The 119,912-nt window shown below is 41.9% G+C and overlaps 1 protein-coding gene across 6 annotated transcripts; it reads right to left on the bottom strand.

Annotated features, from left to right (window-relative positions):
* Window positions 1-26,526: 26,526 nt before the first annotated feature.
* On the bottom strand, window positions 26,527-97,239 carry FAM53A (family with sequence similarity 53 member A). Of its 6 annotated transcripts, none has more exons than XM_064653447.1 (6): window positions 97,129-97,239; window positions 75,783-76,029; window positions 69,019-69,073; window positions 64,045-64,847; window positions 58,494-58,538; window positions 26,527-27,726 (listed from the first exon to the last, which is right to left on the bottom strand). In XM_064653447.1, exons 2-6 carry the CDS (start codon window positions 75,858-75,860, stop codon window positions 27,400-27,402), a joined length of 1,308 nt encoding a protein of 435 aa, XP_064509517.1. In that variant the 5' UTR covers window positions 75,861-76,029; window positions 97,129-97,239; the 3' UTR covers window positions 26,527-27,399. The 6 variants fall into 6 exon arrangements, with proteins under 6 accessions (XP_064509517.1, XP_064509520.1, XP_064509519.1 ...); XM_064653450.1 differs by lacking the exon at window positions 97,129-97,239 and adding an exon at window positions 96,991-97,076; XM_064653449.1 differs by lacking the exon at window positions 97,129-97,239 and adding an exon at window positions 96,977-97,066.
* Between the last annotated feature and the right edge of the window lie 22,673 nt (window positions 97,240-119,912).

Below are 119,912 nucleotides of genomic sequence, written 5' to 3'. Positions count from 1 at the left end.
GAATTTTTCGGTGCACCATTTTGGTTTCATCTTGGCACAGAAAGGAGAGACGAAGCTTTCTCCTTCCGTTCCTGGAAGAAGGTCTAAAGATACCTGCAGCACTAAGGGCATTCAAGGTCCATTTCAAGGTCCATCTCTATTACAAACTCTGCTGACCTGAGCTGAGCAGCACAGAGGACACCGAGTGAGGGTTCTTTCTTCAGGGTGTTCAACACATTCTACAGTTGAATCCCAGGGGCGGAAAACAATCACTGAGTCTGGTGGATGTAATATGGAAGGACAGGGGGTTAAAAACAGGTTGTTGCTTCATGGAACAGGGGCACACAACTTTTTGAAAAGACTTTTATTTTTCCAATTAAGCTGAAAAAAAGGCAGCTGTAAATACTCATTTGAGGGGTCATTAACTCTGTCACCTGAAATAAAGCAAACATAGAAGCATGAAAAAGAGCCAGTCTGCAGCACTCCTCTCCAGTGAAATCCATTGCTTGTTTCCACTGGAGCCAACATGGGGTTCACGTAGGACTACACAAAAGAGATAACCCTGTCCCCATCCCAGCAATGAGGACAACAGCCAAGTTCAGCAGGTTTGCAGCACCAGAAGGTGATGACGGGGATAGCACTGGCATTTTTGTTGTGAAAGTCAGAGGCTCAGGATGTAACTAGAAAGAAAATACATTACTGGTGTTTATGATGTGCCAGCAGAAGAAAACTAGGAGGACTATTTCCTTTGAGTGGGAAGGATGGATAGGCAATAAGGTGTTTCTCTTTGCTGGCTTCCCAGCTACCTAGCAGGACCTGTAGATGAGGATGGCATTCTCCTAGTTTTGGGGAAGGTAATATTTCCCCTGTAACTCGCTGGCAAAATACCGGTTTGGGGGAATCAACAGTTTCCCTACAGACAGCAAGCTGAAGGCAGCAGTTTCCAGTGGACCTCCCTTACTTGCTCTGAGTTAAGAAAGTTCACAGACCTGCACAAAGCATGTAGTCATGGGGGACCTGGAGTTTCCAGACACCAAAATCTCGTGCCAGCTTTCCCTCACCTAAAGTTGCACTAGAGCTGCTTGGAGGCATCACGACCCAGAAGACAAACAGAGGGTCTTGACATGGGCGGTGCTGCTGAGAAGATAAACAGTTGTCAACAACAAGCCCCGATCCTACCTTCCCTGTGCAGTGAGAGTGTTGGGAGACAGCAAGGAGAAGAGGAATGTGGGATCAGTTCCTGTGCGTTGCAGAGTGATCTCACTGGAACTACTGGTTTCAAGAGATGACAGATCAGCCTGACCAGATGCATCTCCTACCTGGACCATGGGGTGGAGAGGAGCCACGGCACATACCTACAAATGCAGGTGATGGTTGCCTGGCAGGGAGGTTCACAGCAGTTCATGGTCCCCCTGCTTCTGGTGTGGAACTCAGACCCCTCCATGTGCTAAAATACTGGCACACAAAGGCTATTGCAGATGCTAAGAAACCAGAACGGTTGAGAAAAACAGACCACAGGAGGGAAGAGGTTATTTAAAGGGTGTTTGCCCAGGCAATGCTGTGTTTGGAGGCCGACAACCCTACTGGGGGGAGCAGTATGAGGTGAAGAGTTTAGTGCCAAGTTCTCATCAGCCTTTTCCAACCACAACACTGCTGCTAAATTTAACCAAAATCTGTTCCCGTCCATTCTGCAAGCCATGCTCTTCCCTGTCGCACACAAGGCGACCTGAACCTGATACACCCTCCAGGCACTTATTTATTTATTTTCAGCCCGTTCACCTGGCGACCACCCATCCCTCCAGAACATCCCATGACCTCCAGGGCAGCTGGGATGCCAAGGGCACCCAACCACCACTGCATGGGAAAGGACAGAAAAATGCAACAAATTTTCTGATAACTGCACCCACAGTCTCCAGGAAGTGTTAAGGATCTGTGCGTTGTCCAGCTCCTGTGGGCAACCATGGGGGGCACCTTCTCCACTAGAAGTAAGGGTTACGTTCGAATCAAAGCTGTTCCCAAAGACAGGCTGTCTTCACAAATGAATACTGTTTCTTCTGAGTGCAGGCCACCTTGGCAAATGCTTTTCCTTTCGCTGAGAGAGGAGAAACAGAGGAAATATCTGCTCAGAGCTTCTGTGTCCTCGGCTGCACGACAGGTCAGTGAAGAGCAGTGAAACACCCCATCAGTTGAGCCCGTGCTATTAAATTCAAGCCAGTGATGCCACACAAGTTTTTCCCATATCATATAATCAAATAAAACTGAAATCTCCATTCCTTTTCCATCCTGCACTAATGCCATTGGAATGGCATGTAGGATAACAGCAGGAAAGTTACTGCTGCAAAGTAAGCACCTGACGTTTAGTTTGCATACTGCATGGGTTGGGGGTTATCATCCATTTAATATATTTCTCTTGTCATGTATTAGAAGCAGAGCTTTTGAGAAACAATATGTTTTAATACTGCCTCTAACTAACACTCCTAGTTAAAACACTGTGTGCTGTATTGCTAATAGGGTACCAGAAAAGCCCAAAACAGAACACCATTACCAAAAACACAGGGCATGTCCTCAGCAGAAAGAAGAAACAAAACACACCTATATTCCAAAATTTTGCCATTTGGCAAAGACAAAATATTGTCCTGATCACAGCACTTCTGAATGAAACCCAAGACAGGTTTTTTTTCTTCAAAAATTTCTACAAGGAAATAATAATTTACAAAACCTATCTCACTGGGAAAAAATACAAGAAAAGGAAAAAGGAATGAAAAGAAAAAAAAAAGGAGGGGAGCAGAGGAGAAGGAGAGGGAGAGGAAGGTACCAACAACAACCAATTCTAGCTACGTGTGACCCTGCCAAAGCAGTTTTTGCAATTACAAACCCAGAAAGACCTGGGCTATGACTTGGGTTTCCCAGTGTTCAATTAATTAAAGTAATACAGAACAACATTAAAGAATTTGTCGGCAAACTGACCATTTGCTGTGGTCAGTTACAACCTGTGGGACCTGTGGCCAAACTACCAGGACTTTCTTGTATCTGGTCCTGTGATGCTGGGATTTGGTTTTTATTAAGTAACTGTACAGTCTGCACATGCTCATAAACAAAGCCAATGCTGTGAGCACCCAATACCCCTGAGCATAATCCCCCTGATGTGCCCAAGAACTCCCAAACACACATCTGGCCCAATCCTTTCCCCATGAAATACATCATCCCAGGACTCATCTGGTTTAGCTGGTTACATTTAAAAAGAAAAAGGAAATTTCCTTTGTCATAACTTTTCTTTAGAGTCTACCTAGCCTCGTAAACAACAAGGAGGGAGTCTCAGGGAGGATTTAAAAAAGTCTCTTCCTGCATAGTATTTAAGGTTTGAAAATCAGAAGGTGAGACTCTTTGGCATTACACAGGCAAGTGTGCAGAGAATCACTCTGATAGCTGAACCCAACCTCTTCTGCATTTCTGCTTAGCTGAAATTAATCAGCTAATAATTGCTGGTTAATGCTGAACCACTCTGTGTGAACCTGCAAATGATCTACAGCACCTACACAAGGCACATGACTGAAGCCTTCACCCCAGAATAATCTGGAAGAAGGCTCATATTTCTGATTCAGTATCTGTTTTTGCCACAGAGGTTAAATAATTTCTGCAATACAGACTTGGAGACAGCTCTGCTGATGATAACTTGTCAACAGGGTAGCAGAGAAAGGCAAGTGCATTAGCCTTTCAGTCCCTGTGTATGGAAATGTGGATGGATTTCTGGGCTGTTGCTCAAGCACGAATACCAGCTCAGCACCACATGTGTTTGGAGCACTAGATAAATTAAGCCACCTACACCACCTAACCAAAAATGGTGGACAACTGGGAGCACCTCCTTGGACCTTCAGGAGAGGGTCATAGCTGAGCTAAGAACAGAGACTCGTTCCCTAATGCGTGGCTGAGACCACTCCCACATCACTGAGTCATTCCCCATCACCAGGAAAGCTGGATCTACCTCTGGTGGCCTCTCAGCAGACAAGATGACCCCAGCATGGGAGGCAGCAGAGGGAGAGCATCCACTTTCTTTACTCGTCCCTAAGCAGCACTTTGCATCTGGAGCACCAAAGAGTGTGGGAGACACCAGCCTTTCACTGAAGTGGGGCATCTTCCCCAGCCCTCAGCCATGACTCTGCAGTTGGCTGTGCCAGGCCTGCCCACAGCCACCCACCACAAGGACATCACAGATACATCCACTTTAAATATAGAGAGGTGATCCACTCCCCTGCCACTGTGCAGCCAAATGATGCTTAGCCAATTAGACTGATCTGAGTACCCTAAGTGGGATATAGTCAGCATTTAAGTAGATCACTGACAAAAATAGAAAATCAGAAGGACCTGGGAGCTATTTTGGTCTAGCCTTTGACTGTAAATGGTGTGGCTGATAGCTGAGATGACTGGCTCCATTACAAGTAAAAGCCCCATCTAGAGTAAACAGATGAGCTGACTCAAATAGACCAGCTTCTGTTTTTACATTTTTATAAGCCTTTTCCTATGAGAAATACTCTTAACAAGGTCTCCATTGCCTTATCCCAAGGTCCCTTACAAGTGGAACAATTAACTCCTATTTTCACCAAATACCTTCTCTCTTTCATGTGTATCCAATTACTGATGTACACAACTGTTTTCAGATGATGTCTTTTCATTCAGAACACCAATATCCATATAGAGAAATACAGCTCTTATCTTCTAGCGATATCAGAGGACTTGGCTTCCAGTAGATAATATTTCTGTACTAAACCATGCTTTGGAATGCAATATCTCTGATCTCTGACTGACATAATATTTGATGCCCACTAATAGCATCTGAGAAATGTTAATGGTCTTTTTTTTTAAACAGCCAACACCTGTGAGAGGGAGAGAAGTAGTATTATCTGTTTTACAGAGGATCCCTGCTAGCAGAAACAAGCTAAGGTCAAGGTTATCTGAAATGTCTACAACCTAGCCAGAAACAGTTCTTCTGGGTTCTATTGAAGATATTGAAAAAGGTAGGAAAGTTGGACAAAATTGTTCTTGGAGGCTAAACTTCCCCTGGCAGTAGAATAATGCTTAATCCAAAAAAAATGCCCAGCAAAACAAACCACCAACACAAATCCCAGAGGCTGAAAGCTGAAATAAAGCACTGAAGTAGACAGTATTTTTCCCAGCTGTGAGTATTATCTTACCATGATCTCCCGAAAATGGGGTCCTTCATTCAAGAGTTTTATTACAACTTCATTTGGAAACCATGAGCTTAATGCGAAATGATGTCGTAGAGTCTGAACCATGTAGGAGGTCAGACTGAAAGAGCATCACAATCCCTTCCAGCCTTAAAGCCTATGACAGATCAGTGTCTTTCATACGGGTAGTTCTTGCTCTGAGTAGATGCTGAATTATTTCAGCATTTAAGTGTTTTGCTACTGGCTCTGATAGGATTCGCTGCCCCTGCCCAGCTGCCTCCCAGCTCTTCATCTTCAAGAGAATGCCCTGCTGGTAAAGGCTGACACAAGCCTTGTTTCCCAGTCACCATTTTACTACAACAGGCACTAGATCAAACAACGGACTGACAACCCAAAGCAAGAGAGTGGCAGAATATCAATTTACAGTGTCTTTCTCAAGATGGGCACATCCCAGAAACACTAACCAAACACATGGATGAAATGCTTGTTCACGTTGCTCCAACATGCCAAGGCTTCTCAAGTATGTCTGATGTCTCTTGTGGAGGAACCTACTATTAGAATTCAGCCTAATTGCAAAATTATGGGATAATTTAGGTTGGAAAGGACCTCTGGAGAGCCCTTTTCCAACCAGCTTGAAATAGGGTCACCTTCAGAGCTGTCTGCTCCACTTTTAAGTATCTTCAAGGATGGGGAGTCCCCAGACTGAAACTACTGAAGGAAGAGCAGGAAGTAGTGGAAACAAACTCTTCTTGCTAGCAGTAGAGGGTAAAGCAAGGCACAATAACAAAGGGTAGTACAAAAGGTTCCCCACTGCAGCTCAGAAGGCTCAGACTGGCAGCTTTGGAATCTGTAACTGCACAGAGTAGAAACTTCAGCCTTGAGTTGGTCACACAAAGGCTTCAGTGGCCTGACTTCCTACAGCCAAGAGCCCTGCTTTGAATAGGAGTTTGGACTAGAGGTCTCCAGAGGTCACTCCCAACCAGTGTGTCTATGATCCTGTGGGTAGATTGTTCAATGGATCAATCAACCAATGGAAGCCAACACAGTTTTTGTAAAGCTAAGTCATACCTCGAAAATCCATGAGGTATTTTTGAAGGATTGCCAGGCATGAAGGCCAGAGCAGTTTGGTTGATTCACTGCACTTGGGTTTTGAAAAGGGTTAGGGTTAGGGTTAGGGTTGACATCTGGTGAAGTCTCTAAAGAAATTATTGTTATGGGTTATCATAAACTCATACCAGATTAAGACATAGGAAATTAAAAGAAGAATAAATTATGCTATGTATGCAAACATTCACATATGGGTGTATAATTTTGCTTATATGCACATTCTGACATATGTAATAGAAGAAAAGTTTCTGGAAAATCCCCTAACACCTTGTAAATTGTACTGGAATTTCAGGTGTTTAGTGCAAATCATAGTCATCTGTAAAGGGGATGAGCGACGGGTGAAATGACCAATGATAAAGTCCTAAAAGTTATTCAAGATTTTCAGATCTAAGCCTGAATGTGAGTAATTGTGGGAAGATGCCATGACACTGAATAACCAGGCAATGAACCCGCACTTAAAAGTCAGTGTCAACAAGCAGAGATTAATGTATGTGGGAGAAATCATCCTAGCCATGCACAGGAAAAGGACTGAGGTAATTGTGAATAACTGTCTGAAAATTCCAGCTCAGAGGCTTTGAAGAGGGAGTGATAGAATTTATCAGAAAAGGGCAGAGAACAAAATTAAAAGTCCATTTCACAGCCCCAAATTTTGGAAATTTTAGCCAGCCCTGCCTGATCAACATTTCCCCATAGCAAAGCTACAGAAGGTGACATGGAGGGAAGCACTGACCAGAGATCTGGAGTGGCATTTGTGTGCCAAGTGACTGCATGAACTCAAGCTTGCAAAGAGCTGATGTTGGGATGGGTCCCCAATGCAATGACACCAGAAACAGGCTGCTCCATCTGTAGGTTTACTTTCCCCTGGCCCTGGCATAGGTTCCTTGCAAAAAGCATAACTGCACAATTCACACCTGTGCACCCAGATGCCGCCCACAATGTGTGCAGAGGACAGGCCCATTAGCAGCCTGACACCATTTAAGTGTCTCATTCTCTGATGGCCAAATTACATGTATGTGACAAGGTCTACCAGAAACCCCCAATTTCAGCCTTCAGACTAAGAGAAGGGAAGAAAGCAAGAGACAGACCTCTGACTCACAGGTGCTCAGGTGTGACAAGAATAAAAGACAAACGGCTCAAAACAAGGTGCATCTTTCACACCGACAGGCCCCATGATGGGACTGTAACAACCATGTAGTCTTTGATTTATTATTATTCTTTGGTATCAGGAACAGCAAGGATTCCAGTTTAAGGCCATTACTCATGGCTGGGCTTCGCGAACAAAGATTTGGGAAGGCACTACCCACACTTGTTGCAAGCGCGTTGGTGGCTAAAAAGGCCAATACGAGACAGGCATGTCCGGTTGCAAAAGGCACAGCAGAAAGACTCCCCAGGTTTAAGGCCATTACTATTTACTTATAAATAGTATCAGTGGGTGGGAACTCCTATTTCCAGTTTTGTAAGAGAACTAATCACTCTAGAAGTCTCTGCTATCTCCAGAAATGCCAGGGTCAGGGCACGTGGCAGGTTCACTAGCCTGGAGGACAAGGTCTGGGCACCAAGAGCAGTGTAGAGGACACTATATTGCATGGGCCAAATTGGGGCTGGTGCACAAAATTTGGCTTGCCTGTAACTGTTCCCAGGTAACGAGTCCAGTGAAAGAAAAGCAGCCTGACTCTTGGGTCAAAAAGAGCTTTCTCCAGGTCTGGGTGACATGTTGCCGTAAGAAGCAGGGACCTGAACTGCCAAGTGCTTTTGTGACAGCTGAATAAATTCATATTAGGTGGACAATCCTTTCTAAGAAGACTTCCATACAAAGTGCTTAAATACACTGGTAGATTTATGGTACAGGTTATTAAAAGCTAGGATGCCAAAATGGTCAGGTTCATAGCTCCCACCTATGTTCAAGCTCAGCTTCCCAGACACTACGTACAGACCCTTGAGCTTTTGACATGTTAAGCATCATCCGAGTGGATTTGGGCTTCTACTCCTGGTATAATCAATGTGTAAGTCACAGGGGGCAATTTTCTGACAGTAGTACTTTGACTTCAGCTTCTTACAGAATACTAAAGGTCTGTTACAGAGTCCTGCAAAACGAAGCAATGCCACTTTCACATTTTAGTTGTGCCTGACAGGTTTCAGAAAGCAGAACTCAACCCCACAAAGTTTTGCAAGCAGAGAGTGTGACAGGAAAGTTGGCCAGCACCCAATCCCATCCTGACAGGGGAAACTGGCTCAGCTGTTTCTGAAAATACCTACTCAGTTCACCCATGCATCGAGCAGTTTTACAAGTTAGTCATTAACCACCTCACCCCCACTGAGGTGCACACAGTGTATAATAACCTCATGATGTGGCTCTCTACACCTAAGTGCTTTGCAGATGTGTAATGGATCCAGATCCTCACATGCTCCTCTGGGGGCTTGGGCAGGAGGGAAAGGGAAGGAGTCTTGGAAGGAAACTCCCATGATGGTTTCAATGGTAGTCCAGCTGCTAAAGAGGAATCAGGGTTCTCCGTGGGTGCAGCCCCAAGTGATGAAGGTGAGTTGCAGAAAGTCAGCTGAAGCATTACAGAACCTGAAAACAGCTGCTGGAAGCTGCATTATGTGGTACTGCTTGCTGGAAGGAGCTTACCTAGGACATGAGAAAGAGTTCCTCCTCCACCTGGAAAACACTTAAATCACCATGTTGCTTGGAAGGCGTCTTAAACACAGGGGACCAAGGCATCAGGGCAGGTACCCTCACAGGAAAGACTCGTGGGGCTAGAAAGAGGCCAGGTGGAGGGAAATGAGACCTGGTAATTCAGGCACACAGCAGAGCCTAGTTGCCACTTCTTGTCCAGCTTGTTCCTTAGCACTATACCATGCTTCCAGTCTTCAGGACAAACTCTGCAATGCACCACTCATTTTCTCATCCATTCACATTTTCAGACACCCATTAAATCTAGAAGGGCTGGGAATAAGTCACACAGAAGAGGATCAGCCCTTTTTGTTCCACGTTGGAGAGATCTACTTTGGCAGAGCTGCTTTCTGCCATGGAGTCCCGGGCCCTTTGTCCCCTCAGAGCAGGACAAGCCTCATTAGCACAGGGGAGGATTTCCCGACCACCTTCTGGCACTCAGGGAGGCTGCAGTGAAAGGCTGGAGAGAACATCTGATAAACAAAAAGTTTCCCTCCCCTTCACAGCCACAACATTAAGAAAGGAAATAAAACAAAAAAGTGATGGTGGGCTGAGATAATGCCCTGCACCCCAAACCCCTCTCTCAGGCAGTGGCTGTGCTGGTACCCACTGTCCTCTCCAAGCGTGTCAGCTGCACTCAGGGCATGGGTTGGCAGGTGGCCTGTCCGCAGATGGAAATGGGGTCCAGCCATGGCTGCGGGGTGAGCTGAGCCCCTCAAGCCTCCCTGAGCGCCTCAGGCCGCACTGAGCCCCGCCACGGGCTCTGAAGGAAGGAGTTTCACTTCCATCTGGCAGCTCTCAGTGCAACAAATCAAGCAACGCCTTGTTAGTTTTAAGACAAAAGGGGAGGGGAAGAACAAAAGATCAGAGCGGGGCTGATTTCTGTCTTGTTGGCCTCCCCGGGGCTCTTTCCTGTTTATGGAAAGTTTGCTGAGGGCTATGGATGAGCCTCAAATACAACCTCTGCTCCAGACAGCCTCGAGCGCTTGGGAGAAGGAAATGACTCCAAACTTGGCAGCACGAGGCCCATCTTTGCCTGCACATCCTTCCACTCGCTGGGGAGCAAAAAGCCAAATGCCTCAGAAGAGGCACTCAGTGCGTGGCTTTGTGTCACAGGCCTCCAAGCAAAGGCAAACGCACCCTGAAACTGCGGCTCTTTAAAGGATGCAGCCAACTCTGCCAGCCCAGCAGAGTCATGGATGTCATGCATACCTAGAAATTGTTTTGCCATGGTTCTACACAGGGTTTCTCATAAAAGTTGCTCAAAGGGAATGAAAATCTCACCCCTCAAGGCTGCTGAGTTTGCTTGCCGTGCTTGCCTGTGAACACTGTTGGCCTGCAAACCTCAGGGGTGCTGCCAAATAGTTGTGGGAAGACTTTGCCCTGTCCAGATTGCATTTGCATGGAAGTAGCATTTGCTGTGGCACTTGCAAAGCCCTTGTTCCTGCAGCAAAGACATGCTTGTAGGGCTCTGGGCTTTGATAATTTTTTTAAATAGCCAAACCTCGGGTTCCAAACACAAGAGCCACTTTTCCCTCTGAACAGGCAAATCTGGAGTAAGGGGCCATGGCATCACCTTCCAGCAAGGAACCTCTCTTTGGGCAGCTCTGCAATTTCCTATCACTGTAACCCCTGACACTGGGCAGAGACAGTGATGTCATGACTGTCATCAGTGTCCTAGGGGGTATCTATCCGGATTGCACACCTGGGAGGGAAAAGCCAAGAGCCTCAGGAGAAGAGAAGGAACTGGCCACCAAACCTTCTGTGTTTCCCCCTTCTCTCTCAGGGTATGGGAAAAAATCTGTGACAGAAGTGCAAAGCTGAGCCTTCTCTAGAGGGGTTGGTCTGGATTTGACCCACCAGTGATGCTGCAAGGGATGATGCACAGACAGCATGCACCTGTGTACCAGTGCTCTCGACAGGGACCTCAGGGTGATGAACAAAAGGTCAAATAGCTTGGATGGGGAGAAAAAAGTTTAAAAAAAGTGCTTTCCCCAAAAGGAACAGAAATGGGCCATGGCACAGATGTCATCTCCCTGCTTACCAGCAAAGCCGTTGCTCCATGAGCCTGGAGAGCTGAGACCACTCCCACAACTCCAGCAACAAACATCTTCCACAAGGGCAGCAAAGGCTTTTCCATGGGTGAAGCTGAGGACCCTTACCCTGCCCAGGACCCTTCTGTTCAAAATGACCAGCTAAAACATGCCCATTGCCATGCCCTGGAAAAGCCCTTCTGAGGTCCTAAGTGTAAAAGGTGAACACACAAACTGTCCCCGTGACACAACAAGGAGTGCATGGGTGAGCAAGCACAGTTCAAAGGCACTCTGTCAAACAGCAAGGCAATGTTTTCCTCCTGACTGCAGCCCTGGAAATGCAAGCTGTGGTCTGAACCCCCCTTCCAGGTTCAGCATCAGCACACAGTCTCTGTGCAGTGCCCCTGGGGCTGTAGCTGCATCTCAGGGAGGCCGCAGTCCTCCGATACCCTGCTACATCTGCTGGCACAGGGATACCCTGGCTGTTGGGAAAGAAAGGACATGGCTCAGCTTTCCAATTCCCAGATGAGTCTCCAAGGCAGGCAGTAAACAACCCACAGCAAACAAACTAAATAGAACCAGAGAGATAGCAAAGCAACCAGGCCATTTTCAGATGGCTGGAGTACTTTGCAAGCCAGGGATGATTTAAGTGGAGTTGGCCCCAGGTTTGCACGTAGGCAAGACACAAACAGCTTTTGTTGGCCAAAATTCAGCACATCCTACAAAGCTAGGAGAAGGAATCAGAGGGTATCCTGCAGGGTGCAAGTGCTGTATGCCCAAAGCATCCTGCAAAGGTAAAAGCTTGTCCTTGCTGGTATCACTGGTACACACAGATGCCTCTAAGAATGGGACAGAGCTATAGTTGCACTGCATGAAAGATGTCCTTACCCTAATCTACTTTTCAGGCTGATTAATTCCTCCTTTAATTGGACCTCTTCCCCAGTCCTGGGCATACAAGGGCTGTTGCCTTTCAGGGCTCTTCAGCCTCCCCGTGATCAGGTGCCTCTCTACCTGGAGGAACAGCCTCCAGAGCAGAGTGTGCAGGGAAATTCCTGGTCCCTTGCATGGGCAGTGAGGCTCCCCTGGCACAGCCCAACTCATGCCCCAGGGAGATGAGACTCTCAGTCAGGTGAGGACATTTGTTTCCCAAGGCAAAACCCAGAAGTGTCCCCCTGAGGACAGGTCAGTGCCAAGGGACACTCTTGAGCTGGGGTGACATGTCCCACATGGGCAGTGGCCTCCACTCCTGCCAATGCACTACAGGTGGCCACAGCAACTGCAAGCTCTCCTGAAACTGGAGCCTTTACAACTAGTTAGATAACAGATATGGTCCATTAGCTTGGCAGGCCGACAGGCCCCCGTGCCAAAAAGCCCATCTCTACTCAAAAGGGACACTGTTAACAGTAACTCAAGAGGATGCAACAGAAGAAAATAAACAACAGTTGAGGCAGTTGGTGTAATTGGCCAGCAGACGAAAATAAATTTATGCCAGCTTGTGAATACGGCTGCCGAGCATGATTCAGTGAGTAAATCGTGTGGCACAGAGCACAGGGCAGGCAGGAATAAAATTAAGTAAGAGACAAAGGCCAGGCTGCCTCTTAGAGAGTATCACCCCTCCAACCACCCAGCTTTTCCCATTTCTACCCGTTTCACTTGCATGTGTTCCCTCATGTCACTAATGTATGGGTTTCCCAGCCAGCCATAATGTTTCTCAGGGAGGGACATATGCTTGAGCCACTGCTAAAACAAATACCCAAACCCCCCAAAACCCAAGCAGAATTAAAAAAAAAAAAAAAAAAAAAAAAAAAAAATGTTCAGCAGAAAATCCCAACCATTTCAAGTGCTCTTTGAGCACCATACATGAATAACAAAGAGTGAGCCTGCCATTTATTCCTTTGCGGATCACTTTTAAGATCAGCTTTTGTTCTGCGCTTTTTAGAGCAGCTCAAGTCCAATGGACAAAAATTCCATTCCCAGGAGCACACAAGAAAGAACTGGGCAGCCCTGGGCTGCACATTTCACCTTTACTTTTTTATTCTATGCTATAAATATTCGGCATGGTCTTAACAATTGCACCAGCGTCTTCCTTTATGCAGTGGGGCCAACAGCTTGGAAACTGGGACTCTGCGAGTAGGAAAGGAGGATGGAGACTGTAGATGATGTGAATCACCTAGAAAAAAAGAGACCTCAGCCAGGGTGGAGGGGACCCTACCAAACATTAATATAACCTCTGCTTTGCAGACGCTGCTTCTGGATCTTACAGGCAGCAGAGAAAACAGTTCCCCTTTTTGCATCTTGACCTGGATATGTAGAAGGCATTTTAGACACCTGCTTATCTCCTGGGTAGCAAACCACTTGCTCTTATCAGCTCTCTCTGTGAAACACCAGCCTGCCTTTTTTGTAGAGAAGGTCCAGTTCTTGATGGCACAAAGGTGGTTTCAAAGGCAGCAGAACCCCAATGCTCATGTTGTCTCTCACCTTCAAAGAGACATCTTGGCTTGTTGACAGCTCAAGCCCATCCTTTGCAGAGAGCTAGGGGGGTCTCCTTCCTCCAGTGAAAGCACTGAACAAGTTCCCAGCAACAGCTGCTTTTCTTTTCTTTTTTCTCAAATTGGTGGGCTGCCTGTTTCCCCCTGGTTTATTCACTCTTTTTCAAAACAGCCGACTAAACCACACTACAAAGCAACGAGGTCACTACAAACTCTGCGGAAGAAGTTATCACTGCTATCCTATGATTCCTATGGTTCTTTGCTTTGATTGCCTTGTTTTCCTGAGCCATATGGGAAGATACTGCCTCTCAGCAAAATATGGACGTGAGAAGTCTCAAGGGCTCTGCGTCAGATAACAAAGACACCAGTATTTTCTTGACACTTGTAACTCCAAGAAGTAAAATTTTTCTTTCATTTTTTTTTTTTTTTTTTTTTTTTAGTTATAGGAGAAATATTTGGGCCAGATTTTCAAAGTTTAATTCAATTCCCAGTTAGGCACGGCAAATAAATGGCCTGGTTTTCCCCTAGAACCTAGAGGTTCTTTGAAAAATCAGGTCATAAAGGTGACAGCAGGAGCTGCTGAAGGCAGAGACCTTCCACCAAATCTTGCCCCAAACAGCTTCCTGTGCTGACAGTCATTCCCTTTTACAGCCTTCCATGGAGTTCAGGAAATAACATCACGCTGGCAACACTGGACAGTTGGAGGAGGTGGGGACCACTGAAGTTTGTGTTGTTAGATATAGGTGATGCATTTAAGCAGATACATTTTCATGCTCTGGCAGGATGATGGATTCACTCTGCCTTCACCAAGGCCAGGAAAATCCACAGCAGGCATCGTGTGTTCAGTACAAAAACCATTTCCCTCTTTGAATATGAAAATAAATCCATAGGGTGACCACAGAGTCTCCAGGCATATGGCATTTTAGGGTAACTCATTAACAATGAATTGTTGGTGAGGAGACTCTAAGGCATATCTTTGTACCTGCAAAGTCACTCATCCAAAGTCCTCCAAGTGCCTTGCAAATATTAATTGATGACTCGCATGGTGGGGATGTAGGTAAATATCAGCTCCCCTGTTTTACAGACAGGTCAACTGTTGCATAATCTCAGTTGATGTAATTCAGAAACTAAAACCAAAAGGTCGTTTTCTGTTTTAAGGACTATATGACTTTCCCTGCATTGTGTAATATTTCTTCATGTTATGCAACCATTTTTCCTGGTATTTTACACGTGTGTCTATCCTAAATTCCACTGTCTTCCATGGTTGTCTGTTCTGCAACCCAGATAAGTCCTCTGCTTATTTATTGGAGATCTCCCTTATCTGCAGGCTTTCATCACATGTTGGAGTCCCCAGCAGCTCCCATCCCTACAGACCACCATCAAGCCCCACATGCAGATAACTGGGACTAATGGTTTGGACATAAACCTTGAGCAGGTATCACTGAGGCAAGCTGTGAACCAGATACTCTTTTGTCTAATGACTGTCTAGATCCATCTGGAAACGTGAAATCAGGCATCAAGCCTGGATAGAAGACACACCTGCCCTAGCAACAAATGGCAAATCTAAGCCATCTCTTGAGGTTAAGTTTCAGCGTTTGGCACACAGTTTACCCCTTTATCTGGAGAAATGCCATTGATCAGAGGATTTTTAACTCCCCAGGCCTCCCTAGGGTGGTGGATGTGTTAAACCACACCTCGTGAAGAGAAAAGCAAAGGTATGATCTCAGGATGGAGGGCTACTGGAGACTGACACAACCGTAGGGACACGCATCTCAGCTGAGGGGCAATTTCTGCTGCTGCTTCATTATCGAAGTGTGTAATTACAGCCAGCTTTAGAATAACCTTGTTTGCAGCAAGTGTAGCTCCAGATTTCATATCTTTGAGTTAATCTTTTGTTTGCTTTTCTCTTGTTGTCCAAACGTCTGGTAGAGTTCTGCTCAGGATGACAACACCAAGCTACAAAGGCTGAGAAGATAAGGAGCAGGAAATGAGTTTCTCTAATGGATAAAAAATTCAGCATCAAGGTATCAGGGTCAAGCAGAAAATGAGATCTTTTTTCTTCCCCTCCTTTTTTTTTTTTTTAAACAGGGTGAAACAAGAGTGATATTCTTGTTACAGCTGCAGTGTAGCTGGTGGCAAGTGATGTGAGAGGCTGTTACTTGATTCTCCTCCCATCACTGTTTCAGTTTCCCATGGAGGATGTCCCCAGGAAAAGAACTAACTTTGACAAGACTGTGACAAAATATGCAGGATGATCACCGTGGGAGTAGGCAGAGGACTTTTTTGGCACCAGCCCAAGGAAAGCCATGGTCTGACATAATCCAACCATCCACCTCTTTCTTTGTCTTGTTCCCCTTGGACCTGGGGCAGGGCAGGGCAGGCCTCACATGGCCTCTGCCCCCACATTGCACAAGGTATCATTTAAAATAACTGGACGAGAGACCATGCAGTCTTTACATCCTTTCAGTATTGATTGTGGAAATTCCATGTTCATCCCACCATAGTGGTGGAGAATGCATTTTGATCCATATCTGCCAATCCATTAGCTATGCTGATGCTTGAGGCTGAAACATCATCTTCAGCTTTAAAATGAGTCCTCTTCCAGGAGGACAACACAATGTTTCTGTCCATGCTGATGGCGGAGGACTTGACCTAGGAATGAGCACAGTTCAGCAGTCAGAAAGATGAAGAGTTGACACCATTTAGGAAAGGTGACTTTTCTGCCCACCAGTTATACAACACCTTCTAGGTTTTCCAGAAGACCGTTTTACTCTTAGACAGGCCTTTAAACTTTTTTCTTTTTCTTTTATGCAGCACAGAAGGGGAAACACTAGCCTTGCTGATTGAAAACTCTGTTTCAAGCAGTAAAAGCTGGCAATACTGTGGAGAAACATAAGCTCGAGAAGGAACCGTGCTCAAACGAGTGCCCTATTGTGAGATAAGTTTTTCTTTTGGTGATGAATCAACATAATAATCCATCTGTAACACTAGATGCGTCTGCCTGTACTAGAGCAAAGGGCCATCTGCCCATCTGCATATATGTTCAAAATGCTGCTGGGACAACCACGATGGTTTCTTAATGAAAGGCACTTGGCAATTAGCACTTAAGTGAAAGCGTGCCTGGGTGGTTCTGAGCCCTCATTTGTCCTTCCCACTCCAATGCAACAAGTGTCTGTAACTTTTTCTCTTTATTTTTTATTCCAGCAATTTCTTTTTAAAGCCGGTGGGGAGGGGTGAACACGTTCTGATTCCTGCAACAGCAGGAGCCGAAGCAAGTTGTACTCAACATATGTCTGGTGTAAGCTGGGCGGTCACGAATTATCGGGGCAAACCGCCCGTCCTTTCCAAAATACCCACCTGCTCGGGGGCCAGGCTGCAGCAAAGCCATCCACTACGTGGCTCCATCTGTCCGATAAACAGGCTGCACACATTTGCTGAAAGCTGAATCATTTTGCCTCTATTTACTTCCTTTCTTTCCCCCCCTCTTCTCCCCCGCTCTTCTAATTGGAGCTCGCTTGAAAGGTGCAGGCACCCGCAAAAACAAAGCAGCACAATGAGGCCAGTGCCGACTGTTCGTTAAACTGCTCCAACTGAAATCCATGCCTGGCTGAGGCTGAGCAGAAAGGAGACAGACCTTGTCAGCCTCCAGCATGAGCGGGAAAATTAAAAAGGAAAAATTAACCAGGCTACAGAACGGTGCGTGAAATCCACCGGGGGAGGGTTGTGTTAAAGCTAAAGTAGCTGTAACCAGGATGCAAAGGGTGCCATAGCACCTGGGTCCTGCTGGAAAACCAGGTGAGAGAATATGCCTTATGCTAAAAATCCCGAGGACCAGCTCTCCAGCAGCACTCAGCCAAGGAGCAAACCAGAAGGAAGACCAGAGCATCCCTGAATCCATCCCCAGCTCCACCACAGGCTGTCTCATCAGCTTTAAGGTACAGTCCCAACTGTTACATCAAGCGCAGGACTAGAGCACAGACCCCAGAGTGTACAAGAAAGTAATGAAAATGATGTGTATTGGCATTGTAGTGTCTAAGCAGATGTAATAAAGAAAGCACAGCTTCTTAGAGGAAGTCTTCCCTTGGCATCCACATCCCAGAATCATCCTAGCAGTCCTGCCATATGTAAGAAATAAGCATGTTTCTTTCCCTACTGCAAAGAAAAAAAGGATGGTCAGGAAGATGAATTGCTCCCAGTCTGGAAAATGCAGGCTGCTGCATGGAGCTTCTAGGCCAGGACATATTGTGGTCATGAATTTCCTTCATCTAATCACTTAACCTCATTAGGGAAATGCTGCATTTCTCCGCTAATCAGACCTTCCATTTCACTTACAAAGGAGAGACCGAAAATAAAGGAACTAATTGTGATTCTAAATAAATTTTACTAAAAATATTCACCAATCTACTAGACAGTAAAGGCACATTATTTTCCCAGTGGTCTGGACTATCTCCATAGGAATCAGTTGAATTTTCAGATGGACTACTTGCAAAAGGCATTAAAATTAGACATTAAAAGCTGTTTGCAAGAATTAACATTGGTAGAAGCACCGACTTTCTGGTGAGAGAGTGAGACAGGGGGAATGAGTCAAGTTTCAAACACCTGACAAGTCAAAAAGGGTCTTTCTGGGGAAAACACCTCCTCTTTGTAGATGATGGTGAGATTTTTCTTCATTCTTTGCCACTGTCTCATTGGGTTGCTCCCCAGAAGGGCACAGAGAGGATCTGAAAGATGCATGAAGTTACTATTTAGCATAGGAAGATTATGGGAAATAAGTGTTGCCTACCTGAAAGTGTTGCTACACGCAGCCGATGCTGCTGCCAAGTGCAGTAAATTTCTCTGTGGGTTGCACACACAGTGTCTTAAAAGGTAGTGCTCTTCCATTTTTCATATCCATGACCCACTGTTTTCCTTTGGCTTTGGAAACCCATATACCGACCTGTTAATCCAAGAAAACTTTCCTTCCCCACAAACATCTCACCATGATGAGCAGCTTTGCCCCAGCCCACCGTGAATCCCCATTGCCTGTGTGTCCCTCCTGATTCCCCCTCTCCAAGCAATGCAGTTCAACACTCAAGAGCCCAACAATTTGCATGACCAATTGCACTTCAGAGTTTGCTGGGGTGAATTTCAACACCTGAAATGGTGCTCTCCCTTCAGCCAGATGAATTGCCGGTCGTATTTTTCCAGCCTTGCTCCCACCTCTGCCCAAAGGAAGGATGCTGAATTCCCTGTATCCATGCGTCTGGTATCCTGGCTGTATTGTATCCCTGCATCCTGCCACCCACCACACCATGGTGGGGGTTTTGATGTCAGCATAGACACGTGGTGTGCTTTCCAGGAACAACTTTTACGGGAGCCACGTGTTTCACAACCACGCCCATGCAATGAGGAGGTTAGAGATGCTGGAGCAGCACATCCACTCACAGGGTGTAGCTCTGGAGAGCTTTTGCCATTGGCTTCAAAGGGGAGTGTTCCTGGGCACCCACGTGTGTTTGGCAAGGGATGAGAAACACAGTGACTGACAGGGAGCCAGCAGGCCCACCACAGGGCCAGAGCCCAGTGGATCTGGTTAAAGGGAGACCAGGAGCATCCTTGGATCCACATCCCAGCTCCACTGCAGGCTCTCTCATCAGTTTTAAAGTACAGGTCTCAACAATTAGATCAAGCACAGGACTTGAGCACAGCCCCCAGAGTGGACAAGAAATCACCCAGTTCTCTGGGTTGCAGGTGTTGCTCTCGCAGGTGCCCATGCCAGCACATAGCACAGCATGTGCATCCCTCTTGCATGGTCTCCCACCACAGCACCCTGTGCTCCTTCCTGCCCTCTGGTATCACAGGGGGCACTCCTGCTGCCCTCCTGCCTCTCAGCCTTCAAGGCTGAGAAAGATCTGGGAAGAGGCAGGGAGGAGGGAAGGGGCAGCTTCCCTTTGTAAAAGGTCTGTGAGGCATCCTGGCCCTGTTTCAGCCCAGCCCAAGGCCATCGGTCCCTGTCCCAGTGATGCTGTAAGGACACCAGGCCACAGTTCCTCACTGTGGACACCACAGAGCCAGGACAGACATGCAGGCTGATGTCCCATCCCAGCACCCAGGGTACTCCCAGCTCAGCCCCTCTCCAGCCATTCAGGTTTCATTCTCAGTGAAGAGAATGAAAATAGACCCATTGGGACAGAGGTTTCAGTGTGAGGGAAGTTGAAAGAAGGGTGTGGAAATGAGGTTGGATGTTATTATTTGCAAGTGGATTTAGGAACAGGTGTAACTCTGGATACCAGATTCTGTGAAAAGGCAGCATTAGACAAATTTGAAAAAAAAAAAAAAAAACAAATATTTAGAAGTTGCTTTTTCCCTGCCTGAGAGCCTCTGGAGTCACTGCTACCATTCTGAACAGCTCTTACTGTGCAAGAAACACACATCTTCAGGAGTTCAAGGTCTAGACAGCTTTGTGTATGCACAAATAAGACTTACAGTCCCAGTGCTTTTCTGCCTATGGGCTAAATTCACATTCTTTTCCTCAAGGACAAGTTTTAAGAAACCTGTCTTGGTAAGAACTCAAAGAGGTTGGTGCCTAAAGACTATCCCAGCCCTTTCCACTAGCCCTGACTGAGGCTGACTTATAGAAATGCCTTCCTTTAGAAGGAATGGTTTTGGTTTCAGTCCAAAAATATACCGGGTAGAACAACCTGTATTTGCTACAGTTTAAACATTGTCCACAAGCCTTTTGGTTTAAACTATGGTTTACATTACTGGATATTTTTTTTTCCTATTCAAATTCTGATATTTCTGTTGATTTCTGTGGGTTTTCCCCCTTTGTTTCTCATTGTCACAATTTTCTCATTTGCCTAGACAGACTCCAATATAATGACATGTGAAAGCAGAATGTTCACATCAGACAGACCAGTCAGACACACTTACCCTGCCCTACATGATGGAGAAGAGCTCCAAGACCAGGTCACCCAACATTTTCCACGACAAGATCCTGATTTTACACTTGTTTCCAATGACTTAAAAGTGTTCAAACAAAAGTTCTTCCATGTCAGGTATTTGTCTTGGGTTGGTTCAATCATCACAAAATTAGTGTCACAATTCAGCATTTGTGATTCCTATAAAATCTCATCCAATTTTGACCTTGCTTTAAGGTCTCAAAAACCATTTCAGTTTGTAAACTCTTATTTAAGATTTAAAATTTCAGCATCTCAATTCTCTAAACATTTCATACAGGCTGGGCAAGCACCTGCTGTCCCAGCTCTCTGCTGCTGCCCTGGTAGCCCACATACCAAATCCTTCCAACAAACCAGCTCTGGACATGATTTTCCAAACTGAGAGAGGATGAGGGATGTAACTAAGCAGAAGTGGAAAACCAGAACTAGATCATCTTGTAATAGCCCAACTTAATTCCAGAGTAAATCCTATGCCCCCTAGGCATGGATGTCGCTTTCTTGGTAAGTAAAAAGCTATGAAGACATCTGTAAAGCATGTATCTCACTTCCCTTCTGATGGATCTATACTATCACAGAATCACAGAATCAGGGGAAAATACCCCTGAGATCATCGAGTCCAACCTATGGCCCAACACCACCTTGTCAACAAGACCATGTCACTCAGTGCCATGTCCATTCTTTCCTTAAACACCTCCAGAGATGGTGACTCCACCACCTCCCTGGGCAGTCCATTCCAACGTCTAATCACCCTTTCTGTGAAGAATTTCTTCATAATGTAAAACCTAAACATCCCCTGGTGCAGCTTGAGAATGTGTCCTCTTGTCCTCTCTAATTGCCTGGGAGATGTGCCTGACCCCCACCTGGCTACAACCTCCTTACAGGGAGTTGTAGAAAGTAATAATGTTTCCCTTCAGTCTTTTTTTCTCCAGGCTAAACATACTCATCTCCCTCAGCCACTCCTCATAGGACTCACAAAAGTCTTAAGGTCATGACAATGCTGATGACCAAATCTGGACAATTAGTATATTTTCATATCTTCTTTCAGTGGAGGATTTACGTCACAGAAGGTTTTTAGAGCTGTGTGCTAGAGGGAGATGAAAATTGCAAAGTCCCTCAGAATTAGCAAACAGCAGATGCAAGGCTGTCTGCAGACTGACAGCTCGCTCTCATGCACCTTTCTGCGTTATGCAAGATCCTCCATTCATGCAAGGACATGCTCCATCTTCCACAGGAACACATCCCATTCAGTGCATGGGAAGAGCCGCTGGGAGGGTGACGCAGGGTCACACAGAAAAGTCAGGTTGTTGAATGCTGGACTGAAACCTCATTAGCTGCAAAAAAAGCAAAAGCTGCAGACAATACACGGCCACCCTCTGCCTCTCTTTTCCAAAATCTCCCTCTTCTTCTGCCTGGGGTTTATAGGAGAATGAATTTTGAGGGATGTCTGCTTCCCTGAGATGTGAGCAGCCCTGTATTTTGATGAGCAACCCCACTGCTACCACACATGTCACAAGCAAGGGCTACAGCACTGGCCTTCCCCTTGCTGTAGCTACCTTGTCATGAACCACAGGTCTGACACTTCCAGAATTCTGTTCAGACAGTGTCTCAAAGCCCCACCTGATGCAGAGTAGCCATAAGATGAAGCAAGGAAGAACAAAGAAATAAAAAATCAGCTGAACATCACCCCAGTCCATAGCTGAGAGCTCTGGGAATATGTCCTCACTCCACGCTGCTGCAGGGAGGAGTTCAGCCAAGTCTGTTTTGGAAAGTGGGACACAAGTTCTGAGTACTCTACAGAATAACCCTCACTTCCAATTCACATCACTGCTCACATCAGACAAGCTTACCTGAATCAGGAGACCACAGCTCTTTGTCCAAACTGAGGCATCATGAAACATTTAAACTTATGGTTTGGCTTTTAAAGAGTTTAAGAAGTGAAATGCTGCTCTAAGGAAGTTTTAAACTTGTTTCCATAGAGTTCATGCCATATTTCTCTGGCTCAGATCACTCACAGAATAGATCTCAAAAGCACTTTACGATAGCAAAAAACCATAAAAGCAGTACTGCTGATGGGTCCAAGAAGCTGCAGATAGTGAAAGCAGCCTCATTTTCCCCTAGTAAATACCCAGCACTTCAGCATGCCAGTGAGTATTGTGATGACCAGATGGTGGTGGGAGCAGTAACTTGGATGATGTTAACTACACACAAACTCCAAAACAACTGATGTCAAAACTCACTTTGAAAACACACCAGAATGGGCTGCTCAGCATATGGCAGCAACGCTCCAGTAAAACTGCATTTTGTGTCCATTAAACAACTAACAAGCTCCACCAAGGGGTCCAAGGACAAGCAGCCACAGCAGCAGGGCCCCAGATCCTGACTGTTTGATGCTCATCCCTTTAAAAAGCTGATGAAAAGGTACAGAGGTGTGGTGGAAGTGGCAGCTCCTGGATCGGGTCCTTTGCAGGGTGAGCACATGCAACATGTGCCACCAGCACGGCTGTGTCACCTCTTTCAATGACAAGACCTCAAAGGAAACATCCCAGGTTATCTGCTGAGCAGCACTGGATCATTCCTAATGAGAGGATGAGCCCTGCTGTGAGAGCCCACTGTGCAAGCACACAGATCTATACTCTGGTACTTTTAAAAACAAACAATGTGTAGTTTGCAAAATAAACACAGTGAACAGATTTAGAAAAAAATTATCCTGGCATCTGCCAACCACAAGAGCTTTCCAACAAATGTGTGTTTCCAGAGGTACTGCAGAGGCCAGCTGTACACCAAGGGGTGAGCAGCATCTTGACCTGTAATTTGAAAATAAAGGTAAATTCACTAAGCACCACCTGCCCCAGAACGGACCTGGATACAGACAAATACATATTTATGTTTTTCTGAGACATGATTTAGCCCAAACTTACACCATAGGGGTCTATATTCTAAGAAATGTCAGCTCTGAGTGGGAGCTACAGATCACAGTTGAACCCTGCACTGGAAGCTCCTACCTCTGCTCTAGAGTGCTCTCCTCGCCACCTCAGCTCCTCTTCCTCCAACAATTATCTACCTTGAAACACTTAGGCTTGCCCATAGATGCAAGGTGCACAGATCTAGAGGAATATGGGGCAGGAAAGGACTGTGGAAAGTCAGCCAGCCTTCTCCCCTGCCCCAAAGCAAGCTGAAAAGCAGCTACTGCTCCTGAGAGATGCTTGCTCTTAACAGATCTCCATTTGTGGAACAGCTACTGCCAGCTCCCCATGCATCTGTACAGTGATTCCCTATCCTAATTTTTTTTGGTACTTGGCCTTAGAAGAAACTACCACTCATTCTAGCTACAATTTAAGCCCCATCTACCATATGGTTTCAAGCTCAGTTCTTCCAGTCCATCCTCACAAGTACCTTTTCCCACATATTCAAGGTATCAGTCATGTCCCTGCCTATTGCACTCTCCTGCCCTGTACAGTGTCTCAAGTTCCATATTTACAGGTGCTCCTGTGAAGCACGGGATTACCTTCAGTCTCACCAAACCATTCGTGAACCCCAGACTGAAGCTTTTCTACCACCAGCAGGACAAGCTGCCAGAGCCTTTATCTGAAACAGTGATCACTAGTTGGCACCACTCTGAATTTGTACATTTGTTTTCCCCTACCTAAATTTAGTGCCTTGATAAAAAGGATCTTGTCTTTCCCCACCATCTCCTCCCTGCTGCAACCATTTCTGCAAGTTGCCAAGACTATTTTGAATTCTAATGCTATCTTATCTTTCACATCTGTCCAGCTTCCTGTTGACTGTAGATTTAACGTGCATACTACTTTGTTATCCAGGTTGTAATAAAAATGAAAGATAAGTGACCCAGAGCAACTCCCACAGCCCCATGCAACATGGCCTTCCGTTCTGACACTGGGTGCAAGGTGGAAGGAAACCACTCCCAGAGCAAGAGCTGCTTTCAGCCTCACTCAGCCCGCTTCCAAACACAATCCAATCTCTGAAACCACGCTTTCCCTTCTTGCAAACCACCTTCTGTATTTGCCCAACAGCCACTACACTATCCTATAAGCAAATGCAAAGGTACCAAACTCATCATCTGTTGTTTTCTTTTAGAGCAGGACTTCAGATCTTGCTGGGGATGCAAAGCCCCATCTGAAGGAAATTTTAACCAACCATTCCTTTTGTCATTGTGGGGGATTACACTGGCATCTGCAGACAAAGTGCACAGATTCCTTCCAGCAGATTTCCTCATTTGCCAGTGTCACTGCACAGCTGCTCAACTGCTTATTTTCTTGTCACTGACTAATACGAGTCTAAACTAGATAATTACTACTTCCTACTGTCATGAAACTTGTTCTTCAGTATCCAAACCCACTCCTTTTGTGTGTTTCCATGAAAGGGCTATTTAGAGTTTTAACAGCTGGCTTAGCAGGAGACTGAGTCCTGTGTAACCATAAGCAAATGTATCTGTACCTTCCCTTGGGAAACCCCTTCCTACCCTAAGGAATCTGGGTAGGAATGTGGCTTTGTGTTGACTGAAAACAGCACACCTACTAAAGGTAAGTGTAGAACCTTACCCTTGAGGCTAGAGAAGTCAATTCATTGAGACCACAGCCAGACCATATTTCAGAGCTAGAACAAATATTAGCTGGTTCTCTACTCTTGCCTTTGCTTTATCTCTATCTTCTTATTTATAACTTCAGCTCTTGTTATTTTTTCACTGACACTGCATATATCTCAACCTCCTTCTGCTCATGTCCTCTGAGGTGTTTTCTTCTTTTACTTCTTCCAGGAGCTTGCCTTCCTTGGGGGAGGACGAGCTAAATGGATTGCCACATTAGCTTTCTCATTCCATGCCATTACACTTTTAACTAGTCCTTTCAAATAGGTAAATTAGTTTTTAAGTGATCCCAGTTGTACTATTGGCCTCTGCTACAATCCTGCATTAAAGCTGATTCAATTTTACTTACCTCTATTGCTCAATTAAGAAGAATACACAATGAGAAAGTACTTCTGCAACCAGTAATTGCAGTCCAGAAGTGAGCTGGGTTGTTCCATTGCCCACAGTGTCTGACCATCACACTATTGCACATTTCCCATGTACCCAAGAGGGGAATTGGCTGTACCTCACTTGCTGCTTCTTGAGGAAGTGCCAAGAATAGTGATCCTCTGTCACATAAGGTTATTCCAAATAGCTGTATGGATGTGCATGTCACCATCTGTGTGCTCTGTGCTAACCCAGAGCAAGTACCTGTGGGGTGAGACACTGTTAATAGGAGCTTCTGAATTTTTGCTCCAAAATCAACTCCTTTATTAACTCATCTAGAAAAAGGAGAATGATTTTTGTCAACAGTGAGCAGCTTCACTTCTCCCACATAATATACATTAACACATCAAGAACCCAACAAGTCTCTGCAGTGTTCTTGCATCTTACTACACAACATATACCAGTATCACACATCACTGCCACTCACAGTTGCATATGCAATAGGAGCTATAAGAGTAAGAAAAAAGTTTAGAGCATCTTACTGACTACCCTGACTTTTAAAATTTTGTATAGATCTTGAGTTATGAACACTGGTTCAGTAATTAAAGGCAGCCCTAATCACAGGGCTGGATCCTGTCCATATCTTGCCACAGCCTTTGGTACATGTTTTAAGATTTTTTTTCTCATTTTAATCACATTCCATTAGCTGACCTAAAATAAGTTGCTGTATTTTGGTTTTATGGCACAAGTTACAGTAGGAATTGGCTCACTTAAGCAAACTAACACAATGCACTCAAATGCCATAATCTAAGCTTCCCCTTTTCTACCCAATTTAAAACCATTTCGAGATCCATTTCTCCATTGTTGAGGAAACTCCTTGTTGCAGCTGAACTAACAAAATAAGTATGTGTTGCAATAGTCTGCAATGAATGCAGTATTACATTTGAAATTATTCCAGTGTATGTAATCACTGAGACACTTTTGGGATCCAGCATGAGTTGTTCCCCATCTCTCCAGACAAACCTGATGTCACTTTTGTTTCAGACGACCAGAAATCTGCCTTTCCACTCCACCCAATCCTACACATAAGAACCACATCACAGAATCTGCCACAGACTACACATTTTCCACTAGTAAAAGTCATAAGCAGACACAAGTGCAAAGCAAAATGTCATTTTATTTAATTCAAGGACTATTTTCCTTCTAGTATTGCTGAAGGGATCACCTCCTGGGGAATTGATCATTACAAAGTCCCTGTCTAAAAGTTCAAGTGCTCTTGTTGTACATTCTTTTGAACCACAGAAAACATAATGACCAAGTAGGTGGGCAGCTACTTGCAAGTCTTAGCCCACCTAAATTAGCATTGCTTCAGGCTAGAAAACAATTCAAGTAGTAAAATAATGGAAAATGTTAACCTTTAAGGTCACTACCATATTTTGATCAAAAAAGTCCTGAATGTATGAAAAAAACACTTGTACATGTTATGAAGTTGTTTTTTAACCAGACACTGTCAAAGATGGCAGTTAAGTATTTTGGACCAGTTGTCAACCAGATATTTAAGAGTTCTATCTGAAGGTTTATTACCAATTTCATTATGCAATTCACTTTTCACATTAAGCTCTTTAACAAAAGCAACATAGACCCGCACCAGAATCACTGTAGACAGATTTAGTTTTATAGAATGCCCTTCTGAAAATTCGTTTCAAAATAGAGATGCTTTTTCTCCAGAACTGTAAAAGCCATAAAAATGCAAAATATCTGTTAGGAAATTTTTAATCAAAATTATTCCTTAATGTTCAAAATAACATTTAACCTCCTACTTTTTTACTTTGTTGTCATCCACGTATTGACCAATAGACTAAACAGGTAACAATGGTTCACGTTTTTCCCCCACACCTGAAACATTTCTTCTAACACAGCCCAAGATAGGCAATACAGAGATTCAGGGACATGGATTATGCATGGCAAAGGTAATCCTCTATCACTTTAATTTAGAACAATTCTGATTCTAGCACACAACTTGGGAGTTCTCAGTTGTTTTCAATCTGCTCTAGGTCCAGGTCCCCACAGTCTAGAGGAAAGATTCCTTCTTCGGTGCTCTCACAATCACTCGTGTCCTCGTCGCTTTCACACACTGCGGCTGCTTTCTTATAATCCCTTGTTTTGAAGCCACCTTGGCATGACCCGTGATGCCTGACTTCATCCAGCTGCTGTTCTTTCATCGGGCTGGAGCCAGGGGTGATGATGTTCATAAGATCATTTGAGTCACATGGCGATGACACAATTGTCTTCATTTGTGTGTCATCATCATCATCTTCATAGTCAAGGGAGCAAAGACTTTTGGAATTTTTTAAAGTCTGCAATAAAAAAAAAAAAAAAAGAAAAAAGAGAAGCAATGAATATATTAACCACGACTGTACAGGAGGAGCAGAATAAATTCCTTAAATTCCTGAATGGTTTGAGAGCATGTACTCAAGAGTGTCATGTGTTCAAAGTAATCCTGGAAATGGGAGGCATGAAGAAAAAGGAAGAATAGTGTTAACTTACTACAGTCTGGTTTTGCACAGATATTTTGCCTATGTAGTTTCCCATTTGTGAGAAAAACAGTCCCTTTTTTTATGCAGAAATATCCAAAAACCTAACTTTGGTCAACTACCACGAGGAAGTGCACACACCCAACCAGCTCACTGTATTAGGTTTCTGGCAAATCCAGAGCAGAGCATTTGGTAACATCAGCATTTGGGTCAGACAGCTGCACTGCAGCCTGGTCAACAATTAATTTCTCATGCAGACAATGAGCCCTTAGGCGTCACCTCAGCCAGAGTCGGCAAAGCAACTGGCACATTTGGGTAAACTCTAAACAGAAGGAACCCAAGCTTTTACTGGGAACATCTTGCTCCAGAGTCAGCTTAGCTTGTCTTTTCAGTTGGGTACTCTCTGAACAAGAGCTCAGGAACTGGAGCAATTCTTTTTAAATTCAAAGTATATTAAAAACCAGAGGGGCACTCGCCTTTATTTAGACAAAGGAAAGAAGAAAAGAAACCCCTAGTAAATGTGCTACCTCTGCCCCACAGATAAAAGAATAAAATGCCTAAGTTCCTTATGTAACTGTAAGGGAACTTTGACTAGAATCCAGAAGCAGCATTCAAGAACCAACAGAAATATACAGACAGCAGAACTTAGATTTTAACAAGTGGGAAACTTCTAAATTCTGCCTCATACAAGCACACAGTGAGAGGAAGGTGAAACAGCCAGGGGTGTTTCAGAGGTGGTGTGAGACAGGAGAATGCCATTATACTAATTTTCAGTATCTTACTGGTTAAGTGACTCCAGTCTCACACACGGCAGTCATTTTATTACAAGTAGATCCACAGGGAAAAAGACCAACTTTCACACCCATTTCCAGCTTCCTCCCCCAATTTGTCATTTCTTAAGTATTTTATATTTGTTTATTTGAAACAGGGAACATTGCAACATTCCCTGTATGTTGTATTCCAGATGCTCTTCCAGAGCACTGAGTAATGTTCCCGCTTCCCCATAACACATCAGCACCCACTTAAGCATCTTACCAGTATCTCTGGGTACTTTTTAAACAAATCTTAACAAATTCAGAAGAAATTTGATTTAGTCAGCCTTGCTTGTATAAAACTGCATAAAAGAGAAAACCTCACTATGGTGAAGTTTTGGTATAATATACATTCCTGTTTTCAAAACACTTCTATATATCTCATTTATCGCTTATTCAAATACAAACATTTAAGAACATTTGAGTTTCTTTCTATGACTAAGAGGTACGAATTTCTCTCATAAAGCAAAACAGTATATTTTTAGAATTAAAATATACTGTGACATTTTTTACTTTAAGTCTATCTCATTGCTTTTAAAAAGAACACATCCTATTGTGTATCTCCATACAGGGGACAATATTTTCAGTTCTTTAAATCTTATAGTAGGCACTGGGAAGGAAAGGGGCCAAATAAAGAAAAGCTTTGATAATTCTGCTTTCAATGTTTCAGAAAGGAATTCCCGAGTCCCCCTTCAAAATATCTTTTATTCAATTTACTGCTAGAAATTAATCCAACCACACAGCTGTCTTTCTAGAAGGTTTGTGTACATAAATGGAAAATTGCCTGTTAGCTGTACTGTGCTGAAACCACTTGAATGGGAACTTTTAGCCGGTTTCAACACAACAGCAAGTGCATTCAACTGGTTCTTTGTTCACCCACTTGTCACAACCTCACCAAACTAAAAATAGGTGGATTTATTATCTCGCAGCACAATCCCGCTCCTTTCACAAAGCAAAAGGTAGAAATTGCAATGCATTCAGGGCCTCTGAACTGCAGCTTTCCATGTTACACTGGTACAGTACCACACCTTTCAAGCACAATTGTGCTCAGTGGGGAGCCTGCGAGTACTTGCTCAATGGTCCTCATTTTATAAAGGATGCTGGACTGGCAAGACAAAAGAGTCCACAGTTGGCAATGGATAGAACTCAATCAGCTAAAAGTATTCTTTTGTGTGACGGAAAAAAGAAAAAAAAAAAAGAACCTCGGAGTTTTAAAAGAAGTGAGGCGATAAAATGTCTGAATATTAAGAAAAAACCCCAACTTTGTACCAAAAACAATGGTGGGGAAGGAAATAAAAGAAATCTCTCTAGACCCTTGCCATACAAAGCAAACAAGAAAGGCCCAGAGCAGCCTGAAAGGAAGCTAATGTCTGTACTCTTTACTAAACCTTCACTTCAGAAACCCGTAATACATCACTTTCCAAATATAAGAAGCAATATAAAGGTTGTTTTTGTTTTACTAACAAAACTAGAGCATTTGCTACAGTAGTCAAAGGGAAAAAAAATAAGACAGTTATGTGCATGAAAACCTAGTGTGTAATGGGAGCAGCAGTTCTCATGCTTCTCCCCCATATCCCCATCATACTCCAAGTTCACCCCTCGGGTTTGAGTGGGGGTGGAAGATCCAGCTGCTCTCAGGAGGTGCAGCTGCAGCAGCTGCACACAGTGAGGAGCAGAGGAAGCCTGAAACCACCAGAAGCCCTGAGCCCATCCTACTGATTCTCAGCACCAATTATCATGACAGGATGGGCTACACCCTCAAGTCACAGGCTTAAGGAAGAGATGGAGTTCACCAAACTGATTAGACTCTTTATCTGGCTTGCCTTCTGTCCCATCCTGAGACTTTAGCCTGTGATGGCACAACACAAGAGATGCTGCTTTAAGATATACTGGCACACAGGATTTCTTCACTGTTAAAGTCTCTCTGCCAGGAACATGAAAAGATGTGAATGGTGCAATGGTCCTCATGACTGGGAGATCCTGGAATTTCCTGGAGTATCAGCACCCAATCCAAGAGTAAAACAAAATGGCAGAGCCCAAGCGTGGAGCAATACGTGGCTTTTTTTGTTGCTTCCCTGTACCCAGACAGTCGGAGATGGAGCAAGTCAGATGGGCTGCACTTCTCCCTTCAAGGGCTTCACGGTCCTTGCTTCACTTCCTTGACTTACGTTTCCTACAGATTAGTCAGACTGGCTCAAAACCAAATGCCTTTACTGATGGCAACTCAGTTAAGCTTCAGACCAGCAGCACCACAAACAGCACGACACGTTCACGTCTCAGGCACTGACCTGCCCGCAAAGAGGTCACAGTTAAGTCTCAGCAACAACAAAGTCCAACCAGGTTATAAATTCATTATTTGAGGAGGCTTCATTGAATGAAACTAAGAGGGAGGCTTAAGGGAGGACTCCAAATTATAACAAGTGTCACAAAAGACAGTTGTGTTGAGAACTGCCCTTGAACAAGTCATCCCCAGACATCACATCTGACCACAAATAGATGTGAAGAGTCCCTCCCTGTAAACTGAATTTTCACTTCATGTATCTAATTACTCACATTAGTATCTTCACCTGTGACAACTCAAGCTGGAGATACGTACAGTGTTTACTGCAAATTATTAGAAATGTCAGCTAGTTGTATAGATTAAAAAAAAAAATCCCATCACAGTCCCTAATCCTGGAATCTTCTACTATGCAGGAAGTGAGAAATAGTAATAAAAATGCTGTGTTGATGTAACAAACTATTAATCTTTCTGTAGAGTAAATCTCTTAACATTTGACTCTGACTTTTCTGTCTTGAATTGCACTGAGCATTTTGTGAACACTTCAGTGTTCCCAGATAACCTTCGCTTTCAAGACACTTGCAGCTGAGAAGAAATACTGCTTCATGGGTACAAAGGGGTGCTGACAGGAGGAAAACAACATAGTATTCTCCATAATGTTATATGCTTGAGGCTTACTAATGCACTAAAAGTTAAAAATCAAAGGTTAAGTGGGAAAGAATTTCTCCCTGTTCAAATGAGAAATTAAAGGTGTAGGAATACATTAAGGTTTTTTTTTTTAATTCAACTGCCTAAGAAAATACGTCAGGTCAAAAACCATTGCAGATTTTTAAGCTATGCATTTGAAGTAAATCAAAAGAGAAGTAATTATTTTTCTTGCACTGAGTTTGAAAAGTACTGAACAAAACCATTTCTATTTATGTATTATGTAGAAACACAATCAAATCCCTAGAAAAACCTTCATGGGCAAAATTGAATCTCTGATCAAAATCATTTGGGAACCAAACATGGTGTTCACGTTTTGTCACTCTGCAGTTATCCCTCGTTTTCCTGGAAATTTGAAATGTACTTCTATACATTAAAAATGCAATGTTATTTCATCACCTATAGCTGGAAACAAGAAAAAATACAGAATACTGGATATGAATGAGAGAGAGCAAACAACCTCCAGCATTCTGCCACGTAATTAGACACTGAACTACAATAACCATTCCTTCCCCCAGAGAAAGAATTACTGCTGCAGTTCCTCTAGTCAAATAAGGTAAATCCTGTTTGGAATGCCAAAGACCCAGTTAAAAATCAATACAAGCTGACACACAGCAATATGGCTACGACTTGAAATGAAAGTTGTTCAGTGCTTCGTCTCTGCTGTATCTTCAAAGATTATTTTAATTTTTTAGATGTAGGTGCCCAGGAAGGGAAGGAAACTGCCAAAAACCCATTAAACATCAGATGCTAAACAACATCACGATGTAACAGACTTTCATCTCCCACTAGCCAGACTGTTCTAGATTTAAGCATGCAAGTTTTCTGGCGTAGTCTACCATGAAAGTTGATCTATTTATTGGCCTAGATATTTATGCTTATATTCTAAATTCTGCCACAGTATTCTTACAAGTTTTGTTTATAAGCTGCAAGAACCTGTGATTTAATTTGGCTTTTTATTTAGTACTATTAGTTGAAAAAATACTATGACTTAATGAAATAGAAGTATTTAAGTGAAATGCTGAATTTGTCTAATTATACTCAGATATGCAAGTTTACAAGGCTGCTCACTGTATGAATAACAGAGAAACTACCAAAATAGTTAAAGTCTGTAAGTGAGAAAAACAAAGTGCACAAAGACTTGGGGGGATTTGAGGTCCAGTTCTCTGACTGAGCACCACTGCAGTCCACATATGGTCACCTGCACTGGTCAGGAGATTTCAGGATTTCATGCACTGAAGTCTTCAGACCTGTAAAGCAGCCTACTCATTTAGCTAGGAAACTTCTAGGACCCAGCTATCATCACTGCTATCACATCAAATTCCAAACAGCCATGTGCAAAGTTGAAGGCGGATCCCAAATACATCAGGAATTACAACCACCAAGTTCAACTGGAATGCCTGTTTCCTCCTTGCCCCAAACTCAGACATAAAACTTATACGTGGTAGGCACTCCACATATGATATTAAATTACCCAAGCTAAATATCTTTTCCTTTCAGTGGTTTTTGCAAAGATCTTCTAAACAACTGAGAACATACTCAGCCCCTCAGAACTATCAGCTCACCTCTTCATGTGCTTGCAGTGCACATGCACTCAATGAAGTTCCAACGTCAAGTAAAATAAACTAAGGAATTTAAGCAGATTAAAGAAAAGTCTGTCAGTCTAAAAGTGTTGGAACTGAAATTAAGCAGCCAAACCACTACTGACATTTTGTATTTATTCCTTTGTAAATTAAATTTTGATAGGGGCAGTTTAGTGTGGGGAAACTCAGGTGCTGGGGTTTAGCAGTTTCTAAAATCCAGGACCATTCATCACAGGGGTTAACTTTTGTTTGCTTTTAAAGATAAATTGGAGGCTGAGTTAATACAGTACTTAATGTAATGCAGTCAACAATATCATTCAACACCAACACTAACGTGAAGAGGGTGAACATATATAGCAATTTTCTCCTTTTATAAAATCCAGGACAACATTAAACTGCATTTTAAAAAGTTTACAATATGGAATTTTAATTAAGATGATGGTCTCTCAGATTTTCTAATTCAGCGGATTTGTGAACTGCAACCTTTTACCTTCCCTGTTTGAGCAAGTATAAATCATGCAAGCTTTTATTGTAAGAATGTGGAATTACACTCTACAAACATCAGGGCCTACCTATTTCACCTGCATGTAATTAAGCAGAAAAAAGTTTCAGCTATTCTTAGTACCAAGTCCAGCACAAATACCTACAGATGCTATGAATTATGCCATTAACTAAAACAGAGGAGGCTCACACAGTGGATTTAACTCTCCTGAAGGGGCTCCTAATCAATACAGTGTCAAAGTGGAGCACAGTGACAGTGCTTTGTTCAGCTGCATAATAACAGTGCAAGACTTGGGCCAGGGAGAAGGAAGATTAAGCCAAACAAGACAATTACTAGATAAGAGCAGCAGTGTTCATCTCAAACGCACTGATGCATTAATACAGAGCTTTCCACAAGAAAGGACCACAGAAAAAAAGACTCAAAAGGGCACTGAAAGAGCAAGAAGAGTGGTCTGGGACATGGTTCTTGCTCTGTTCTTGCTTCAGCAGCAGCTGCAGTCTGGACTCTGCAGCACCAAAGAAATTTCTCTGCCTTAAGGGAAACAAACTGTCTTTGCACACCTTTGTCTAGATATTTTCCTACTCCCTACTAGGCCCTATGCACATCTCTAATATGGATAGTGAATTTATGCACTTTATGGACAGACTGAAGGGCTGGACAATGTGGAATTGGGCCTCTACTGTGCTTGAGCTGCACAAGCTCGAGAGGCTTCAGTCTGGCAAACCCAATCAGCCAACAGCACTAATGAGCAATGGTGTGATGAACAAACAGCTGCACCGTTTGTGTGCATACAGGGATGACAAACACATCTGGTTTTGTAGTAGAAGGACACAGAGGGAAACAATGTAAGCACATGCTCTCTCCCCACAAAGGCGATTCATGTTTTGCCAGAGTTGTTCCCTCTTTTCCGACTCAAGAACTATTACCTTTCCTTTCAGAAAAGGAACACAGGCTCTGGAAGCAAGAAACAACTCAAAATGCATATTACCCTCTTAGTAATATGACAAAATTATTTTTTAAAGACTTAATTTAAATCATACCTAGTTCATACAGATGAAAGATATATGTAGTTTTCTGCATTTTAAACTGGGAAATAAGAAAGCACGCACGCATCGTTGGCATGAGCTACACACACATCCCTGCATGTAAACATATGCTCAAAAGGAGCAGTGCAAGAAAACTGCTTAACAAGACTATGACTGCTTGCAGTACTTGCAGTACCATCTCCCAGTGTTCAGCATTCAGGATCCAAAAACAAAGACCACCCTGGGTAGTCAAAGCCTTCTGATGTATTATTCTTCTGACAGAGGAATTAACAATCAGCTCTGAAATAACAAACAAAGAAGTTACCTCCAACCCCAGGAGTTTTACTAGGTTTCTCGATTTCTAACTAGATACATTTAAACAAGAGGAGAAAAAGCTGTAGCTGTGTTTCCACAAAACTCCCAATAATCAGTGACATTTCAAAGTTTGCTTTAACATGCCAAACTCTGTTCTCAAGTAACAGGGTTTAAGTTGACTGATTATGCACCAGAGTAACACAGGACAGGATTTGACCCTTATGGCTTCAAAACATGACCATATTGGCTTCATTTCCTGCCATTTATGTGTCATCTATTTTTATAGAGAACTTCTATTCCTGAGCAGTTTAGCCAAGGTCTCATTCCTTCATGACTTTGCTATGAGCTGCAAACAATTACTTTCATAACTGAATCACATATGCACAGACTGTTAGAATACATCCATGTAACCAACTTCTCTTAAAATTCTTGCATGTTTGGTTATTTTATCCTCAGGTCCAATATTATTAAGTTGATATGATGGGTCAAATTTAGGAGAAATTAGAGAAGTAAACTCCAAATCCTGATTCTAAGGCTGCCCTCATTAGTTACTGACAGATGTCAGCCTCACCTATATTATTGGGTTATGCTGGAACTCCATCATAACTAGCATTTTAAGGGATTCTATAATTGGGCCATAAAGTTCCCTTCTGCCAGGGAAGGGGGATGGGAGAGAAAGGGAAACAACCTCATCAGTTTGGGAACAGTTCCCCCCTTCTTCAGACCAATTTTCCACTGCAGAAATGCTTGTCCAAAACAAAGCCTTAAGATCTTGTTATACAAGTGCACACAGGCACGCACGGGTTGTACACACACACAGACAAAACACCAGTGCTGTTACGGATCTTTTGCTCAACTCAATGCAAACCCCACAATTTAACAGTAAATTCTTCCAGGAGCATTTAATTCAAACTGTAGGTGGACCCTCGCCACTAATTATTTCCAGGGACAAGTTGCACAACACATTTGTTTAGAAAGAACAGAATCAGTTTTGGAGACTGAGGGTGTACAGTGCATGCTACTGCATTTTTCTAGCTTGGTACTTGATTTTGGACCATTTTGAACATTTCTGAAACGATGGGGCTTGGGAGATGTTCCTGACATCAAGGGGCAAGACTGCTGCATATTTTTAATACCAAGTCAACTTGTGCTAAAGTTTCTGTTTGATAAATACAATTCAGACAAGTTGGTTTATTGGATCAAACACCAAAGCTGACAATGTGTCAGCAGTTGATGCTCAGTACGTTTTTTTAAAAAAGTCAGGAAACCATATATGTGGCCCTTTATCCTTCAGTTGCACATTGTACCAAATCAGAAGAGAAGCATACACAAGTCGTGTGTAAGACAGTCAACCTTCAAATGGCTAAAACACACACTGAGGTAACACTAAAACTGAGCTTAACTTCTCACTGTATGGCCTTGGTTTTCATCTATTTTATAATAAAATCAGAGTTTGCCCAAAAAAGTTGCAACGTTTAAAAAGCTGTATATTCAACTATTACACATACTTTGTTTTAAACTCTGATTTGTTTATGCTACCCCAGCTTGCAAGCCTCCTAGCATACCATCAAAGCCTTTTGAGTTTTAGTCATATGGTTACCGCAATAATGAAAACTGAAATCTGGAAACTCGTCAGAAGTCTCATTTATTCAAAATTCCAGTTCTGGTAATACCTAAGTTTTATTGCAAAGCACGTGTCATCGTCAGCATATAAAGAATTGAGTACTTCCAAGTGTAGGAACAGATGAGATATTTGATTACCTGCAGCTCACCTTAACACTGAACCATGCCCTCCCAGATCACTTACCTCCTTATTGACTGGACTCAACTAAAAGTTGCATCTAACAGCAACTGAAAAAAAACCCCAACAATAAACCAAAATGAAGACAAATTTCTCTTCAGTTTGTATATACTTGAAAAAGTATGTAAACAAGTCAATATTTCCCATTCTAATGGAAGAATTGACATCACTAAGTGATGTAGAGAAATTCTAATCGGTTCATTTTCACAGGCTTGAGACACATATTCTGCCTTTATCACACTTATGTACCAGTATTTACATGCAGCAGGAACTGATGTATGTAATGCAAGACTAACAAAAGACAAATTGACAGTTAGACTTAGGACTTTTCAAAGTGGTTTTTTAATAAACCTCTCTGCAGAGAAAAGTCTCTGGTGAATCAGTTCGGTTTAGGTCTCTTTTAGAAAATGATGCATCAAGTCAGAAAGTGACTGTCAAAAAGCAAGGGAACTTTCACAACAGACAATATTCAGAGTATGGAAGACCAAAGTCTAGTTTCAGAGTCAAGAGTCGTTGCATTCAGGTACCATAAAAACGCCTTAATCTATTCATTTTATTAGCATGTTATTACAAGAATAGCAAATATTTAAAGCACACTCTCCCAAAATTACCCTGAGTTAAATTCAAAGAGGTATAACTCATTTTTCTAACATATTTTAAAAGATTACATTGGGATTTCCTTTTTTGCCAAGAAATCTGGAAAAAGTTCCCATATCAATGATGAAACACTATTCAACACTTCTGCTAGCCACCATCTCTTACAACTTAAGAGCAAGGGAAAAAAATAACTTAATCTCTTGCCACCTGCCAAAACCCAGATGGTAAAACCTGAGAAAAGTGCTCTCACCTCTCTTTAAACCCTCTGGTGCAGCTTAGGCATGTTAACTCTAAGTACCCTATATATAACACTGAACCATAGCTCTTAACTCAATATTGTATTGTATTGCAAACAACATCACCAATAATTTTAGCATAATCCAATTTTCTGACAGGATAAGTAATAATTAAAATAGAAAATATCCACAGCTGGCTGAAAACTGGCTTGTGAGTCCATAGATGGCCCCTTTCTTTTCTCATAATGTCAAATGCAGCTGGTCTGGTACTCATTAGCTCTTTCAGCAATGAATACTTATTGTACATACAGGAACTTGCCAGAAAGGAAAAGCAACTCTGCAGCAGATATTAAGCTGCCTCCTCCTCTTATTAGCACATTGCTTACAGAAAAGTACAGCAGACATACCAAGCCAACTCCAGGTATGGCAAAGGAACAGTGCTGAACAGCTCTGGAAAGCTCTGGGTATCTGCAAGACATTTGTTACAGAATCCATTTACAAAAGGGGGGGGGGGGAACCTCCATCCCTAATGAGATTTCTTTTCCTTCACTCTCCTCAAGGCTTACACTGCCTTGCTGTCAGAGCACAGGGAACCTCCAAGCACAAGGGCTCACTTCATTAAATGCCCTTTCGGGCCTGATTTCACATTGTGCTCCGCTCTGCCGACGCAAAGAAAGCAAAACGCCAGATGCTCCCTGCGCCTGCCACCTCAGCAGCGTTCCATTCACTAGCCCAAAAAACTTCCAGGCATCCATTCAAAACCAAGTACCCCCAGCCTGGTCTGTCCTGTCACAGGACAAAGTGCTGGCTTGTCTTCAGCTCACTTTTGATGCTTGCCCATCATCTCCCAGCCCGGCCTACTCCTACCTCCTTTCCTTCTTCCCAAGCCTGCTGGAATTTGAACTTTAAATGGACGCCCTCCATGGCAACAATAGATAAAAAAGGAGCCTTTGATTGTTCATGCGTTGCAGGAAAGAAAGGAGGAGATTCATCCTGGCTGCGACCTAGCAGGAACTCATCAAGCACGGCTCCCCTTCCATTGCAGTGGGATGCCTTTGCCTGTGGCTACTCATTCAAGCTCCCTGCATCTATGTTTCCATTCAAAGAGGATGAATTCTTCAGGTTTCCCCTGTTAAGGAATTAAATGTTGATCCTATGAATGAAGGGCAACACCAAGCTTGGAAAGCTGCCAAAAGGGTTCCGTAACACTCAGCAGTTTGGAGTTAATTCAATACTTATTGATACCTAGCAGGATTTATAGCTGCATTATTTATAAGGCGGGGGGGGGAAATCACAGAGCCATATTTAGACCCTAGTAATAAATTATTTTTAGCACCATCTGTTTTTCTAGTTTGTTCCCTTGCTTAGGCAAGAGCACACTTTTACCCAGTTCCCTCTTCCTTGCCCATTTAAAAGAATGCACAGAGCCTAAACTGAAGCACAAGATTAGGATCACACGGAATATTTATTGTGCAGCAATCCTCCTAATCACGTTCTGGAAATCAAACCTGCTGACTAAGGACAGTCTTGGGCTGATGTAACACTATATGTTGTCTTCACAGGACTGAGCAGATTTTTTTAACACGAGGGGCAATGTGCTTCACACAAAGGAGGTTACTATCTGGAAAGAAACAAGTGATCATTAACTGCGTGAAGCCATCTGAAAAGTGTTCGCACTCCTGGCAGTGCTTTTCTGGGCCATAGTTGCCAAGTTTCACCCTCATTAAACCCATAGATATTTTGTCACCAGTACATTCTGCCAGGCCAGGCTGCTGTTAAGAGGGGGAGACGCAAATCATAAGCAGCTGCTGCAGGCACCTTGCCTCAGAGATGAGGAGTTTCAAGCTGCAGCTGCCACCCACTCAAAAGCTCCCCCAAACCTCAAATTACCTCTTCAAGCTTACATTAATATTCTGCTTTTAGTATGTGACACAACACTGGTGGCCTCTGCAGCGTGACAAGAGGGACTGAGTGAAGGGGTTGCCAGTTCCTTGAGCTCCAAGGGAAGCAAAGCTTTGGATACTTGCATGCTGATTAAGTTCTCAGAAACACACTTGATAGCAGCAATATATTCATCTTATCCTCCTGGCTCACGGAAGTTTCCTTTTTACCCAAAATAGTAGCACAAATATTCAAAAGCTTTACTGTTAACTGTCAGATTAAGAAATTTTACTTTGAGCAAGGCAGGAAACTCATCCAAAATATGAGCTTGTGGAGTTCTTACTCGTTGCAAAGGGCAGCAGCAATAAGGGTTGCAAACTGGTTTACTAGACCTTGCAGCACAAGTCAAGCATTCCTGGGAAGTAGACTGCATGCAGCAAAAAAACCAAAATAAATCCCAGCATGTAGCACATAGGTCAAAATTAAATTCTACAAATACACAACAGACAAACATACAGCCATTAGAATGGTTCTAACAGAGTCCTGAGGGCTTTGAAACTTTCAAGCAGTCTATATTATTGATTAATGTAACATTCATTTGGCACTGGCATTATGCAACAATAATTTCAGACTGTGAAGGAAATACAACAGTGATGCCCATCCAGCAGCCCTCAGGATGTTTCCTTCCAGCTCACCACTTCTTTCGGTGGAGGAAACAGGGAACAGCACTTCTAACAGCAAGTACAACAAACTGCCAGGTAGATGGAAGGGCTCCTTGGCAGCATGGTACAGAGCCAGGCCATTCCCAGGATCAGAGCCAGGATGCTCAAAGTCTGCTCCTGGTGAGAACCATCTCCACACGTCCCAGCAGTAATCATTGCGCCCCATCTGCCCAAAGCTCAGGACCTGCTCCCAACTGATGTGCCGAGTGGTCTGTCCCTCTCAAGGGAAAAAAAAGCTCCAAACCTGTGCTGCTTTGACAGGACACCTTTCAAAGGACAATCTTGACTCAACTGAGGGTTCAATAAAAGCTGTTCAAAGGAGAGAATCAGTCTGCAGTACTTTCAGTGGCCACATAAAGCACATGGACAAAAGCCAACATATACAGTAACTGTTGCAATAAATTTAGGAGTTACTGCCAAGTATGTTTAAGAGTAAAAACTAAGCTTACAACTTGTACTTCAATTCCCTAAGGCTGTTGCATAACCTGAAAATACATTACAACATGAGAACAAACTAATACTGGTGATTAACCAGGAACATAATCACAGGATCTGGAAGTCTTCAAAAATGTGGTTTGTTGCAAGCCTTGTACCAAAGCATCCAACTTTCCTGTAGGCAAGGATCTCACTTGTCTGCACGTAGTATCAGTCTTGCACATAGCCATGCACTTTTATGCAGATTTGGAAGCTGTAACCTACCTGACTCCTTTTGTAAAGCTGTCACTTTATTAGCTAGCACATATGCATATTTACTATGATTATGCATTAAGACAGGACTATGGGGACAGATGAATTACTGTCTCAGAAAACTGACTGGAGAAGACGGCAAAAAGAGCCAGGACAAGGCTTGCCCATCCACCCTTCTCTTACACACCAGATGGCCATGAAAAAACAACAGTTATCTGTCCTTAAAAATCAGTGATCACAAAGAAAGGACTTTGGTATTAACTCTCAAGTCTATACCCATTTGAGAGATGGCTGGGTGCCAGTGAAAGGAACTGTGGCAAGTCAGAAGAGTCTGTACAAGCTCCATTTATATCCTAATCCTTTCAGAGATCTCTCTCCTCCAGCCCAGTGTCTGAAAGGGGTCTAAGCAATTGTGATCCACAACTTCAACACTGAAACCTTCTCAGTCAGTATTCTTACATAGCAAGCCTGTGTTAAAAGTGATCTACAACTGGTTCTAACTGTATCAAATCATATATTGGCAAAAATCAGGAACCTCTAGGAGATTTGCAATTTATCCTAGTTAAGTAGCTAATAATACATTAAGTGAAGTCTGAGTTTATCCTGAACCTCCAATTTTAAAATTAATGCTCCAAAAGCATTGGGGTAGTTTGAACAAAGAATGTGGCTTTAAAAGAAAAGGGTCATACAACAGAAGTATTTGTTTAACCTCAATAAGGTTGTTACCACTACTTAGCACTTTGAGCAGTATTACTTCAGTCCTCATGATGATCATTATTCAGAAATGTGTTTCCATGGCAAGGCCTCCAATCTCCAGAAGCAGAGCACAGGGAACAAGGTACAGAAAACTCTTTATATAAATATATATATATAAATTGTATATATGCTCTTTAAGCAGCCACAAACAAATCCCTGTCTCCTGATGCTAGTTAGAATAAACACAGTGATACTAGCCTACATGAACACTTACATTAACTTACTCAGTGTTGACTCCTCTGATTTGGAGTGGTATCACCTGTGCTCCTAACAGAAGGATTTTATTATGACATGTACACAGATTTCCTTGGCCATTTCCAATAGTTCACCATTTTCTACAACTGCTGTATTTTCACAAGCACATGCTGGCTTACGTCCACTGCAAATGTCTGGAGGCCATTTGAACAAGTCTGTATTATACTTTACTCAAGCTAAAAGTGAGGATGCAAGTATTTAGTTGACAAGATTTAAGAAGTGGATGCATACTTCAGGTATTGCAAGTATGCATTCACAAAAGGATTCCTCCTACCTTCATTAAACAGTGAAGAACAACATACTAGACTTAAATGTATCCTAAAGTTTAATCAAATTGGTTTTGTATCAGACTGTATCACTGCAAGATGCAACAAAAACATTACCCTTGACATCCAGGTGCCCTGTTGACTTGAAGAGCTCATTTTTACCTTAAAACTGAATTCTTTCTGCTGTCCACTCTTCCAGGGAAAGAACACCTCCTGCAGAGCTCAACCACCACAGAAAAGAGGTAAGGTAACCTGAATTTAGAACAAGTTTTTTTCCACGAGATAAGGTACCAACCAGACAGTTTGGATCTCAATGAACAATGTAATAGCTGTTCAAAAGATGGGAATCAATTAAGTTCTTTCCAGTATACTGAAGCCACTTAAGATCATTTATCACTACTAAGGACCTGTGCTTTCTACAGTTGAAGTAGCTTAGGCTCAGTACCAGAGAGGAGAGAAAATTCTTACTTCTTCATATGGTTATTTGAACTTTCTAGGAGGTATGTCCTCTCCCTAGGAGAAGGAACAACAGGAGGAATTCAGTTATTTTAGAACATGAATAGCAGAAAATAGTATTTTTCAACATAGAGCATATATATTCTTTAGTTACAAATCCGAGGTGAGTCTGGAAATTAAACACTTCACTGCAAAGTTAAGTATTTCTGTTCATTTTACATTATTACATTCCTACTCACCTGACCAAGTACTTTAATTTAACAAGTTTAAGAGCCATTTACCAGCCCAACTGCACACTTGCATGCCCTGAGAACACACCTTATTGTGCCAACTATGAGAGTTTTACAAAATTTTTAAAAGCAAGTTTTTTGCTCTGGGACATGCAATTTTAACAAGCTTTGGAAATTCAACTTAAAGGAATTTTTGGTTCTATAGTAATGCATGCTCAAGTTACAAGGGCTACCTGATCCAAATAACATTAAATGTTAAACACAATGGCCACTGTGCATGGAGCACTTCAGGAATATACCATCACCTGGTAACACTGAAGTCCATATTTTGATTCGGGTAAGTATCCTTAAAACAAGTATGATGAATAACATTCTCAAAAAAACCCCTGCAAGGCAAGCTATTATGCAAAAGTAAACAATTTAAAAGCTGAAAAAGAGAGAAGGGGAAAACCAACACACTATGTTTACATTTTAAGGATTTAGAGCACATCAGGAGTCTCGGCCTCTGGATCAGTTTTATTATTGTGCACTAACGAAGAATTTCACAGAGGCTCTGTGTTGACTGTGCTTCAAGCACATCTGATTTCTGCCACTCTAAGCACACACTACAGCAGTTAAAGTAACCTTGAAGCTCTACAAAATAGGACATGACAGTTAAGCCACAAGCACCTGTCACATGCGTTTTAAGATCCTATTTAAGATCTTTCATGCTACTTGTACATCACAACACTACTTCATATCATTTATTTTAACCTACAATTGCAGTCTAAATACCCTTATAACATATATATTTTAAAAAGGACAAGTTATAAACTAGCTGAAATAAGGTTGCCCCAGCATTAGCTGAAGTTCAGAAAATTTTTACTCCTACTGAGCAATTTATACCACAGTATTCTTGTCTGGATGCTGCAAAGACCACCAAGTTCTCCTGCTCCTTACTGTTAATGTTCATTAGCCTAGAAGGCAGGCAAAGCACACACTGATCAACATAAAACAGAACTGAAAGCTGAGAGTTAAAATATTATTAGATGAAGAAAAAAGCCTCACACACTATCAACAGCCTGGTCTAACAACACCTGGAATCTGCAAAACTCCATCACAGAAGGACAATACCTTTGCAGGGCTTAAATTGGTCAACCCCTGGCCTTAAAGGCTCCGTTAAATTCTGCATTTGTAAAACCTATAAGTGTAATTGGTGGCCCAAGCAATCATAAATGGAATTTCTGAGTTGTGACAAACTTGTCTACCTCTTGCATGAGAAAAGGGACCACATGGGCTATGTGACTTCTACTTTTACTGTTCAGGCTAGGCTGAGGGAAGGGAGTTTCTTTAGCAGGACAGAAATATTACTAAGTGTGGTATTGCAGCCTCCTGCTACATGCATCCCTCCTGGGTAAGGACAAGGTGGAAGGAGAAGAGGCTCAAGACCTACCCAGGCACCAGTGACCCCAGTGAAGCACTAGTGCATCCAGAAGGGACACACTGAGCCAGGTTCTGATGCAACTTGAGTGTCTACCCAAGTGTGAAATCTACCATTCCTCATCCCCCTTACACCAATGTGCACAGTGTGTTCTCTTCCTACTCTACTGAAGCATTATGTCCTTTCAAAAATGAAATAAAAGCTACCTCATTTTACACTTATATATAGTTACATACAAAAAATTCTGCACGTAAAATTTCAACACTTTGATATTTCTGATCAAGGCAGAGTGTATAGTGATGCCAGTGGTCCTGGAATGCTAGGCTACTGAAAATGCAAATACTGAAAGTTAAACATGAGGTCCCCATTTTTGCAAACCCCAAGATGTCAAAACATCCCCCTTCTCCCTTTTTAGAGGAAAACAGACATAATTAAAGGCTTGCACTTACAGAGAAAGAACTGGAAAGAGGCACTAAGACAAAAGTGCCTGCATTTAGCTGTTCTACAATAGTCACACCCTTCTCACTTGATAACTGTGCTACACAGACAAGCCTCAACTCACTCATACATACTTGGGGCCTTGCTACAACTTATCCACTCAAAATAACAAGTTGTCAAACCAGCAGTCTGATTAGGGGGGAAAAAATAAAATTCTTAAATTCCAGGCTTCCTTTGGCAATAACTGCAAAACAATTCATGTCAAAGAATGTTTGTGCCGCGTTCAAATTAAAACCAGAGGGTGCTTCCCTACTACAGGAGAAACATGTTTGACAATCTAAAGATATCCATTGTCAAATCATCCTGTATACCTTGCATTAATTAAGCAGAATTCAATTAAACACAAATTCAGTTCAGATGAGTTCACTGGCTTTCATGCAGCTGGAAGCAATGCTCCAAGGTTGAACAAAGAAATTTATTCAAACAGCTGCAAAAAAGTTAAATCCTCTCTCCTATCCCAGTTTCCAAAGCATTCTGCATTTTTGCTTCCCCTGTGATCCTTCTTTATAATGTCCAGAAGACAGGATTTTTGCACCAAAAAAAAAAAAAAATAAACTGCCAAGATTAGCTCCAAAATGTTTTAGTTACACTTAAAATAGTTGTTGAAATTATGTTTTAGTTTACATCAGTTTATCATTTTTTGTATCATTTGAGCACTTGAGTGCTTAGTCACTTGGTTGAAGTTTACAAGGTTGCCACATAAATAATGGAGTTATCAGCACACAGAACCCCTGCGCTGGCTGCTCAGCACACAGTGAGAGCAAGCAGGAACAGTTCCACTCAAGAAATGAGGATACATTTGCTATTTTCTCAAAGCTATATGAAGACAGTTAAAAAAATGAAAGTACTATTAAGCAAACATTTAGATCAATGGAACAGTCATTTCACAGAGCTCTGAATGAACCAAGTTCATTTTTTTAATTACTGCAAATTCAAGACTCCTACAAAAGGCTAAATAGGTGGATAAAGTGTGTCATATCAGTATTGCAACATAAAAAAAACCCCAAACAAACAATAAATGGAGAGCCACCAGGGCTTCTGCTTCACACAGGGTGCTGCAGCTGAGACAAGCTCTTCACATTTTTTGCAGTTTTACTGTTAAAAAGCCAAAGTACCAGTTTAGCCACTACAGGTTTGTCAAAAACACACTGCCAGCAAGACACATGTTTTGACAGCAAAATTAAGTTTAACACAGAGAGAACCTATCTATTACTTATCCTGTTGATGACTTGTACTATAAATTGTATTTCATCTCTGACTACCTTCTACTGCACTTCAGAGTTAAGAACTCCTGTTCAGGAGCTGCATTTTGTTCTCCATCACTTCATTATTACAACAGACCTAATCTCCCAGGTACCACCTTATTTGCTAGCTAATGCTAATATTTACTTGAACTATTTAATTGCATATTTAAACCAGAAAGGTGATGCCTGATCAAAGTATTTTCCTTAAAGTCAGATACACAACACTGCAGATGTGTTCACATGGCAAAGGAATCTCAAAAATCTATGGTGGGATCTCTGACAAGGGGAACAGTGCAGAGAAGCTATAACCATGACAACAGTGAGTCGCCAAGAAAGAGAGACTTCGACACCTCCTGGTATCAAAACAAGTCTTAACTTCATCCCGTGTTGCCCAAATACAAACAGTATTTTTTGCTCCAAACTGACACTTTCAATCTTGATCACTGAAGAGCAAACTTGAAACCAGCTCCTTCTGCTACATATACGTAAAAATGACTCAGATTAGAAAATTATTCAAGAACTAAGAAAACCAAAGACTCCAAGACCTAAAGAAAAGCATGTTAAAATAATTATTTCTTTTGGTCTCTGCTTGCACAGAAAGGTGGACAATTCAGAACATCTAGATATGAAGAAACTAGTAAGATCTGAAAGAACTTTAGTCTCATTTACTACTCATTTTCTTTGAACAGGCTTTCCTGAAAGTGACCATATTAATTTCTGCCATAGAAAACTTTTTTCATTTAACAAAAAATTCTTTAATCCTTTGCTTCAAAATGCACAGTAAAAAACTCATTCATCTGATCACTGAATCCTGGTAAATTCCCACATGGATTCCAGAAACAGTCAACATCCAAAACAATGGACTGCCCATCAGCACCGGGTGTCCTTCCTGCTGATCTCTCCCTTCCACAATAAAGTCCCCAGATTGGAGAGGCTTCTTGACACTGTCGATTCCCAGATAACTCTTCTAAAATAGGGAAGACTCCTCTTGCTTTTTGCAAACTTAAATCATTCCCATTTCAAAATGGAAATTCCCCTCTACACATATACACAAGTCTTCACCCTTGTAATTTTCATGACAAAAGCTCATTTCATCTCAGGATTGCAGCTGCATTTGCTATAAGCCAATTTTATTCCTTCACCCAAAATCCCCAGCAGTCATCATACTAAAGTATTCTTATGGATACAAGTCTGAAGCAAGTTATTTTCTCTAATATGTATATATACCACACTGAATTCAAAAAGTCTTTCTGAACATCAGAAACCCCACAAAAGATGAGTTTTCTGCACTAATCCAGCTTAAACCTGGTACCTCCTTATCTTCTTCCTGTGTGTACTGATCTCACAGGAAGCTTCTTGGGTGGAGACTTGAGAAAGTTTTAAAGATCCTCTGAACTGTATCTGAATTACTAGTTTGGTTCTCTTTCACATGCCCATTTTTACTGTCCAAAGAAACAGACCTAAACCAGACTATAGTTCCAGAGAAAAAACTCAGCCCTGGCACACCTTCATCTCCTTAGAGCTGAAAAGTTCACACACCCCACTCAGCACAGCAATTAATTGCAACTCCTAACATACTCTACTTACCCTTATTGACATAATCAAACCAAGTTAAAAGACTCCCATAACTGAGATAGGCAAGGCGGCCGAGTGACCAGACTCCAGTCCAAGGGGGCCAATAACAGCAGCATGACACAATTAGTCTTGGAAGTTACACCTTATCCCAAAAGGAAAAGGGTTAGTTATTTAAAACCACACTATGACATAGTGGCTTGGCACAAAAAGTCAAGATATAGTCTGCATTAAAAGCCCTCATAGCAACGAACTTGCACTGTCTACAAAAAATAAACTAAGCGCTGAACCCCGAGTGCTCACTCCAATGAAGAATGCAGAAAAACAAGTCCAGAAGAGAATAATTGTTTCTTAAATAGTCTCCTGAACATCCAGCCAGTGATCATCGTGATCAAACATTTTCTAAGAACTATATCTCTTCTAGTTCCATGTACTTAACAGCACTGGCATGTCTACCTCAAGTGTGGCACACAAACCTGATCCCAACTCTGATGCTATCCACCTCCAGCCACACCATCATTTTTGAGTTCTGCCGGACTCAGTGCATCAATATTGAGACCCTCATAAAGAGAAGAAACCTAATCAATACAAAACAACTGCACAAAGATGGAGCTGGCCATCTACAGGCAATGCATCTGAGAACTGGTGAAAAGGAAAGGAAAATATGCCCAAAAGAGTACATGATATTAACACACTTCACTAGTTGAGGCTGAGTGACATGAACCACATAAGGGAAGGCTGGAATATTCATGAACTTGATTGAAATGATATCATGGGCACATTTATAGAAAAGCACAAGGTCACACTATCAAACTGCATCACGAGGAACTCATCAGTTGGAAGGGTCAGAGCAGGACAAGAAAAACAAGTGACTGCCGTCACCAACACAATACAGCCGTAAAAGGAGAGAGAATAAAAGCAAAGAGAAAAAAAAAATGTAGTGTATTAAGAAAAGAGCTGGAGGTAGGAAAGGTTCAGCTGGTTTATTTAGCATAGGGAAAAGGACAGTCAGCAATACCTTTCTCTAAACGTGCACACTGTAGAGGGGTCAACTGGAAGGAAGAGCTAAAGAACCAGCTCCAGAGAACACACAATTTGGACAAGTGATATAATCAGCATTAATAAGTTTAAGAAATCACTCACAACCTTATTCTTCACAGCAGTTTTCTGACATAAACCAACCATTTTGGGAATGAATAATAAAATCCAGTTCCAATTAAAACCCATATTAACTGGTGCTCACATATTAATCTTAACAGAAACCAAAACACATTAACTTCTGTTTTATTCACTTGCCTTCTGCAGTAGGTTGAAGCCTGGGAACCTATGTAATCTCTTTTAACAAGAGACTACAGCTTGGCTATACATCTGACAGCTATCACTTCTTGGAAATTGATGTTTCTACAGTATTTAAGTCTAACCAAGAAGGCTGAGGAATAGAAACTAGTAGGGTGGGGAGCGTTGCACAAGAACAAACTTGTCAAAAATCTCAGAACATATTTAAATAGATCACACAAAAAATATTTTGACCACAAGCTGGTCAGTGAAGGGTGAAAGCAGCCTTAGTCTGTGTACACAAAGCCTTTTCAGATGGAGAAAAAAAATAATCAAAGTATGTATGAGTCACATTAAGGAACTGAAATGACTGATCTGGAATTGACATGTGGAAGGGGAAGGAGCTTAAATGCAGAGGGAGTTAACAGCAGCGCTCATAGTTCACTAACAGTTCCACTGAGGTTTGTTCTTACAGATTAGAGGTTATTACAAATACGACTGTTCACTGAAAATGCATTTCAACATCCTGCCCCTCCTCTTCATTTCCTTCTCTGTAATCCCTTGGTTTACAGTTTCCAAGCATGAACTTCAAGGACCAAGTTATTTCTGCTGTAACCCAAAGGTAAGACTACTAATATGCATTTCAAACTATATTATCATTACAAAACTAGACTTGACCCTCACTCTGAATGAATATAAATCAAATGATCCCCCATAGAAAGAACGATTCAGTCCATTTCACAATAAAGGAAGAACTTCACCACTACAGAAGGAAAAAAAAAAACAACAAAAACACCCCAGTATGACAGCAGCTAAAGCAGCCAAGCAGTACTGCTTGCAATATCTCCTGTAAGATATCAAAGCAAAAAAAAAGGTTGTGTGGGGTTTGGTTGGGTTTTTTTTTTTTTTAGATAAACAGAGAAGAAATTCAAAGTGTCCCAAACCTGTCACTTGTTACACTCCACAGACAATATGTTGTAGCACTAGTCTGGATCTCTTTCCTATTTAGGTCACAGTTCCTGCTACTCCCACAAGTTACTGCAGGACAGAAAAACACCTCACATTGCCACTATTAGTTGCAATGAACATAGCAGGATATTGATTTTTGTTTTGTATGACTGGCAGCTGGTTTCGTCACTATTTAGAACAAGAGTCTGAACTGAAGTTATTTCACAGGTGCATGAGAAACTCCCAAAGTAGAAGATCCAGCATGTATCAACAGACTCACACCTGAAGAAAAAAACCAGCATTTATGCCTAAAAAGACATTTGAAACCAAAGGCCATCTCAAGAACATCAACCTTACAAACAATGCTGCTCAGGGAAATAATAATTGGAAGAGACAGGCATTGAGAGCTATTCATAGACCTAGAGCATACACTAAAAAGGTTGCAGAGGACATTCCCTCCTTTCCCCTTCAATGCTGGCATCCCCTCCTGAAGTACAATAGCATGCTTTTTTTAACCCATAGCTTTAAGGCACTAACTTCCAGACTATCAAACTGCTGACAGTGGTAAAGGAAGAAAAAAAATAGCTCTAAATTCTGCTTGGGAATAGACCTCTTGGGCAGTTTTTACCCTTTTTGCCACCATCATCTACCTGCTGACTGTGCCACACACCCTACTTGTGAGACTTGTCTCATGGCTCCCCAGAGGTCTTCATATTTTTCACAATATGTACTAAGACAGAAAAAGCCAGAACCATGCTAAGTGGATTACAATTTAACACAGTAACATTAAACTTTCAGAACCACAGTCTGCAGAAACAGACTCACTAGAAAAATACAAGCACAAGCCATAACAAGTGCTGCTTCAGTAAGTGCTGATCCCATTTCAGTAAAGAAGATCCCATTTGAGCCAGTTTGGGTAGTGGAATGGTCCTTTTTGTTACAACAGTGGTGACCGGGAGCAAATAGTGGGCAGGGAGATGGAGTTCACATGATAACACAGATGCTGGATACTCTCAGGCCTGGCCCTCAAACATGCTATGGCTACAACTGAGCCATCCAGCAAATGTCAGGGTCACTAGATCCACTGGAACTTTCTGATGGAAGGCAGAGAATATTTCTCACTGCCATAGTGAAAACAGAGCAGGACTTACCCACACTCAGCACCAGAAAGGTTTTCTGGACAGTTAATTCTCTACAAGGGAATTTAAACAGGATTTTGACACCAGACCAAAGAACTTGAAAAATCCCCAAACGGAAAGCAGCAAAGCAAGGACAGCAAAGAGAACTCAGAGCAAAGCCAAAAGGGACTCACAGAACAGTAACATACATCAAATGGAACGTGAAGAGTGGCAAGCTGCGTAAACTACTTAATTCTGTACATGTCCTGGTCTCACACAGTAATATAAAAAGAATTACTCCTGCTTCCAACATTCCATTCTGTTGTCCTCCCTCCAAAAGAACGAGAGGTTACAGCAGCAAATAATAGCCCATAACATCCTTATAAAACACAAGCACAGGCAGGCACACACAGACCCAATAAAACAGGGAAAGAAGCTGGCAACATTTAGGAGGAAAAAAGTTTTTAGACCATGTGGAACTAGTCAGCAGACATCATACCAGCTTGCCAATTCCCAGTGAACACAGACATGGATTTTGTAAGGATGCTTAACTGCCATTTGACTCCCAGTTGAACAGTTCCATACTTTACGTTTGTACCATGTAAGATTCATCCTGGAAGAAAAAGCCTTATGTGCCGACAGTAAGATTTCCTTTCTCAAGGCCTGTTACTGAAGGAGCTTTTCAAGCTTGAGTACCTTTTTTTTTTTTAAAAAGAACACAGATGGGTAGAAGAGCATCCAAATTCAACAGTAACAGAGACCAGAGGTTCTTCAAACCCTTTGTCAAGCCATCAGAATAACCCCTTCAGGCAACAAAATTCATGGTAAGAAAAACAGTCATCTGTCTTTGAAAAATAACTAGGTCAAGAAAATGCTCTGCTGTGGTTAGAAAAAACCCACAAGGCCACTTCTTAACAAACTTTATGACCTGTACAGCCCTGGTTTGGAACGTAGTTGTCAGTTATGTTTCAGCATGGAAAACTTAAATCTGTTTTTGACAGAGAGATCATTTAAGGAGCAAGATTGGAAAAAAATGTTCCTCTCTAATAGTGCTCAGCCTAGAAAGCTATTTCTAACAAATTAGGGACTCCATTAATTAGCAATTAAAGCTATAAGTACCTTTTTATCATAATGAAAACGGGAATTACACAATATCTGGATTACCCAAGCTCAGATGCATCTGAAATGGAGTCTCAGATGGACAGCAATTCCCAGCCCCCCTCTCCCCCTTCTTTTTAAGCTACCTAAGTAATTCACCTTGTTCATGGCAGGAAGAGGCAAAAGCATTAAATTTAAGACTTGCATTATCTCCAGCAATTTAGCAAACTGCAGATTCATCCTCAGATATTTACACTGACACCACAGTAAAACAAGTCTCAGTTAATTGGGCCTGTTTATTAAAACAGGATTGGAAAAATTAAAACTGAGTTCAAATTCAAACCTGTAGGTAAAGGCTGAAGGTACTGGGACAGGACCGTAAGTCTGAGATCACACAAGAAGCTTCAGATGTGCACTAGAGCTCTCAGGAAAAGCCTTCCTGCTCTAAGATACCTATTTTGAAAGGCCTTCCTTCTCATAATGGCTGTTCCTCAGGAAAGTTACAAATGTTAACAGCTCTACTGTCAAAAATCTTTATCAGTAACAGAAGGAATTCCCCTAGTTTTACACCATCCAGAGCTATACATGAACTCCATCAGAAGCACTGAGAGAGCATGGATTTGGAAGACCACTCATGTCCAGTAGAGACACCAAATGCCACGGGCAGGACTCTCCCACTGAATAGAAACTGAGTTCTGATAATTAAGGACCCCAGGCTACTCTCAAAACAAGCCAAATTACTGGCAACTGGAAACTTCTAGCTTCCTGAAGTCATTATTTGTAGTACTTTGAACTAAGGTAAAGCAACATAATCTTTGATATATCAAGGATCCTTCTTCTGCTCATCTAAATCAATATGAAGCTAGTGCTACATGCACACCAATATGGGCAAAACATATCTCTTGTCTCCCCAACTATAATAATTATTTTTAATAGATTAAAGTTTAATCTCTGCTGTCCCAGAATATACTCACAAGAACTAAGTGAACAAAAAAAAAAAAGCCCAACAGGTAACCCTGTGAGAGCAATTCATGCTGCTTTTGTACCACGATATAAAAAGTTGGCATTTCAAGGTTTCATGTGTTAGATCAAATTATAAACTGAGTAGAAAATGTTTCTCTAAACCATCCCACTAAAAGGAAAAATACCTGTCAGATGCTAAAGCTTAGCAGGAGCAGGACACTAATTATCCATGATTCATTAGCCATCCCACAAGTCTGTTATTGCTTCCTCATATGGAAAGTTCTTAAGGACTGTCATATTCTGAAGCCTGGCAGTCAGATGACTCACTTTGAGACAAAACATTATCACCAAAATATAATGCCTGTTCCATACAGACATTGTAATCACCATTGTATTTGAAAGATGAAAACAAGGAAAAGGAATTCAGCTTCCCTTCCTCTGAGTCCTCCTCATACAAAACTCAAACCACAGGGGTGGCAATGGGAGGGGAGTGAGGAAGGGAAAAACAAATACTAAAGTGGCTTCTACAACCAAGCCCTCCATAATTTCAAAGCAGAACATATGCACAACACTAACATGCTGCAGGATGACCACATGAAAGCACAGCTTCAGAGAAGATAATGCGTTACCACCAATGCCTTGCACACTGCCATTTGCTTAAGGACACCCTTAAAAACTGAATATAAGAATTCAAGTATTTGGAGAATCCAAACCTAAAATTACACAAGAGTGGATGTGAAAAGAATGAAGTTTTTCCACAGTTAGCATGTCTTCACCTACATAACAAAATTAAACACAAAAAAACTAAAGCAAGTGATGAAGGAAGACCTGTAATTCAGAACAAGAAGAGACAGTTTAACAGTTACTTTTTTTCCACTTACAGAGCTTTCTGGAAAAAATTAATTCAAGTTCCCAATAAGCATTTTATTGAATGGGACAGGAGGGAGTCTCAATCTCAATTACATTCCAGATTAAGAAAGAATCGGGAGGAAGTTGACACGTAGTTGTTTCAACATCCCATTTTGTATTTAATTAAAGATGCCCTCTTCTCCAGCTGTATCCAACTGCAGAATTTCTAGTTCAACTGTAGAACTACTTGAACTGCAAAGTTCAAGAAATTGATACAGCAAACACAAATTGCTATCTGAGGTGCTTCTACTTGAGGAAAAGAAAACCCTCTTTTTTTCAAAGGAAAAGAAGAAACACTGAAAGCCTTGAAATCCAGGCATCCTTCCCAGTTTAATTTGTTGGTATTCAACATCTACCATCAAGCAAAGAGGATCCAAACTCATCCACTCCAGTCTGCTGCTACACAGTCTCCTACACCTCCCTGTTGCAATAACTGCACTCTACAGCCAGCACTGCTCTGCCAGGAAGCCCTCACAGCTTACACAACCTACTACACGGATTGCAAACAAGGTTTCACACTCTGTTCAAAAGGAAAGTTAATTCCACAGGGCAGTGTCTCTGCAATTAAATCCACAGCATTTTTTCCCCCATTTTGAGCTGAGCTACACGTTCCTTATACACACTTGGATAAAGCTCACATGTTTTACATGAAAAGCCCAGACAAGTCAAGTAGCTACAGACCATAACATCATCTGGGATCTTAAGCCCTATGAGAATCATTGTCAAGTTCATTTATAACCTGTCCTGCCTTTCTTATAGATAGATGTTGGAAGCTTTATACAGTATTTGCCTCCCTCTGAAAGAATGGTATAATCTATTATCTTTCTTCCATTTTAGGAAACTAAACTGTTCTCACTTCCACAAAAATCCATCACAGCACACTAACAAACTAAAACCCAAGTTTGAGTCTCTGCACCTCCCCATCAGCAGTACAAGCTCCTAATGTTTGCTCTCCCCAAGGCCCTTTAAAGTCACTCATGGCACAAAGGTTGTCCTCAGGCAATGCTGCTACACACATTTTGGTGAAAGACTCAGCTCTTCTTCCAAGAGTACTTCTGATTTCACCTGGTACAGTGTTTGAATTAATTTTAAAAAGTTAAAACGTAATTTGCTACATCGTTTTGCTAGTTATTAAGCATAATACCCAGTTTTAAAAATAAAGATTTTCAAGCACTTCAAATTAAAAAAACCATCTGGGAAGAGATGGAAAATGAACATCAGTTTTGCAACACCACAGTGTTAATATGAACTATGTAATTATAGATAGCCCTTTTAACTGATTTTAACAAAGTCACTCTTGAAACAGAAAAATTTAGAGACCTCCTACGTTACTTTCACACAACAGATGTGCAGTTCATCTATTTAGGTTTGGAAGGATGAAAGAGCCATACAACTATGCCTGAAATGACAAAATCCAACTCAAAACTGATTGTCAGATAGTAACATAACGCCCAGTGGAAAATACAGATTTCTGACAAGGTTACAAAGCTGTCTTTAAGCTGAAGTCAACTACTTATCCCACAAATGTATACTCTAAAAATAGTTTCACACCTCCCTGAAAATACTACTGCTATTTAAGCAAGTTCCTGCTCAAACAATGGACACAGCAAGAGACAAGCACTAGATGCTACATATGATTAAGAAATTTAAAAGAATGCTATACTGATTATAACAGTATAAAATAAAGTTGTGCTGGTCTGGGATGGGTTTTTTGTTTGGTTGGGGTTTTTTTAAATGTTTGGAGTTTAAGTCTACTTACAGACTTTTTGTTCTGATGCAATACATGTTAAGGAACTTATTTTTATTTTTTTTTAGTTTTGAAAACAGCAGTCGATTATTTTTAACATAAGAACTTCAACATAGTAAGTAGCATCTGTATAACACTTCACAAACAAGAGTAAATAAAGCTTAAGATGATTGAAAAGGTTTATCACTTTCTACAAAATATTAATTTCATTAACCTATTTTATTGGAGTACTTTGAAGAGGTTGAAATTATTCAGAGACCTAACTATTAGGAAAAGGAATAGTCTAAATGTTTGACTGGAAATGGAGATCCAGCTGAACACTTCAGCTGGTCCTACTCAAGTCCTCAAAGCTCTGCAAGAAGCTCTAAGTCCTTGACTATTATTTCTTGGAGCAAAAACCTACTGCTCATGTGTAATTCTAACTCATGAAAAAAAACCATTCCAGGCAAAAGCGCACTATCATTAGTAAGTGTTTCACAAAACAGATACCACACTTAATACCTGCTATCCCTCCTCCTGCAAAAGCTGCTTTCAAATAGAGACTAAGAGAGCTCATACATTTTCATTAACTAGAGGACTGGGAAGCTTAAAGTTCTATTTCCACGAAATATGATGATGACAGTAGGAAAGATCCAAAAATACATGACACTATCTTAAGTGAGTCTGAATGAATATTATAGCTTAAGCAAAACTGCCTTTCCTCCCCACAAAAGGCTCTTTATCTGCTAAGGAAACCACATTCCTGGAGGCATTTAAAAGGCTACAGTGGACCAAATACTAGAAAAACATATATTGTGGGAAGTAATCAGACACTAACAGAGAATGAGACAGGATGATTTAAGACATCTTTCCTCACCCATGATTCCCCCAACTGGTTTTTACAGATTGACAGCACAAACTTTGACTCAAATTGCTGTACATTATTTTTTATTTAATTTAAGGATATGGGAGGTTTAATCATACTACACAGCAGATGCCTATTGCTCAACTTCAGAGAAGCAGATTTAACAAAGAGTTCAAGTCAAAATACTTGGAAATTTCTTAAGACATCTGTTACCCAGAGGCAGGTGCAGAGCTCAGTAATTTCTGAGCTGTTTCACAATCACAGTGGTGCTGGGACTGTCACTGGCCACCACTGAAGTTTGCTCAAGAAGTCTCTCCCTTTTGTAAATGCCACAAGAATAGACATCTCAAGATGTCAAGAACCTACCTGTTCCTCTCCAAAGAAAATTTCTTCCTGATCTTAGCAATTCTCTGGCTTCTTAACTGATTTCCAATGAACAAATAAGATACCTTGATCAACCTCTAGCAAATTGCAGCTGACTTGCACTTCATTATTCAAAATCCTGGAGGCATAGCAGTAGTTTACTTTCACTCTGCTGAAGCTTAGAAAACCTACAAGTATCTTATTGCATTCCTTTCCATTCAGACATCTGTCCTACAAGACATAAGGTTACCCTTAAAGAAAAAAAAACACACTTTGGAACTATTGAACTCTTTAGCCTCTTACATGTAGGGGTACACTGTACAGGCAAACAAACATTTTTCTTGAGGTCCATTGCTAACAGTTTCTTTTCAGCTATAAATTATGTTTATGCCTAGAAGTGGATTTAAACCACTGATTTATTTAGCTGGACAATTCTGATACAATTTTTGATACAATCTTGATATTTAAAATACAAATGATGTTACCGTTTGCTTTCTCGCTTTATGATCACTTACAGAAATTATTACCATGGGAAGAAAAGAAGTCCCAGAACTGTTTTTCAAAGCAAAGGCAGGCCAGAATTAGTTTTATTTTTCAAAAGTTAAGTTAAAGGTTCCCCTGGGAATAGGTATTAAAACAGGTATTAAAATTTCAAATAAGAACTAAAATTCTGTCCCTGGCTGAACTGCTTCATTCATAGTTGTTCTTTTTGGTTCTTAAGCTAATACAAAGGGAAACTACCAGTGTTGCATATTTATATTTGCTACCATTTTATTGATCCCAATCAAACCCAGCCCAATCCTTCTCCACATATTACTCATCTGTATTGCATTTTCCACAAACCATATTCCAAAAGCCAAGGGCATCAAGGGTGCCCTGCAGCAGAAGATACCCCCACATACAGTGCAAGGACATCTACCATCTATTTTATCAACAAAGCACTGAATTTCAATGTGTCATTCACAGGTAGGAAAAAAAAAAAATCAGACCTACATTCTGACCAAGAGATGCTGTAGTACACCTTGCAAGTGTACCACAAGAGCTTAAGGGATTAAAACCTGCAATCGCATTAAAGATCTTCCCCAAATCACACTACACTGGCGTGCAGGGCAGAGAACAGCCTTTGCTGACTCCACTGTATCCACAAGCAGAAATTACATCTACCCCAAATAACCTGTTTGTTCCCATTTTGACAGGTTACAAGCTTTACATAAGCATCTCAAGCTATTTAAAGAAACACGGTTACTATTTACAGCACACAATCTGAATGAACTTCATGAGCCAGTACTTAACCTGCTTTAGCCAGTGCAGGCCTGAATCACAGGACACTCTGATTGCTTTGTAAGGGACTCTGTACCACTTATCTTGCACATGCTAAAACAGCAGCCTGGGAGAAAGCCTAACATGAGAGAGCAGCTACTTCACTACACTACTTACATGCAGGGAAACTGTCTTTGCCATGTCCATTCTTGGATTCTACTTACAGTAGTAACACTGATTGTGCAGTTCAGGAACATTAATCCACTTTGCTGTAGCATAATCAAAATGAACAAATTTACTGTAACTATGCCTAACAGGGCATAACTCAAAATCTTCTGGACAACAAGAATTCTAGGAATCCAAGGAGAATGCTTTAGAGCCTATTGTGCTTAAACTTAGTGAGGTCACGGCATGGCTAAGTCATAAACCTGTCCACATACTGACCATTACAGTAACCTCAAGGGGCAAAAAAACCCCAAATCAATGCCTGATAGTTCTCAGATTGCAACCATGCATTTTGTTACTCTGGTTTAGATACTTATATGAAATAATTAGTATAACATCTATTCTCATTGGCTTCTGCAAACTGGCCCACACGAAGGAAAACTCAAGTAAGTGGATGCAGAGATTGGAGAAGAGAGATCAGGAGTTATAGCAAGGAAGTCTCTGCAGGAAAAGCAGCACTCATCTGAGCCAAGTTCAGTCACAGCACTGCTGATGTGTTCTGCCCTTTATTAAGTACTGCCTCCTCATCAAACCCTTCAGGGAAACATATCCAGCCCAAACATTCCCAACATTTTAAAACTGCCATGGAAATCACTATCAACTAGTTCCTATGTTTATTCTCACATGTAAGTGATACTTATTTTGCTGTTTTGGTTGAAGTTCACATCTTTGACTTATGTGTTCACACTCACTCCTTTAAGAAAATCTCCTTAATATACAGAGACATCACTGCGACCTGCAGCATAAAGTCAATAATCATAAAGCAGAGACAACTTGAGTTCAATTTACTTGTATAATCAAAGTTATACATGTGTTTTGCCTATTCAAGACCTTAAACTTCAAGAAAGACAATAAATCAAGCATTCAGGTATTTGCAGGTGACGATGACCTGTTTAGAAACATTAAATTCTAGTTGTAACACTGTGAAGGTCCAAGACGTGGGGTTAAAAAGAGCAAACCATCAAGAGAAAAGAGCTCTGTCAGTACCTGTCAGAGTCTGAACCACCAATGCACACTCTGAAGCCCTCAAGATGCACTGTGGCAGGAGCCAGGTCATGCTGGAGGAAGTATCACATTGCACATTCATTGTTCCTGCATCCCTCAAAGCAGCTGTTCTGGTCGGGCAGGGTGCCAGCTACAGCTTCGGCCTGACCTGGTGTGGCACTCAGGATCTGCCTCAGTACCAAGAAAATCCACTACTATAAAATCCAGATGACTTTATTTCTAAGAAGAGAAGCCCCTCCGGGCTAGGAAATCACAACTTCAGTCCTTGAGTTCCTTCACTGTTTAGAGACCCTTAAAACTTATCACTGTGCTGTCTTACCTAGTCTAATGTTAATTAATGCATGAGATGCCATAATATGGAATAGTTGAAACTATTACTTATGTGGTTAAAGCCAGGTATTTAGTATTAACTATTTAAACAGACCAAAGACCACTTCAGATAACATGTTACTGTAGTTTGGGATTTTTAGGTACGATATCAGGATTATTACTTTTTGGAACCCCATGCCACCACATTGGGGGTGGAGCAGCACGAGAATGTTAAACACCAGGAAGGCTTCAAACTACAGTGTGTTGTTTGATCTGAAACAGAATTAAATCTCACTGTCACAGAAGGACTTGCTTACACACTAAAAAACACGTGCAACCTCTTGGCTGTTCTTTACTTGTCGCACCTCAGGATCAACTGACATAATTCATGAAGCAGAACACTGGAAAAAGCTCAGCAGTTTCCACTTCAGTAAAGAAACATTTCTGTCCTTGTACTGCAGTTACCAGTCTAAACACCACCTTTGCTCATTCTGTGGCAGCCTCTAAGATGGAGCATATTAGCAGGGGAGCACAAGCCCAGAGAGGTTATTTGCCACACAATCATCTTCAAATTCCAGGGTGATGGGATTTGCCTGCACTCCTCACTGAAACAGCTTATTTGGGTGTTTTAAAACTCATACAGCTCTTCCTGCTCACATAACCGAATAGAGAAAAGTAATTTTGAGCCCTGAGAGGCTGAAAACAGCTATCATATTTTGTTATCTTTTCCTACAGTCTTTTCTTTGTTTTTACAGCTGTCTTCATGTTCTAGAAGGTCTGATGTTTCACAAGTTTGTATTTTCAGCTTCTAGTCCAGAAAAAGATCCTTCCAGAATTTAGCACTATGTGAGAGCTAAGCAGTGGTGTACAGCAGTCTGCCTGATCATTTCATTCTACTTCTACCTACATGAATCACTCTTTTTACTGGATATTTGACACAAGAACTGAAGATATGGCATATTCCTTCCCAAGAGGGCATGAAAACCTAAAACAGAGGGGAATGAAGTGTGAAAGTCTGTGGAAGAATAAAACAAAATGAAAGTACAAAGAAATAAGCAGTTTATGCTGTTAAGAGCTGCCTGATTTCTTTCCTTCTTTTCAATAAAGGCACAAATTAGAATATTAAAGAAGAAGGAACAAGCCATGAACAAGCACAGAAATAAAGGATAGGTAGGGATAGATTAATAATCTGAATTTTCTCACCTATGAATTCTAAGCTTAAAAAGCAATGACAATGGAAACTTTGCTTTCAGAATCAGACTTTTGATTTTCTAGCAATAAAATTTAGCAAATAAGTAGGGACTGAAGCAGATCACCAAGTTCAGAACTCAACTAGCAAAAAAACCTGTTCAATAATGCAAAAAAATCCATAACAAACAATAACCAACACCAAAACAGAAACAAGAAAATAAAAAACATCAAACCAAAAAACACCTTTCATCCCCTTCTGCCTCTAAAGCTTCATCCAACCACAGCTATTCAAGATCTTCATTTAGATACAACAGCCCTTGCTTCAGGTTAAAGTAAATAAATCATTACTTCTGATAAATATTGATTTGAGAGAATTCCTTACTGAAAAGCCTTAAGCAACTTTGGCAGGTGTTTGAGCATCAACCTCTCAGGACTCCAAAGCAGTGGCAGAAATGTCTGCAGCCCCAAAACTTTGCTCTACATGCAGTCGTGGCTCCAATATATGACTGCAGTATAAAGAATTCTCCCTTCCCAGCACCTTCAGATCTATCATCAGGTAAAGCTGACCCATGTTAAGTTCTCCACAAGCAATGTTATCTAACTGCTGACCTGGTTTCGAGCAACTACTCGATAAGTTGAGCTTTTTAGGAAGATTTGAGAACATCAAAATGTTTTCAGTAAAGCTTAGAACAAAAATCCTTAAAAGTGCTTGTTTCCAACAGAGGTCTTTCATAAACTGACTTAGAAGTGAATTTGAAATCACAGAAAAAGTTATTTTTGGAAACCATAAGGAGCCATCAAGATACATGAAAGAAAGGTCTTACTGAACTTCCCCTAATCTTAGTCCTGATCTTCACTGAGCTGCATGCAGATATAGGACACATCCACTTCTTGTGTGACACTTCAGAACAAGCCTTCTGTAGTATTAGTTCATAATATTTTGCACAGAAGTAATTTTGTTTAACACCACAATGTAAGTTTCAAAGCATATACATCTACCAGGATTTTGGGCATGGGGAGAAGGTAAGATATGAAGACTTCTAACAATGTATATGGGTAAGCAAACCGTCACACTGAAAAACCCCAATATTTCTTGTAAGCTTAATACAATTTTTACTTCAAATGTTTTCAGAACTTGCCTAGTTTTTAAACAGATGTTTCCATTAAAGTTTAGCATGTTTGGAAACTGATGTACCTCCAAACTATACTTTGTGCCTTTGATTAAATACACAGTAGTATCTCAATACGAAGATTCTACTGAAATGGCTGGAAAAAAACATTCATCAGGCCTTGACACTATAAAATGAACTTTGTTGCATAAACTACTCAGTTTATCATGAAAACATCATTTCAAAATAGGCCTTACAGGAAAAAGCAGTCAAGACTGGCTGAACATTAGTCTAATGGTAAAATTCTGCAGCAAATCTAAACAGCCAAAAAGCTTCCTATAGACATGGGTTGTTATCAGGTTCTCTCTACATATACCCACGCCATATGGATTACCTAGAAGGTGTAAAATCTGAGCAAATGAAACTGTTCTGCCACTCTGAAATACTGCAAACACCTTCAGAGCCCAAAGAATGCAAGACTAGCAAAAAAAAAAAAAAAAAAAAAGGGCAGGTTCTGAATTTTTACATAAAGAAACCTGCATCAGACCACACAGAAAGTTGAAAGGCAAATCCAATAATACTTCTGGTCTAGATTAGCAAACTAATCCCAGCAGTGATTAACACAGAGAAACAGGTAAGATCTGATTAGCTATCTAGTAAACTTGCATCTTAACCAAAACTCTGAACACTGTCTACTCATAGTTAGAACAGAGCTGGTTACCAACCTTGTCAATAAGCAAACAGATTGTTCTGTATGGCTTGTCAACCCATTACCTACCCCCAGAGTTTCACCAAAAAAGTATTTACATTTAAAGAAAAAAATCCTTTAAGCTATAAGGAAGTTGAACTCTCTAAAGTACAAGAGAGGGACAGATGCCATCATACAGACTTTCAGCTAAGAGGATACAAATTAGTTAACATCAGACAGTTCAGCTCCAATACCTTACCAGTATTTTTCCCACACATTTCTATGTAAAGTCTACTACTAATACCAGAGCACCACAAACTGGACATTTTAGCCAGCATCCCATTCTAGTCAGCTTTTCCTTTGCACAGTGCAGGGACACTGGTGCACAACTATGTCCTTTCATTTTTGTTGCTACTTCTGCTAAGAGTAGTGAGGAGGAGGTAGTTTGCAGATCTACTCACACAAACCTTCCAGGTCTGGTTATCTGTTGAAGGCAGTAGGATTATATTCACAAGTATAAGATCGAATTTTACATGTTAAACTGTAGCACTCAACTCCGTGGACACAGAAGCTTCAAAAAAAAATGAGCTGTATATATGCATTTGTATTACGTGCAAAGTTGTAGCCATAAACTAAGTTTACTAGTTTTTGTATTAGCACTTTTACCCTCATGAGTGAAGCAGAATTTTGAATAATTGGGAGTAAAACACCTCTCCGTTGAGCTGAAGCAGTTGCCATATTAGAACACTGTTTCCAACTTGCTTATTAGCAGTTTCTTTAGTTAATCCATTTATAGGGGCTTGCTTGCTCTTATTTTGCCTTATGGAATTACTCAAACTGTAAGGGGAGGCTTAATCAAACAGATTTGAACTAAGATTACTGAGAACTCATTGCATCTGGGAACACAGTGACATTAAGTTTTTTGCTACCATGTTCACTCCCTTCCCCAGGGCTTCCTTCATTTTCGAAAAATCAAGCCATTTTTCTTTGGCCTCTGCTTCAAGCATCTTTTCAGAGCTCTCTCCACTCAATATCAAGTAGACTGGACTTCGAGAACTGGGTTTTGCAAGCAACATATAAGTTGCTAGAGGGTATGGCACCCTATAGCAGCCTGCTATCCTGCTGAAGGTGATATCCACCAGCACAAGGACAGAAGCAAATCTGCAACAACTACAAATTAGCACAGTTTATCTAGAAACAGCCTTCCTGCAAGAGTTCCCTTCCCACACTGAGGAAATAAGATCTCACCCGTGTCATTTTAAAAAAGTCTAACGATGGCCTGTTCCATCGTACATCCTCCTCCCGTCTGCGCTTCAGCCGGCTTTTCTTTTCGTTCAGGACGCAAGGCTGAGAGCGGCACCTCAGCAGGCCCTGCCGCCGGCTGAGCTCGGGTGTGGAGGTGGGAGTGCTGTTGGCTGAAGGCAAGAGATTTCCTGTCTCGGTGATGTGCTCCTGGGAGAGGGAGAGGCGGCGCCTTGGGTTAAAGTCACAAGGGCCTCCGGAATTCCAGCGGGTACTCGAGCTCGTGCTGCCCTCGCTGCTGTCCACAAACCCGCTGCTGGCAGAGGAAGGTCTGGGTACTGGTGATGTGTTGAAGCTGGTGATAGTGAAGACGTTGTTTAGGGACAGTATGTTTTGTGGCAGACTGATGCTTGTGCTTCTCTGTAAGGTTGCACTTCCATGACTGTTGCAGCGCTGCAAGGTCGCGCTGCCGCCGCTGTTACAGCGTCTCTTTGACACGGGAGTCCAAACCTTGGAATTGCCAGGCTTCCACGGGGACCGACAGCGAGCCAGCTCGTCTGGCTCCGAGAGGGACCTACAGTGGCGTTTTGTTGGCGGTGCCAAGGGCTGACCCGAGTTTTCATTAAGGTTTAATTCACTTATCCATCCTGACACCATGGATGTGTTGGAAGATTCCTGCTGCCACTGCAGACTACCATTACTGGCAGTGCTGGTGCTGAATGGGCACACTGGGAAAGGGTAAGCTGAATTCCTTGTTGTGTCAGTCTGGATTGGGTAACCCCCATTTAAAGCTTTCCAAGGACTCTCTTCTGAAAACAGAAAAAGATACAGGTGAAAGATGAAAAGGGAAAAAAACTTATTTGTTTTAAACCTAATGTAAAACCATCAAAGGCAAGCTTAGAAGGATGAGCCACAAATACCCAGCTCTTAATCAAAGTTTCACACTATAGTCAAGCACTCACTTTATAAAAACTTAGAAAACTCCAAAAACATGAAGACTGAAGTATTTCAGGAGCCAATCCAAGCATTCCAATGTATGCACCTTGTTAATACTTCTCTCTGTATACTGAATGATTACAACACCATGTTTCTCAGAGAACAACAGGGACAGTTTCCTAGTGCATTGCACACACCACAGTTAAAACATGTAACAGTGAACAACCTCAGGTACAACCAAAAAGGATTAACAAGTAATGTGAGAACCCATCAGGGAACTTTTATTCTTATTTTTTTAATCCAAGAGCAGGGTAATCTCTTCAAACTGCTGTCCTTTATTTGGCTGTTAAGTTTTTCTATTAAGAACACCTTACTAAATAATACTTGTGGTGTGAAAAGCTTTAAATTAGAAACAGTATAAAGTTAAATCAGATTGTTGCCTTCCCCCCCCCACTACACTTTGGATATAAGCAAAAAAAAGTAAAAAAATCTTAATTCAATGCATAAAATTAGTATCTCTTAAGAACCTCCTGCAAGTTTTACTGTGAATGCAGACATAGTGCACAACTTCTCATCTGAAGTGGCAATGCTGGGTTAAAAGCAGTCTGCCAGTGCAGCCTCTCACTCTTTTGTGAAGCGTCTCTTTGAGAACATTCTGCACATTTTACAGCTGTTCCTCCACATTATACAATGAAGTGTAAGAAGAACTACAGCAGACTTTGGATTTGCAAATTGAAAAGCAGCAAAACTGTTGGCCAGCTAACAGTGCTTCATGCTTGGTTAGAAAATTTGCTAATTTAAACCAATTAGCCAAGTAAGTTTCACTTATCCTAGCTTTAAAGAAAGAATATTTAAAATAGCAGGTTTTTCCCATACGCCTATTTTAAGAACCTAGATACAGCCTAAACATTAAATACTAGTATATTCTTATGGTTGACTGTCTAAACTAAGTTTTAGAGTAGTTAACAGATAAAAGATTTGCTGAGTAGCTTTAAAAGTTGCAAGCTCAAATAGTTGTACATGTTCCATGCCCAAAGTATGTCATGGATTATCCCGTTTATTTGGATCTTATTTAAAGAACACCCTATTGTCTCAAAATCATTTAACTGTGCAGACAGCTGGCCTATTCAAACATGTTTTATTAGAATTCCTCTGTCCTTCCTCCTCTATTCTTTCAGATGGGTACAACCACATACTGTGCTTTGCCTTAAGCATGTAAGCTCTTCAAGGCAGGGACCATCCATAATTCAATGCAAGTAAAACAGCCAACACAATGGGATCCAGCTAATGTTTGAAACTCCTAGCATCTAACTGTAGGACAATTTCCTAGCTTGGACTGGCCTGATCTTTAAAAATACTTAGGAAGCTTTCTCCCAGGCCAGGAGGCTGGTTTAAAGTTTACTGTAAAAAAAAAAAAAAAAAGTCAAGAGATGCACCTGTGTTTTAATTGTTTATGTGGTAGAAACACCTAACCATTTAGACTAGAAAAGATCTAAGATCAGAGTAAAACCACTAACCTCACACCGCCAAGTCCACCACTAAATCATGTCCCCAAGCACCACACCTACACATCTTTGAAGTACCTCCAGGGATAGTGACTCCATCACTGCCCTGGGAAGCCTGTTCCAATGCTTGAAAACCCTTTTAGCAAAGAAATTTTTCATAATATCCAATCTAAACCCCACTGGTACAACTTGAGGCCATTTCCTCTTGTCCTATCCCTTGTTACCTGGGAGAAGAGGCTGACCCCCACTTGGCTACAACCTCCCATCAGGGAGTTGTAGAGACAAATAAGGTCTCCCCTAAGCCTCCTTTTCTCCGGCCACAGCTCCCTCAGCTGCTCCTCATAGGATTTGTTCTCCAGAGCACAAACTTGTGCCCTCAATCCCCTCATCCACATAATTGATAAAGATACTAAACAGAACCAGCCACTGTGCCCTCGGAGACACCAGTGGTGACTGGCCACCAGCTGGATGTAATTCCATTCCCCACCACTCTCTGGGCCTGGCCATCCATCCAGTTTTCCACCCAGTGAACAGTGCACCCATCCAAGCCATGAGCAGCTAGTTTCTCCAGAAAAATGCTGTGGGAAACTGTCAAATGCTTTACTAAGGTCCAGGTGGACAACATCGACAGCCCTTCCCTCATCCACTACACAGGTCACCTTGTTATACAAGGAGACCAGGTTGTTCAAACAGGCCCTGCCTTTCATAAAGCCATGGTGGCTGGGCTTGTAGTTCCCCAGATCCTCCTTCAGGCCATTCATGCAGATGGGTGTCACATTTGCCAACCTCCAGTCACCTGGAACCCTTCCAGTGAGTCAGGATTGCTGTTAAGTGATGGAAAGTTGCTCAGTGAGCACTTCCACCAGCTCCCTCAGTACTCCCGGGGGGATCCCACCCAGCCCCATAGATTTATGTGTGTCTCAGTGGTGTAGCACATCAACCATTTCCCCTTGGATTGTGGGGGCTTCATTCTGCTCCCCATCCTCTCTTCCAGCTGAGGGGACAGGGTACCCAGAGAGCTGGTCTTACTATTAAAGACTGTAGCAAAGACGGTATTAAGCATCTCAGCCTTGTCCTCCTCCTTTGTTCCTATATTTCTCCCTGCATCCAGTAAAGGATAGAGACTCTTGTCAGCCTTCCTTTTGTTGCTGATGCATTTATAGAAACAATTTTTAATTGGGCTTTTTGGCAGTAGCCAGATTAAGTTCTGGCCCTTCTAATTTTCCCCCTGCATAACCTCACAACATCCTTGTAAGTCCTCCTGAGTTGACTCCCCCTTCCTCCAAATGTCAGCTCTCTTATTTAACTCAAGTTTCAGCCAAAGCTCTGTTCAGCCTGACCAATCTTCTTCCCCACTGGCTCATCTTTCAGCACATGGGGACAGCCTGCTCCTGTACCTTTAGAATTTCCTTCTTAAAGCACATCCAGCCTTCCTGGACTCCTCTGTCCTTCAGGACTGCTTCCCAAAGGACGCTGTCAACCAGCCACCTAAACAGGCCAAAGTCTGCCCTCCAGAACTTCAAGGAAGCAGTTCTCCTGATCCTCTTCCTCACTTCTGCAAGCATCAAACCCCCTAATTGCTATGTCCAAGGCGGCCTCTGAGCACATCACCCACCAGTCCTTCTCTGTTCACAAACAGCACGTGCAGCAGGGCACCTCCCCTGGCTGGCTCACACACCAGCTGTGTCAGGAAGTTCTCTTCCACACACCCCTAGAACCTCCTAGACTGTTTCCTCTCTGCTGTATTGTATTCCCAGCAGACATCTGGTAAGTTGAAGTCCCCCATGACAGCAAGAGCTAGTTATTGTGAGACTTCTCTCAGCTGCTTGGGAGAGTATTTTGTCTGCCTCTTCATCCTGGTTGGGTGGTCTGTAACAGGCTCCCACCAGGATACCTGCCTAGTTGGCAATGCTATTTAAGACAAAACACCATTTGCCTTTGAAACTCCACACGAACCAAGATTCACATTTTATGGGGAGTCCCACTGAGCAAATAAAAATCCTCCATGTTTAAGGAAAACAGGATATGCAAAATTTCAAGTCCATCTCTTAAAGCAGTACCAACTTTACATATCAATAAGTAAAATTTTTGGTTTTGCTAGATAAAACTTACTCTTATTCTAATAGGACCCAGGGGAATAAAAGGAAATGACACTTGTATAAGGGCACTGGGCTTCAACTTGTATTTTGCATCATGCTGGATATTCTATGTGGCAAAGACTGTAAGAAGGTACATAAAGACTTTTACTAGCTGAGGAACCCGAAGAGATGTTTAACATGAAAAACAGCATTACTGTGCTTCTGTACACCAGAGCAGATATTGAACAAAAAAGAAGTGTTACAAGGGCTTTTTACTATGCAAAGCAGATCACAAGTACAAAACTAACAACCAGCTATTCCCAGTATTGTTCAAAGACCAGCTTAAACCAGCAGGCTCTACAGCAGCATGCTCCATCCCCCTCACCTGATTTACAAAAGAAAGGCTGCTTGCTATACCAATTACCTCAGTAAAACACAGCTAAGGTTTCTGAAGAACTTACCATTGATTTCGAAAGGGAACAAGCTGCCACTTTTGTTCAGCTTCTCAGATGAGTACTGAAATCAGAGAAAAAAAAGTTTTAAATGTGGAAAGAGTCAGCATTCATTTCAAGGAAACTGCATGCAGTTTTCAGTTTCCCTATATGTGCACTTAATGCCTTTAAAAGAATGGGGGTTTGCAGCATATCTTGAAGAAATTCCCAAACAGCTGATCTTTATAAATAAAGCCTCTGGTATGTAATTATTTGTAATGTTTTCTGATATATTGCTAAGTATCAAACTGTTTAAAGAGTTGCAACATTAGCTCATGTGAATAAACTGGAAAATTAAGAGCCATAATTCATCCTTAATGAAAAAGCTTTGATCCAATTCTCATTTCAGTGGAGAGGAAATTACAATCTGGCAGTTGGGTTTCCATTTTCAATCTTAAGGCTAGAAGGCAAAAAACACTTCATCTTCAACTAAGAGACAGGAATAGCTTTATTTAAATTAAATATACAAGCTCTTGAGATTCACCACCATGAACACTGTTCCAATCAGGTTTTGCTAGTATTTTACATTTTTTTATAATAAATATAGCAAAGTGTTCTCTAATTTCTTTGAGGTAGTAAAGCCATTGGAAAAAAATCTTTCCTATCCTCAAAAACATCTCTTTGCACAGTAAGACAAATTAAGTTTGTATGCAGAATGTTTTCCATTTTCTTCACTAATTCTACCTAGAAAATATTGCTACAAAGGCATTCTTAATGGTCTAGATTTCTCAGACAAAGCATAGAGCTTGCCAGCCAGCCTCCTATAAAGGAGCTATAAATAAATGGCTCATGGTTCCATCAGCCCAAGGGTCATTATTCACTCCCCCACCACCACCTCAGGATGGAGAGGAAGATTGCTCTAAAAAAGAGCAACACGCTTTAAGTGAACATTGTTCCTTGTGTATAGCCAAAGAAGATAGCATTGTACATACACTTCCTTTCCAGATACAAAGTCAATTTTTAAACAAACATCCTTGGGCTACAAAGCTTTTCTTTTTTTTTTTTTTTTATTTTGCTGTACAGCAGCACACAGTGCTAGTGACAACTTTATATCCTTGAGCCCCACACAAGAGAAACGCTAAGCTGTGGTAATATTCCCTTGGTGTTATTGTTTTAGAGGTAGGAAACAATGGGGAACAGATGAAAGGACAGGGCAGCAATCAGATCTTTATTCTGATTTTTTATCAGTGTCTGCATATGAGACAAGCCATTTCATTTTTACTTGACATTTGCCTCTGTAGATGCATTTATAACTTTTTTTAAAGAAGCTACTTTAAGTAAACAGTAGAACCCCAAGTTTGAACGTCCATTGGATTTGCTGATAATTAGACCTATTCAAACCATTTGGAGTCTGCAACCTGTCAGTTATATGGTATCCACATTTTAAAAAAAATCAGTATCAATTGTTTACTCTAATCAGCTACCAAGGCTTCACATGGAACACAGGAGTAACAGCAGTAGTAACATTTCAGCTGTCCCTAAAGGGGAAGCACAAATTAAGTGACTTTATGTTTTTCAGAAAATTCCTCCCCTTCAGCTTTCCCCAAACGGAAGGCAATACCAACCTATTCAACTATCAGATGGTAGCTAAGGAAAAGATGTTTTTGGAACAAAATTCTGTGTCAAAAAGTTTTATAGCTGATTTATCTCGAACCACATGGAAAATGGCAGTAAGATGACTTAATATTAGCATAATAATTAGGGATGTTTAAGAGATTATTTATGTACACAGGCCAAGATACTCAATGCTCAGAAGGAAGAGAACCTCAAGGACAATCCTGGGTGGCAACTATTAGATTGATATTTAGTTTTCACAAATAGTTTTCAGTCAAATGCATCTTTAACAAGGTCTTCTCCATCAGTTTAGAGACTAAACTGCTGTATCTTTGACAGCTGTGAAGCACTGAAAGCATTTTTCGAGGAGAACATGGAAAAAGTGGGATCACACACAGAGACTATCAGTACTCGAGAGAACTGCAATGTTCTCTAACACAGACAGCAACCACACCCTTGGAGCTATTTCTGATCAGCTTTTACTGAAGTCAGTGCTCAGGTCTATGACAGACCAGATGCATTTCCTCTGCAACTTGTCTCGTAAGTGATCACTTACACAGAATCTTGCTAAGTTACCAAAAAGCTCTTTGCTGGAGATTCAGACCAAAAACCTTAAGAATGTCACATGTGACATCACATGCTGAAAAAGGAAAACAAAATGCACCATTTCCAGTAAAAGCTCAAGGCACTGAAATAAGGGGTGAGTGACTAAGGGCATAATAAATAACAAACCTACTTTACAATATATACCTGGCTTTCTATAACTGAAACTAAAATACTTGGAAACACTGTCTGCTGGTGTATTTTAATGATGTCTGGAAGTCCAAACTTGAGTAGACTATCAGGCTGTAAATTCTTTATGGGAGGGAGGATCTTTTTATCTATACAGCACATGGCACAAGTCCCTCTAGATATTACTGTAACAGGGCACTGAACCAGTTTATCAGCTCTCCTGGGCTGGCCATGCTCTACCCTCCCCCATTCATTCCCTCTGTGTTATGATCTACCTGAAACTTCCTCAATGAAGGGCTTTTTTTATGACTATGATTGAAAAGAGACCGCAGTTGCTGAGAACCTTGACAGGGAAGTCTGCTGCCCTCTTTGTGAAGGAAATCTTCCTTAGAATAAGGCCAAATTATTCAAGAAGGTCAGTTTCCTGAAGAGGAAACACATTCATCTTCCAACTACTGCTTTTTGAATAGATATTAAAACACCCACCAAGATCTCCTGCCTCTTGAGAATTTCCTAGGGCAAAAAAGGCAGATTTTAAGATAGACACACAAAACAATAAAGCTACAATTTTCACCTGAGGTTGGAATTATTCGCCTCATGATAAAAAGTGCATCTATTTTGAAATGCTTGTTCACAAATAAAACCTTTTTTGTGCAGATGGAGAGACTATGCTCAAAAGGAAAGGAAATGTGTGGTATAACATTTAGGACAGAGCTGCAAGTTTCAGTTGGTTTACTGAGTCTTAGCAGCTGTTCTTTCGTTAAAATATTCACTCCAAAAGACACCTAGTCTGAACTGAGTAAGTGGTAGAGCCATGCAAGTGAGGCTGACAACGAATTATAATTTCCATCACTAATTTAAAAAGTGTTCTTTGCTCGCCGAAGCCAACTGCAACAAAAATAATTCTGGCTATTCTTCTACACTCCAATCTACTACATTAACAACTTCACAGCCTGTGCTATCCTCCTCATTATTCTCAGAATGATGACTTCATAATTTTAAAATTAATGGCTTTAATTTCAAGACAGTTTTTTCAAGTTTACAAGTGTATCTGAGTTATTCCAATTTATCAGCACTCTTTCCAAACCACAGGAAAGTCAGTGTTTATCACTCAAGTACTAATTTAACCACCACCACACAGATGGGACTTGGTTTAAATAGGCCATGCCAGACCTCCATCTCTCTACCAAATATCCTTCAAAGACAACTACCTAGGGAGGAGTGAGGAGGAACATTTGACCCTTTTCTCAGGACATGAAGAAGTGATTAAGTCAAGTCTCTGGGCCAGTGGCTTTCCATCCAAGGAAGTCAGCCCAATTCTAAGTCTTTCAACACAAGTAAGATTCAAAAATTGAAAACGATAACCCGCATGTACTAAAGGCTTTTACAGTAGAAACTCTTCCTTTCACAAATGCTTGTCTGGAGATCTTCACATTTCCTTCTTAATACCACACCCTGAAGTGTTACAGCTCACATGCTGTTACTTCACAAACCAACTCAAATACCAAAAGGTACAAGTTTAGTCAGAATGTACAGAAAAATCCTCAAGACTTTTGAGTTAAGAGATCTGTGTTCAGGGGAATAGAAACCAACTATTTGATTTAATCCTGCTGTCAACCCACGAAAGCCACAATGTGCTTGCAGAACTTCTCACTGTTGCAAGGTAGAGTTGAGCAACCAGGGATGTGACTTTACTTTGTGAGCTACAGTACTCACTTGAGATAAAAGCTTGGGACAGCCTTCCTCCTTCTACAGCAGGACACTCAATCATTTGGGGTTTTTTTCTGAAGGCAGGTGCAGGACAAGGCTATATAACATAACTGAGCACGAACTGGCTAAATTACATGAGTTATACCACCTTGGAAAATTAGCATGTCATTTAACAGAGCAGTAAAAAGCTACAGCCAGTATTTTACAACATAAAAGAAAGGTACTTTGTCATCATAGAGCTTACACAAATGAAAAAAGTGTACTATGGCCTATACATGTTGTCTTTATGCCCAGCTTGGCTGGATAGCAAACAGCTTTGAAAGCACTATTCTTTTTTCCTTTTATAACCCTCATTCATGAGCTGTATTACAGAATAGCTTTTCCCCAGCTATTTTATCTCCCTGTGCCAAGACGGCAACTTGTGCAGATGCACTGCAAAAGGTATCAGGAAACTGATAAGGGTTAACAACATTAACCCAGGCAAGAAAAGTTAGTCTTAATCCTCGACCAGCTCACAATGTTTGTTCACCACATGATGCCACAAAACTTTGTGCCAGCACAAGGAACAGAAGGTGCAGCAAGATCATTTCAGAATTGCTCTGAATTGCTGCTGCTATTAGAAGAAACTACAGCATTGACCTGAACTTCTTGCCAAAAAGACTAAATATGCTAGCACTGATACCAGACCCCCACTAGTAGTCATTTTCTGTTATTAAAATGTAGCAATTGTCTTTACCAGTGATACTTTTTACCCTCTTAGGTTTGCATTTCAGTCAGGAAGCCATCATTTGCTCCCAGGAATTCTTTTTGGTAGGGAGCAACCTAGTTGCACACTTTAATTCACAGTTGCTTCGCTATTCCCACACCTCACTACGCAATTTCCACACTTTTTCAGGGTGTCATTGTGTACAAACAGAACCTGTTCCTGGCCCCAGAACCCATTTTCTCTAAGAACTAAAGCGCTTACAAAACCAATTACTTGACAGATAAAAGGAGGAGCGGAGCAGGAGAAGGGTGAGGAGGAAACAACTGATGAGACATCATGTGCCATTTTCCGCTCCACTTGTTCTTTTTCATGCTTTATTGTAAGTACAGATAAGGACAGGAATAAAACACAACCAACCTACAACAGAACATACTCCTGGTACAGATTCCACACAGTGCAAAATCAGTAATACATTCTTCTCTACTCTTAGAGGTCTCTGGTCCAAAACCTACAGTGACTATCAGCAAAAAGACAGTTCAGTTTCCAAATTTATGCAAACTTTAAGACCTCAAAAATTAGAAATTACAGGATGCCACTAGATGTTTAGTTACAAACACTGCTACTGGTTACAAGTCATCATTGGCTCACACTTAGGTCCTGAGTTTAATTACAAATGATGACTTTGCCAGTTCACAGATACAGCAGATCCTCCTACAAATCCCAAGTGCTTCATCAAACTAGACAAAATAACTTCCAGTTGAGTGAGTAAGCACTTCTGAGAGGTAACATCCTTCCAAGACCTTAAATCTGCCTTTCAAGAATAGCACGTATTTAAGACAAAGAAAAAATTAAAAGCAATTATTAGAGGAACTCTGAATGGACCTGCTACAGTTTTGAAAATAAAACCACTTGATTGAGGTCTACTATTAGATATCCTTACTGGACAAAGTATCGGATACATGAGAATTGCAGGTGTTTGTGCACAAACTCCACCTCATTCAAGATATGCTTCACCTGCTTTGTGCTCATGAAATAAGGAAGAAGTTCACTTGTTTAAATACAAGTTACAACAGAGGCAGAATCTTACTGTAAAAGTAACTGACATGCTTCAGGTCCAATGTCTGCATTATTATTTTAAAAAGTAACAGAACTAGAGTTGAACAATACTTTGACTTTTAGTCAAATTATTTTTTTTTTGTGCCCCATTGGAACCTTCAGGTTTGACCTAGAGAAGGGTGCCACTGCAATTGAAGTCAGTAAAACAAAGCTATTCTGCATTACATATAGAATATGGTCTCAGGGTTCTCAGGCAGGCACCTAAAATTGATGAGAGACTGTTCTGCATTGCATACTCAGGAGTAGATAGTATTTCACTCACAAGGGAATAGACTCCTTAGGGTCTGAATAACATGCTTGAACCACATCATGGGTCCAGAGATTAAATCAGCAGAAAATAACACTATAAACATTACAGAATGTTTCAGAGCACCAGGCCTCTGAGACACTGATAAAGCACTGATCTGCTCTAGTAGCATCAAAGAACAGTCTGACAGTGGCCTGACTTTTAATTGAACTGTTTTTATTTGATGACCTGTTCTCCTTTTTCCCAGTGCTGATAGTTAACTATGTGGCAGTCAGGGATTTTTGTAAATACTGTTGTCAGATACAAAGATATCAAGCACTTGGTTATATGAAGTGAAGAAAACTTCAACCCATACAAGTATTTGGTTTTTTGTAAAAAAGAAATCCTAAGATCTGATAATTCTTTTCAGTCATTAGAACACTATTTCATTAAGAGAACCGTCTTTTCACTATTTGAATTGAAGCAGTAAGGTTAAAAAGGTCATTAAAATAAGAAAGCATCATTTCAAGAAGGGACCATACACTTAAATTTTAATATTCCCCCCTGCTTACAACTCTCACCCCACTTTGCAAACCAGCCCTAACTTAAATAAGCTGAATTCTGGCTGATCTACATTCTTGAATTCATTTTGTAGTTCTGAGTGACATGTTTTTTTTAGTAGATCCTTACCAGATTAATATTGTATGTTTTACAGGTCAGATCATCCAAGCTCTGGTTCTGCAGCTTTTCAGTTATTAGTGTTACCATGGTAGTTGTTCCTTTTCCACTGCTCACACAGAAGTGTTGGAGGCTCTTCAGTCTCTTCTTTCAATACTCATGAGCCATTTCTGTTTTGGTCTAAAGTCTTGAGATTTATGCTTCCATCTTACTGCCAAAGTTTATTTCCAAATGCTGTCAGTGTATCATGTCTGATTTCCTGTAAAATTGGAGTAGAAAAAGGAAAAAGTCAGAAAAATTCTTGTGTACATTGTAGTTAATATTGCAATAACACAACTCTTATTTGGACCATGCCTTCATGTAAATATATCCCTCTGTGACCAGTGCCAACACCTGGCAATTCAGATTACATGTCTCCACTCATGAAAGAATACTCCTATTGAGGTTTCAATGATTACAACTTCAGAAAGGAGATGAGATTCATACATAGTAAAGATCAGGGTATTATTTTGCTGTTTCCTACTATTAAACTGATTCTACCCAGGATTTTGATCCAAGGCAGAAGGAAGACTTCAGCTTTCCCTCATTTAAACTAGCCAGGTATTCTGGAACAGCATATGAAACACACACATACCCATCACACTGTTCTACATGTTTAACCATTTCAAGACATTCTACCACATTGTTTCATCATTCCTTAAAAAGAAAAGTGGAGCACTGGGTAGCTCCAATACAATAACTACTTCCCAAACCCTCAGCTATTTTTAATGTATTCCTCTCTGATTTTTCTTTTTTTTTTTTTAAGGTTACATAATTGTTACCTGTCAGCAAACACCAGATCTTACATTGATAAGCAGGACAGATTCCCATGCACATAAAAGTATCACAGACAAGAACTTAGATATCTTTATTCTGTGAGCAGTCATCTAAATCAAAAGCATTTGGTTCACCAGCTGCCTCTTTTTATCCTAAACATCCCCCACATATTTTCTTCCCCTCTCTCTAGTGAACTGCATTAACCATTCTTGCTTATGATTTAATTTGGTCAAGCATATTCAGTGACCACTTACGGAATAAAAAGAGGGAAGAGATCCATGCAGAGGTATTTCCAAATTTAAACAAAGCAACATGAGGCTTGGGGAAGGAACACTGATGCTGCTAGGACCTTAAATTTTACTTCAATTTGCTAGTTTTTAATGTCTACAGTAAAAAACAATAGCAGAAAATAATAATTTTCAATTAATGTTTCCGTAAAATATTGCCTCTTCCACACTGCTACTTACCAGCTATTTAAATAACCAGTAGTAGCAAGGAAAAAAGCCACTTGAGGCCATGAGCCAAGTTAAACCCATTCAAAACTAAGATATTAATAGTATTAATGGTGATATTAGATTATCTTTTAAACCTGTTTCCTCTGAGTACATCCTCAAATATGATTTTCATATGCTAACCATACACTACTTCACCTTCACAGCAGTCTACCACATACTGGCCCCCCTTAGCCTGAAAGCTGCCCCACAAACACAACTTCTGCCCATCTTTTGGCCTCATTCTGGTATCTACTTTTTTTGGGTGTGCTATAAGATAGGATGCTTAGAAGTGCTTTTTCACCACAAATGATGCCACCCAGATAGCTGAAACTTCAACTGGTCTGTTTTTACTGGATGCGTCCTGTCTTTCAGGGAAGCACACAACTTGAAATATTTACCACATCTTCTGAAATTACATCAAGTCAAATATTAAAAACCATCAGAGTTGCATATACACTGTTCCATATGAGCATCTGTCAAAGCCAAGTGTGGTTCATGAAGTGCTAAGCAAGTTTAAGGGCAAGCATGGGAACACAGCAGTATCTAGAGCAGCACAATCTAACACTGCTGTGTCCCTTTTACACCTGGTGAAGCCTAAACTATATCTAGAAATCCAGAATAGAAGTCAAAATAAAGGCTGAGTGGGGGTTAGAAATTGTCCCTATACAGACTGAAAACATACTGAAGCTGAAGACTGGCACCAAGTAACTGGCACCAAGACTTTCAGTTCCATGTTAAGGATGAGTATTTCCACAAGTAAGAGGCTACTAATAAGAACAAGATGAGCAAAATGTTTAAATTACTTCTGTTTGGATGGGCCATAGAAGAATTTGTGTGAGAGGTTTTTTCCCCTCAAGAAAAAAAACAAATTAAATAAAACTACTGCAGGTGGGAGAAAAAGGTTTTGATCTGTAATCAGTTAACTATAATGTTACATTAATATTTTGCTTAGTACTTCTAATCTTCAAATATTTCCCTGAAATTTTAAGTCAGCTTAATACAAGCTACAATAAGGAGAGACTAGACAGAATGATATTAGATTTTAGTTAAGGAACCAATTGAATGAAAGGATAAAGGGAAACCAAATGAGATCACTGAAGCGTGGCACTTTCAGAATCATGCTGAATTGTACAGTTACCCACGTTTGTAAATCCCACCACCTACTGAAAGTTAATACTTGGGAGCTGCAGCCACCACTCAGGCCCTTTCTGACATCATGAAACCCAGTAAGTTCTGAAACACAATCAATGTGGAAATTCCCCCCCAAAAAGTTTCATTTTAGCAGCTCACGCTTACCAGCAATACTTTTTCAAATGGAGACATGCTCCATTGAGAAAGATATTTTTTTAAGTTCACAGGGGTGAAAAGGTGCTGTCGGCCAGACAAGCCTTCATCTACCTGCTCCCACTTTCTACTGCTCTCCTCATGAGTAAATTCCATTTCTCAGGAGGAAGCACAACACTAAGAGCGAGTAGGGCTTTTAGTTCAGATCAGAAGCTGGCTTTGCAAGAGAATTCCTTCCTCATCTTCCTCGAATGTGCTTGTTCAGTACATTGGTATTAACTGTTTCACACTAACAATCTGTTCCTACTGGGCAGCCCTTGTTAATGATGAAACAATGAATATTTCAGGGGACAAAATGTCACCAACATGCTCCTACCAACAAAAGCCATTCTAGGCTGCAGTCTGATACACCTCAGCTGCCATCACAACTGCCAACACATTTTCTTCCCTGGCTATTTGTGGCCCACAGCAGTGTGCCAGCACAAGTGTTTCTGCTCATCACAGAGAACTAGATCAAGGAATTTTTATAGCTGGATAAAACCAAAGCACTTCCTTTTGTTTCTGGGAAAGGTTGCTTTCCAGCTGGATCAGTTCCCCAGTCTGGTTTGCCATGAACTGGACACAAATGCTTGTGTGGGCACATTGTGGGATGCTGACACTGCTTGTCCAAGTACCTGTCCAACTACAGCATCAGAAAAAAAAAAGAAATAAGCCACACAAGAAAGCCAGTTGACATCAGCATTTCCTACACTGAGCCAGGCAGATTCTCCTGTAATTAGGAATTAGACATCTCCTCCTGAAGCATGGTTTGAACATGTTTTGCTCCCATTTTCCTTTTACAATTCATATTCCTTTGACTAGTCAAACTTAACAGCTCAAAGTGATCCAAAAATCACCTCTGCAGCCTCAGCACCTCAACTCAGTGACCAACATCCTGGTTCACTCTAGTTGAAATATTTGTACTCCACCAGGAATTGCTTCCCTCATCTTTGCTAATTAATATTGGCTGCCAGGAGACAAGAGATGCTTAAGAGTTGTTAAGCATTCTTAGCTTCACTCAGCTGTTATAATTTTAAAACTTTATTAATATGTATTTTCAAGCACTTTGTCCCTTATTGCCTCCTAGTAGAAGGAAGTTCCTCATTGTATTTTCATCTTTTTGGGGATTTTTGTTTATTTCAAGATCCTCTACTGTGCTATGTATTTAATGTACCCAGAGAGAGAGCAAACTGTTTGCTTTATGTACTTTTTCCACCATACTGTTTTTCCAGAGCTGATTAAAGGCAGCCAACTTCGTTTTTCAGTCTCTCCTTTTCATGCACTTTATGCTTATCAGGCTGAATCTGCTCAAACTGCTCAGCACTTCAAACTAATTGGATTTTCAGTAACACGAACCATTTGACCATCCCTGTTAGGGCACCATGCTTCCTGCTGAATTATCATTTGTTTCAGTTGGCTCATGGCACAGACCTCGTGCTCCAACATCCAAGTGCTGCTGGAGGGCTCGTGCTCCAGTTCTGCCTTACTGTCCATGCAACCTGTAGGCACACACCTCTGTGTCACCAAGTCTCTGCAGGCAGCAGCAGAGCCAGGCATGCAAGTTCAAACACTGATATCCTCCAAGCCTTGAGGTAACAACAATAGCCCTTGGAACTCCAAGTTGGATGAAGTCCTACAAGATTATGGCCATCTTTCCCTTAACACTATTCCCTTAGGTAGAACAGTGGAGAAAGCTGAGACCTCCAAGATAAACATACACAACAAAAGATGTTAGTCAGTCTCTGTCCTGGGAGAGACTTAATCTTCCTAGGATCTTCTTAAGCTGGGGGGCAGAGGTGAGGCAGGGGGAAGAAGCTATTTTTATTGTTGAAAGGTAGACTAATGAAATGGAATAAATGGAATATAAAAATCAAACTCTAAATGCAAGCCAAAGCTAACATTCCTCATAGTTGGAGAATGAACTGTGATAGAATCAGTATCACCATTGTCTCTGATTTAAAAGTTCTGTTCTATTCATTCTGAAGGCTGAGAAAAGTAAAGATTCATTATTCTATCTCTATGGTACTATTAAAGAAGAGAGGTTTTATTTCTTTAAAAGTTTAGCCACAAGTAGTAATGACTTGTAAAATCTCTGCCAAAATTAACAGTGGAGATAGAAAAGTGCTCATGTCACGAATTCTGTATCTTCTCAGTGACATCACTGGTGTCTTTTTTGGGAAGACTACTAAAAATATGGATTACCCAACCTCCCAGTCAATTAAAGGATGTCAGAGGCTCATTCAATTTGACAACCTACTTTCAAAGAGATGAAGAGTCCTGATGAAGAACACAAAAGCCAATACAAAAATCTCTTCTTGGCTCTAAGAAAGTAAGGCAGCCAGACTCATTTCCAACCCACTCCTCCTCCTCCTTGCATCCTGCAGGACAAAATGTTCCAGCAACAGCTCATCTCGATGGGAAAATTTACATTTGTTTGAAATGCTTCTAACAATTTCTTCTCTGTTTCTGGAAGTTCCATCTTGGATAAAGAAGAGATCACAAGATTTTCAGATGATTTCCCCATAACACAAATGTAGGTGTTTCTTGACGATCGCAACCCCATCTTTTTCTCCCTATGGTACTAAAATTACCTTTGAGAACACAGAAGGTTGTTCCCTCTTTTCTGTTACTTCACACTATCTCCTATCTTTGCTCTGAGCGCTACATGGAACCCTTATTACCAACAACCCCATACAGACAGACTTAGCCTGCTCCCAGCAGAAGAAAAGGATTAACTAGAGTCAAAATTCCAATTCGGATAAGTAGGCCCTTTAAAATATTATCTCTGCTTCAGCAAGCCAAAGTAGCTAATCACTCCAGCAGTACTAACTCCAGATCTAGATGATTTTGCTACTAGACTCTAGATGAAAGACAATGTGATTTTTTGCCTCCTGGCACTTTCTGCAGCATCCAAGGAGCATTTCAAAATTGAAACATCACACAAAACTGATCAAGATTTAACAGAGCATTGTCTGTCCCATCCCAGTTATGCTTGAAGCAACACAAAGTTGGAAGACCAGCTTTACAGAAACTGCCAAGCTAATGCCTTATGCCATCTGAAAAAAAGCTACAGAATGTCTAGTTTCTTGCAATGCAAAATTCCAGCTTCCAAAAGGAAAGAGAACATTCTACTTCTAAAAATACATATTTACTACAGTGCTAAGAAGTTCACAGGGAGGCTAAGCATTCCTTACAACATAAGTCTATTATTAACTTTTAGCCTAGAAAGGTTCTCGATAGCAGGCATTTAAAGAGAATTATTTGGACTCTATCCTTTTCAGCATTAATTTGCAGTGTGGCTATTCTGCAAACCTTCCCAAATTCAACATAATTAAAAAAAAAAAAAGTTTTAATTGCAAAGTTTCCTGCAGCTATAAAATTATGCATCAGTGTTTTGGGAGATAGGTATTAGAGGGGGACACTTCAGTTTCCAGCATGTTATACTTTAGAGATCCTCTCTATTGCAATTAACTAGCACCCCTTTATTTTCTGAGGTTCTCTACAAAAAGTTTCAAAACAGTGTATTAGAATAACAGTTTCTGGTCAAGAGGGACAAAGAGTATAGTCTGTATTCTGCAGAAACTGTTTCACAACCATCTAGCAAATTATGTTTAAATCATAATTCTTTTCCCCAAAGAGTTCAGATGTGACAAAATAAGGAAAGGCTCAACACCCCACTCTACACATGCTAGAACTCTGAATAAAGCCAAAGAAGCCAGTTCCTACATTTGCAATTTAGAGTTTCTTTAAAAGGACCAAAGAGATATTTCTTCAGCTATAGAACCTCTTTGCTTTCTCCACGCAGTGCTTTCATAAGCCAGATTTTATTAGAAGGAAGCTTCAATATTTTGAGGTGTTCAAGCTTGGATTAAGGTTGACACAACTCCAGCACAAAACTGCAAAAAGGAACAAGAAAAATAGGCTAGAAGGCATCCTTTACATTAACAGATAGCCACTGGAGTCAAGTTCCTCAGATATTCCACAGGCTCTGGAAGCACAAGCAATACCAAGAGCTCAAAGCTGTCTGTTGAAGAACATACCTCACTTACTGTGCAAGGCTGGACTATAATTCACCATTCTAAGGTTATGAACTAGGATTTGGGTTGTTAATACCTCTAGAGGTAGGTAAGACTAAATATTAAGTCCACCTGCCTGAAATGCAGAAAACCACTACTGAGCCCAGAATTTCACTGTTCTGACCCTAAAGCATCATCACTAACACCAACTGGTCACTGAGTCAGCTGTGACAAAACAAACTGCTCGTAAAATAAGGCTGTATCCTACACACTCATTTCTACTCCATCTCCCACGCTTCAGATACAAGAACTCATAGGAGAAGGAAGGAAAGAAAGCCTCAACTATCCCATACAGCCTTCAGACCTCAGTTTACTTAAAACACAACACATTTCGACAAATCCCTCCAACTTAAAGGGAAAAAGCAGCACTCAGTCTTCCAACCGAAGAAACAGACTTTTTTCAAAGCCTTCTGTGTGAGATGAAGAAAATCTGCAAGCAGAGGCACCAGAAGCAAACTAAAGAGAACATAATGGTCTCAGTTGTTGGCTTCCAGTTGGCAAATTCAGATGGATGATGTGCTGAAAACGGGTTAAAGGTAATACTTTGGTATTGCCTTGGATTGTATTGTTTCTCACTCTTCAGATGCAAAATTCACCCAGCTTGGGTGAGAAACACATACAAAATAAAGATTATTTAATAAACTTGGAATTCGAAAAAAAATTTTTTTACTCTATTACATGATGAACTGTTTAAATATACTACCCTTTACTTTGCAAGTTACTATCAGTGGTTTGGGGTTTTATTTAAACAAAGAAAAGAATCTGCTTCCAGAAAGGAGAAAAAAGGGTTGAGACGGGGAATGTTAAACCTTTGTCACAGTTTATAAGGTACATTTCTCAAAGCAACAGAAGTGGTGAAGTAAGCTCAAGGGACTTTTTCCAGGTCATACCTAATTAAAGCAAGTCATGTATCACTACAGAAAACTAGGGCTAAGAACTCAACCCAGCCAGAGGTCAGAGCATTTATTATTGCCAACTCATATCAGTAAGAAAGTCTCCCAGGCTTAAACCTGTCTTTCAGACCTGAAGACCACCTAATATTCACACCACAGACAAGTCATCCTGCACTTTTTAAAGCATCTTTGCCAGACAGGACAAGAGCCTGCCTGTGCCTTGTGTCTGATGCTGTACAAAGATCCTGTTCCAAGATGCTTAAGTTACTTACGTTCTCTTTCCTAAAATAATCTACACGACAACGACAGGCAAGGACTTCATTAATTTGGCTCAAGAATATTTACATCTACTCTGTTTGGAGTTCCATTTGCATTAGCCATCAGCATTGGCCTGTGACCAGTTATCTCCCTGCAATGTACCATTCTGGACTCTTCCTCCACCTCAGCATTACTGCAGAAAGCCCAAGGCTACAACATACAGTGCTGAGGAACAGAAAATCTGGTCTACTGAGGCTTTTACACATGAACACCAAGCCCTTGGCTTTTGCCATAACTATGAACTAAATGAGCTAATGGTCATTATTTCAAGAGTATGATACACAAACCAAGAGTTATTGCCTGTTTCAGCAGTTCAGAATAAAACCTGGTGGGTGATCACCACTTGAGAGTATAACTGCAACTTCCAGTCTATGGTACTACTGAAAGCTTGGAGCTCAGGTTCTACACAAATTATTTTCACCTCCACATACTGTTTTTATAAATATGCTATTTAAAAATCAATGGAAGTATTTATATAGTATACAAAGCCTCCAGTAAAATACAAAATTCAGACTCAAATAATAATTTACACTATTACTGTTTGAGTATAATATATTAGTGTTTGGAGAAATGTACCTACCATCAGTCTAAACCTTGTACACTCCTACTAGAGCAAGTGATCCAGAGTATACAAGACCCATGAGATTTTATTTTACTCTAAGGTTTGGGGAATAAAAAAATAGATCAAGATTAACTGGCCCTACTACTGAGATATTTCCTTCACTCCATCAGTTAGAGAAGCCAGAGGGAAAAAGTAAAGAAGTAGTATCACCTACTTTGTCTCAGTATTTGTTGTTAGAAAACAAGAAGTATAACAGGCACATATCCATGCTTTAAAAATACCCAGGCCTGAAAAAAACATAGCACTGAGACCCTTAACTTGTATGGCAGTGACAACAATGATCACCCCACGCACATTCTGCTTCCCTATAACAGAATGGAATAATATCAGCACTGAAGTCCTGTTCTGTTACCAAGGCCTATGGGCTTGGAGCTGAGGGATTATACAAATCTCTTCCATACATCCTGCTCCCAAAACACACACAGCTAATAAACCTCCTCCTGTTTGCCTCCAGGTTCATTCTGAAGTGTTTCAGACATCTGGTTGGCTTGTTTAAAATAAAAAGCCCAGCTAGTACATTTGTTTTTATGATCCCGAGTGTGAAATGTTCTTGCTGGAGGCCTCAGGCCAGGTGAAAAACACTTATGTTAAGATGCTCCTTCATGGCATTTCAGGGATCTAATGAGCTATATAATCTGCACCCAGGGAAGTCTCCCTACATTAGCTTGTGTACAACTATGGAAATTAAAAATGAGGAACCTATGGCAGTCCAAATATTTTTCAGTAAATAGTACAGCTGGTGAACTGCAGATAGTACTAAATTTAGAACTCAAGTGCTGAGCAGTATTCTGTAAATATTCATACATCTCAATGCTTACAGCAACTCCAAGCCTTACTGTCTTAATTCTTCATACTATAAGTAATATTTCCCTCTCAGGACAAAGTACTACACTGAATTTAGCAGTGTAAGATAAGTTTGTCTTTGCCTCAAAATTGTAACTCTCCAGAAGATCATTGTGCAACTGTACTGAATGAGCACATGTATGTGTGTATCCTCCTTTTATGACAGTGTATGACAAATACACTGCTTACATATTTTCATATAAAACCCAAGAGTATAAAGAAGGTGAATTACAAAGAGGAGTTCATACAAGAGTAAAATTCTAAGCAAGCTTGCATAAAGTAGTTAAAGCTTGGTGCTACATTATCTGTGTTGAAAGAACATGGAAATGCATTGAACAGATATGAAATATGCTGTGCAACTGACAACCAAGTTCCATCTCATGGCCCAAACTTCTTCTCTATCGTGGTTGACCATCTGTAATTTGTTACTGAAGAAACCTGAGTACATCTAGCAGGAGACACCACCTTGAGAGCTGACACACTGAAAGACCTCAAGTTTTACCACTCCCAACTAGTTACCAAATCCATTAGAATTCAGAAAACAAAGCTTAAAAAACTATACAGCTTTCAAGTAGCAAAAATTTTCTTTAAGATAAAGAGGTCTCAGCTATCACACTACAAATTCCAAAACTGAATGGTACTTCGAAGAATTACTTGTTGTTGCTCCTTACTTTGCTAAAGCTACAGTTTCTATCAACTTAATTATTTGTTGGTGTCCAACTTCTGTTTCGCACATACCATGAGATTTTGAATGGTGAAGTCTCTGAAGAGACCTGTACTACACAGAAACTGCTTTAACTACATGAGCCCTCAGTAACAGTCCACAAACGCCCCAAAGTATGAGCAGACCACAAATTAAAGTCCATCAAAATAACCGAAGGAAATTCAAAGACAAAAGCAGTGCACACATGTCAGTACTGTGTGTGCTTTCATATTACTTTAAGTGTCACCAGGGACATCCCTCTTGCCAGACATATTAAGGTACTTCAATAAAAATTAGTTCAGTTGAGCTATGCACCTCTTACTAGTTCACCAGACCATTTCAAAAGCAAAACAGCTACTTTCTCACTATGCATTCAGCTGTCAGCAGCACACTGAACAGCTGGATGCAGGACAGGCTGTGCTACAAGTCAAGACACAAACTAAGGGGTACACGTTGCAGTAGGTATTTAGAAAAAGTATTTGTAACAATTATATCAACTAAAAGAAATCACATGAGGCAAACAAAGTTACGCCATATAAGAGAAGACAACTATGTTCGGTCAGAAAAAAACCCCAACAGTGAACTGTTCCACCTACACTAGTATGATTTTTTCTTTAAATACTGAAAGACAACCTTCTGCATGATGGAAGAGCTCAGTATTTTCTCTGTGCGCTACCTCAGCACTATCAGATGTTTAACGAATGACTTATTAATTCTACAAGCAAGTTCTGAAGAAAGATTCACTTGCCAAAGTAGCTTCATAGAAGTTACTAGAACTCCAAATCACAGAGGAGTTTACTCATGAAGGACAGGTTATGAAGCCTTAATGCAAAACCATTCCCTTGTATGGTAGGCGACCAGGCACAAGGTGCCAATCAGTACACAAGTACTGTGGACCACACTTCAGTCAGTATAAGGCAAAATAACTATTTTATTAGAGCACAAAAATGCCAGGTGAAAAATGAGTGCTGAGGAAGGCCTTTAGTTTTAATCTTCACTGACTGGGACAGAAATGTAGCAGCTTTAAATGCCGTCAGGTAAGTCACTTGGCAAGCTCAGCACGCAAACATCCACAGACAGCAACAGTGCAAAAGAGGACAGGATCATGAGTGTTTGGAAGGGAAATCCATGTCATCCCACTTGGGCAGTTACCTTTGCAGATGACAGCATTCTGACAATATCAGCTTTGGTAACCAGGCTGAAGGACAAAACAGTTAAGATCTGATGAAGTGAACAGTATGAGATGCAAGTGTGTCCTTTCAGCTCTTCACCTGAAAACTCAAGTCTTTCAAATGATCTTTCAGTGCTGACAAAAAGGGTACTTTTATCTAAATTTCCTTTAAAATAAGCTTCTGAAATTACATCTGAGTTCCTGGCATCTTCACACGTGCAAACGTTAAGCACACTACAGTCTGCATGAAGCAGTAACATCTTTTCTGTTGAAGATCTGAAACAAACCACTGCACCAGGGGAAGTCACTGGTTGAGCACCTGGACCCAAGAAGTACTGAAGTGATAAACAAGCTTTTGACAGCTGCAGCCTTTTCTGCAGGTGCCACAGGCATTTACTTCATTTCAGTTTGGCTCAGTTCAACACTTAGTTCAATAACTAGTTTAGAATTCAGAAATAGGTTAGGTTTTGTTTGATCAGCTTGTGCTCAAGTGAGAAAAGGGTGAAAGGAAGGTGTCCCCTCCTCAAACTAGTTCCAAAGGTTAAGGCTGTATTTAACAGGACTATAAAGTTTAGTCTCAAGGACATGCAGCATTTTGCAACTGACTAAATTACTAAAAATTGAGTATCACACTTAATACAGAAAAACCTGCCACAACCAAGTATTAACCCACTCCCAAAAGAGCTTTTCCTAACACAGCTCCCCCTTAATACTTAAAAACAAGTATTAACATCCTAAAGTACACTCAATACACATTTCACCATCCACATTGCCTGTCACTTCTCAATGCCAGGTGATGCTGCCTTACTTTTCTGGCAACATATCGTGGGTTCCAAGTGATCACTGAGGTAATCCCAGCTAGCAAACATTCAACATCTTTAGAGAAGGATTATCAGACTTTCTAAACTTCTGCTCAATTTAACACTGCAGCATGATTTCAAAGGACAGATGTCCATCTCCTCAAGGCACACGGTGGAACGGATGGTTAGAAGATTAACTATTCCACCTTGTAGCCAGGCACAACAGAACTTTTACTACACTCAAATACACCTGTGTGATGAGAATAAACTGCTACATATTCAGAAACCACATATAAGGCACAAGATTAGAGCAAGTCTAAGGAAATTACTGAATGGTGGAGATGCAAAGTAGCTTGACAGTGTACAGGGAGAGGTGCTGGAGAAGCAACAACAAACAGTACTTACAAAACTGTGTCAAACAACCCCAACGGAGACAGGGCTTGGAGAAATCCATTTCCATGCAGCACAAGATTCATTATGTGAATCGAGTTCAGCAGGGGAGATGATATGAGAACTAAGATTTCAAAGAGAGAAAATTGCACCTGGAGAGATGTCAACAAATACTTACAAACACAAATCCAAGAAAAATACCCTAAAGAAAAGTTGTTCCAAGTGGCAGAGTTTATCCTTCAACATATAGCTTGCAATGCAAGAGCAATTTCATCTCAAGAATGGAGAGCTTAAAAGAACCCTAGCCACAGATGACTTCAGTCACTCTAACACCTGAAATTATTGGCAAAGTACTAGATTTGGAGTGTTATGTGATATATTTCAATACAGACAGGAAAAGGACATGCTTTTTTTCAAAAAGAAAAAGTCTGGATATCAGTTTCTGAGGTTAGGCCTGCCTTCATTCCATGCCTGCCTTCAGAAAAAGGTCAAAATTCATGTGACTGGTCTCCAATTCTCCACATTCCACAGAATCTCTGGGGAGGGTGGGAATCTTCTGTGAGCACTGAAAAGCAACAAGGAGGTGCTCAGCACCCACTTGGTTCACTTGGACATCAGAGTAACGGGGTTTAGAGACAGGGGAGAACATGTGAGATCATATACCCAAGGTTTACAGACTTCTGCTGTTGGGGGGTAAGCAAAGGCTCTACAGTGAATGGAATACCTGGGGGACAACCATACCCAGAGAGCAGTTACCACTGCAGGTGGTAACACTGCAGGTAACACTGCAGGTCACCACACCACATAGGAACCCAGCTCAGTTCCATTTCTGTGCTTCCCATGATCTGCTGCTGGCACAGCAGCCTTGTTACAAGTAGGAGAAAGGCAGGAAGAACTGCAAGACAGCCTTAAAATTCTATATAAAACTCTCACAAGTTGAAAAACTGTTCTGCAAGGAACAGGATACAACTGAGTTCTGAGAGGTGTGCTCAGGCAGGACTAAATGAACAAACAGGAAGGCAAATTCTTCAGAAGAAAGCTGTGGGCTCAATTGGATCAACAGACTGACCTTGAAACAAGTGTTAAGCTGCTGTAAGAAAGTCAAATGTATGGGGATGCATAAACAGGAATATCAGCTCCAGGGCACATGAAGCAGTCTTTTACTCCACTCAGCTCAGGAAAGCCTCAGCTGTAGTACAAACTTGGGCTTTAAGCACCATGCTCAAAGCCTGATGTGAACTAACCTGAGAGAAGGAAACAAATTATTAGAGTTGAAAATCATGAACTCTCAGGAGGACCTGAACACACTAGTTTTATTTAGGCCAAAAGTATCACAAGACTGCAGGGTGGAGGGCAAGACACAAGGCAAGGAAACAGGAACATGGCAAAGGACAGTTCAAATATTTTTAAAAGATTACTTACTAAAGGGGAAAGAATAGCTGTCCCTTATGCCCAGGGAATTAGGCAATGAGCCTGACCTGCAGTAAGGAAGATGTCTGGTTCCATACTCAGAACAAGTTTTAATGCTGAGGACAGCAAAGCACTGGACTGAGCAGAAAGAAGAGCTGCTCAAGCCTCTGTTATGAATCACATTAAATGTGCAATACCAGCATGAGGCAGGGGCCTCACACCCAGCCTAGACATTTTGCAGTTCTACTTTTTTTTTTTATTTAAATTACTAACTCAATTTCAAGCCACTACAATGTTTTTGCTTATCCTCCTAAGGTGTGTGTTTAGTTTCAACAAGCTAGAGGTTACTTTTCTGATTTTTCAAATTAAAAATCAGGATTTGCACATCCAGCTTATTTTACTATACCAAAAAAAAAAAAAAGTCAACACCTTCCTCATACTTTCTTCACAGAGAAATAAATCCACTCCAATCATTTCCCGTGGCAGCATGCAAGTTCCAACAATATTGCAGTACCCTGCTGTATTTTTCTTCTGACCAGAGCCGAGCGTGCTTTGCCTCCTAACAACCCAGCAGGGTGATGTAATGGCTTTCACCGCTGTGGTGTCAAAGCACTGTCACACAAACATATGCACACACCTTTTGCTTTTACAACCATTGCCTTAGGCTTGGTTAGGACTTCCTGAGGATGTGAAGTGCTGCATGCAAACCAAATAATCCAAAACAAAAACTAAAACATGCAGGATTTTACAGACTTGAAAAGCAGAGAGCGTTAGTTACAGACAGAGAATCTGTTACGTGTACACATTTAAACTGCAAAAGCTAAAGTCACTAAAGCACAGAAGAATTAACTCTTAAGAGTTCAGGCATAAATAGGCCACTTAAGAAGCACAAACCAAAGACAAAATACTACCCTTTTTCATCCTCTGCAATAGTTTGGTACTGCAGGTATTTATCCAGGTCCTAGTCTGCTTTATTAAATGACATTCTTCTGATTTGTGAAACATGAAAAGAGCAGCAACAGTCCACCTCACCCTGCAGGAGCTCAGCAATTTCTTATCCAAATATTGAACCAAAAAGGTCTGGTCAGGATGGAGTGCTAATGGAAGAAAATGATGAAGTCAGCAAGCATATATGCAGCCAAGCTCAAGGAGACCACCATACATCCTGGGAAGTGAACAGGCCAAGTGACAGGCTGTCACTGGGACATGCTGGCACATGTTCCAGTGCCAGCACAATTTCCTTATCACCGACACTGCTGTTGTGTCTTAACCTTTGGTAGCCCCTTACAGCAGGCAACAGCCCTTCAGTTTAGCCTCCAAGTTACTCACACTTCTCAAATTCATCAAGGTGCAACTTGGTTGTTTCATTTCATCGCTTCTAAGATATGAAAAGATGAAGTGCCAGGTACTTGCTCCTTTCCCCTTTCCCACTAGAAGAAACACACACTGTATTTCAGCCAATTCAAGCAAGTAGTTCTTGAATGCTGTTTTCATTACTCCTCTCTTCTCTCACTTACTAAATACTGCATCGAATTAGGCTCTGAAGCACAGCAGTAGTCTTGGGGCACGCTTACACACCACTACCCCCATTCCAAATAGGACTTAATGAATTATTATTTGTCACTACTATCACATTGGGACAACTGAACAAAGAGGTTCCCTTTTTTTTTTTAACTAAGATTGAAATTGTAACTGTCAGTTAATCCAAACCACTATACAGACATACCAATAGATCCAATCTAAATAGAGACCAGCAGTTAAAAACAAATAAATCACACCCTCAAAACTGTCCATAGATCAGAAGTCTCTTATGTTATGAAAACAAGGCTGGTTCATAACATGATAGAAAAACCACCTGCAATCTCAGTGGCCACCTACATGTTGATTTAGAAATGCTGAGCTGCAAGAGGCAAAACCCCACAGATCCAGACCCATCCTGCCTCAACTGTATTTCCATAGTTCTGCTGATTCATAATCTACATCATACACATGAGCCTCCAAACTTTAACCTTTTCCATATTCTGCATGCTACTTTTGGACAGTGGAAGCTGATAAAGCAATAAGGTTTTACAGATCCTAATGACACACAGCTCATCACTTGCACCCTTCCTTAAATATGATAAACCTCCCTCTAGAACCAGAAGAGGTCAGATCAACAGAAAGCTTGAAGGAAGACAGAAAGTGCATCTTTCATTAGGAAAGCACAGAAAGTTAGAGAAAACAGTACCCTTAAGACAAGAATTTTCACTATACACGAACTTTGGAGGGTAGAATAAAGAACAAAAATATCACACTCTATCCAACAGTAACTGTATGAAATAGAGGAATACTTTACTAAGACAAAAATCTAAAGCTACAATTAAGAAGGTGAAACATAACATATGTGCACAGCACTGAAGGAATGATTTAGGGCCACTGACATCAACAAGAGCTGCACAGAGCAAAAATTAAACATGCTGCAATAATAATATGAACTGCCCAATTAGGTTAAAAAATACATTTACCCTACAAATTAAAAAACCTCCCAAAGCCCTCGAAGGCATTAATGCTGTTCACAATGTTATTTGAGATGCAAATTAGGGACCTAAAGTTAATATAACACCAACAGAAGTTCCTATTATTCCCATTCATGGCTCAAGGGGAGGCGACAGTAGAAAAGAAGCCTCAGCCCTGCTGTATGAGGTCTTATGAGGACAGTAAAGGTTTCCTTCGTTTTTAACATTAACTCGCCTTAACTTAAAGGTAGAAATTGACAAATTAAAAATGTGATCTTTCATAACCCAAGAAAAGTGAAGTGAATTAAAAAAAAAAAAAAGTAAGCCAGCTGTCAAGGCTAGCTGGATGAGGGGAGTGTTAAGGAAAAAGAAGTACTCTTTAGAAAAAAAGGAATTCAGATCCTATCTTCCAGCATCACAGAGCTGAGGCTAAAGCACAGAAGTGAAGGTGTAGACAGTGGTGCTGCAGTTATTTCTTCAACTATTTCCTGTACCAGCTGGGTTCCAATTTTAAAGCTCAGCAAATGCAGGAACAGCTTTTTTCCATCTCAGATGCCTTCCCCACTATGACATGTAGGTCTTGGTATACTGAGTCAGTTTTGCAAATGACACTTGTAATACGACAGCCCTAAGCAAAAATACTGTTTGATTTCACACTCTTATCTCTGTCTGTACAGACAGACACACACACACTGAAGAGCAGCTTCCATCACTGGCCCTGGATGTCCAAAGCTCTGGGCCTGCACTTTGATATATTTGATATATCATTGATAGAATTTTTCCCAACATTTTCCTACAGTTTAATTTTCACAGGTACTTAAAACAATGTTGTCATATCAAATTCAGAGCAGCAATGCTAACATTAGGTAATCAGAAGCCTTGATCTTACTGTTAATATCCAACAAGCAAAATGTGACAGCAAGAATTTCACTAAAATACAATCAAGTTCAGACAGCAGAAAGCAAATTATATTAGTTTTGGTTTTATAACTCAGGAAATTTCCTAATTGAAACAGTTTATATTATCTAAAGCACGATATTCAACTGCTTGCTTAAAAAAAAAATATAGTGCTGTCAGTAAACTGAGAGCCATAACCCAGATAATGCATTTAGTAACAACCCTGCCTACTTCCTCCCCTCAACCTAAAAATTAGCAGAAACACGGCCTTCAGAAGTTATTTACGCCCACTGCAAAGCATCAGCAGTTAGCCGAGCGGCCTCTTGCCAGCTTGTTGATGACACTATTCCCCAAACTGACCAAACAAAAAAGCCACAACAGCACAAAATGTAGAAATGGCTATATTAAAGAGCTGACAGTTACCTTGATTTTTCTATACTCAACAGTACCACAATACCCAGTTGGATAACAGAAAAATTTGTAGAGCAGCCTAGAAAGGAATTAAAATTATGCCACTCTCTCCCCTTTATTTTTACAGACCTCCTCTTGAGGGACAAGAATATCCTTAAAGAAAACCATTTTTAAGCAAAATATGACTGTCTCAATCCCCTAACAGAGTGTTTACAGTTCAGAGAAACCAACAAAGTGAAGATTTTTTTTATACAGACTCTATATCTATCACTGGACTGCAATACTTCAGTGCTAAGACCTTAAGGACACAAACTTTATAATATACAAAAAACCACATTGTCAACACAAATAGCTCCCTTGCAGGTGTACAGAGTCAAGAGATTGAAACTTACCTACCAAGAAAGTATCAGATAGTGCCCTGATTTCAAGTACCTGTGTTCCCAGCCATGAATTTCTTCCCTAGAATTAATGAACAGGGCTTGCTTCTGCTCATTAACCCCTCCTTCAAGAGTGCTCATAAAGCCCTTCACAGGTTTCTGTGAGTAGTTCCACCCTCTCCAGTAAGATTATGTTAGTTACAATATCTACAACAAAAGTTGCAGGTACTCTATTTCAAAATTTAAGTTTATATGTAGATTGTGTAAGACCAAAGACAAAGTCCTATGAACGTTTACCTGCAAGATCATTCTTACATAACAATCAGATCTCAAGAATGTACTAATCTAAAAATAGTCCAAGAAGTTTATTTCATAAAAATAAAAATGAAAGTTTAAAGCAAACAAAGTTTTGTCTAAAAAGAAAGCACAAAACCTGTGAGCTTGCAGGGGAGAGAGAAACTCATTGTTGCCAAAAGGCAAAATTTCTGTTTGTAACTATGACCATAAAAACACACAAAAAGAAATGTAAATCATAACGTAAATATTAAGATTTTCCACTAAAGGTTTAACCAGACTTCTTGCTAGCATTTAAGAAAACTCAAAGCAGAACCAGAGAGGACAAATTCTTAGAACAGAACTCAAAGCCAGCACCAAAAAGTGGAGGAGCGAGGAAAGAATTGTGTTTGGAAAGTTTTAAGTACACCATGTTTCTAAAGGGAATAATCTATCAAACCACAGGAGGTGACTAGAACTGCCATCATCACTGTTAACACAAAGGAATGTAGATTGGGGGGAGGCAACAGAGGAAGGGGGAGAAAGAACAGAGAAGGGAAAAGAAGGAACTTAAAAAAGGGAGCCACAGTAATGGCTACCAGACTCTCAAGGAATTCCTAAAGGAAAGAATAAATCCTTCAAGGTTTTGTTTTAAATAAAGCAATCCATGCAATAAATTGCAGTCTTCTCAGTGCAGTTAGGCTTCCAGTTTATCTGTCCACCATATTTTCATAAATACAGTTTTATACCTCTGCTACCAAAGTTTAACACAATGGTTGCAAATATAAATAATTCTCCATTCAGCCTCCTCATTCTTCTGAATCACAGTAGAATCACCCTGCAGAAAAATAGCTTTTCAAATGGAAGTAGGGAAATTTAACTTTCCCAAATTTAAAATATCCCTTTACAATTACTGAATCAACTTTCATTCTCCAGTTAAAGAAACAATAACTATAGGCTACGCACTGGCAGGTAAAGGCCACTAGAGGACTGCCAGATTACCACAGGAACATCCCAAAAGGATATCATATCATTAGGGGGATGATCTTGCAGATCAGTATTTTAAGTCTGTCTAACAGGCAGCCTGTACTTCCATATGATGAAGAATAACATCTTGCTACTGATGCAAAAAATAGGGATAATTAAAAATAGCAGACATATTAATACCAACAGTATTTCCCAGAAATTCAAAATGAATGAGCAGTAAACACATTTTCTAGTTAGGAGTTCCACCAGCTTATTAAGATCTACTTGAAATGTATGATTTAGCCTTCTGACTCCGAGTGCAACTCTTCCAGGCATTTTCAGAAGCTCACAAGCTCTTTGGGCTTGAACACGTACCCTGCACCTCCAATAAAACCAGATCAAGTCACATGCTTCATCAGGAAAGTTTGTGCTATTCAGTAAACATTGTACTCCGGGTTTCATAAGCCAGGCTCGAAGCAAGCAGACTCTTCACAATTAAAACACATCCAGGGATGTTTCAGCTTGCCACAAGATACACAAACTCACTGGTTCTTGCCAGTAACGGTTTTGACAAAAATATTTCCTATCAGTCAGGCATATGAACGGGAGCCAGTGCAACAGTAAAGGCTGCAAAATAACTGTTCTCAGGAGCTAATTTTAATGTAAGCACAGCGAACCAGAAAATGGATTTGACCAGCTGGCTCAACTGATCCCAAGGCCTAGGATTGGGTATGCACATTACAATTCAGGACTTCTTGGTTCTGAACCACCCAGCCCCTCTCAGCCCTGCTGCAACCCCAAAGCTAAGATGCTGCTCCAAAGACCAATTTCTGGTTTCTGAACCCTGTGGTGGAGATGTCATTTCTCCAAAGGGGAAAACACCCGAACTTGCCGATTCCGATCCCAGCAGTTCAGATCCCTGACTCAAGGCCAACCCTGAGAATCCTCCACAAGACCTAAAGCAACCTCCCGAAAGAGCACCCAGAATCTCAAGACCACGTTTCTATTCAGCCTTCTTGCAGGCCAGAAAACATTTAATAAGCCAAATAACCAGAACAAAGCCACGTTACTGCCCTTAGAAAAGCTGGAATGACACAATGAGCCCATTCACTCGCTCACTGAGCCCAACTGGTCCTTACACTTCGGGGGCCATAAACTAGAATCAACTTTCCTACTGCTTGAGGGGCGGGGGGAAGGAAGAAAATAACCTCCGCTCCCATCCAAGAACCACTATGGAAGGCGGCTATTGTGGGAAAACATGCACCTAGTCGGAGGTAACTCTATCCTTGAGCCAGAGGGGGGGGGGAATCGCCTCAAAATCGCGGGGGGACGTGCCTGCAGACATGTGAGTGCAGGGCAGCGGCACAAAGGAATGTCCGAGCCCCGCCGGGTACGGAGATCGTACCATCCCTTCCCATGCCATCCCTTCCCTTCCCCGCACGGCCGGGGCAGGCCGGGCCCTGGGACACACGGCCGTGTGTCCCACCCGTGTGCCCGGATCCCGCCCCGAGCGGCATCATTAAACCTGATAAGTTTGGGGCATTTTTGGATTTTTTTTGGGGGGTGGGGTGGGGGGGTTGTTGGGGTTTTCTCCCTCCTGGAGGGGCCGCCGCCGCCTCAAGCTCCCGGCAGCAGCCCCGGCCGTGCGGGGGGAGCGCGGCCCGTGCCGAGCGCCGACAACAACAACAGAATATCCAACATCCACGCCGCTTTACCGGTGTAGCGGAAGGGACGGGCGGCCCGCAGCCCCGCAGCCCCGGGGTGACACCCCCGCCCCGCAGGGTCCCCCCGGGCCGCGCTCGCCGCCCTGCCCGCCCGGAGCTGCGCGGTGCCCACGGGGGCTCTGCGAGCGGGTCCGGGGCCGGCTGGGCCGCCTCCCCTCCGGCCGGCACTGCCGCCTGGCTGGCTGGTACCTGCGGGGCTGTTACCTGTTAATTGTTACCTGTTACCCGTCCGGCTGTTGCCGACACGGCTGTTACCCGTCACTCGGGCGGCTGTCGGCACGCACCGGCCGCGCTCGCTGAACTGACCCCCCCCGCCCCGTGCCCCATACCCGCCCTCCCCGCGGCACCGGCGGTACCTGCGCGGCCGCGCCGCCTCCCCCGCGCGTTATGGCCCGGGCGGCTCAATGGCAACCGAACAAAACACCGCCGGCCACGCCCCCTCCACCGCCCGCCCTCGCCTATTGGCCGCGCCGCCTGCCCGCCGAACCCTGACCCGCTCCGCCATTGGCCGGCGGGGCCGTCTGGCCCCGCCCACAAAGGGGGCGGGGGGCGGGGCGCTGCCCTGGTCGCGGCGAGGACGCGCAGCTGCGGGACGGGGCGGGGCGGGACTACAGCCCCCAGGAGGCTTTGCGGCGGCGCGCCCCGCTCTCATTGGCTAGGCCGGGCGCGTGCGGAGGGGCAGAGGGTGCTGGGGCGATGACGTCATCTCATGCCCGGATAGAGCCGCGGGGTGTACGCGCATCGTTCTCCTGCTCTTCGCAGCCCTCCTCTTCCTCCTCCTTCATCCTCCTCGTCCAATTCCTCTTCCTCCTCTTCTTCCTCCTCCTTCTCCTAATTCTTCTTCTTTTCCTCCTGGCTCGTGGAACACTCTCTGCTTCTGGTCGCTTTGCTCCTGGCCTTGAACTACGAATTCTAGTGCATGTAATGGGAAATTATGGTTCATCTGCTTCCATGATCCTTGTCAGTACCCTTGGCAAGGGGTTTGGCTCCATCCTGTATAATCACTTTTTTTTGCATGCAGAATTCCCCATTGAGAAAACAAGTTATCATCCCTGAAGCGTCTCACTGCTAAACCCTTACCCAAACTTAGAGTTAGTTCTGTTGGTTTGTTTTTTTTTTTAGAACGAAGGCGTGATGTAAATCTGCCTTTCACAGCCAGGCCCGGTGCGGAGGGACCGGGAATGACCCCCGGGAATGACCACCAGGAACACCCCCCCCACCGCCCTGTGCAGCTCCCAGTGCTCGTGTTCCTTTCCCGGGTATTCCCGGCGCTGCGTCCATGTGGTTACACTGCCCTCTGCTTGCCTGCTCCATGCTTCCCTCCGCCGGCCGCTGCCAGGCAGATCCCCTGGAAAAACACCTCACCTCCATCCCCCCGTTACGCGGGTACCCAGAGGGATGCTGCTGCCCTTCCCTCGCCCCTCAAAATGGAGGCCAGGAAAAAATCACCCACGTCTGCTTCTTGCTCCACAAGAAGATGTTCCTCTGGGAGTTTCTCTGAAGCAGCTCTGAGTCAGCCTTGGCGAGGAAGTGGGATGTGTTTGGACAACAATTGCACCGTGCACTTGTCGGGGCAGAGGCTGCTTTGTGTGGGTGCATAATCCTTCACGTCATGAGAAACCAAACCCCGGTTTTACTGTTGCCCACAGGCCCAACATTACCGGGGTACAGGTATTTCTGATTCGTGGTAACTGTTAGCGAAGCTCTTCTCGTCCCTTTGACAACCATCTGTTGTTCCAGCCTTCTGCAACCTGTTCCTCTGTGTTTGCATGTGGAGTTGTGTTTCACTCACCTTTCCTTTGACCCACAAGTGTTTCAGGTGAATTTACCTCTTTGCCCTGTGAGGTTTTGCTGAATTACAAGACAGTATGCTGCAATAGATGCCCGAGCTAACATTGCAACATGGAGTCCAAGCCGAAATGGTGTTCCTGGGAAATGCTTACTTTGGCTTGCTTACTTATCTAAGCTGTCAAATTTTATCATTAAAATTAAACGCACTTTTATTTCAAACAGCATTAGTAGGTTTTGCTTCTGGTCTTCATCACTGTCCTCTCAGCTTTTGCACTCTATACAACCCTTTTCTCAAATAGTATTCCAAGATTCCTTACCCTGATTATACAATGAATATTTAAATTAGTGTTCTATTTCTCAGAAAGATCAACACATACCTCTCTTCAGAAAGATCTCAGAAGCGATTACAGGTACACAGAGGAAAGTACACAGCTTTCTCCCATCACTCAGTCCTGGCTCTTGAAATACTTTCTGGTTGTGCTCATTTTGCTCCTGGCCTTATTGTGAATTCTAGTGCATGGGAAATTGTAGTTCATCTGCTTCCATGATCCTGTCCATATCCTTGGCAGGGATTTGGCTCCATCCTGTAATCAGTTTTGTATGCAGAGTTCCCCACTGAAAACAAGTTATCCCTGAAGAATTTAATTGCTAAATCCTTGTCCAAACTTAGAATTAATAATTTTGGATTTTTAGAAAAATGAAGTCATTATATAATTTTACCTTTCACAACCATCCTGTCTAAGGATTCTGCTGGAGCAGAGCAGCTCAGGCATGAGATTTTGATGCAAAACTGGTTTTCCTTTACCTTCGAGTTCAACCATTTCCAGAGTTTTGAAACAATAATATTTCCCACAGTTAAGCCTCAATATTTTCCTCCAGCCTCCTGCACTGTTTCTGCTTCAAGGAGGGTAAAACCAGAGGGAACTTTTTGTTTCTGGAGCTGATATTTCTTGATTGCAACAGTTTAGTTACAGCCGTGGCTGCAGTGATGGGGGAGGCACATGAAAGAGGCACAGCCACACTCCCCCAGCAGCCAGTGCTGCTGCTCCCAGCTTCCATAGGCTGGATATTTCCATCAAGGGCAAAACTTTGCAGTAATTAAATTATCTTGCAGATTAGATAACTCTTAGATCTTTTTCCTCTTTTTCTGCAATGCTCCCCTGTAATTTCTCCCTCGATTTATCACTTTCCATTCTTTTCTCAAACTTTATCAGCTTTTTTTTCCCCATTGTGACAATGGCTGATACTTCTCTTGGGGCGGAGCTGCTTTTACCTGTCTGTGGTCCAAAAACAGGTGGAAAGCTGAGCCCTAAACTATTGGTGTTACAGAGGTGGCACATCCTATGATCAGCTGGTTGCATCCTAAAACTCAACACATGGGCAAACCATATAGAGTGGTCAACAAAAACCAAGGGACAGGGTGGGAGACAGGAGTGAGTGGTCATGTCTGAGACAGGGCAGGTGGCAGCTTTAATCAATGTCGTTCAGTATTCAACCAGAGTCTTCTCTCATTTTATACCCAAGAGTAAAAGCCCTGGCAGGGATCCAGTTTATAATTCAGATCTTGGTAAACACAGACCTAAATTTCCCTCATGACAAGGTTCGATAGTAATTGTCTAGCACTTTAAATATCTAATTACAAACATGCTACCACATGGTAAAGTGGTCGGTGTCTGTTCACTCAACTGTGTGTCTTCAGGAAGGGCCATCTGTTTCCAACAAACAGTGAGACATGAATGTAGGCAGGTTTCTAAATTAAAAAAAAAAAAGGAAGAAGACGAGAGAGAGAGGAAAAAAACCCCAGAAGTACAGACACAAAGCTGTATTTACAATAAAGAACAGGCTGAAATAGGTTCAATCAGAATGAAACTCAGGAGACAGTTTTCAATTAGTGGAACTGAGGGATGGCATGGCTGCTCTGAGATGTCCTTCTGGGCGTTATCTTATGCACCTAAACTACTGCATTAAGATTACAGAAGCCTTCACTACGTGTTCAGTTTGGCCCATCTTGACCCCCGTGTTCCATAAAGGAGTTGCAGTTGCTCTTACCTCCTGTCTCCACACCTAGGTCACACATCCAGTTATTCAAGAAAGGGAGTGTTTTCCCCTCCTTAGTCAGAACATGGTAGATAGGCATGAGTGACACTCTGGCTTTGCCTCTCAGGCAAAAACAACAGAGATACCTTAATGCTACGTGCATGTGTGTGTGTGTGTGTGTGTGTTACTACTAAGCTGCTGCCACTCTAGTCAAATTACCACCTGAGATAAAGAAGGGAAGCAGAGGAGACTATGCAATTCAATTCTTTTTTTGCTGTTATTTTCATACTGTTTGTAGATAAGGAGCCCAGCAGCTATTTGATGTACAGACATGAAGTGCAAAAATAGTTCAGACGCTCTGTAACGTGCACAGCGGCTCGTAAGGTTCATACAACCATTTCCAACAGTATTTCAAACTGATTTTTCAAAAGTATTTTGCTGTGTACATTGATTAACTCAATATCAGTAAAGCCAAAAGTTAGTGTATTTACTACATAGTGTTCTTACAGTGAGTTATAGAAGCAAGACAAGTGGGTTGAGATAGCAGGTCTCAGCTGGGATAGCAAGTCTCAGGTAAATTTATCCCAAATCATGGTATTTCTCTTCTTGTAGCAATCACTGTTAGCCATTCATCTGCTTCCCCATAAAATACATATAATGGCAAAGGGGCCTCTTTTTTAAAAGACACATTTATGAAGGCCTGTCAGAAGGAGTCCAGATCCAATAAAATCCTTCACTGATCCCGTTTCCCTCAGGTTCACTTTGCATTCACCCTTGGGAGCAAGAGAGCAATGTGGATTCCATCTCCCAGCCCAGGGAGTCCCCACGTAAGGGGGTGAAGAAAGAAACTGGACTGACTCTGGAGTCTGACACAGAGCAGGTACAGGAGACACTGCTCGGGTATTGAGGGGTGCTGATATCCTTCCTGTTTTGAGGGGATGTTTGAGCATGACTGAGCCCCATCAAAGCTGCTTTTCACACTTCTGCATTCTCTTTGTTGACCAGTTTCACAGGTTCTGGGCACAAGAAGAAGTTCTGCCACTGATTACATGTATCAGTTGGTGGGTTTAATGTAAACCTTGCCCAGACTGCTCAAACAGGTGACGTTTCTGTATAATGTACTTTTCCTCACGTTCAAGGGCTTATAAATGAGATAAGGCAATAAGAATGATAAATAAATAAGCCAGAATTGAGAAGCAAAGCTATGTTCAGCATCAAAATCCGAAACAAGTAGAGGGCTCACATCCTGGGATATTAGAGTCAGGGGTGTCTCGTATACCACTATGAGCTGGCTAGACATTATGTTCTTTCTGAACTCTTAAAAGGATTTTGAAAATGTTGAGTTAATCATGAGCAGATCAGGTTTTATTGGATTTCATGGAAGAGTGACTCCATCCTGTGCCCCCTGTACACAGCTGACTTTCCCTACGCCCAGCCTTTCACCTCCATTACCTGCTATTCCAGCTACACAGTTGCCTGTTTCTTCTTAAATTGAGCCATCTGGCCAGGATAGAATTCATTTTTCAGGGTATGAATTAGCCACTGGATTTTAAAAAGGGCAAATCAAGCTCCAAGTGCTGAACCATTACAGCATTGTTCAGTTTTCCCTGAGGAACAGCCCCAATCCTGAGAACTCTAAATCACTAAGAGTTCAGCCAAAGCATCTTCTGCCTACTCAAGTTTCTAGTCCTTCCTACATACATTTCCAAGTGCCTTGTTCTTTTTGCAATATGCAGCACTTCCTTCTTAGACCTTTCCAACATTTATCTGCTTTTCATGGCTTGTTCACCTCCTGACTGAGCCTTTTCTCAGCCCAGAACTTTTCCCCAGCTTGTGTCTCCTTGAAAAAGCCAGGTGCAGCAGGTTCTCAAGTCTGCAGTTTTTTCTGCCAGGACAAGGCTTATGGAGCTCCTGCAAACTCCTCTAGTGATTTCCAACACCAGGCATAGGGAAGACAGATCACTAACAAGTGAATTTGATTAATAAGCCCTGTTACTTAAAGCACGCTCTGCACAATGTATCACACTTGTTATGGTTCACCATCCTTAATATAGAATTTCTATATGAGCCATTTCATCTGCTTCTCATTTTTTATGAGTTGAGTTTGGGTTTTTTTGTTTTGTTTCGGGTTTGGTTGGTTTTGTTTCATTTTGGTTTGCTTTTTTTTTTTGTTTTAAGGAGATGCTGGTTAGTACTGTTCTGGTTCATTTCTGCTTTTACTTTCCCAGAAATCTGAGACAGTAATTAACAAACTAATTTTCCTTTGTAAACACACTGGATAAATACTTTCATTGTGTAAGAATTGTTTATACCTGCATAGATATTATTTTCTTTTATTCTACCTCAAAGTCTGCTGTAAAGTGGTAGAAGATGTGCAGTGGGCAGTGTCATGGTGTCAGGCCTTAATATCTTTACCATTTTCCAGGAAACAAAGGTCTTCCAAACACGAAACTTTACTGGAAAACAAAGCCAGTAATATCTGTGTGTCACTCCATCTCATTCCTAAATGGACTGTGGTTGGATAAAGCAGGAACTATTTTAATCATCAAATCAAACCAGGGATTTAGGGATGCATTTTCATTGTGTTTCAGCTGAACAGAGTAATACATACCCAAGATTTTAATCATGAATTCTTCACAAAGATTTGTGCATATTAATAATCAGGTATAGTCAAGTATTAAAGGGTTGTCTTCTACATCTTATATTTCTGGATAATTTCCCCTGCAGAAGGCAATTCAAACGCCACGTTTTTCCTCATGCTCCCAGACCTGCCTCCTCTGCTCCAGCTAAAATTGCATCCTGTCAGAAATCCTGTCCCAGACACGTCACTGGCAGATCGAGCCCACTGTGACTCAAACAGAACTTTTCATTTTCTCTCCCTTTCCTCCCCCACTAATCCAGTCTCATCCCATTCATACCCCTTCACTCTGCTCTGCAGTGTCCTTTAGCCACACGAGCCTCCTCCTCCTAACTCTCCAGTGGCTCTATTTTTGTTGTATCAACACACACTCCTCATCTTTCCATTCAAAGCCCTTCGCAACCTGTTCTGCCACTGTCTACCTTTCACTCAAGCAAAGGATGTTCTGCCTCTTGAGCCCCCCAGACACTACAAACTGCACTGTAAGATCACCCACTGTGGCCTTGACTTACCTCAGGCCCTTACATTTCACAAAGATACTCATATATTAAGCCCAAAGTTTTCAATTAAACTAAAGCATTTTTATTCTCAGGAGAGTAACCTGTGTTTCACAAGCAGAAAACAAGAGTGATCACCATGGCCTGAGGCTTTTATGATGGCCTGGATGATTCAGGAGGTCAGTCAGGCTGTTGGCTGCAGAGGAAGGAGATAAAAAAAGACTAATGAATCTTCTTGTCCTTGCTTCCCTGACTGGGAGGGAAATGTATTCCTGACCCCCAATCAACCCTGTGCAAGAGAGCAAGAGACATCCATCAGTCCTGTAGAAAGAGGGGTTTCCTCATCACTTCAAAGCATCCATTTAAACTGTTCTGTGTTTTGAGCTATGAGACATCTTGGATGCTTCTGAAGAAGGGAGGAGATAATATTGGAGCTAATAAATTTTAAAATCTGTTTTAATGAAACTTGGTGTCTTTTGGATGTGTTTCGAGGCTGACTGACTAAGATGCAAGTCCTGACTGAATCTTTTTCTGCACTTGGGGTAGGAGAACACTTCACACGTTTAGGGTTTCTTTTCTGCGCTTTCTGCAGTCTGAGACTGCAGGAGCTGATTAAGCAGCTTTGTCTTCAGTGGGAGCATTTGAAGGCTGTCTTCTATGCATTTGGCTACTTCCATGAATTGTGTGCAACCTCCAAAAGGTCTCTAAACCTTTACCAAATTCAGTTGAAGTTGCCCGACTGGTTTTAAATCTGTTACATTGTGTACACGTATGCACAGACAGGCAGAGATGACACGCAACAGGGGCTAGGTGTTATCATGGAAGCACAGAGTGGTTTGGGCTGGAAGGGACCTCTAAAAGTCATCTAGTCCAACCCTCCTGCAATGAAAAGGGACGTCTTCAACTAAATCAGGTTGCTCAGAGCCCTGTCCAACCCGACCTTGGATGTTTCCAGGGATGGGACACCTGCCACCTTTCTGGGCCACCTGCGCCAGTGCTTCACCAGGGTCATCATAAAAATTTCTTCCTTATGTCTCTTCTAAATCTTTTTTTTTTCTCCCTCATCTCCAACACTATTGGTTAAAGACAGGAGATTTGATTAGAGCCGTTATTTGAATACTGAACTGGAGTTGTTACAAGTTAGTTGAAGGCTGTGCACAAAGCCTTACTCCCAGAAAAGAGCTGAGCAGGAAGAGTTATGATACAGGTACTGGGCTCAGAAAGCAGCATTGGTGCTCCAGTGCTCCAAACCTGGCACCCATAGGGTGAGACTCCCTGGCTTCTTCTGGAAGCTAATGAAGCACCTCATGGCTTAGTTTAAGTCAAAGGCAAGCACAGTGCATTGCCATGTAAGCAGCAACACACATTTACAATCACAAAAAAAAATGCCTGTGATTTCAAACTGCAATATATCAACACAATGAGGACCACCAGAATCATAACAAAGATCAGCCATGGAACCTCTGTCTTCTTATGAAGCTACCAAAGGACACTTCTTGGCTTTTCTTGTCTCTTGGCAAGGATTATATACTTATTCTGTGTTGGTGCACTGCCCAGTATAACAGGGACCTGGACCACCACAAGAGTTCCTGGATACTTTGGGTAGATAAATAATAATGGTAATCTGCAAGCAAGAAATTGCTTTGAGGGTTCAGGGCAATGGAGTGTTTTCTGTGAACCAAAAAATGTAGCTCGTCCTCCCAAACAAATCAGTTAAAATACTCTGCATACAGATCTGCAGGTCCCAAATGCAGGGAGGCCATTGTAAACAGCTAAAAGAATTTCTCTCTCCCCTCCCCGAGAGCTATCATCAAATATGATTTTCAGAGGAAGAAATGCAATCTTCGAGTGTATTTTTTCTGTTTCAGTTCTTTTTTAATGTTCCAAAGACAGTACTTATTTAAAACAAGCATCTCAAACTTTGTCGTTAAGATAGCTGTTCTAATTTTTTTACAAGTGGTGCATTTTTAAACTCATTATGCCTGTATGCTGAGGCCTTCTGTGAATAAAATTAAAGGCAAGCTTCGTGAGAGCAATGTATTTTTTTCCTGGTTACCAACCTTGTACAAATTAAAAGCACATTAACCACTTTGAAAATAAATCCGACTGCAGTTCAACCTCTTTGGAGTTTTAGTTTGAAGATAGCGGTGGAATTCCACTGGCTAAGCCACTTGAGTGAATTTCCTGATTTTGCTTGGTTGCTTAATTTCCTGTTGGGCTCACATTTTGCCTAATTCAAGACAAAAAGACCCCTATAAATGGGATAAATGATTGAAATTGCAGAGCTGGACATAGTAATTTGATTGCAGTTCAGCATATGCCTCTCTGAACAGAGGTAGAATTTCCGAGACAGGCATGTAAGTAACTCTAAAAATGTCTTCAATTCATTTTTAATTCATTGCTTTAAAGTATTTTCTCCCCTTATTGAATTACCCGTCTATGTATCCAAATATCTGTTATCAAAGGTCTTCTCCTTGTGTTCAGGGTTTAATGTGTGTCCATGACAAGTTTCCCCCTGTTATGACATCACTCCTGAGTCTCTAAAACAGCACAAAATGTAAAACAATAGGAAGTGCTATGGTCTGTTATTCATAAAAGCTCTCTAGCAGTAATTAGGACTACATTTAAAGCAGATCTCCTTCTCTGCCTCATTTTTGCAGGGATAGGCTTAACATTCAACTTTTAAATACTCAGGATTGTGAACGGGACTAAATAATGCTTTAGTCAGAGCCTATAAAGAATGGATATATAATATATAGAATTGCAGTCTCTAACCTGATTGTTCCACACATCTTTCCTTTATGTGTTGCCAATCACACTGTGCAAAATTACTGGGCTATAAAAGCTTAGAGTAAAACTGTTGGGTTTTTCCAATGTCCCTTCCTCAGTGGACACTGCCTGTGCGGGTTTACTTATCAGTTAGATCAGGGGGAGACTTTGTGAATTAAAAGATGCACTTTGCAGCTTTATCTGAACATCATCATCCTGGGCTCAGCCAGATCTTTTCTGGGAAGGATTTCCAGGCAGCTCTGTCTGAGAATACAGTCCTTCCACAGCATTAGCCATGGGAGCTAATGTCCAGGAGCTCCCAGAATGTCACCTGTATGGGGCTGGAAGCTTTAGGGATTTGAACTCTGTACAGACCAAGGCTAAAATAAAACCAATACAACATCCTGTTACAAGGTGAGTTTCTGCAATATCTGTTGTTCAAGGATCTTTTCTGTCAAAAACTTGGTGGTGGAATGAGTACCAAATAATGAATATAGGTGAACTGAACATCTATATTTGTTAAACTAAAATGTTAGCTTGGCTTTGGATGCTCGGGCCTGATGATTCTGAAAGGGCTGTTGTGAACCACATTTCCAGCAGCTTGATTTGCTTCAAATGTGACAGACGGATCCTGCAGGAAATGAAAGTGCTGTGTCTACTTTTCTGAAAAGTATTATTATTGTTATTATTATTAAGTACATACTCTTGTATGTGTCTTTTTTTATCAGATGGTCTGTTAGTGGCAGGGATCTTCTCACTAGGTTGTACATCTGGTTAATGGCCTAGAACTTCATCACTGTTAAAAGATATTCCTAACAGGAACTGAGATCAAAGATCAAGCTAATGGAAGAAAAAACAATAAAAGATGAGAGCCAGTCCTCTGTTAGGAGGGTCTAGATTCTGTCCTTGCAGAGCTTTATCTGGTATTTTTCCATCTTGACTTCCATCTCCATGACGACTATAAGCCAGATCCTGTGATCTTTATATTGACCAGCGTTGTACTTAAAACTACATCAATTAGACTGCATTTGATCTGGGCACATTTTTAACCCACCATCTTTTAACTTCTTGAAAAATCCATTTTACCTACCAAGAGCTATATAATACTGCCTCTAAAAATACTGTGCCTGGGCATCCTCACACCCATGAACTGAGAGTACAAGCTTTTCCATGGTTGTGGAATTGGTCTGAAGTTCTGGCTTCTTGCAAATAGAAGAATGTAGGTCAAGACAGGGAAAATAATTTTTCAGAAGAGCCAAGTATACATGGATCCAACAGCCTCTTGAAACTTTAAAAACTAGGTAGCTCTGAGAGTGGGCTTCAGGTTTCCATCTGTATAGCAGCAAATTTAACAGTATGTATGTAGCATAAACATGACCAAGATACCATCACTGATTCGGGTGGCTCTATTTTTAGGTTATTTTATTTTTAAGCTAGGTAGGAGTAGCCATGGTTTAAATTAAACCCATCACTTCCACACAATTGAAGAGGTATTTACAGAAGATGCAGACACTTTTCATGCCAAATGTTGTGCATGTGCAGAGAACCGACAATCACAGTTAATTTCTGAGCCTGTACTCTGTACCCAGGAAGCAGCAACGTGCCTCCTTATCACCACAAATGCATGGGGGAAGGGATTCTATAGAGGGGGTTATGCTTTTTTTTCCCCCCCAATGCTGGAAGTTGTGAAATGCCTCGGAATTCTTTTTGCCTGCGTGTGTCCAGGCTGGCAGGAAGGTGCTCTGTCTAGCAAGGTCTGCAGGCTGCTACAGCAAAGGGCCTGGCAGCATCTGAGAGCTTTAACTGCAAGTCATGGCAGACAAAAGCAGCGCCTGTTGCATTCCACCTGTTATCTCTGGGAGTCAGCAGCGCTGCCTTCCCCCTCCAGCTGCCGGCAAGTCCTGGCAGTGTCGAGATAACATTTGGTTCAAGATCTGCTCGTGCCAGGTTATCGATAAAGTGAGGAAAACGAATACCTGGAGGGAGCAAGGCTGGATTTTCAGCTCGCTTAATTTATGGGCCAAGTCTAGCCTGGTGCGATGGAAGTCCAGCTGTCAGCGTTCATGTCACCCAGCTTTTTAGAGGATGTCATTTTGCTACGGCAGGACATGAAAGGGGGTTTGAAGAACACTTTGCAGTGATGGTGGCTGAATGCTGCATTTCTGGTTACAATTAACAGCACATTCTCACCAACTCTCCCCGATTCTGCTTGTTCACAGGCCCGGGGCAACCGGAATATCTTTCTTTTGTCCCACACTCCTTCATCACCATGGCAACAAATGGGCAAATATCATAGGGATTTTTTTTTTCTTTTTTTAATTTGCAAGTAGACTGGTGAGTTTTCAAGACCACACACACGCAGAGTAGACGTAGTTCAAACTCGGGGATTAGCACGTTAAAACCAGTGGGTTTAAGCAGTAACTTGGGCTGTGGCCTGGCTCCAAGCCAGTGCCCACTGGAAAACATCCTCACCAAGTCACACAGCGCAGTGGTGACAACACAAGTGTGTGGGCCACGTTCAAGGCCAGCCTGTGGTTGTTGTCACCAGCAATTACAGGGAGGTTGAGGTCCTCCCCAGGACCACCTTGAGCCCATCGTAAGTGTGTCACGGGTGGAAACAAAGGTCAGCTCTTGTGCAGGGGTTTAAAAACTGAACTTGCTCTCCCTGTAGCCCAGGGCCCGCAGTCACTAATCATTGTGGGCTGGGAATGAAAGTCACCATCTACCTCAATAAGTGCTGGCCCCAAATGGAAGGGCAAAAGGACTAACACCAGTAGCTCATCATACACTGGGCATTAAGGGAGAGGATTCACCTCTGCCTTTGTGCATGTTGAAACCCTTGTTTCACCAAGAACCCCACCAGGCAATGCCCTTCCATGCAGCAGTTAATTACAGGATTGGGGCTATAGGCAAACGTGGACTTCCGATTTCTGGTTTGGAGGCTGGGAAAGGGTCCTTGCCAGCGGCAGCTGCTGCAAGGTACTGTGTCTTTAGCTCATTAGGCTGATAGATCACCTGGCATGAGATCCCAGAGAGCTTGGAGGCTCTCATCTGCAGCCTCTGGATCCAGAAGGTAGCCAGAAGCTCTGAGTTTTTCCCTAACCTGCGGTTCCTTAAGCACCCTGCAACATCTGTATGACTTGAGTATTTCATGGGAAAGTTTTCTTTTTGTTGGTTACGTGTTGCTGCTTGCACATGTTTTTTTCCCCCTGTATCTAGACCATCTATTCTTTTCAAGTGACAGATACTAAAAGTAGTAAGCTGTAAAAACATGTACCACTGGAGTTACAAAGAAAATCTCTTGGGAGATGGTAAAACAAACCCAGTCCCAAACACCCTCCCCTTGCCCACATTGCCAAACCACCTCCTTTTCTACCACCCTGCCAACAACTCAATTCTTCCACAATACCTACAGGGAGGGAGGTGGCAGCAGATTAAAAAGCCAGGTTCCTCCCTCGTCGAGGTTTCCCAGCACGTATTGCCGGCCCGGGGAATACGGGGGAAGGGCAGAGGAAAGGCTGGCTCTGCCCTTAGTAGGGCCAAGCAAGTTTTCTGGCTGTATAAAATATATTAAGTCCCAATCTCGCTGGAGCCGGTGTTGAAAGATTTCAGCAAGGCCAACACTTGACCTTTCTCAGACAATAGCCCCGGCCCTAATTGGCAACTGCTCATTGTGCGGTTTCAGCTGTGCTGAACAGGCGGGTTTCATGCTCGTTCCCCCGTGGGCTCAGGTCTGGGGCTGCGGGCGGGAAGCGGCGAAGGTTTGGTGATTCCTGATTGTTCTATAATGCCACCTGCTGACTCGAGGGCGACGGTAGCCAGTGTATCAAAAGTCCTTTCACGGAGCCCTGCTTTTAACTTCAGTGCTATTTATATTAATGGGATCATTCAATGCACTTCACTCATGTCCTGATTTAGAGTCCGAGGACAGCCCCGAGTTACAAATCCTGAGTGAGCACTGCAAGATATATTGGACGCTAACTATACTGGCTTATTGTGCTTCTGTTGGGTTGTGACTACGAAATATAATGAGGAGGTGATTGAAAAGGTCTTGAAACTCAAAATATTAACATGTCTGTTTATAACACACTATGCTTGTTCATGACTGATGCAAGCAGCAAACATCTGTGTGCCAGCACTACAATGCATCTTCACTGAGTGACCAAGATGATAAAAGGGGGGAGACGTAAGTGGCTACTTTACTTCCAAGGGAGGCCGGGATCTTACTCCTGCTACAAGCATCCATAGCCATTCATGCAAAGATACATAGAGTAATAAAGAGGCTCCCATCCAGAAGAGGCTCCCTATCACCTACTTTGCAAAGCCTGGGAAAGTGCAAACACCGATCTGGAGAGAATGCCACACCGCTAATTTAATCTTTTTACAAATTGAAAAATCATGGCCCTTTTATCTAACAAAATCTGCACTTCCTGAACTCATCCCATTATGCTAGTTGGTCCTTGTTCTTCATCACTTCCCTGTCTTGACCAAAATCCTGTTTTCACCTCCATCTCTGGCTGAACCCTTTTGTTGAGGTATCACCTCCCTTGCAGGGCGTACATGCTTCCAGCACACCTCAGCTACTCCTGCTGCTCTGTCCGTGCTCTGCTGGTCCACTCACATCCTTTCAGCTTCTCTTTCCCTTAGCTTTTGCTCCTGGCACCGATCTTATTGTCAGCTCCATAAACAACTGTTCATCCAGGCCTCTCTCTACCAGCACCTGCAGCAAATCTTTGTGTCTCACTTACGAGCTCCAGGTTGATGTTCAGGGTACATTTTTCAGAGGGCTCCTGACATGGGCAGCTTGACGCTCTCCAGCGCAGCAGAGTCAGACACTGCAACGCCTTTGCACCACTCTGCTCCTTCTGGCACCTTAATGAGGTCTAATTTTTTGTGCTGGCCTCCCACACACTTAATAAAAGACGCACATTCAAGCAGGCTTTGTGCCCAGAACGCAATTAAGCATCCAACTGTCCGATCTGTGTGGCCAAATCCTCGGCGTTCCCGGGGGTTCTCAGGTGCAGGTTCACACTGGTTCATCAGGTTTCCATAGGGGGGAGGAAATGTAATTTAGCTCTTTCAGTCTTAGTCATTGAAAATAAAAGGGGAGTAAGTGAAGCTTGTCTTTGGCTATAGGAATGGCAAACAAACCAGGCATGATTCTTTATCTTAAAAGTGAAATTTGCAAGTGAACAAGGCATTATAATTGATGCAGATTTAAAGATATGAGGTGAGGCTATTCCGTGTTGCAGTTTGAATGACAAACCTTATCTCACTTTTCCCATCCCCTCCCTTTTTCTTCCCTTGCACAGCAAAATGCTCAGCAATAATTTCTTCAGGCCCAGTCCTCAGAACTGCCATTCCCTACAACTCCAGCAGTTTTTTTGAGCAGCTGGAGATATTTAGCAACCCTGAAGAAATCCCCCCCATCGAACCTCTCTTTCATCACAAGCTGACACCAGAAATGTCACAGTACCTGTGATGAGCGGTTTCACTATGTGCTCTGGGTCAGTCTGTGCCACTAACAAAAATATTATGTGTGATAAAAACAAGTCAAAGCCACAGCACAGAAAATAACTTGTGCATCAGCCCACATGAACATGTGGAGTTACACAGTCTGCCTGACTGATATAAAGAGATCGATCGATCTATCTATCTATCTATCTATCTATCTATCTATCTATCTATCTATCTATCTATCTATCCTGGAGATAGATCAGGTCTGTTTAATTCCAGAATTGAATCAAACTCAAGCTCTGGACTATTAACTGTGCACTCTGCCAAACTGGAAATGCCTTTCATCATAGAGCTGTGGCCTCTGCCCGTCAGCACCTTCCCAGGAAATGCCTGGCATGGCAGTATGGACAGTTCAGAGCCAGCTCTGGCTCCACCCATGGTCCTTCAGCACTATCTCAGCAAACTTTGCATCCTCAGGGATGTCTGGCTCCTCCTCATGCTGCACACTAGGGCTCACCAAAAATATACACCTGCAGTTTCATTCTATGAAAAACCATCTTGATGGGATACAGCACAGCCCTGGCATTTATTTGGGCACTTTGAACCTCGACTATGATGTCTTAGGGCCCAGAGGAAACCACAGCACCACAGACATACTTTTGTAGCCAGACTGTGCCAGAAATCAACATCTGCTCCATTCTATTTAGCAACATATATGTCACCAAGGAAAGGAACATTTTCACCTCCTAGGACTTACCAGGAGGCATAATTGCCCCTTAAATAAGGTCTTATCCTGTAAATTCTATTACAAGTTCAACCCTGGCTCTGAAACACTGAAAAACATAGTGGAAGATTTGATCTCTTCTGTTTCTTAAGGCAGTGAGAACATGGGGGTTAGAAGGCAACAAGAAATGACTGATACCAGAAAAACAGTCCAGGATGAATGGAAAAGTAAAGAAAAATTATTTTATAATGGTGGTACTAAATGACAGAGAGCCATTAGCATACTAATGTGTTGTGTAATTACTCTGTGAAGGAGGTTCTTCATCCATCTAGAGATGGATCCATCTAGAGATGGATTGTAACATTTATCTCTCTCACAGCAGCTTACTTTGCACTTAGTTGGGCATTGTGTTGATTTTATCCCTCAGGTGTAACTAGGTAAGGACAGATAAAGTGTGCAAAGGAGTAAAAGCTGCAAAACCACTCAGACTTCAGTCAAACCCAGAGACCATGGGAGCTTTAGGTCCTCCCATTTTGATTTGCATTTTCCAGCTCTTCCAGAGGAAAATGAGATATCATCTGACTGACGGAAATGCTGTCCACTGGAATATTTGACTGCAGAGAGAGGTCGATGAGCCTTTCATGGATCAGCTCAGGTTTGAAAGAGGTGCACAAAGAGGGAAACAAGACATTGGAGAGCAAGTGTAAGCTATGCACACCCTGGAATTCTGAGCTCCAGGACCAGGTTGTTTTTTTTTTTGCTTAAACTAGGAATTGTTGAAATTGCTGCAGAATTGTTAAAATTGCTCTGGAAATGTTCTGTTGTATATAATAAAAGGACTGCCTCAGTAATTGAGTGGGTCAGCCTTACTATGTTACATACTTTAAGAGCAAGAACCCAAGTCATGTTGGGATAACAAGATTTAAAACAGGGTATCTAAGAAATGTGTTTATTTTTGGTCAGTGCATTCAGTGAAGAACAGTTGCTGTTGCACAAAAGCAGGAGGAGGTGGGAGTGAGAGGCGGTCAGACAATGAGGAAAGCATGTTTCCCATTTTTTAAAAAGCTAGCAGCCTCTGCAAGGATGCCCAGGAGTTGCACCCAGCACCACACTTCTTCAGCTTGCACTTCTCCAAATGACTGTCACTTTCCTCCTTGCTCTGCTGTCCATGGCTGTTGGAAGCCCATTCTGTCTCATTTTTCTACTCTCTTAAATATTCCTGCTGCCCTGCCCTTTCATTTTACCCAGAAATATCATCAACAGGTCTTTTCTTCACTCCTCTACATCATTAATGCTGTCAAATAAACCAACTGCAGCATCCTCACTGTCGGAAGATATGAAACACCAGGCTTGGGAGTCTGAAGTGTTACAGGGCAATCACATCACAGAAACAAAAAAATAATTAACAGACTGTGAAGATTTTAAGTAATTCCTAAGTAAAACCTTAAATTTTTAAACTCTTTCAAACACTTTTGTACAGCTATTTAGTATTAATTGTTAATCTGAGTGATACATAATACAAAGGTAAATCTTCTTTAGTGGGCAGATCTCTTCTGAGCGAATCAGGAGGTTGAATGTTTAATGAAGAGTCAGTTTTTAATTATATTTTCTATTTTATTTGTTATATATTAATTATGTTTTCAGTGCTTGAAATGAGAATGAAAGAGAACGTGAGAAAAACTTGTTCTGGGTATTTACTCCGAAGAACCAAGTCTGAAAACACACTTTGAAATTACAGTTGCAGAAATTCAGCCCAGTCTTTTTCCTGCTAAGATTATTGATGCAAATTGAAGCAATACTGACATTTTCATTCCAGTTTGGAAGTAAAGAGTGGACAACAAGTCCTATTAGAGACCAAAATTAGCCACCTACTATTTGCAGGGAACACTAGACGGGATAGTTTTCAGAGAAAAGGGAAAGCACCAGCACAGGAAAGCCTGCTGGCTTGTCTGGTTTAGAGCAATCTCGAGCCTTTGTATGTTGTAATCTTCCCAACCCAACTCCAGATGTTAAGGCTGGCAGGCTGGAGGGAGGAAAGGAAGACATGGAGAATAAAATGCACCAGATATCCAAGATTAGAAGTTATGAAGTCTCAGGCATTCATAAAAGATGGGAGCTTGCCAGCTCTTCCACATATGGGATGGAGATTTCAAAGTGGAAAACAGCTGCTGTTGTCCTGTGCTGCCTCCCAGGCCATGGAAGTCATGCCACTGGCCCACCAGAGCTAGAGATGGTGAAAGACCCTCAACAGAGAACCCCAGATTATGGAGTTCGAGGTGACAGAGGACAATCTCATCATCTCATCCATGACTATCATTCCTGACCACAAGACTACAGCTGACCTGTGATAATGTTACACCAACATCCTTCACCTGGGGCTGACATTAACCACCACAGATATGTAAAACCCGTGTGTGACTGTCACATGCACTTTCTCTGTACAACAAAGAGTTCCCTGAATCCCTCCATATGACTGATTAGATTTTAGGTTTTCCCAAACATCTCCATAGTGAATGTGAGCCTTTGTCCAGCTGCAGTCCCATATCCCAGCTCATTTCACAGGCAGCTCCAGCTGCTACTGTCTGCTACCCTGGGATGCTGAAATCTTGCACAACACACTGCCCTTTGATGTGGCATTGGCACAAGGAGGATGCTCCCCTCCAGCAATGCACAGTGAAACCATGCAGTGAAATGCTGAGTCCAGGGTCAGGATGGATTCCACGGCTCCTGTGCTGCCTCCTCTTCACTTTTCCCTTCCTGTAGCAATTATTGCTCATCAGCACAGATTAACAGTTGCACAAGCAAACCCATGGAACAAATGAATTCAAGGCTGAGGGCCAGCCTTAGTCAGTGGAGCTGTGCCACTGACTTTACATGGGATTGGGATTTAGCCCTGCAGCCTTTCCCTGTGTTTCCTCTTTACACCCATTCATGTGCTGCACATGTGTAGCTCTCTGGCAGCTCCTCCGGCTTTTGGGATGAGGCACTCACAGGTACAAGCTCCAAAAGTTGCACCCATAACCTTCTGGCATTCTTCTCCACCCACCCCTGGCCCTGGCTTTCTGCTGAGAGTTATTCCAGCCATTTTATGATTCCTTTTAAAAGCTAGGAGAATAAAGACAAAAATAGATCTCAATCCATTCATATGGGTTTCTGTTGGGCTGTGAATAATTTAGAGGTCCTCTCACCTCACCTCTTGTTTATCTCGTAGCCTCAGGCCTCATCTACATGAAAGAGTTGCACCCATTCAACTGGATGTTAATTTAAACCAATTCATTAAACTAATACAAACCCCGGAGCCAGCAGAGGGATGGATACTCCTGCACCATATTAAAACCAGGCTTCTACCGGTTTGCTTTAATCTGGTGAGAAACTAAAACAAAGTAAGGAGTGCCTGTGGACAGGTTTGCTCTGGTTTTACTGAACTCATGGAACAGAGTCATGCAAATCACGGCAGGGAGCTCTCCCTCGGCAGAGCTCTGCTGCTCCCTCCCTGCAGAGACCGAGTCACCACCTGAAACCAACACCTTCCACTCCGACCCGGTGTCTCTGGTGCAAGACCTCCCTCTCCTGCAGAAGAGAAGCAATCTGTCTCCACCCTAACGCTTTAGAGGGGATTCTTCGGATAAACCCCCTCAGCAGACACGCTCCAGCAGATCCAGACGCACAGCTGGAAGTGCCGCTGCTCCGCAGCTGCCAGGGAGCAGGCGGGGTGGGGGGGACACAGATCCCGGGCTGCTCAGGGCACTGCCAAGGACGGGGAGGGGACAGAGGCAGCAGGTTTTGCAGGTTGGCTGGAAAGCCAGCGCGCAGTCCTTGCTGGATGTGTCGTGACCTTCCACACCACAGGAAGGGAAAAGGAGTAGAAGCTCCTTGTCCCTCCTGCAGCAAAATTCACCAGAGTGGATTGGTCTGTGCCCTCGATCCTCGCCCCGAGCTCAGACTTTGAGGAGAGATCTGGAACCACGAAAAAACATGGCCATGAGCCTTCAACACACAACCAGGGCTGTAAATCTCTCTCTTGCCCTGGGCTGTGTTCCAGAGGTCTCACCCCTCCTACCAACCCAGGGGCTCTGCTGCAAGTCTTTATTTCATGTGTCTTTTATTTTGTGTCCCTGCAGGTGGTAATAAAGCCATAACGGTGTTTTCATACCACAGTAACAGGGGCTATATAAGAAGCCAGGCACAGTGAAGGTCACCTGAAAAAACTGCCACGTCAGTGGGAGCCAAAAAAAAAAGGAAAGAAGTGCAAGGAACACCACCCAAAAGTGGCACAGAAAGTCACTATTCAATGAAAACAAACCAAAAAGGAGAGAGGGGAGGGATGGGACCAAAGCACTTTTGCTTCACAGCTCTGCCCTCTTTTCAGGGAATGGAAAGGACTACATCACCTGTTGTCAATATTGAATGAGGACTATGGAGAGCATGAAGCCAGACTCCTCTCCCATGTGACTAATGGGAGGATGAGAAGTGATAGATCCAAGCTGCATCAATGAAATTCCAATGGATATTAAGCAAAATTACTTCATCATGAGAATGCTTAAACAGGGGGCAGAGAGATGATGGCATCTCCATCCACAGAAACAATCAAAACTAAACCAGACAAATCCCTGAGCAACTATCTAATGTTAAAGCTAGCTGTCTTCTGAGTGAGGTGGAGGTTTGATCTGATGGTTTTAAGTCCCTGTTAACCTAAATCATTCAGTTTTATTCAAGTAAAATAAGGCAGGAATTTCTTCTCCGAAGCCAGCTTCCCATTTAGGCTGGGGAGGTTACTAAGATATTTGTTGGTGGTGATAATATCAGTTGGCTTTCCCCTGTGTTGGTAAACATTGGGAGCTGGGATGTAGGTGGCTGCTGGATGGTTCTGGCACTCCAAAGCCACACCAGTAGCCCTACACCATGGTACCTACACTTCTAGCAGTAGCCACAGCTCCTAAATTTCCATCATTGCGAGAGCTCAAGGCAGGAAGAGAAACGGAGTCACTGTTAATACGGGCAGAACCCCTTAGGCTGTGTGGGGGCAGCATAAATATAACAAGATTCCCATTATTTAAGAGGAAGAAGAGTAAAACAGAAGAATGGTTTTGCAAAAGATATATGGATTTTACCAATAGTTGAATATTTTTTGATTTGTTTTCATTTATATATATATGTATATATAAAAGTAGGAAAAACATTGTTTTGTTTACATGAATTTTTCATCATATTGGAGGAATCCTAGTGTTTTCCTGCAAGATCTGTTTCTATATCACTATGGTTCCTTTCATCCAAGGATCTTTTATCAATTATCATACTGAAGTTTTCATGAATTCAAAGACATGAAAAATGAATTTCCAGAGGGAGGGCATGCCAAGGGCCACAAAACACAAAAGCATGATGTCTAACTCAGGAAGCCTTTAAGCCAGGGATAGCTGGGAGCTGGGATAGTGCACCAGAGAAATCTCAGCATGTACTGCTGTCCTTGTCTTCTGTTCTAGCACCCAGCAGATGGGACACTGGCTACATAATGTCTTCATAATCTTAACCAGCTCCTTGCACCTCTTGTCCAAGTGATGGTGGTGTTCCCTCATTTTCACTGATCTGCTCTCCTTGGGGATAGATTCCTGGGCTTTGTCCACACTGCAGCACTTTCCCCTCACACAGATTGAGGGTACAGCCTTTCCTTTCTCCCCACCCCTCCCTCACACGGACCCTTCCCTGTGTTCATTCAGATCCCTTCGAGATGCAAACTCCTATTCCCAGTGTGCTTTTCTGCCTGCTTAGCCAGGTGATTCCATGTGTACCAGAGCTGGCCCAAGGGAAAGCACAGCTGGAAGCAGAAGGAAGAAGAGCAATGTCTTCCCTTACCATGACCTGCTGCTCAGTTTGCTTTTGCCATAACAGAACTTCTGCCCTTGGGCACAGCTCCACCCGACCCGAAGATCTTTGGTGCATCTCCAGTGCTTTCCCTCAGCCTCCTGCTCCTCCTTTTTTGCACAGGCTGTGGCTCTTTTTGTGACCTTCACTGAGCTAAATCAACTGGCTGATGCACCAGTTATTTGGCTTACAAAGGGGTCTGACAACTACAAGAGATGGTACAAAATAAGTAGCAGGACTATGTGGTTGTCTTGAGTCTCTTCCAGCTTTAAATGATGTTGGGCATTACCTAGACCTTGTTTCAGCTGTTGAATTTTACTCACCTCTTCCACAAAACAGATGTGGCTATAAATTATAGCCAGATTAGAAGGATCAGTGGAGATCATAAGAATCCAAGAGCAACTAACAGATTTGGAACTCTTTTGGGTTGTGACTTATGTAAACAGTTTTCAAGTGGCTCTGACCTTCAGCACAACAGAGTCCTCACTGGCTGTGCAACGTGGACAGAAGAGGAGTCTGCTCTGCTGCACTTCTTTGACAATACAAGATGACTGTGAAGGATGAGGAGCAAGTGTCCAGAGATCTCACAGAGCTCCCCAAAAGTCCACTGATAATTGCTGTGAGGTGCCCTACAGACATCCTCACCTTGCCCCTAGATGTTCACGGGAGATGCTAAAGTCAATCAAATTACGATTGTAGATGCAAGAATTCAAATCCCACCACCCAGGTGGGTGCTGGTGAAGCCCTGTGTTCAGAAACAATATTCAGCAAGGCCAGCAGAAAAGCAGCCCAGCACAATTAACACATTTAGAATGAGGAATCAGACAGAGGCAGAAAACCTGGTGTAACACAACTTGAGTCACTTCTCTGTCACAGGTGGTGTTTGTGGCCTTCCCAAACACCTAATCTGGGAGCCATCTGAAGTCAGTGGGAGGTTTCCATTTACTGCAGCAGATCTCACATCAGACAAGTTATCTGTAAAGCACTGAGATACAAGTATCTTTCAGTCCTTGAAGTCTGTAGAATTTGCCACCTGGTCAAATTTGTACATGTGCTGAAGTTAATTTCTAGTATGAGGTCTAGCCATAGTTGAGGGGAGAGGGTGCTTAGAGAAGGAATATTTGTGAAATAAGTTTTAAAAAGTATAAAAGTGATCCGTGATCCTCCTTTTTCCAGGGAAACATCATGGTTTTTCATACTCCACTAGTCTGAAGACTAGTTTTTATTTTCTGATAAAGTGCTGCAGAAAACTGACCAGAGGCTTTAAGAAATTATACTGAAATAGGTAGTGTAGTTGTCACTGGGCTTGTCTTTTGTTTGGTTAAAGAGATTAGAACTTGGGCAGTGGTAAGCTTTGCATGGCAAAGA

Source organism: Pseudopipra pipra, chromosome 4 (assembly GCF_036250125.1).
Source record: "Pseudopipra pipra isolate bDixPip1 chromosome 4, bDixPip1.hap1, whole genome shotgun sequence".
In the NCBI taxonomy this organism is placed as follows: Eukaryota; Metazoa; Chordata; class Aves; order Passeriformes; family Pipridae; genus Pseudopipra; species Pseudopipra pipra.
Note: the sequence above shows the minus strand (reverse complement) of the source record. Positions and strands in the feature narration are given on the sequence as shown.

Bases quoted from the DNA above. Each gene is read 5' to 3' on its own strand.
- FAM53A (XM_064653447.1), bottom strand. From the start codon at position 75,860: ATGGTAACACTAATAACTGAAAAGCTGCAGAACCAGAGCTTGGATGAT. The intron at 69,074-75,782 runs GTAAGGATCTAC...CTCTGATTTCAG, and splicing joins AAACATACAATATTAATCTG to TACTCATCTGAGAAGCTGAA. The intron at 58,539-64,044 runs GTGAGATCTTAT...ATTATGCTACAG, and splicing joins ACTTTTTTAAAATGACACGG to CAAAGTGGATTAATGTTCCT.